The sequence below is a fragment of the Chiloscyllium plagiosum genome, unplaced genomic scaffold (assembly GCF_037043375.1).
Source record: "Chiloscyllium plagiosum isolate Xiang-an unplaced genomic scaffold, Cpla_swu_hap1 HiC_scaffold_2, whole genome shotgun sequence".
Lineage (NCBI taxonomy): Eukaryota > Metazoa > Chordata > Chondrichthyes > Orectolobiformes > Hemiscylliidae > Chiloscyllium > Chiloscyllium plagiosum.
This window is the reverse complement of record NW_028270140.1, coordinates 3,385,656-3,529,834: the sequence shown is the minus strand read 5'-3', so window position 1 is coordinate 3,529,834 and position 144,179 is coordinate 3,385,656. Positions and strand designations below refer to the sequence as shown.

General features: G+C 44.8%; 3 protein-coding genes across 8 annotated transcripts in view; 1 reads left to right on the top strand and 2 right to left on the bottom strand.

Annotated features, from left to right (window-relative positions):
• The window catches only part of dock8 (dedicator of cytokinesis 8), a 301,292-nt gene extending 285,394 nt beyond the window's left edge, over window positions 1–15,898 (bottom strand). For all 4 annotated transcript variants that reach the window (XM_043718191.2, XM_043718205.2, XM_043718201.2 and 1 more), the window contains exon 1: window positions 15,756–15,898. In XM_043718191.2, the coding sequence (XP_043574126.1) occupies window positions 15,756–15,805 (50 nt within the window). In that variant the 5' untranslated portion in view covers window positions 15,806–15,898. The remainder of the gene's footprint in view (window positions 1–15,755) is intronic.
• A 28,315-nt stretch (window positions 15,899–44,213) lies between these two features.
• On the top strand, window positions 44,214–119,592 carry zng1a (Zn regulated GTPase metalloprotein activator 1A). 3 transcript variants are annotated; one of them, XM_043718160.2, is made up of 16 exons: window positions 44,214–44,355; window positions 53,200–53,353; window positions 55,500–55,586; window positions 56,429–56,525; window positions 60,327–60,418; window positions 69,857–69,916; window positions 71,974–72,011; window positions 81,330–81,376; window positions 81,696–81,782; window positions 84,648–84,692; window positions 106,088–106,144; window positions 110,440–110,491; window positions 112,596–112,664; window positions 113,681–113,746; window positions 117,640–117,769; window positions 119,292–119,592. In XM_043718160.2, the coding sequence occupies exons 2-16, from the start codon at window positions 53,236–53,238 to the stop codon at window positions 119,363–119,365; spliced, it is 1,119 nt and encodes a 372-aa protein (XP_043574095.1). In that variant the 5' UTR covers window positions 44,214–44,355; window positions 53,200–53,235; the 3' UTR covers window positions 119,366–119,592. The 3 variants fall into 3 exon arrangements, with proteins under 3 accessions (XP_043574095.1, XP_043574086.1, XP_043574110.1); XM_043718151.2 differs by lacking the exon at window positions 44,214–44,355 and adding an exon at window positions 44,362–44,712; XM_043718175.2 differs by lacking the exon at window positions 44,214–44,355 and adding an exon at window positions 50,566–50,616.
• An 18,951-nt stretch (window positions 119,593–138,543) lies between these two features.
• The window catches only part of LOC148151812 (uncharacterized), a 30,519-nt gene continuing 24,883 nt past the window's right edge, over window positions 138,544–144,179 (bottom strand). Inside the window, exon 3 of the mRNA XM_087992909.1 lies at window positions 138,544–138,601. Within this exon, the coding sequence (XP_087849035.1) occupies window positions 138,544–138,601 (58 nt within the window). The remainder of the gene's footprint in view (window positions 138,602–144,179) is intronic.

Genomic DNA, 144,179 nt, shown 5'->3' with positions numbered 1-144,179 from the left:
TTCAGCCCATTGTTTGAAAGTGATGAATCACTGACATGGATTTGAACTGAACAGCTGGGACATTTACAGAAAATAACTTCGTGAAATATCCTTATAAACCCATGCAAGAACTGCTTCCATCAGTTTTTCCTTAAAGCAAAAAGGAGGTAATGTTCATCTTGCTTCGTATGGATCCATAACAGCCAAGGACATGCACAACCATATAGAATAATACTTGAAATTAAATAGTAAATTTAGAAGGAATTTACATGTGGAAGTATACTTTCTACCTATCAGCATGAGATTATATGATTCAAACAACCGCTCTCACTAGATCTGCATTCCTCAGCAATACTCAGTTTAATTCTAACATTTACAGTTGGAGTTAAAACCTTTCTTGCTGGGTGTTTGTTCTGAAAATGGTTTGATGTACATCACTTTCTATTTCTCTATGTTGTGTGCCTTCCCATGCACACGTTTACCTTGCTCCGTTTTTCACAAGGTTGCCACTCTTCTTGGTCTCTAGCATCCCCAGTTTATCCTACCAAGAGTAACACTCTCATGGTCAGTGCCACACTTTACTCTGACCTAGTTAAAGTGTGGCGTTGACAGTGAGATCTTTACTGCTTTAAAAGGTACAGTGTCTAAGGAGAAAGTGAGGATTGCAAATGCTGGAGATCAGAGTCGAGAGAGTGGTGCTGGAAAAGCACAGCACAGCAGGTCAGGCAGCAGCCAAGGAGCAGGAGGGCATACATCCAAAGCGTCGATTCTCCTGCTCCTCAGATCCACAAGGACTGCAGATGCTGGAAACCAGAGTCTAGATTAGAATGGTGCTGGAAAAGCACAGCAGGTGGAGGAGCAGGAAAAGAAAACCTGACGTTTCGGGCAAAAGCCCTTCATTAGAAATAGAGGCAGGGTGCCTGCAGGGTGGAGAGATAAATGAGAGCGGGGTGGGGCTGGGGAGAAAGTAGCAGAGAGTACAATAGGTGAGTGGGGTGGGAATGGAGGTGATAGGTCAGAGAGGAGGGTGGAGTGGATAGGTGGGAAGGAAGATAGGCAAGTAGGACAGGTCATGGGGGCAGTGCTGAGCTGGAAGGGTGGAAATGAGGAAACTGTTGAAGTCCACACTGATGCCCTGGGGTTGAAGTGTTCTAAGGTGGAAGATGAGGCGTTCTTCCTCCAGGCGTCGGGAGTTAAGGGAGCAGAGGTGGAGGCGGCCCAGGATCTGCATGTCCTCAGCTGACTGGGAGGGGGAGTTGACCTGTTGGACCACAGGGCGTTGGTTCAGGTAGTGAGGGAACAGCGGTGGAGGAGGAACACCGCCCTGCGGCCCAACATTTCAACTCCCCCTCCCACTCTGCCGAGGACATGCAGAACCTGGGCCTCCTCCACTGCCGCTCCCTCACCACCCGACACCTGGAGGAAGAACACCTCATCTTCTGCCTTGGAACACTTGAACCCCAGGGCATCATGGGACTTCACCAGTTTCCTCATTTCCCCTCCCCCACCTCACCCCAGCTCCACCCTTCCAGCTCAGCACCACCCCCATGATCTGTCCTATCTGCCAATCTTCTTTTCCACCTATCCACTTCACCCTCCTCTCTGACCTATCACCTCCATCCCCACCCCCATTCACCTACTGTACTCTATGCTCCTTTCTCCCCACCCCCCTCTCATTTATCTCTCCACTCTGCAGGCACCCTGCCTCTATTCCTGATGAAGGGCTTTTGCCCGAAACGTTGATTTTCCTGCTTCTCAGATGCTGCCTGACCTGCTGTGTTTTTCCAGCACCACACTCTCAGTACAATGACTATGTCCTGCTTTTCATATACTCCTCTCTGGTCTGGTATTCTACTCATTTCTGATGATGTCAGAGTAACTTTAACAGTTACATCATTATTTGCATATTCTATCACATTAGAAAAGGAGCAATAGAATAGAATTAGATTTTATTGTCACATGTATTCAGTTACAGGGATACAGGAGTTACAGTAAAGTCACCATTCACTGCACCATCCTTGGTACAAGGTACAAAATCTTAAATAGAAAAATAAAGAAAAAAAAGTTAAAAGTTCAACATTGCTGTTCTTTCTTACACGTGAGCCTGCAGTTACTCCACACTGGGTTTTCCGCCACGAAGGTGCCATCTCCCTGCACTGGGACCGAAATGTACTTGAAACGGTTAACATTGAGAGGAGGGAGGTGCTATGGGTTTTAGCAGGCTTACAAAAGGATAAATCCCAGGCCCAGATGAAATAATTCCCAGGATGCCATGGGAGACAAAGGAGAAGGCTGCAATAGCTCGGACATTAATGTTCAAATCCTTTCTAGCCACAGATGGTAAGTAAGGATAAGCCAGGAAACTATAGATTAGATTAATGTGTCTAACATCAGTGTCAGGGAAACTACTACAACAAAAAAAAGCTCTCAGGGACAGAATTAATCTCTACTTGGAGAGGCAAGGACTAATCAAGAATCAAGGTGACTTTGTCAGGGGGAGATCATGTCTAAAAGGTTTGACTGAATGTTTCAAGGAGGTGACTAGGTATATAAATGAAGGTGGTACAGTTGGCATAACCTACATGGATACAATTATGGCTCAGACAAGATTTTGCACAGGAGCCTCAGGGTCAAGATGGTAAAAACTTCATGAGATCCAGGGCAAATTGGCAAGTTGAATCCAAAAATTGGCTGGTGATGATCAAAGGGTATTTGGACTACAGCCAGTGTGCAGTGGTATAAAATAGGGTTTGGTGTTGGGTCCCTTCCTGTTTCTTGATTACATTAAGTGATTTAAAATAGAAAGATTGAGGATGACGTGAAAATTGGTGACATCATAAATAGTGAGGAGGAAATCCATCATTTACAGACAACAGGCTGGTCTAAAACAGTGGCAAATAGAATTTAACGGTGAAAGGTGATATATTTTGGTAACACCGGCAAGGGAAAGGAGTACACAATGGATGTAGGTTTGCTCGTTGAGCTGGAAGTTTCGGTTTCAGATGTTTTGTCACCATACCCAGTAACATCATCAGTGAGCGTCTGGATGAAGCACTAGTGGCATGGCTTGCTTTTTATTTAAGTGATCAGGGTTCTTTGGGTTGGTGATGTCATTTCCGGTGGTGATGTCATTTCCTGTTCATTTTCTTAGAGGTGGTAAATGGGATCCAAGTCAATGTGTTTTGGTTGGAATGCCATGCTTCTAGGAATTCTCTCATGTGTCTCTCTTTGGCTTTACCTCGGAGTGGGTGTTGTCCCATCCTCACCTGTATGTAAGGATACTAGTGAGAGAGTGTGGGTCATGTCTTTTTGTGGCTAGTTAATGTCAACAAATACATTGACTTGGATCCCATTTACCACCCTGGAGAAAAAGAATAGGAAATGACATCACCAACCAAAGGAAACCTAAACAAATAAAAAGCTGGCCATACCACCAGTGCTTCATCTGGAGGCTCACTGATGATGTTACCTAGCATGGTGATGAAACAGCTGAAAATGAACCTTCCAGCTCAGTGAGCAAACTGACATCCAGAACCTCAACCTGAGCTACAAATCTTCTCCAAACTCAGAACGCAATGAATGGTAAGACCCTAGGAAGTACAGAGAATCAGATGGACTAGCATCTGCAGTCCTCACTTTCTCCTCCCCAATACAGAGACCATTGCCAGTAGTTGGCCTAGAGTCTCTTCACTGCACCAACACTGGAACAGAGTCACCATCTTGTCTCTAGCATTGACATCGCCACCATGAGTCTGCGCTAGACTGATTTCAGCAAAGCAGCTGCCACCTCAAGCTGCCAGGTGCTATACTGGGCTCAAACTTACATCCCAACACCACTGCCATCACCCAGTGGGAGCACCAATCCAACTCTCCTCTGCCACCCACCACCACCAACCCGACTCCCCTCTGCCACCCACCACCACGAGCACCAGTCCGACTCCCCTCTGCCACCCACCCGGAGTACCAACCAGACTCCCTCTGCTGCTGGAAACCAACCTTCCCTCTGACGTGCGGACACCTCAATGCTGTATGAGCTCTCCACAGAAGGTACAATAAAAAAGATTAAAATAGGTTTCTTAAAAAAAGCAGAGAAAGACAAAAATCATTAAAAGCAGATGGAGCAGACGAGCTCTGTGTTATTAGTCTGCCACAGCTCTGAATGTGTCTGCCTCAACGAGTTGTCAAGGTAAGAACCTTTGCAGCATTTTAGAAGTATGTAAATGAATACTTGAAAAGCCATAGCATACAAGGCTACAGGCCAAACACTGGAAAATGGGGAGAGAGTAGATAGGTGCCTGATGATCAGAGCAGAAAGGAGGAGCTGAATGGCTATTTTCCATGCTGTAAAATGCAATGACTTTATAACCATTTCTCCCAAGTGTTACTTCTTTCTGAAGCCAAATGGCAAAATAGATAACCAAACAAAATTGGTTTCTGTAACACCACCTTAAAAAATTACAGAGTGCAGTAATACACATGCCAGTCTCTCCCCTAACCTACATCCAGTATCTCAGTTTGTTTCTTCACAAAACAAAACTAGAAATTAAAAAAAGCACCGTGTGTTGACTGTCCCTCAGTAAAACTGATTCTTGTGTTCAAACTCAGGAGTGGAACTTGACCCAGGAAATTTGTGATTGGCAAGAAGATGCTGCTAGTTGAGCCACAGCTAATAGAACAAAAAAAAACCCAGAAATGTTTAGAGGCATGGTTAGTATGATTCAAACCTACATGTGGTGATCCTAATGGATTTCTAATCCATTGCTTTAATTACCCGGCCAAGACTATCGGGCTTTAATCGACATCTTCATTGTTCATGGTGTGTTCCAATTCACTTGGAGTCTGAGCTACTGTGGAAAGATACCCTTTCACGTAAATGTTGTAGCCTAGAGCTATATAGATAGTGATGGTAAAGGTTCCAATTTCTTTCCATCACATTGCTGACCAGGAATCACTCCTACTCTTACTGTCTACCATCGGCACACTTTGGAAGGATTTACAAATTGAAACTCAGTCTGTTTTCCTACAATACCTTCGTTGGCCATCATTTCTTGGAGCACAGCAATGATGCTACATACCATGCCACAAGATTTCTTTTTAAATAGGACTATCACAACAGTGTAATGAAGTGATAATAGGGAAGAATGCATAAAACTCAAGAACGTAATAAAAACAAAATTATTTTTCCTCAACATTCATTCTCTTGCTGTTATTTACAAAAGACATGTTGGTGTCAAAAAGTTATAATGATCTCCAGTTGAAATAAAAGTTTAGTTCATAAAAAACAAAATTAGCACAATGAAGGATGGTGATCTTTCTCAGGTCCAAATCAAGTGGGCTGCAAAAACATGAAGTAGGGAGATCATTGCTCCAGGAAAATGGTTACTGATAATGATTCCTAATGGAGACATTATCCACAGAAACAGGTTCAGTTCCCACATGCACATTTAACAGTCCAGCTCTTGATCCAAAACCAGCTTCACATTTTTGTTCCAATCTTGGAAGAATCACATATTGCTCCAAACAATGTTATGACAGGAGCCATTAGCTCCAACAATCTGTCTTTACTCACCATCGATTCAATTCCCAGCCATTTTCTTAACCAGAATGCTCACAACCAGAGCACTCATTCAGCAACTATAACTTCCAGCATTAAGGCCACCAACCTCCACCTTACCATCATCAGTCACTGCGTCTACCATTGGCCAGTGATATCAGTCATTCCTTGATTTTCTGCAGACTTCACTATTTGAAATGTTCTCCTGACCTGCCCCCTATCTATCATACTGTTCATTATCTAGAACTTAGTTGCCTATATCAAACTCTACTCATCCAGCACCATTGCCCTCTTTCATACCAATGCTTCAAAAGCTTACATTTCTATCCGAGTGTGACAATGCTTTCCTTGTCTCTTTCTATAATACTTCATTCAGTAGTACAACTGCCCACTCCCAGTCTGGAATCTACCACTTCATATAAGACCACCCTTAAAATTCACCTCCTTACAAAGATGTGGGTCATCTGCCTTAATCCCCTGATGAATACACTCGGATGAAATTTTCCAAAACTACAGATCCAGTACAAAATCCATTTATCATGTCTATAGTCATTTTGTAAAGAATTACCAATGTTTTCACCTGCCTGAAAATGGTTGTTGCTAGACTATGAATTGTAGATTATAAAGAATAATTTATTAAGTATTGTATGATAAGTATTGTTTAAATCAGCGGCTCCATAAAAAAGAAACTAAATTTTCAAACCAAAAAAATTACTGTATTTTCTGGCAAGAGAAAAATATTTACTGAATTTCAAGCTTTGACTTTTTAAGATGTTAAAATTGCAATTTTTTTTATTTGCCAATGAAAAGCTATAATTTGGAAATATGTTCTTTATGATTCTATCAGCAGAAGAATGTGGTAAAGAGAAAGGAGGAACAAAAGTTAGGGAAATCGAGATTCTATCTTCCCAAATATTTTTTAATTTGAAGACAACTCACAATTAGCTCTAAATATGGATTTATGAAAACTCAGAACACTTAGGGTAGCATGCTGCTTTCAGTAAAAACTGAAGGATTGGGTATTTTTATCTCAAAAAAGGTCACAGATTTATTGCAAACACAATGCTGAGACCTTGATTTGAGATGCTAACAATATACTGTGTACTAAACAAGAAAATTATTTCAAGCTGCAGTCATGTAATATTCTTAAATCAGACAAGCTGCTCTTTCCAGCAAATTCAAAATTCTCTGCATTAAGGGCCAAGTACAATTTCCAAAACTCAGTTCTGTCTTATATGGGATTGCATGAAACTAGAACGAATTTTCATCCTCAAGTGCCTGGTTACTCAGCAAGACGCTTTGTATTGAGGCATTTATGAAATTATTCAGAACATTTATGGAACCTGAATTTAGTCCAATGAAAGTTGAATTGTCATTCTCAAAGACAATATTAGAACATCTGGAGGATTTGAAGGAAGTGTGCTGAATTGCACTATCTTCTCACTTCTTGGTTTTGAGGTATGATCGCAACGCTGCTAGTGGAATGCAAGATTCTTTCGGTCACACATCATTCCAGAGATACCACACTAACAGTTAGCCAATTATCTGTTGACCCACACACAAAGAGACATGGAGGTACTTTTGCACAAAGCACAGAAAGCTAACACAGGTGCAGCAGGTAACCAGGAGGACTCCGGAATTGCGAGTGGGAGAGAGTTGGTGCTTTGACCGCTGTGGCTGGCATTTGAATCCCAGGTAGGGAGTGATACTTTGGCACTAAATAAGAAAAGCTTCTTCAGGACCCTCTCGTAGCAGTGACAGCGCCACTATCCCTGCACTGGGAGGTAGGGGTTCAAGTCCCAACTGTTCCAGATGTGCATTATAACATCTCAGACAGGTTTCAATGAGGAAAAGTAGGTTAATTTTAAAAATAGGGATGTTGGTCCTTATTTCAAGGGGGTTAGAGTGTAAGATTAGCAAAGTCTTATTGTAACTGTACAAGGTGCTGGTGAGACCAATGTCTAGAGTACACATTGGTCTCCTAATTTAAGGAAAGATATCATTTTATCGAAGGCAATTCAGAGATAGTTCACCAGGATGATCCCTTCAGGGAAGGAAATCTGCCATCCTTACCAGGTGTGGCCTACATGTGACTCCAGACCTACAGCAACGTGGGTGACTCAACTGCCCTCTGGGCAATTAGGGATGGGCAATAAATGCTGGCCTTGCCAGTGATGCCCATGTCCTGTGAATGAATTTTTAAAAAGGTACCTTTTCAAAAAAAACTTGTAGTTGATTTGTATTGTAACCTTGGATTCCCTCAACAGAGGGCAATGCAACTGAAAAACAGCATTTACAATGAGGAGGGAGCCCTGTTACACTGAAATTTTATTCTAATTATCACTTAGCATGCATTTGTGAACAAGTCACAGGCAGGGGTGGAACAAGATGCTAATTTAAGTTTTAAAAATCTCAAGTAACATTTAAAACATTCTTCATGGAACTTTCTTCTTCTTTCATTTGCAGAAATGAAAAAATATCCTGAGGAAGTGAAGTAAGCATTTTTTGTTGGTCAGCTCTTTCTCTCTGATGCTATTTCCTTTTTAAGTCACATCCACGGAGGATGATGTCCACCATGACCTACACGTTATTTTTAAATAGTTGCTGATTAGGAAAGAAAGTTGCCGAACAAGGTGAGAAATGCAAAGCTTTTTAATCGTTCACTCTTCAGGAAGGAGGCAAGAATGCCAAAATTTGCAAGAGGGATAACGATTTACAAAGCACAAAAAAAAAGGATGCTGATACTTTTGTTTTGAAGAGATGATTTTATGGGATGTGGGTATCGCTGACAAGCTGGGCATTTATTGTTCATTCCGAACAGCCTTCAAATCATTAGGCCATTATGGAGAGTGGTCAGGAGTTATCGCCATTACTGTATCACACGTAGGCCAGACTAGTTAACGGTGGTCAATTCCCTTCCCTAATATTCACTGCACATATTTAAGAACTAAATAGAAGTTTGGAAGTTAACGTGTCAAAGCATAAAGGGGAAGATAGAGATTGGCTTTGAGCTAGGTGATCAACCATAATCATGTCAAATGGCTGAGCAGGATGAATGAACTGTTCCTATTTACCAAGTTTCTCAAAACAACTTTAGTAACCCAGGCCTTTTACAACAATCAATGATGGTAATGGTAAACATAAAACTAAGGCCAGCTTTTATGATGCAGATTGTGTTGTTATTTTTTTTTAAATACTGTATATTATAAATTTGGATTTTTGATTTTTTTGTTAATAAACGTCTGTTTTATTGTTAAAGCAAAATCTGCAAGAGACCACTTTGCTGAAACCAAAATAAAGCACGATTTGTCAAGCTAAGTTTCAGTCTGGGATCTTCTTGTCCAGTAATAAGATCAACTGAGATCATAAAACTTTCAATTCTGGATCTGAGTAAATTGAATTCAAATTCCACCAGCAGCCACAATGGGACTTTAATCTGTGTCCCAGGGCATTTGCCTAGATCTCTGGATTACCAGCCTAAGAACATTAGCCAGAGGCCACCATCATCCTGCATTCATATGCAGGAACTATTTGATGCAAATAAATAGGATGTTAAGACATTCTGTCTTCTTTGAATTAATTGAAGCATGAGAAAACAATAAGTGATTCTCTATGGCAAACAGAGTTGACTTGCCAACCCACGAGTTCCCTTTTCTTGGTGTATAAATTGTTGATCCAATTGAAATGTGACTTATTCATACGTGCATTGAGGAGTGCAAGATGAAAAGGTTCAAAAACATTTCTTTTTTCAATCGATACATTAAAGTAAGATGTAGTTAATTCAGAAGAGTGCCAATTACTCTTAGGTTGTGTGATGTCATCAATTCAGAAAATCTTGTTAGTTTTAAAGAAAGGCATCAACAAAGGAGCCATCGAACTCTGAGCATTTTCCACCAGTCAGAATCGGAGTGATCTGTACGGCAATTCCATTTACGCACATTGAAGCCACATCCCTTCATAACCATATCCATTAAAATGCTTAATAACACAATGAAGCACTTTACACTATTCTTTTGAGAGATACATCGAGAAACCACTTTTTGATAAGTGATTAAAGAATTTAAGACTTAACCCAGCGTACAAAATTTAGAATGTAATCAACGATTCCACATACTGGATGTGTAGCATCAGTTTGCACCTCGGACAATTTGACACTGAATACCTCAAAACCGTTACAGACTTTTACGTTTTCAAGGAAAAGAAAAATCATTTAGCCTTTGAAGATTTCTAGATGTCTCAATGCCTTCAATTAGAATATAGGCTGGGTTATCAAAAAAAGGTGTAATCCTAAGATTTCATTTCACAGCTACTTTTTCATCAAATGGAAGTATCAATGTGTCAGGTACGTTACGAATCCCTGCTGTATCATTTTTAATATTTAGGCTCAGTGCTATTTAAGTTTTACTGTAGTCCTAGACAATGACCACTGTCAAACTTTAGGATAAATGGTTTTTAAAGCCTAAAGCATTTCAAGAACTTTAATTCAGTTTGTGATCATACATGTTTATAAAATGTCTTTCACATTGTAACACACTCCAGGGTGTCACCAAACTATAGGAGAAGCCATTAACCAGAACTTTGGTGAAAGAATTAGACTTTACCATGTATCTTAAAGCAGAAAAAGGGGTTGTTTAGCAATGAAGTGCAAAGAAGAAGGGAGACCACAGTATGAAAGCTCAATAGCATACCAAATTCTCACAGCACAAAAACAAAGCCCAATCAGGCCATCATACCTGTATCTGCTCTTGAAGACTGTTGACCAATTTACTCCCACATTTCACATTTTAACCACAATATTGAAAGTAAGTCATCTTCAAATATATATCGAATTGTCTTTTGAAAGTTCCTAAATCAATTTAATTGCATATCCCTTCGGGTCGTGCATTCCAGATCTTTAAAAAGGAGTGTAAAAGAAAGGTTAGCTCATTTCTCCATTATTGTTTTAAATCTATAATTTTTGGTTACTAATCCACTTGTACCATCAACACTCCATATTTCTACTAACTCTACCTTTAACCTTCTTTGGTCTCGAGACAGTTATCCCAGCCTCATTAAGCAGTAAAGACTCAGATCACTAGTATCATCTTGGCAAATCTTCTCTGCATCCTCTCCACGGCCTTAGCATTCTTCCCATACCATGGTGCACAGAATTGTACACAATGGTCCATCCAAGGTCCAACCAGTAATTCGTACAATGTCCTTGTTTTTCAATTCCTCCTATCAACAGGGTCAAATATCAAGTACGCTTTCTTAAAGTAAAAACCAACAAATCCCCAGGGCTCCATCTGATAGTTTTAAACTGATAGCTACAGTGATTGTGGATGGTCATCATTTTGCAAAATTCCCAAGATTCTAGAATTTTCCCAGCAGTTTGGAAGTTCACAAATGTAACATTGCTATTCAAGAAAGGAAAGAAAGAAAGAAAAGACAAGACACTGCAAGTTAATTAGCCTGAAATATTTTTATGGAGAAAATGATGAAGTTTATTAGCAAAATCTTAGCAATGCAATTTCAAAACTTAATCAGATTGTTCGACATCAACTTTGTGTGAAAGGGAACATTTACCAAAAGTGTGTTTTAAGGTGTAACTCAAAGAGTAGGTAAAGAGCAAGTAGATGTAATATAATTGGATTTCCAAAAGGCATTTAATAAGAAGCCCCACTAAAGGTTAAGACATAAGATAAGCATTCACAAAATGGAGGTAATATATTAGCATGGATTGGAAACAGACATTAAGCAGACGACAACTATGGAACGCCACAAAGATTAGTGCCGGGATCTCCACTATTTTCAATTTACATTAGACAAAAGATATTGATTCTATGTTTTCTTGCACTACAAAGCTAAACTGGAATGGAAGCTAGGAGGAAAATGCCGAAAGATACTTGTATGGACAAGCTATGTAAGGTGGCAAAAAAGTGGCAGACAAAACACAGAGTGAGGAAGTGTGAAGTTCTTCACTATGGAAGAAACATCTTAAAAAGATCTGAAAAGTCTGAATGTTGATATTGAGAAGAACTGTTACAAGGAACACTCCAAGTTAATTTAGGTATGATAAGCAACATGATCTCACAGAATACAGGGAGAACTCGCTCAAAGGTAGAAGACAGAGGATGGTGGTGGAGGATTGTTTTTCAGACTGGAGGCCTGTAACCAGTGGAGTGCCACAAGGATCGGTGCTGGGTCCTCTACTTTTTGTCATTTACATAAATGATTTGGATGTGAGTATGAGAGGTACAGTTAGTAAGTTTGCAAATGACACCAAAATTGGAGGTGTAGTGGACAGCGAAGAGGGTTACCTCAGATTACAACAGGATCTGGACGATGGGCCAATGGGCTGAGAAGTGGCAGATGGAGTTTAATTCAGATAAATGTGAGGTGCTGCATTTTGGGAAAGCAAATCTTAGCAGGACTTGTACACTGAATGGTAAGGTCCTAGGGAGTGTTGCTGAACAAAGAGACCTTGCAGTGCAGATTCATAGTTCCTTGTAAGTGGAGTCGCAGGTAGATGGGATAGTGAAGGCGGCGTTTGGTATGCTTTCCTTTATTGGTCAAAGTATTGAGTACAGGAGTTGGGGGGTCATGTTGCGGCTGTACAGGACATTGGTTAGGCCACTGTTGGAATATTGCGTGCAATTCTGGTCTCCTTCCTATCGGAAAGATGTTGTGAAACTTGAAAGGGTTCAGAAAAGATTTACAAGGATGTTGCCAGGGTTGGAGGATTTGAGCCATAGGGAGAGGTTGAACAGGCTGTGGCTCTTTTCTGTGGAGTGTTGGAGGCGGAGGGGTGACCTTATAGAGGTTTACAAAATTATGAAGGGTATGGATAGGATAAATAGGCAAAGTCTTTTCCCTGGGGTCGGGGAGTTTTTTTCACGCAGATGATGGTACGTGTATGGAATGAGCTGCCAGAGGAAGTGGTGGAGGCCGGTACAATTGCAACATTTAAGAGGCATTTGGATGGGTATATGAATAAGAAGGGTTTGGAGGGATATGGGCCAGGTGCTGACAGGTGGGACTAGATTAGGTTGGGATATCTGGTAGGCATGTAACAGCTTGGACCAAAGGGTCTGTTTCCGTGCTGTACATCTCTATGACTCCATGAAGGAAAATGTGACATTGATCATCATTGGAAGTTTTGCTAAACTGTATAAAGTAAAAGGAAGTTAAATTGCTATAGTTCCAGAGGATCATAGAGCTGCTCTCTTATTAGAGAGAGATGACTGATTACGGTTTAACCCAAGCGTCACTACAAATCAGGCAAGGACGGAGGTTGAGAAGGAAGGACCCTAAGTGGAAATTGTATAAAGCTTTAATGAAACCAAAACTAGAATATGGTGCACAACCTTGGTCTTCATTTCAAAGGAAAGCTATATTTGCATTAGAGTTTGTCCAGCAAAGGTTTACTAGGTTTAACGCTGGTATGACAGACAATGAACAGCTGAATATTTTGGAACCATATTCTTTGGATTTATAAAGAAATTAGTGACAATCTTAGTGAGACATGAAAGATCCTAGTGGACTGAGAGGAGAACTGAGTAATCGTTTCCCCTGACATGGGGCAGAGTCTCAGGATGGATTGAAAGTTGAATGTAAAACCATTTGGATTTGGGTACTGGAAGTACAACTTCAAAAAGTTCTAAATCAAATTGTGCAGTATAATTAATACTGGAAGGTCTGTGACAAAACAAGGAAAACATTAATAAACCTGATCAATGAAAATATAATTAGCAAGTAAATGGCACAATAAATGAGTGACACATTTTGGGGAAACCATGTGTTCCTTGGAAACAAAAGGTTGAAATGGAGGAGAGAAATACAGGGATCTGGGACCCACAAAAGTAAATACGGATTAACAAAGACATTAAAAAAAAGCACAAAGATGGCAGGCAGCATGGTATCTCAGTGGTTAGCACCGTTGCCTCATATCACCAGGGACCTGGGTGTGATTCCACCCTTAGGCGACTGTCTACGGAGTTTACATATTCTTGTGTCTGTGTGGGTTTCCTCTGCAACCTCTGGTTTACTCCCACAGTCCAGAGATATCCAGATTAGGTGAATTGGCCATGGGAAATGTAGGGTTGCAGGGATAGGGTAGTGGGTGGAATACTCTCCGGAGGGTTGCTGTGAACTCAATGGGCTGAATGGCCTTACTTATGCCTGAAACATCAATTCGCCTTCTCATTGGATGCTGCCTGACCTTCTGTGCTTTTCCAGCACCACACTCTTGACAAAGATTCTGTGATGTCCATTTTTAAAGACTGTTGAAAGTTAAGAATTTGTTATGTTTTATTAAATCCTGAGTTAGAGCAAACTTGGAGTGCTGGCCTTCATGTTATAAAGAAACTGAAAAGTTATATTCATCAAAAAGATTGATCAGGATTGAATTCTTACAAAAGACTGAGGAGTCACCAGTTCGAAATCACTAGGATATGTATAAATTTGGTATGTAAACATTAAAATGCCTCCAATTACAAGAAATCATTACTGATTTGCTTATGGCCTCTAATTATAAATCCTGTACAGAAACATCTTACCTCACAAATGGTTAGAATATGAAAGTTGCTGCCACAATTCAAGTAGCAGAGATGCATTTAAGAGGAATCGAGTGATGCTCATGGGGGGGGGTGAAGGAATTGAATGATATGATAGGTTAGTTGGATTAAAACAAAGATGGGCAAGTGAAGGCTGATCTGGTGAATAAAAAAAAGTCAGTTTGGACTGGTTCTGAATTAGAAATATTTTATTGTGTCACAAGCAAAGCAATATAGTACCATCCACAAGGGATTTGCTGCATTCTATTATCCCATCAGTAAAGCACCTGCTTACCAAGCATCTCACTCCCCTTAGCCAATTTTGTACCAGTACAAGTTACCGGTGTCTCTTTAACAGCATGTGCTTCTAGTTTCAGGATAAGACATGTGGTACATCAATGCCTTTGAAAGTTAACATACACAAAATATCTACTATACTATTAACTTTTGCTGTTAATGCATTACTTCAAAAATAACTCCATTACATTTATTAGCCAATACTTAAAGAGTTCATACAGGTCATCCATTACAAACTCCTGTATCTCCAAATGAACACTAAATTTTGCCCTTGACAATGGTCTCTCACTGCTGATATTAAAATATTTAGCCTATACTTAATCAAGTTGATTCCCCTTCCATCTATTTCTCAAGCATATTTCAATACTTGCCATCCTCCAGCCTTTTGGAAATACTCCCACATCCACAAAACAAATTCTGAATAGAGGTTCAACTATCTACCCTCGCAAACAAGGCACCATGCAATAATCAATACTTCAAAATCTGACATTGCTATGGCAAATGAAGGGCACAATAATTCAGTACTGTGAAGCAGAAACAAAAATTACTACAGAAACTCAGTAGGTCTGGCAGCATCTGTGAAGAGAAAGCACAGTCAACACTTTAAGTTTAGCCACCCTGAAAAATCTAATATTGTAGTTTATTTTGAAACTGGGAAAACTCTTTTCTCTTTTGGCCATGGAATCTTGTACATCATGTCAAATCCTTGCCCAGTCCAGCAGTAACTTTGTCAATAGTGCATCAAATGCTACATGAATACCTCAAGCTCCTGTGGATAGGGCTTGAATCCAGAACTTTTTAAACTGGAAAACACTTCTAACTGCATCAAGCTATAGTCTGACTTCATAGACCTTTGTAAAACAGACAGGAGGCTGGAATAACACAGCAAGCCAGAGAGCATCAGGAGAAGGAGTCGTCTTTGGAGCACCCTTAAAATTAAAGCTGGTGTAGATTTTGCCCCGTATAGGTCTCTTAGTTCACCCTCTGCCATTTCCCAGTTGTTTCCTAGCATTAGTCCTTGTTGAATCAATGGGGGAACTGTGCTTTTAAAAGGAAAGTATTAGCAGTTACATGCAATCAAACCAGAACCAAACACATGACTGTCATCCGCCCCACATGGGTTACCGCCACATTAAAAAAGGAACTTTGGAAGCATACTTCTTTTACAAAGTGTAACGCACGGTATTTTTTTTATAGCAGGAGAAAGATTTCCCCGAGTTAGGTATATCAAGGCAGCTACACCCGGTGCAAAGACAACAGCAGTGTGAAAGTCCCTGGGAATGTGCGTGTGCAGTCCTGCCTTCCCGCAAGTAGTTCTGCATTTCTGAAAAAAAACGTTAACCTTTATCAACTTCGTCATGAAATAGTGACAAACAATTAAGACATCTCACCTATTGATCCTCTGAGCGAACGCTCTCCGCTCTGAATTTAATGTAGCCATGGATCCTGTGTGTGTATATATCCTGGGAATGCCGCCCAGGGAACCGACAGCAAGGTTTAGGATCCAATCTTCAAAATACCACAGCGGGGTGGAAACTTCCGCATTTTCACCTTTCTCGCCAGCCCTAGAGCCAATTGTGTATGAGGGGACTGGCTGGCTTGCTCTGTGTGTCGAGATTAAAGGTCGAGTCACTTTCCAGGGCATCTGTTCACATTTTCTGAGTGATAATGTTCACATGGCCAGCAGTAAAACATGCATCGCACCAATTTACAATGATTAATTAGAAACTGCGTTTAAAGGGAAAATATAAAATGACATATTTCGCTAGAGATGGACAAGAACCGCATTTGTACTTGTAATATTGGCGAAACTTTGGTAATATTATTGACTTTAGAGAATATAGATACCATCTGGCAAAATACTGCAGATGCTGGAAACCTGAAACAAAAACCAGAAATTGCTGGAGAAATTCAGAGGGTCTAGCAGCATCTGTGGAGAGAGAGAGAGAATTAACGTTTAGAGTCCAATATAACTTATTCAGAACCGAAACAGTTGTTCTGACGACAGTTAAGAAAAAGGTCTAATAGATGTGGGGGGGCAGAGTCCATGTGTATATTTAAGTCTGAGATGGATACATTCTCGATCAGGAGGGGAATCTAGGTTAACGGGGAGAGGGAAGGGATATTGTATTGTTAAAACAAAACGTGCCAATAAAGGGATATTGTATAAAAGGAGATGTGAGGTGATCCTATTGAATGGCAGAGCAGGATCGATGGCCGACACCTGTTCCTATTGCTTACAGTCTTGTGGCAAAATCATACCTTACAGCACTTGTCTTTGGGTCCCCCATTCCCATTGCTTGACTCAATGCAAGAAATTATGGTAGAGTGGTTGGGAACCCCAGGAGGAGGTGGGCTGGGTCGCCTTAATATTGATTCGAGATACCATGAAGTTTCAGATTTGTTCTAATCAACTCCTCAGAGATGTTATTACACACCACTGGATCAGGTGGGATGTGAACCCAGGGTTCCCGGCTCAGAGGTGGGAGCAGTACCACTACAGCAGAGAATTGTTACACAGTCAGTGCAAAAGTGAACCAGCTGATTACTATCTCTCAGACTCCCTCGGCAAATGAATCCATATATCTCCATTGTCACAATTAGTGATACAGTCCCCCAGATTTGTTTGATTACAACACTGTGGTGCACTTTAGATTAGATTATCTACAGTCAACAAACAGGCCATTTGGCCCAATAAATCCACACTGACCCTCCAAAGAGTAACCCACCCAGACCCATTCCCCTGCCCTATATTTACCCCTGATTCATGCACCTAACACTATGGGCAATTTTGCATGGCCAATTCACCCAACCTGCGCATCTTTGGATTGTGGGAGGAAACCGGAACACCCAGAGGAAACCCAAGCAGACATGAGGAGAATGTGAAAACTCTACATGGTCACCCATGGGTGGAATTGAACCCAGTCCCTGGTGCTGTGAGGCAGCAGTGCTAACCACTGAGCCACCATGCCGCAATTTTGGGTGAGTTATTATGTTAAAGGAGCAAGATAATTTTAAAAAACTATTGTTTTAGGAAGAAATACAAGAACAGAAATGCATATAATATGCTTTGGTTAAAGACCTTCAAGATTCATCACCAGTTGTCTCCAAAAGACCATAAGGTTTAGGAGCAGAATTAGGCCATTCGGCCCATCAAGTCTGCTCCCCATTCAATCATGGCTGATATCTTTCTTAACTCCATTCTCCTGTGGTCTCCCTGTATCCCTTGATTCTCTTACTAATCAAGAACATATCTCGTTCCTTCATCCAGGTTGTTAATGCACCATATGAACAGTTATGGTCCTAACATGGACCTGTGTGGAACTCCTCTAGTCACCAGCTGACATCCTGAAAAAGATGCCCCCACTTTCTGCCTTCTACCAGTCAGCCAATCCTCCATCCATGCCTAACATCATGTTTCCCCTAAGACCATTGGCTTGTATTTAGCAGCTTCCTGTGCGGCACCATATCAAAGGCCTTTTGGAAATCCAAATAGATCTTGTCCACTGACTCTCCTTTGTCTAACATGCTCGTTACCTCCTCAAAACATTCTAACAGATTTATCAGGCATAACCTCTCCTTTACCAACTTAAGTCTGCCCTACTTTGTCATCTTTGGCAAAACTGGACATCTATGAGTTCAGATATATTTTCTAATCAACCTGTTTGGAGATGTTATTACACATCTCTGGAGAAGGTGGGACTTGAACCTAGTTTTCTTGAGTTAGAGGGCGGGATACTACTACTATGGCACAAGTAGCTCTTCTGATGAATATAGTTGTCAGACTGGGCCTGTATAAGAGATAGTGTGTTAATCACATGAAGAAAAATCTAATGATCTTACCTTTGTCAATCTACTTGTCACAGATGCATCTATCCAAGTCAATAATAATAAGACTGACCTAGAAGGGACTGCGCTGGAAATGTGTTGCTGGAAAAGCGCAGCAGGTCAGGCAGCATCCAGGGAACAGGAGAATCGACGTTTCGGGCATAAGCCCTGAAGAAGGGCTTATGCCCGAAACGTCGATTCTCCTGTTCCTTGGATGCTGCCTGACCTGCTGCGCTTTTCCAGTAACACATTTCCAGCTCTGATCTCCAGCATCTGCAGACCTCACTTTCTCCTAGAAGGGACTGCCACCCATCTTTACACTGAGGATACACTCTGTCCAAGGACAGTGATAGTCGTGTCTGGGACATTCTCAGTCTCAAACAAGTTAATTAAATAACAAATCCACACTTCCAAAACCTTTCCTTCTTATAGTTTCTGGGTTTATCCTTTTCTCCATTTGCCTGACACCACCTTTCTATCCAAGGATGATGGAATATTATTATCAGTGCTTCTGCAATTTCAATTCTTACATCCCTCAAAATCCTCAGTTTGATTTGGTTCATTGACTTAACAGCTTTCAATACTGACAAACTTTCCAAAGCAGCACACCCCCCCCCCATCTGTTTTTAGCCCGTTCAGTGACTCAACTACTTCCTCTTTCACTATGACTTTGGCGGCGTCCCTTCTTTGTAAAGACAGATGCAAAGCATTAACTGAGTATTTCAGCCATGCTTACTTCCTGACTCCCGAAAGCCTGTTCACCATGTACAAGAGACAAGTCAGGAATGCGATGGAAAACTCCCCATTTATCTGAGTGACTGCAGGTCTACCTACACTTAAGCAGTTTGACACCATGAGGGCAAAGCAACTGACTTGACTGGCACTCCAGTCACCATTTTCAGCATCTATTTCTTCACCACTAATGCAGATTGGCAGCAGAGTAAATGCGCAGTAGCAATTCACTGCAGCTCATTGACAGCATGGTTCAAACCTGTGACCTGTACCAGAAGGACAATGAAAGCAGTTGCATGGGAGCAACATCATCTGCATGCTCCCCTCCAATCCACACATCATCCTCATATGGAATTGTATTACTGTTCCTTCAGTGTTGTTGGGTCAAAATCTGTAAAACCTTTCCTAATAGCTCTATGGGTGTACCTGCACCCCTTAGGTTTCTACAATTCAAGGCAACAATTCACCACCATCTTCTGAATGGCAATTATTGGCAGGTAATAAGTGTAGACTAATTTATAATGCTTGCATTCTGAGTGAATAAAAAAATCACCCTCCCCCCATACCTTTTTACTATCTATATGGTCTGAGAAAACTTTGACATTCCATTTTATATTAGCTGCCAGTCTCTGCTTACACTGTCTCTGCTTCTCTTACGCTCCTGCTTTATCTTTTGTTCTGATCTTTCTATATTCAGCCTGGTTCTTGCTTGTATTAGTCACTTTAGCTGCTTCAACTTATTCTTTAGCTGTTTCACCATGCAAGGAGCACAGAGGCCTGTAATTTGTCATCGAGTCACCCTTTATTTACATGTACATAGGCTCTAACCAGCCAGCTCAGAGCCAGCCTCTCGGAAGAAGAAACTGTCTGAATCTCCTGTTTGTATCTGTCAGCCAGGGCTCCCTGATTGGCTCAAGGTAACAATCCCAAACAGGTATTTCATAGTCAATAAGATCTGCCTGGCCCTTGTTCCAATCACTATAAGCTCTGTCTTATTTTGACCACCTTCCCCCAATGTGGGAATATTGCTCAATCCCACTTGAACTATCTCCCGTTTAACGGCAACCTATTACTTTGTTATAGGTTTTCCTGCCAGTGTTTGTTCACAATTAACCGGCCAAGATCCATTCCCCTCCCCTGATATTGACCCTCCCCGAGTGAATTACTTTTTTTATTCTGGATTGTTTTACCGATCATTACCACCAAGCCAGGGCATCAACATTGTTTCGATGAGGAATGTAGAGAGATAGATAACATTTATGGAAATGAGAGACAACAAAGGACTACACACTTGCTAAATTACAGATACAGTCTTTTATAGACTGAGTTAAGCAATTCCACAATCAGCAGATTCTAAATGAAAGTCATGGGACTTGAAACGTAAAAACTGTTTCTTTTTCCAGATCTCTCTGGCATTTTCTGTTTTTATTTTGAGTGTTTAGTCAATTTAGTTTAAGCTCCCTGATGTGAAAAAATGTCCTGGTAGACTGGTGCAGGAAAGGCTGCGGGCCCTGAAAACATTCCAGGAGCAGTACTATCAAACTATTTGTGCTTAAGATAAATAACAAGGGCTTCTTTAAATGTAAACAAAAACAAAGACAGAGGCCAAAGTGAACATATATCACTTAGAGAATGAGCAATGGGAAATTATAATAGGCAGTCAGGAATTGGCAGAGGAGTTGAACAAATAATTAGTATTGGTCTTTTCAATAGAGATATTAATACAATTCCAAAATTACTAAATAACCAAGGTACAAAATGGAGAGGATGTAAATGCAATAACTGCCAGTAGAGAAAAAGTGCTAAGAAAATTAAGGGGACTAAACACGGATACATTCCCTGGACCAGGGATGCATCCTAGGATATTAAAGGAAGTAGCTACAGATTTAGTGGATGCATTGGTAGCAATCTTCCAAGAATTTGATTCTGGAAGAGTCCCAGAGGATTAGAAAACAGAAAGCTGTCAATATAACACCCTTATTTAAAAAGGAAAGGAAACAAAAAAAACAGGTAACCACAGACCAGTTAGGTTAACATCTGCTATTAGGAAAATGTTAGAGTTTGTTATAAACGAGGTAATAGCAATGCATTTCAAAGCAGATAATATGATCAAGCAGAGTCCACATGGCTTTATAAAGGGAAAATCATGTCTGACAAATTTATTAGAATTCTTTGAGGAGATAACAAGCAGGACAGGTAAAAGGGAAGATGTGGATGTAATATATTTAGATTTCAGAAGGTGTTTAACAAGGAACCATACATTAAGCTATTTAGTAAGATAAGAGCTCATGGTATTGAAGATAAGGTCATAGAGTCATAAAGGTGTACAGCATGGAAACACACCCTTCGGTCCAACCCGTCCATGCCGACCAGCTATCCCAACTCAATCTTGTCCCACCTGCCAGCACCTGGTCCATATTCCTCCAAACCCTTCCTATTCATATACCCATCCAAATGCCTCTTAAATGTTGAAATTGTACCAGCCTCCACCACATCCTCTGGCAGCTCATTCCATACACGTACCACCCTCTGCGTGAAAAAGTTGCCCTGTAGGTCTCTTTTATATCTTTCCCCTCTCACCCTAAATCTATGCCCTCTCATTCTGGACTACCCCACCCCAGGGAAAAGACTTTGCCTATTTATCCTATCCATGCCCCTCATAATTTTGTAAACCTCTATAAGGTCCAGGGAAAACAGCCCCAGCCTGTTCAGCCTCTCCCTGTAGCTCAGATCCTCCAACCCTGGCAACATCCTTGTAAATCTTTTCTGAACCTTTTCAAGTTTCACAACATCTTTCAGATAGGAAGGAAAACAGAATTCCACACATTATTCCAACAGTGGCCTAACCAACATCCTGTACAGCCACAACATGACCTCCCAACTCCTGTACTCAATACTCTGACCAATAAAGGAAAGCATACCAAACGCCGCCTTCACTATCCTATCTACCTGCGACTCCACTTTCAAGGAGCTAAGAACCTGGACTCCATGGTCTCTTTGTTCAGCAACACTCCCTAGGACCTTACCATTAAGTGTATAAGTCCTGCTAAGATTTGCTTTCCCAAAATGCAGCACCTCACATTTATCTGAATTAAACTCCATCTGCCACTTTTCAGCCCATTGGCCCCATCTGGTCCAGATCCTGTAGTAATCTGAGGTAACCCTCTTCGCTGTCCACTACACCTCCAATTTTAGTGTCATCTGCAAACTTACTAACTGTACCTCTTATGCTCGCATCCAAATCATTTATGTAAATGATAAAAATTAGAGGGCCCAGCACCGATCCTTGTAGCACTCCCCTGGTCACAGGCCTCCAGTCTGAAAAACAACCCTCCACCACCACCCTCTGTCTTCTACCTTTGAGCCAGTTCTGTATCCAAATGGCTAGTTCTCCCTGTATTCCATGAGATCTAACCTTGCTAATCAGTCTCCCATGGGGAACCTTGTTGAACGCCTTACTGAAGTCCATATAGATCACATCTACTGTTCTGCCCTCATCCATCTTCTTTGTTACTTCTTCAGAAAACTCAATCAAGTTTGTGAGACATGATTTCCCATGCAATTTCCCCTCAGACATGGTTGACGATGCTCTCCACCGCATCTCCTCCACTTCCTGCTCCTCCACCCTTGAACCCCGCCCCTCCAATCGCCACCAGGACAGAACCCCATTCCTGAAGAAGGGCCTGTGCCCGAAACGTCGAATCTCCTGTTCCCTGGATGCTGCCTGACCTGCTGTGCTGTTCCAGCAATAAAGTTTCAACCCAGAACCCCACTGAACCCCACCAACCTCCAGATACATCGTATCATCCTTCATCATTTCCGCCACCTCCAAACAGACCCCACCACCAAGGATATATTTCCCTCCCCTCCCCTATCAGCCTTCCAGAAAGACCACTCCCTCCGCGATTCCCTCGTCAGATCCACACGCCCCACAAAACCAACCTCCACTCCCGGCACCTTCCCCTGCAACCGCAAGAAATGCAAATCTTGCGCCCACACCTCCCCCCTTACTTCCCTCCAAGGTCCCAAGGGATCCTTCCATATCCATCACAAATTCACCTGCACCTCCACACACATCATTTACTGTATCCGCTGCACCCGATGTGGCCTCCTCTATATTGGGGAGACAGGCCGCCTACTTGTGGAACGTTTCAGAGAACAACTCTGGGACGCCCGTACCAACCAACCCAACTGCCCCATGGCAGAACACTTTAAATCCCCCTCCCACTCCACCAAGGACATGCAGGTCCTTGGCCTCCTCCATCGCCAGACCATGGCAACACGACGCCTGGAGGAAGAGCGACTCATCTTCCGCCTAGGAACCCTCCAACCACAAGGGATGACTACAGATTTCTCCAGCTTCCTCATTTCCCCTCCCCCCACCTTATCTCAGTCCCAACCCTCGGACTCAGCACCGCCTTCTTGACCTGCAATCTTCTTCCCGACCTCTCCACCCCCACCCCCTCTCCGGCCTATCACCCTCACCTTAACCTCCTTCCACCTATCGCATTCCCAACGCCCCTCCCCCAAGTCCCTCCTCCCTACCTTTTATCTTAGCCTGCTTGGCACACCTTCCTCATTCCTGAAGAAGGGCCTATGTCCGAAACGTTGATTCTCCTGCTCCTTGGATGATGCCTGACCTGCTGCGCTTTTCCAGCAACACATTTTTCAGCTATGATTTCCCATGCACAAAGTCATGTTGACTATCCAGAATCAGTCCTTGCCTTTCCAAATACATGTACATCCTGTCCCTCAGGATTCCCTCCAACAACTTGCCCACCACTGAGGTCAGGCTCACCGGTCTATAGTTCCCTGGCTTGTCTTTACTGCCGTTCTTAAACAGTGGCACCACGTTAGCCAACCTCCAGTCTTCCGGCACCTCACCTGTGACTATTGATGATACAAATATCTCAGCAAGAGGCCCAGCAATCACTTCTCTAGCTTCCCACAAAGTTCTCGGGTACACCTGATCAGGTCCTGGGGATTTATCCATTTTTAACCATTTCAAGACATCCAGCACTTCCTCCTCTGTAATCTGGACATTTTGCAAGATCTCACCATCTATTTCCCTACAGTCTATATCTTCCATATCCTTTTCCACAGTAAATATTGATGCAAAATATTCATTTGGTATCTCCCCCATTTTCTGTGGTTCCACACAAAGGCCGCCTTGCTGATCTTTGAGGAGCCCTATTCTCTCCCTAGTTACCCTTTTGTCCTTAATATATTTGTAAAAACCCTTTGGATTCTCTTTAATTCTATTTCCCAAAGCTATCCCTGGATGTATTTCCGGGAATATCCTCCCTCAGCATAGCTGTAATGCTATCCCTTATCAAAAATGCCACTCCCCCTCCTCTCTTGCCTCCCGTTCTATCCTTCCTGTAGCATTTGTATCCTGGAACATTAAGCTGCCAGTCCTGCCCATCCCTGAGCCATGTTTCCATAATTGCTATGATATCCCAGTCCCATGTTCCTAACCATGCCCTGAGTTCATCAGCCTTCCCTGTTAGGCCCCTTGCATTGAAATAAATGCAGTTTAATTTATTTGTCCTACCTTGTCCCTGTCTGCCCTGACTGTTTGACTCATTTCTGTTCTCAACTGTACCCGTCTCAGATCGATCTCTTTCCTCACTATCTCCCTGGGTCCCACCCCCCCACCTTACTAGTTTAAATCCTCCCAAGCAGTTCTAGCAAATTTCCTGCCAGTATATTAGTCCCCTTCCAATTTAGGTGCAATCCGTCCTTCTTGTACAGGTCACTTCTATCCCAAAAGAGATTCCAATGATCCTTCTCCCATACACCACCTCCTCAGCCATGCATTCATCTGCTCTATCCTCCTATTCCTGCCCTCACTAGTTCGTAGAACTGGGAGTAATCCAGATATTACTACCCTTGAGGACCTCCTTTTTAAATTTCTGCCTAACTCTCTGTAATCTCCCTTCAGAATCTCAACCTTTACCCTTCCTATATCGTTGGTTTCAATGTGGACAATGACCTCCTGCTGGCCCCTTTCCCCCGTGAGAACATTCTGCACCCTCTCTGAGACATCCTTGATCCTGGCACCAGGTAACCCTTTACTGCCCAACGTGCATTTAATGTTATACAGGAGATATTTTTGAATTCCTCTAACTATGTTAATTTCTTTATTCCCTAGTAGTACAGTCTCATTTTACTCATTCATCGGTCTAATGCAATCTCTTTCATTCTTTCAAAATGCACGTTGGGCAGTAAAGGGTTACCTCAGCCAGCACAGCTGCCGTCAATTCTGAGGACCATCAAACTGCAGAATCCTTGCATACATGGATCAAATAGTCTGTTTCAGTGAGGCAAAGATAGGAGGGAGACCAGAGGATGAAATAGATCCTAAAGAAAAGTAGAATATGGAAAACAGGAAAACCTTTCACAAGAACTACAGAACTGTCCCTTGTCCATTTTAATTGTGGTAAATGAGGAAATACAAAGGAACATTACTGGCATTCAAATAAAGCCACAGATAATCTCTGCACCATTGGTGTTCATAATCACTGAAGTTATAACCATTATGCCAACAGAAAGGAAGGCAAAAGAAGTCTCCTAGAATTTTCTGTGAAATGGGGAAATGGCTTCCATTGCTTCCAAAGTACAGGGGAAGACAATCAGGTCATAAGACATATAAACAGAAGTAGGCTATTCAGCCCATCGAGTAGCTCCACTATTCAACAGGATCATGGCTGATCTGATGTCTCAATTCCACTTTCCTACTTTCTCCCCATTGCTCTTGATAGACTGACTGATTGAAAATCTGTAAATCTCAGCCTTGAATATACTTAATGACCCAGCCTTAACAGTTGATCTGTGGTAAAAGAATTCCACAGATCCACTGTCCTCCTCATCTCTGTCTTAAAAAGACCACTCCCTACTTTGAGATTATACCTTTTGGTCTCAGACTCTCCCTTAAGGGAAAACAACCTCTCTGCATCTACCCTCTGAAGTTCTTTAGGAATCTTGTATATTTCAATAAGGTTACTTGTCATTCGTCTAAACTCCAATAAGTACAAGCTCAACCTACTCAACCTCTCCTCATAAGAAAGTTCCATCATACCCAGGATCAACCTAGCAAACCCTCTCTGGACTGTGACGGCACAGTGGCTCAGTGGTTAGCACTGCTGCCTCACAGCGCCAGGGACTCGTGTTCCATTCCTGCCTCGGGTGACTGTCTGCGTGGAATTTGCACATACTCTCCATGTCTGCGTGGGTTTGCACATACTCTCCATGTCTGCGTGGGTTTGCACATACTCCCCATGTCTGCGTGGGTTTGCACATACTCCCCATGTCTGCGTGGGTTTGCACATACTCTCCATGTCTGCGTGGGTTTGCACATACTCCCCATGTCTGCGTGGGTTTGCACATACTCTCCATGTCTGTGTGGGTTTCCTCCCACAATCCAAAAAGGTGCAATTTAGGTGGCCATTGTGTTTGGTGCACGAGTCTGAGATAAATATAGGGTGGGGGAATGGGGCTGGATGGGTTACTCTTCAGAGGCTCGGTGTGGACTTGTTGGACTGAATGGTCTGTTTCCTCACTGTAGGGAATCCAATCTGTCTCCAATGCCATTATATCTAGCTTTAGATAAAGAGACTAACACTGTTCCAGGTGTAGTCCAACCACTTTCTTGTGTAGCCTTAAAAATGTCCCCTATTGTTATATTCCATTCCAGTCCATTTGTATTTCCCATTACCTGATAAATGTGTGTGCTAGCTGCACGCTCATATCCCTCGATGCGATTTATTTCCACACTCTTTCTCCATTTAAATAATATTCAGTTTTTTAATTCTTCCTGTCAATGTGTATAACCTCACACTTTCCCACATTATATTCCTCTGTCATGTTAATGCCCACTAGCGTAACTAGAGTCTAAATTAGAGTGGTGCTGGAAAAGCACAGCAGGTCAGGCAGCATCCGAGGAGCAGGAAAATCGATGTTTCGGGCAAAAGCCCTTCATCGGAAATGGAGGCAGAGAGCCTGCAGGGTGGAGAGATAAGTGAGAGGAGGATGGGGGTGGGTAGAAAGTAGCACAGAGTACAATGGGTGAATTGGGGTGGGGATGAAGGTGATAGGTCAGAGAGGAGGATGGAGTGGATAGGTGGAAAGGAAGATAGGCAGGTAGGACAGCTCATGAGGGTGGTGCTGAGCTGGAAGGCTGGAGCTGGGATGAGGTGGGGGAAGGGCAAATGAGGAAACTGGTGAAATCCACATTGATGCCCTGGGGTTGAAGTGTTCCGAGGCGGAAGATGAGGCATTCTTCCTCCAGGTCGAGTGGTGAGGGAGCGGCGGTGAAGGAGGCCCAGGACCTCCATGTCCTCGGCTGAGTGGGAGGGGGAGTTGAAATGGTGGGTCAAAGGGCGGTGTGGTTGATTGGTGCAGGTGTCCCGGAGATGTTCCCTAAAGCGCTCTGCTAGGAGGCGCCCAGTCTCCCCAATGTAGAGGAGACCGCATCGGGAGCAGCAGATACTATAAATGATATTGGTGGATGTGCAGGTAAAACTTTGATGGATGTGGAAGGCTCCTTTGGGGCCTTGGATGCAGGTGAGGGAGGAGGTGTGGGCGCAGCAATTCCTGCAGTGGCAGGGAGGGTGCCAGGAAGGGAGGGTGGGACTAGTCTATATCCTTTTACAGACTCCTTGCAACACCGTCACCACTTGCCTTCGGACTTCTTTTTGTGTTGTCTGCAAACTTGGTGCTAGCACATTTACTTTCCTCATCCAAGTCATTAATATTTAGATTAGATTAGATTACAGTGTGGAAACAGGCCCTTCGGCCCAACAAGTCCACACCGACCCGCCGAAGCGAAACTCACCCATACCCCTACATTTACCCCTTACCTAACACTACAGGCAATTTAGCATGGCCAATTCACCTGACCCTGCACATTTTTGGATGGTGGGAGGAAACCGGAGCACCCGGAGGAAATCCATGCAGACACGGGGAGAACGTGCAAACTCCACACAGCCTGAGGCGGGAATTGAACCCGGGTCTCTGGCGCTGTGAGGCAGCAGTGCTAACCACTGTGCCACCGTGCCGCCCACAGTATATATTGTAAACAATTGTGGCCCCAGCACTGATGTCTGTGACACTCAACTAGTTATTAGTTTCCATCCTGAAAATATCCTCTACTCCCAACTTTCTGTCTTCTACTACTTAGTAAGGGGTAAAAACAATGACTGCAGATGCTGGAAACCAGATTCTGGATTAGTGGTGCTGGAAGAGCACAGCAGTTCAGGCAGCATCCAAGGAGCTTCGAAATCGACATTTCGGGCAAAAGCCCTTCATCAGGAAACCTCGGACTACAGAATCCCCTAACACAATTGATCTCTTGGAAGCTGACGTACCCCTCGTTGCATTAGAGCCAGTCTCAATACCAGAAACTTGGCTGTTTGTGCTACGTTCCCCTGAGAATCCATCACCCCCTACATTTTCCAAAACAGCATACCTGTTTGAAATGGGTATATCCACAAAAGACTCCTGCCCTAGGTGCCGACCTCTCTCACCCTTGCTGGAGTTAACCCATCTATGTGACTGTATCTGAGACTTTCCCCCCTTCCTATAACTGCCATCCATTACATACTGTTGCTGTTGCAAATTCCTCATCGCTTCTATCTGTTATACAAGAGATATTTTTGAATTCCTCTAACTATGTTAATTTCTTTATTCCCTAGTAGTACAGTCTCGTTTTACTCATTCATCGGTCTAATGCAATCTCTTTCATTCTTTCAAATTGCAGATACTTTGCCGTGGATTTTTCACGTTAATGCTGTAATTGCTGATGGTATGCATCTGGCACAAGTTCATAGGCGCTAAGCATTGCATCCTTAGTCTGTTTGTAATCAGCAGTCACTGCAGGGTTGGGCATTTCCTGTGAACTGACCCAGGATCAGTAGTGTCCCACATCTCTTGGGCTAATTGAAGTTGATCTGCATTTTTAAAGCAGTGAGGATGAATTCTATACTCCTCTCTTCCAATCTGAAAACAAATGTAGAGCTTTGGGGCCCATTTCAAGGTTATGAGCTGCTATCAGTGGAGCAAGATTTTCCCCATCAGTTTAAATTGCCTTCAGTCTCTGTATTTCTGTGCTTGCAGCTCCAATTCCTGTTTCTGTGAATGGAATTTCCTTTTTATCTTCTTCTCCTCTTAATTCTCTCTTTCTTTCTGTGCCTGAAATTCTAGCTCCTTTTCTTGAGCTTTAAACTCCAGTTCAGTTTCCAATTTTCGAGTTCTACTTGGAATAAAATAACCCAGAGTGATACAGTTTCTGCTGTCAGTTATGACGATAGATTGAATATAAAATTCTTAGCCAGAATTCTCCAGAATCCTCTTTGTTTTAGAGCAGATCCGATGAAATAACTCCACAGAGGTCAGTATCTTGTCACCAAGTCCCTCTGTATTTACACATGAAAAGTCCTTAACAATGATCCAGCTCCCTCAGAGCCAGCTCTCAGAGTGAACAGGATGTCTGACACTCCTGTTCTTTTTTTGTGTGTGTGTGCAGGTGTGAGACACAGTGAAAGACACAAAGTGCACCCAATCTTTATTCAATTTCCACCACCAGGAAGACAGGAAAACACCCAGGTGGCCAGTGACAAACACTGCCCTTCACATCAAAGGGCAGTGCTGTGTGATCAAAACAGTGAAGGGGAGGGTAGGGACTAAATCAAAATAGAGTTGGAGGGAGAAATGATGCACTCCACTCCCTGCGGCGCCCACCTCTCCCTGAACAACTCCAGGGTGTTGGTGGACACCGCGACACTCCTGTTCTTTTTTTTTTATTTTATTAAACAAGTTACAAAACAATTTACAAAAAACATTGACAGCTGTACACGAAAGACAGCAGTTTTACAAGGGAGGGGAGCAGCAAAGCTAGGCCCCGAACCCTACCGTTCAACCATTTTACAGGGAGGAGGACAAACCTCAAATCCCAGTTCCACGTGTGACAAGACAATGACAATGACATTTATACATTAGACAATACCGTTACATACAAAAGTGCAGACAATACAAGCCCAGCAAGCCCCCGCCCCTCCCACCTTCCGACCACTCTAAGGCAGCCCGCCCCTACCCACCTTCCGGTTCTCGGTCCACCCCATGCCCCTTCCAGTTCTCGGTCCGCCCTGACACACCTTTCGACCACCTCTAGGACAGCCCGCCCCGGTACCCGCCCAGGGTGACAGCAGTCAGGACGGCCTACCCACCTTCCGGCTTCACTAACCACCCTCAGCACCTTTCGACCACCTCTGGGGCAGCCCGCCCCAGTACCTGCCCGGGGTGACAGCGCCGAGGACGGCTACCCGCCTTCTGGCTTTCGGTCTGCCCCTAGGTACCATTGGGCTCTCACCCACCCCGTTGCACCTCCGACCAGTGGGCTATCCTGGCACACCTTTCGGCCACCTCTAGGACAGCCCGTCCCCTTCCCTGGGACGACAGCGTGTAGGGTAGCCCACAAGCCTTCCGGATGACACTCCTGTTCTTATATGTCAGCCAGGGCTCCCTGATTGGACCAGGTTAACAGCCCCAACAAGGGAACTCATCTTCAATGAGACTGATCTGGCTGGCCTCATCACAGTCATTACATCTTAAGGCCACCTGATTAGAAATCATTTAAACATTTCTTATTTGTGGATGTTAACTCTTGCTAATTTCAACCCTTCTGATCAATAAACTCTTGTGCAACAGAAGTTGCCATTTTAAGTCATTGTTAATATTTTTATCTCTAAGCTTGCTGCAATAACTTGTGGTTTTGTTTCAGTTCGAACTGTCAGTTCCTTTCAACTTACAAATTATTTGCAGCCCAAAATTTGGTTCTTTCCACAGTAGATACAGTTATGACGTTTAGTACAAGTTTGACTTTATTTTGCAATGGGTACGACTCCAGATGAGCCCTTAATTGTCACAATCAAAGGTATATTCCCTGAATAGTTTATTGAAGTGTAAATTTTACAGCACATTTATAGCTCCCTTATAATTACCAAGTGCTTGAATATACAAAAAAGCAATAAAGTTTAGTTTTAAACGAGACAAAGCTTAGTTTCTTGCAAAACTACAATGGTAGGTATTCAGGTACGGGGTAAGATTATTAGCTAAAAAGATTAAAAATAGTTAAAGGGTAACTTGCAAAGATGAAAGTAAGATCAAGCTGTAAGAATGTTGCAGGCCTGGCTCACTTGAAAGTATTTCCAAAGTGAAGGGGTTCAGAACTTGAGTATAATTCAGCAGCTGTGATGGATTCTGTACTGAGTATTATTGTTTGGCTGGATTTAGCCAGTCAACAGGATTTGGGAGAGAGAGAGAGACAGACAGAGATATATAGAGAGAGAGAGACGTTTTTTATTCCTCCCTATATCTGTTGTTGTGACACTTGCTGATTGCCTGATGTCTTTTGGCAAAACAGCAATTGATTTCTGTACTGCCGTCTTCCTTATGTTTTCATTGGCTAGGAAGCCATTCTGTGATGGGGTCTCTCACAGTTCCTCCTGGGAAGGTTCTGCACAAAATTGTTGCTCACAGTCTGTTTTATACTGATCAAAACTTTAAGATGGCCACTATTAAAAAAAACAGGCAAATTATGCTTTGATACTAAGCATTGGCTTTGTCTTTATCTGAGAAATAGATTTTTTTTTACATTGAGACAATTAACCTTTATAACTTCTTTTATTCATTGACAGGATGAGAACATTGCTGGCCAAGCCACTGTTTATTGCCTGTCCCTAATTGCCCAGAGGGCAGTTAAGGGTCGACCGCATTGCTGTGGGTCTGGAGTTGCATGGAGACCAGACCAGGTAAAGATGGTAGTTTCCTTCCATAAAGGACATTAGTGAACCAGATGGGTTTTCCCAACAATCGACAATGGATTCACAGTCATCATTAAACTCATACTCCCAGATTTTAACTGAGTTCAAACAACACCATCTGCTATAATGGGATTCGAACTCTGGTCCCCAGGATATTACCTGGGTCTGTAGGTTAACTGTTTAGTGATAATACCACTAGGCCATTGCCTCTCTGCCTCAACATTTAGTTTGAGGGGCGCTCATTGTGGTGCTGTGGTGAGCTGGGAGAAGTTTTGTAAGATTCAATTTAAAAACAGATTAGCTTTCTTGATGAAATACAGATTATAAGTATGTAACACCTTAGGCCTTTGCTGATTCTGTGAAATAAGAAGGAACTCTTAACAATTTACCACTGGGCACGTCACATGCACCATTGGAGACTGCAAGTCTATGAATGCTTGCTTGAACGCATAAATGAATCCTGCACACTTTTCGCTGCATGATGCTGGTTTTCTGAGGCAGATATAAGTGAATTGTATACAGTTACCTCAATTAGATAATAATTTCTTTTTATGAGCAGCCCTGGTGCATTCTGAAATACAGCAGCTGAGGAAGGAAGTGAACTGGTCCTCTGAGATCAAGCTTCCTGTTTCTCCTTTGCTACCATCATGCATTTCTGCTTTGTATGCATTGTGGCTCACATGATGTTACTTCTCATTGGAGTAGGTACTGTACCCGAGCCTGTGATCAGCATCATGCAGTGTGCTGTGCAGTGTTGTTGCCCTATCTGTACCATGGTCATCTTAAATGTTGGATGCAAGACATCCCAATACACCACAATATACAGAGTATGAAGCATTTGTGCTTGAATAGTCTACACCAATGAGGAAGATACGATACACTGTGATTATAAAGAAAACAGTAAAGTAATGTACCTTTCTCATGTTAACATCCATGGAGTTCAAGAAATTAATTTAAAATTTGACTTAAAACGTCCAAAATAATTTTGGCACCAATTGGTAATCTGGTGAAAGGGTTCATGAATAGTATGAACCTCAAATGAATCGTGAGTTTTTTATGTCGTTGTTTTCACAATGTTTGCAGTAACTGAATGGAGGCCTAATGTTGACTAGTTTCACATTGCTACTTCTGGCTTGATGGAGTTATTAAGTTCCGCCCTGTCTTTTTAATGTTTGATTGAAATGGGTTGGGGGTGTCATATCCTGCCCTGACAACAAGCCTGGCTTCGGCAAGAGAATGGAACACAGAAACACGGGAACAGGAGTAGGCCATTCAGCCCTTCCGAGCCTGTTCCACATTCAGTGAGATCATGGCTGATCTGTGGCCAAATTCCAGATCTCTGCCTTTAGCCCATATCCTTCAATATCCTTACTTTACAAAAAGTAATCTATCTCAGATTTAAAATTAACAACTGATCCAGCATCCACTGCTGTTTGTGGAAGAGATTTCCAAATCTCTCCCACCCTTTGTCTGTAGAAGGTGCTTCCTAACATCTCTCTTGAACGGTCTGGCCCTAATTCTCAGACTATATCTCCTAGGTGTAGAATCCCTAGCCAGTGGAAATAATTTATCTTTATCTACCCTGTCCTTTTTTGTTAATATCTTTGAGACTCCAATCAAATCATCCCTTAACTTCTAAATTCTAGAGAAAATAGCTCTAATTTCTACAATCTCTCCTGATAACTTCACCCCTGAAGTCCAGATATAATTTGTGTAAATCTGTAGTGTACTCTCTCCAAAGCCAATCTATCCTTCCTAGGGAGTCATGTCTAGATCCACTCACAATACTCCAAGTGGCTGAGTAAAGTGTGAAGTTCTCACACCTGGAAACAAAAAGGGAACAGTCAGCAGTGTTACTAGTAAGTAGCCTTGTAGTCTCTGAGCTGAAAAATGTGTTGTTGGAAAAGCGCAGCAGGTCAGGCAGCATCCAAGGAACAGGAGAATCGACGTCTCGGGCATAAGCCCTTCTTCAGGAATGAGGAGGGTGTGCCAAGCAGTCTAAGATAAAAGGTAGGGAGGAGGGACTTGGGGGAGGGGCGTTGGAAATGCGATAGGTGGAAGGAGGTTAAGGTGAGGGTGATTAACCGGAGAGGGGCTGGGGGGCGGAGAGGTCGGGAAGAAGATTGCAGGTCAAGAAGGCGGTGCTGAGTCCAAGGGTTGGGACTGAGATAACGTGGGGGGAGGGGAAATGAGGAAGCTGGAGAAATCTGCATTCATCCCTTGTGGTTGGAGGGTTCCTAGGCGGAAGATGAGGCGCTCTTCCTCCAGGCGTCATGTCGCCATGGTCTGGCGATGGAGGAGGCCAAGGACCTGCATGTCCTTGGCGAAGTGGGAGGGGGAGTTAAAATGTTCTGCCACAGGGCGGTTGGGTTGGTTGGTGCGGGTGTCCCAGAGGTGTTCTCTGAAACGTTCCGCAAGTAGGTGGCCTGTCTCCCCAAGAGCTTTAGTTGCAAAAGAAAGAGAGAGGAAAACAACTGTTGTTTTGTCAACAGGAAATAATGATTGCAGATTGTTTACAAGTGACTGAAGGCAGATGTTGGAGGGAGACAGTCTGTAGTCAATGGGTTGCTGTCCACAGCCATCTCAGCAACCTGGAGACTCATCCTTGTGTGGCCAAAGGAGACGCAACATTATTCTACTGAGATGCTAGTGGAATTGAAAAACTCTCCAAAAACTGAAGGAAATTTGAAGATATTAGGAGGAAGGTATAAAGGAGACATCAGAGGTAGGATCTTTATGCAGAGAGTTGTGAATGCATGGAATGCGTTGCCAGGTGGAAGCGAAGTCATTGGGGACATTTAAGTGACTGTTGGACGTGCACATGGATAGCAGTGAGTTGAGGGGTGCGTAGGTTAAGTTAATATATTTTACATTAGGATTAAGTCTCGGCACAACATCGTGGGCCTAAGGGCCTGTTCTGTGCTGTACGTTTCCATGTTCTATGTTCTATGAAACACAGAGTTACTGCTCAGGGGCAATGGTAAAGTGTGGTGCCATCAAAAGTTGGGACAATTGTAGATTGTTTGCCACCAGCACTGTTGTATCATGGAGACCATGATGTGGAGGTGCCGGTGTTGGACTGGGATGGACAAAGTTAAAAATCACACATTCACAAGCTTGTACTTTCACATAAATCTGTTGGACTATAACCTGGTGTTATGTGATTTTTAACAGTATTATGGAGAGTGTGATAAGTACAAAAGAGAAATGTTCCTTATTGTAGTTTTAAAATATAAGTTGCCTATAAAAGTAGAATTCATTTATAACATTCTACAGTCATGAAGCACGGAAACAGACCCTTCGGTCCAACTTGTCCATGTCAACCAAGTCTCCTAAACTAAACAAGCTCCATTTGCCTGTACCTGGCCCATATCCCTCTAAAACTTTCCTATTCATGTACCTGTCCAAATGTCTTTTACAGGGGAACCTCGATTATCCGAACGTGATGGGTGAGCACTATTTCATTCGGATAATCGATTATTCGGTTAATTGATTAAATGCCTTTCCTCTGGGGCTCGGAGTTTTTAAAGTCTGCTCCTCATTCAGGTGACTACAGCAGCACACAGCGTGCAAGGCCCCACCCCCCCAACTCCATTCAACACGAGCCCCCCCGCTGACAACCCCACCCCCAACACCCCCTCGCCCCCAACTGCGTTCAACAGCACCCCCAACCCCGTGCTACCCGCCCCCAACCCCGTCCAACACTGCCCCCACCCACAGCATTCCCCCTGCTCCCAATCCCATGCAACACCCCCCGCCCCCAACCCCATCCAACACCGCCCCCCCCCCCCACCCCCCCACTACCCCAACCCCATAGATGCCTGCCCCCTCTCCAGGACAGCTGGACTGGACACCAACAATCATACTGCAACTGCTGCTGCTGCTGCCTTTGAGGGAGTCTCCAAATAGCGCGCGCGTGCTCACACACACACAACTTTTTACTGCAGCTTTTTGACAGGTTCCACCTTTACCCTGTACAGGACAATGTTGGAGAGAATATATGGGGAAGGGGGGTTTAGGGTACACCCCAGTGTAGAACTCCAGGGAACGTGTGGGGAGAGAGAGAGGGCAGGAGATCAGTCAGTTGAAGACGGCGCCTGTTTAATCACTGTAAAGAAAAGATGTGATCACTGTTGGAAACACGTCTTTGATGTCATGTTTCCATCGGGACCTTGAGATCTCCTTAGGCTAATCCGATTTTCGGACAATTGGTATTCGGATAATCGAGTTTCCTCTGTAAATGTTGTAACTGTACCTGCATCTACCACTTTCTCTGGCAGCTCATTCCACATACAAACCACCCTCTATGTGAAATAGTTGCCCCTCAGGTTAGATTAGATTACTTACAGTGTGGAAACAGGCCCTTCGGCCCAACAAGTCCATGCCGACCCTCCGAAGCGCAACCCACCCAACCCATTCCCCTACATTTACCCCTGCACCTAACACTATGGGCAATTTAGCATGGTCAATTCACCTAACCTGCACATTTTTGGATTGTGGAAGGACACTCATGCAGACATGGGGAGAATGTGCAAACTCCACACAGAGAGTTGTCTGAGGCGGGAGTTGAACCTGGGTCTCTTGGCGCTGCGAGGCAGCAGTGCTAACCACTGTGCCACCCACTGTTACTTTTAATTCTTTTTCCTCTCACCTTAAAATTATGTTAGTTGTGCTTTTAGTAATTTGTTACAGTAAAAGTCTTAAAATGTGACATCTATTTTGCCATCCTGTGCAGTTATTAACAGAAACTTCCATTTTATAAAACTTTATTGCTCTCTACAGGGATCATAGTGTATGTGAATTGACGAATAGGTACTGTTTCTATGTGGAATCATTGTGATCAATGCATTCAGTGAGAAACTAATAAATCAAATTTGTAAACCCATTTTCCACATAGTCTGATATTCCCTTCCACGTTGGCTGTGCTTGGGACAAGTTGCACATGACCAAGAGCATCAGGATTCTGAGTAAAAACTCAATGCTCCAGAGTCCTGCAATGTTTTTCCTTACCTCATCAGGCTTCTTACTTTGTGGTAGTTTTGTGCTGGAGGGACACTTTTGGGTTCAATAATCCTTGGCTCAACACTTCCCGTAATAAAAAAACCTTTGGAAAATTGATCCAAAAGAAACTCGGGTTGGAATCTTCTGGAGGTCTGAGGAGTGATAATGGAGAAAAGGGTGGCAGGATCAGGCTACCAGTGAAGCAGGACCCACCTCGATGTAGATTAGATTACTTACAGTGTGGAAACAGGCCCTTCGGCCCAACAAGTCCACACCACCCCGCCAAAGCGCAACCCACACATACATTTACCCCTTACCTAACACTATGGGCAATTTAGCACGGCCAATTCACCTGACCTGCACATCTTTGGACTGTGGGAGGAAACCGGAGCACCCGGAGGAAACCCACGCAGACACGGGGAGAACCTGCAAACTCCACACAGTCAGTCGCCTGAGGCGGGAATTGAACCCGGGTCTCTGGGACTGTGATGCAGCAGTGCTAACCACTGTGCCACCGTGCCACCCATGTAGAAATCATCTCGCTCCATCTTCCACACGTTTCATAAGCAGTGTGGCAAGATTCTCACCGGGCAGCAGCAAGATGCCAATTGATGGGGATTAATGTTTGTTCAATAAAAATTGAAGGAACTGTGGAAGCTGGAAATCAGAAACAAGAACAGAAATTGCTGGAAAAGCTCAGCATTTGTGGAGAGAAATCAGTGTTAATGTTTTGGCTCCAGCGACCCTTCTTCAGTACACTTGTGAAATGCCTTGCTGATGGCACAACTCACCTCGTTCATAGTCACCTCTAATCTTACCAAATTTACCAAACAAGCTGGACAGCAGGAAAACATGACAAGGAAACCAGAGAGAACTCCTGCTGTGATTCAACTCGCTGCTTGCTCCAAATGACTTTCAAATTAGAAACTGGTAACCAACATCCGAGGACCTTTTCTACAGGCACTGCCACATACACACACATCCATGGACATTGGTGTATGGCATGCGCCAGCCTCTAACAACCTCACGGCACATCTCCAATCCATTTACAGGATGTTGCCACACTTTAATGCAGCACCTGCGGCTGCACCAGCTACTTTAATGCTGCAGCAAGGACACACAGCCAGCTCCCAGGCTGCACCAGGCTGCACCTCTGAGCTCTTCTCCTTTTGTCATCACTAACTCTGAGCCTGCCTGAATACTCACAGCACCCCTGCCTGGCCTTGCCTTTTTTGTATTTTGTCCCCTCAGCCATAGATACCAGATTTATAGTATTGCAGTCTATGCTCAAAGCCAGGCAGCCTGTCACAGTTGTTGTCAGGGCTTAGTCAAGTCAAGAGGGATAGCCTTCTCTCAGGAGTGCGGACACAGTAATTCAAGGGCAGTCTCTAATACCAGTCCAGGCTGTACTTGGGGTCTGTCAGTATCAGGATCCTCTCCTCATTAGGGATAATAACCAAATGGCAGGCAGCACTCCTAAGGCTTTTGGCCCTATTGTTGGCTACGTTCCTCATTAAATGAGACAGAGACAGGGATTAGTGGATGTGAAAGAGGCACTACTACTGTTTGTGCAGGTCAGGAAGTGTTGCTTAGAGCCATCGAGTCATAGTCATAGATTCATACAGCACGGAAACAGACCCTCCTGTCCAACCAGTCCATGCTGAACATAATCCCAAACTAAGTAAGAACTGGATATTATATGAAGAGAAAAGAATTTTATCAATTGTTCTCAAAATATTTGTTAAAATGTGTGAAAGGCATTTACATTTGGAGTCATACTCACTGAATCAAACAGTATGAAACCAGTCCCCGCTCCTGCTACTGGTCCATATCCCTCAAACTTTTCCTCCAGCATTTGTTGTTTTTAGTTCAGATTCCTGCATCTGCAGTAATTTGCTCTCACACTCAGCCCTCTGCTGGATCTTTGAAAGAGTAACTGGTCTCAGACTCATATCTTACCTTTTGTTCCACAAGTTCATAATTCTTAAGTACAGCTGTCTTTTAAACTCATTATGGAAACACAATCCACTATCTCTTAAGATAGAAATTCCCAGATCCTGATATGTTTCCTGGATTGTGTTGGCCCAGAACTATCTATAAGTTACCAGCTGAAGCTTGGCAAGTCATATATAAAGTTCCATCATGACCTATTTGCTTTTACATTCTGTTCTTCAATGCATAACCAAAGTAAACTTGTGCATTATAATCATATATCACATTGGTCCTTTTTGATTGTGACTCATTGACATTTTTCATAATCATGCCATTTAGAGTATATTTTATCATTATTGTCCTTGCATTGTGCATCAATTCACACTTTTCTGCATTGAACCCTCTTTGTCTGTACATCTGTCCATTTTATCACTTTGCTTGTGTCATCTTAAAGTTGAGTGGTACCTTCATTACTACTTACTTCTTTGCCACTTTCATATCTTTGGTCACTGTTACAATGTTACTCCTATACCCATTCATTTGCAAATATTGAAAGAATCCTGATCCCAAAACTGATTGACCATACTACAAACTGGCAATTCTAGTGCAATCCACCTCTCAATCTGAAAAACATCCAACCACCAATAAAACAAGTCAAACAACTGCAGATATGGAAATCAGAAACAAAAACAGAAATTGCTGGAAAAACTCAGCAGATCTAGCAGCATCTGTGGAAAGAAAACAGAATTAACGTTTAAAGTCTAGTAAACCTTCTTCAGAATGACAAAAACAAGATTCCTGTTACTGAGCCAAGCTGCCACCATTGAATTATTTTTGGCAAGTTCATTCCGGGCGACATTGTGGCTCAGCAGTTAGCACTGCTGCCAGGGACCCAGGTTTGATTACAGCCTTGGGCGATTGTGTGGAGTTTGCACATTCTCCCCGTCTCTGCGTGGGTTTCCTTTGCGTGCTCTGGTCTCCACCCACAATCCAAAAGATGTGCAGGTTAGGCAAATTGGCCGTGCTAAATTTTCAGGGTGTTCAGGGATGTGTAGGTTTGGTGAATTTGTCAGAGGTGATTATAGGGGAATGGGTTTGGGTGGGTGACTCTTTGGAGGGTCGGTGTGGACTTGTTTCCACACAGTAGGAATTCTAAATACACATTGATTATACTCACTTGATCAGCCACTTTTCTGTTAGCTCAGTAAGGATATTGATAGGCAATGCTTCTTAATTCTAGTTTTTCCTGTATTAACCCCTGCCTTTGCAAATTAAAGTTTATCTTGTCCCTGATTGTTGCTTCCAATAAAATTCCCACAGGCCATGTAAGGATCACAGTCCAAATATCATCATCAGCCCAGTTCACAGTACTAAAACAAAAAAAAATGAGAAATCAGCGAGGGTTCTAACAAACAGAAGAACATTTCAAGACCAGTATGACTTCAGAATAATCGACACTGGACACCAAGATCATCAGAAAGTGAACTGCACATTTAGGGTGAGACAGATTATTTCTAGTTTAGCCAGAGGAGGGTGCCTTGTGTGTATATCTGTAATCTTGTAAAGTGATCAACAGATGGCGCACTAATATAGGCTGCAATTTTAATACTTTTTATGTCATTGTGCAGGTTTGGAGAGGAATTTTTCCCTGTAGCTTACAGTGTCTTATACAGTATTAACAGTATTGGGGTGGCACGGTGGCTCAGTAGTTAGCACCAGGGTCCCAGGTTCGATTCCAGCCTTGGACAACTATCTGTGTGGAGTTTGCACATTCACCCCGTATCTGTGTGGGTTTCCTCCCACAGTCCAAAGATGTGCAGGTTAGGTGAATTAGCCATGCTAAATTTCCCATAGTGTTATGGGCAAATATAGGGTAGAGGGGTGGTGGTGAGGACTTGTTGGGCCAAAGGGCCTGTTTCCATACTGTAGGGAATCTAGTCTAACAGTATATTACCTTATATGGATTTTTATCATTTGCCCGCTGCTAAATGCAAAAAAAACCAGAAACTAGCTGTGTGAAAACAACAAAAGAACACAAATGCTCTGCATTTAAACTATTTCTGAACAGGTATGAATACACCAAGTGCCCACATCTACCCTGATGTCAGTGTTTACTTAATTTTATTCATTCACAGGATGAGGGTGTCACCAGGGGAGGGGGGAATGGTAGGGATGGTGGTGGTGCAGGGTTTCAGCTTGGCAGGTGGGGGAGATCACAGCACCTGGTGGAGTGGTTGGGTAAGCATTCCTGGGGTGGGAGAGAGAGAGAGAGATTGTAGACAGGGTTTAAACCTCTGAGGGGTGGGGGAGGGTTGGTATTCCCGTGAGGTTGCTGCCCCCAGGTGATGCAGATTATTAGCCTCTGGGGAGTGGAGGTTGTTAATATTTTCTCCCCTGGAGGCTGGGGGCTATTAATATCTGCTCCCCTTGGAATAGGGGGTGTGGGTATCTGCTCCCTTGGGGGTTGTCAATTGGAATTTTGCACTGGAGGAGGGGGGGGGGGGCATTGGTATTTGCTCCCTTGGGAAGTCGGAGGTGGCCCCGGGAGAGCGCAGAAAGTGACATAGACAGAGAGAGAGAGAGAGAGAGAGACACACACACACAGAGGGAGCCCGGGCTGGGTGGGGACTGCAGCTAAACACTGCTACAGAGACAGCCACCCCACCACCCCTGGGCAGGCTGTCCCTCTGTGAGGGAGTGAGTGTCTGTGTCTGTGTATGTGAGTGAGAGAGTGTGTGTCATTGTGAATGTGTCTGTGTGAGAGTATCAGTGTGAGTGTGTGTCTGAGTGTGAGTATCAGTGTGTGTGTATGAGTATCTGTGTGTATCAGTGTGTGTGTATGAGTATCTGCGTGTGGATCAGTGTGTGTGTGTGTATGAGTATCAGTGTGTGTGAGGGTCTGTGTGAGCGTATCAGTGTGTATGTGAGTGTGAGTATCTGTGTGCGTGTGAGTATCTGTATGTGTGCATGTCAGTATCTGTGTGTGAGCATCAGTGTGTGTGAATGTATCTGTAAGTGTGTGTATGTGTGTATCTGTGTGTCTGTATTTGTGTGTGTATCTGTGTGAGTATATCTGTGTCTGTGAGAGTATATGTGTATCTGTGTGTGTATATCTGTATATGAGTATCTCTGTGTTTGTGTGAGTATGTGTGTGTATCTGTGTGAGTATCAGTGTGTGAGTGAGTCTCTATGTGAGTATCAGTGTGTGTCTGCGTGAGTGTGTGCCTGTGTGAGAATGTATGTCTGTGTGAGTATTTGTGTGAGTTTATTTGTATGTGTATGAGTGAGTCTGTGTGAGTATGTGTGTGTGTATCTGTCTGTGTGTGTGAGTATCTGTGTGTGTATCTGTATGTGTGTATCAGTGTGTATCTGTGTGAGTATGTGTGTATCAGTGTGTGTGAGAGAGTGTATGTCTGTGAGTATCAGTGTGAGTCAGTGAGTCTCTGTGTGTGTATCAGTGTGTGAGTGAGTGTTTGTATCTGTGAGTATCAGTGTGAGTCTCTGTGTGAGTGTATCAGTGTGAGTAACTGTGTGTATCAGTGTGTGAGTGAGTAACTGTGTGTATCTGTATCAGTGTGTGTCTCTGTGTGAGTGTATCAGTGTGAGTAACTGTGTGTATCAGTGTGTGTGAGTGAGTAACTGTGTGTATCTGTGAGTATCAGTGTGTGTGTGTATCTGTGAGTATCAGTGTGTGAGTTTGTGTGTATATCAGTGTGTGAGTGAGTAACTATGTGTGTGTATCTGTGAGTATCACTGTGTGTGTATCTGTGAGTATCACCGTGTGTGTATCTGTGAGTATCACTGTGTGTGTATCTTTATCACTATGTGTGTGTATCTGTATCGCTCTGTGTGTGTATCTGTGAGTATCAGTGTGTGTGTATCTTTATCACTGTGTGTGTATCTGTGAGTATCACTCTGTGTGTGTGTATCTGTGAGTATCAGTGTGTGTATCTGTATCAGTGTGTGTGTATCTGTGAGTATCAGTGTGTGTGTGTATCTGTGAGTATCACTCTGTGTGTGTATCAGTGTGTGTGTGAGTAACTATGTGTGTGTATCTGTGAGTATCACTGTGTGTGTATCTGTGAGTATCAGAGTGTGTGTGTGTGTGTATCTGTATCTGTGAGTATCACTGTGTGTGTATCTTTATCACTGTGTGTGTATCTGTGAGTATCAGTGTGTGTGTATCTGTGAGTATCACTCTGTGTGTGTATGTGTGTATCTGTGAGTGTCAGTGTGTGTATCTGTGAGTATCACTCTGTGTGTGTGTGTATCAGTGTGTGTGTATCTGTGAGTATCACTCTGTGTGTGTGTGTATCTGTGAGTATCTGTGTGTGTGTATCTGTATCACTCTGTGTGTGTGTGTATCAGTGTGTGTGTATCTGTGAGTATCACTCTGTGTGTGTATGTGTATCTGTGAGTACCACTCTGTGTGTGTGTATCTGTGAGTATCACTGTGTGTGAGTGTGTGTGTGTGTATCTGTGAGTATCACTCTGTGTGTGTGTATCTGTGAGTATCACTCTGTGTGTATGTGTATCTGTGAGTATCACTGTGTGTGAGTGTGTGTGTATCTGAGTATCACTGTGTGTGAGTGTGTGTATCTGTGAGTATCACTGTGTGTGAGTGTGTGTGTATCTGTGAGTATCACTGTGTGTGTGTATGTGTATCTGTGAGTATCACTGTGAGTGTGTGTGTATCTGTGAGTATCACTGTGTGTGTGTATGTGTATCTGTGAGTATCACTGTGTGTGAGTGTGTGTGTATCTGTGAGTATCACTGTGTGTGTGTATGTGTATCTGTGAGTATCACTGTGAGTGTGTGTGTATCTGTGAGTATCACTGTGTGTGTGTATGTGTATCTGTGAGTATCACTGTGTGTGAGTGTGTGTGTATCTGTGAGTATCACTGTGTGTGTGTATGTGTATCTGTGAGTATCACTGTGAGTGTGTGTGTATCTGTGAGTATCACTGTGTGTGTGTATGTGTATCTGTGAGTATCACTCTGTGTGTGTGTATCAGTGTGTGTGTGTGTGTATCTGTGAGTATCACTGTGTGTGTGTGTCTGTGTGTGTGTGTATCTGTGAGTATCACTCTGTGTGTGTATCACTGTGTGTGTGTGTATCTGTGAGTATCACTGTGTGTGTGTGTCTGTGTGTGTGTATCTGTGAGTATCACTCTGTGTGTGTGTATCACTGTGTGTGTGTATCTGTGAGTATCAGTGTGTGTGTATCTGTGAGTATCAGTGTGTGTGTGTGTGTGTATCTGTGAGTATCACTCTGTGTGAGTGTGTCTGTGTGTATCTGTGAGTATCACTGTGTGTGAGTGTGTCTGTGTGTGTGTGTGTATCTGTGAGTATCACTGTGTGTGTGTGTCTGTGTGTGTGTGTGTAGCGGGCGCTGCCAGTGTAACAATTCCCGGAATGATACAGTAACAGCTGCAGCCCCGTGGGAACCCGCTCCGCTAAAGGGTGACTTGCTCGGCCCTTTTGCTGAAGTAGGTGTTTTACTGCAGTCACTGTACTGGGCCGGTCATTAAACAAAAACACGGCAGAGAAAGGAAAAGCATCAGCGAGGCGGTGCTAGTCTTTTATCGCGACACTGAGTTCGGCGGAAACTGCTCTGGTGATTTTTCCAGGCTGGTCGGGAGCTTGCTGAATGCTGGCATTACCGTATTTATGTGATGGTGAGGGTTTAATCCTTCTCAGTTTAAACTGAGTTGTGTAATTTACTCCACGCAGCCTGCAATGTTACTCTAGTACTATCTCCTGCCGCTAAAATACCAAGATGCTTGTGAACAAAACATTTAAAAACCTGCAATTTGCAGAATGCAAAGATTAGTTTAAGATTGCAATATTATAGATTTAAACAAACTCGCCGGTAGAGCACAGCGTCAGATCCTCAAATCTCCTCCGGAAATACGGAGAGGGTTTAAGGGAATATTTGAGGATTTGGCCTCATGTGGTAGTGTCTCTAGCCCTGAATGGAAGACCTGGATTCAAATCCCACCTGCTCCAAAGCTGTAAATAACACATCTGAACAGGTTGGTGAGGAAAAATATGTTACTCCCCATGTTTTAATGCTCATGTTATATACAGGACACTGCAGGGGGCGATTGGAATATTATTTTAATCCAGAAAGCTGCAACACAAAGGGACTTTGGGGGTGGGAATTGTACATAAAAACAGAGAAAGCTAGCACACAGAGTAAACAGGTAATTGAATTAACTTTATTGTCACGTGTACCGGGACACAGTGAAAAGCTTTTGTGAGCAATACAGGCAGATCAAGTAAATAATTGCTAAACAGCAGCAAAATAAAAACAGCAGCAGAGGAGTTTCAAACCTGAGTTTAGATAAAACATATTAATAATTTTTAAAAGTATGCTTTAAGTTTAAAGAATGTAGAATGATTGTAGGAACTAGGAAACTTAGATCTGCACACAGGAGCTTGCAAGGAGTTGACCATTTTAGCATCATCTTGACAGGTTAATCAGAAGGCTAATGGAATGTTGGCCCTTATTTGAAAGGGGTTGGAGTATAAGTGTAGGGATGGCTTACTGCAACTGTACACGAGACCACATCTAAATTAAATAGAATTAGTTTTATTGTCACATGTACTTAAATACAGTGAAAGGTTTAGATAACTGCACCATCTTTGGTGCAAAGGTACCTAGATACAGATATTAAAGATCAAATTCTTAGGAAACAAAAAAATTATTGAAGTAAAGAAATGAATAGTCCTGCATTATAGGTTACAGGAATGTATTAGAAAACTAGTGAAGCTAAAAAGCCCAGACTGAGTCTTTCTGACCCAGTCCATGCCAGTACCGAGGATCAAGGAAGACCTCCACCCCCTTGCTGCTGTCTGGGTCAGATCCCCCCCACCCCCCAGTGTAGGAGTCGCCCCACTCTCGGCACCAACTCGACACCGCTGGGCCCACTTTGCTGGCGCTGCTGAACCCACACTCACCCCACAGCCAGGAGTCCCTGTCTCCACGGCCAGGCCAAGCCAGGCCAGACCACCGCTGGGCCACGAGGCCTGCTGAAGCTGCAGATATCGCCTTGCAGGTGTCAGCCGCCATTTTGAAGAGTCCGCTGCCAACTCCTTCACCCCTCGCCCCCGATCGCTGGAGGACCTTTGCTACTGCTGTCACCGACTCCTGATCGCCGGGAGAATGGCCTCTCTGTCACCGGCCTCTGATCGCCGGGAGAATGGCCTCTCTGTCACCGGCCTCTGATCGCTGGGTGAATGGCCTCTCTGTCACCGGCTCCTGATGGCCGGGAGAATGGCCTCTCTGTCACCGGCCTCTGATCGCCGGGAGAATGGTCTCTCTGTCACCGGCCTCTGATCGCCGGGAGAATGGCCTCTCTGTCACCGGCCTCTGATCGCCGGGAGAATGGTCTCTCTGTCACCAGTCCCTGATCGCCGGGAGAATGGTCTCTCTGTCACCGGCCTCTGATCGCCGGGTGAATGGTCTCTCTGTCACCGGCCTCTGATCGCTGGGTGAATGGTCTCTCTGTCACTGGCCTCTGATCGCTGGGTGAATGGTCTCTCTGTCACCGGCCTCTGATCGCCGGGAGAATGGCCTCTCTGTCACCGGCCTCTGATCGCCGGGAGAATGGTCTCTCTGTCACCGGTCCCTGATCGCTGGGTGAATGGCCTCTCTGTCACCGGCCTCTGATCGCCGGGAGAATGGCCTCTCTGTCACTCGCCTCTGATCGCTGGGAGAATGGCCTCTCTGTCACCGGCCTCTGATCGCCGGGAGAATGGCCTCTCTGTCACTCGCCTCTGATCGCTGGGAGAATGGCCTCTCTGTCACCGGCCTCTGATCGCCGTGTGAATGGTCTCTCTGTCACCGGCCTCTGAATGCCGGGAGAATGGTCTCTCTGTCACCGGCCTCTGATCGCCGGGTGAATGGCCTCTCTGTCACCGGCCTCTGATCGCCGGGAGAATGGCCTCTCTGTCACCGGCCTCTGATCGCCGGGTGAATGGCCTCTCTGTCACCGGTCCCTGATCGCCGGGAGAATGGCCTCTCTGTCACCGGCCTCTGATCGCCGGGTGAAGCTACATCCTTCACTCTGCATGCGGCCCAGTCTCACTGCCACACCCGCTGATGTCAACTAATTCAACACAGAAAAGAACAGAAAAGGCCAAAAGGAAATAAAGTGAAAGAAAAGAGCAGAAGCAAAAGTGAAACAAAGCAGGAAAGCCGATGGGAGTGGAGAGGTCCCGGGAAAGAGCCTACACACAACCCTGTTACTCTACCATCATTTTGCATTGGGATCTGGAACAGTGTTGGTCTGTTATTTAAGGACAGATATCATTTCATTGGAGGCAGCTCAGAGAGGGTTCACTAGGACAATCTCTGGTATGCAGGGATTGTCTTCTGAGTAAAGGCTAAACCGATTGGGATTCTACTCACTGGAATTTCAAAGAATGAGAAGGGATCCCCTTGAGACATATCAGATTGTTAAGGGGGTTCACAGGGTCAATGCTGAGAGGATGTTTCTCCTCATGGGATAATCTAGGACCAGAGGGTACAGTCTCAGAAGAAAGGGGTGCCAATTCAAGATTCCCTACAGTTTGGAAGCAGGCCCTTCGGCCCAACAAATCCACACTGACCTTCCTAGGAGTAACCCATCCAGACTCATTTCCTTATGTTTACCCCTGAGTAAGGCCCTAACACTATGGACAGTTTAGCATGGCCAATTCACCTAACCTGCACATCTTTTGAAATGCGGGAGGAAATCCACGCAGACACGGAGAGAATGGGCAAACTCCACACAGACAGTCGCCCAAGACAGAAATCGAACCGGGTCCCTGTCACTGTGAGGCAGCACTGCTAACCACTGAGCTGCCCTAAGACTGCGATGTAGAGGAATTTAGTTTCAGAGGGTTGTGAGTCTTTGGAACTCCTTGCTAGAGAGAGCTGTGGAGGGGCTATTTGTGTATATAATCAAGGCTGAGATAGATTCTTGATCAGGAGGGGACTCAAGGGGTACACGGAAAATGCTGAAATGTGAACGTGTGGTATATCGGATCAGCCATGTTTCTATTGAAAGGCGGAGCAAGTTCAAGGGGCTGAATGGCCTCCTCCTATCCCTATTTCTTCTGGTTTAATGGATAGATTGCTGGAAATACTGTATGTAATATTGGGAACACTGATACATTTGATTCCTGCTTCAAGATGAACTCTAATAGTTAGCAAAGTGAGTCGATGCTGCACAGTCTGAATTCTTGGTGACTATTATTCTTAGCATGTCCTGAATGGCAGTTTAGAAATAAATTAATCACAACACCTTCATATGTGTACGTGTGTGTCTGCATCTCATTGGGCAGCATGAATCATTGGAAATTAGGTTCAGCGAGAATTCTATTCCAAATTAATTCAGGAGCTTCAGTCAACATGACTTTTTTTATTGGAAGGCTGTTGTGAAACTTGAAAGGGTTCAGAAAAGATTTACAAAGATGTTGCCAGGGTTGGAGGATTTGAGCTGTTGGGAGAGGTTTAATAGGTTGGGACTGTTTTCCCTGGAGTGTCGGAGGCTGAGGGGTTACCTTAGAGAGGTTCATAAAATCATGAGGGGCATGGATAGGATAAACATACAAGGTCTTTTCCCTGGAGTGGGTGGTCCAGAATTGGAAGGCAGAGGTTTAGGGTGAGAGGGGCAAGATATAAAAGAGACCTAAGGGGCAACTGTTTCACACAGAGGGTGGTACGTGTATGGAATGAACTGCCAGAGGATGTGGTGGAGGCTGGTACAATTGCAACATTTAAAAGGCATCTGGTTGGGTATATGAATAGGAAGGGTTTGGAGGGATATGAGCTGGGTGCTGGCAGGTGGGATTAGATTGGGTTGGGATATCTGGTCAGCATGGACAAGTTGGACCGAAGGGTATGTTTCTGTGCTGTACGTCTCTATGGCTCTATGACACTTTTCTCTCATGATATGTAATAACCACCTTGTAACACCACGATGCTGAATGTGTATTGCTATGCTAGTGCATGTGTCAAACCTTTCATTGATAATTGACAGTCTGTTGCTCCTCCAAAGTGCATTATTATGGTATAAAACCATATTTCGGTCTTGCATTGTCATTACCTTCAGTTTCTGCACAATCTAATCAGGCAGTCTATTCCAAGTAACATATGGTGCAAATCAGTTGAAATATGATTAATATGGCACAAAGGGAGTTCAGCATGCCCACAAGAACTCATACCAATTTTAATAGATACACCATAGAAAGCATCCTATCCCTATGCATCTCAACTTGTATGGCAACTGCTGTTCCAAAGACTGCAAGTAATTACAGAGAGTCATGACCACAGCCTGGTCCATCACACAAACCAGCCCTTCCTTCCATTGACTCCATCTGTACTTCCTGTTATCTCGGGAAAGAGACCCCTCCCACCCCGGTTATACGCTCTTCATAATCAGAGACCCCTCCCACCCCGGTTATACTGTCTTCATAATCAGAGACCCCTCCCACCCCGGTTATACTGTCTTCATAATCAGAGACCCCTCCCCCCCCGGTTATACTCTCTTCATCATCAGAGACCCCTCCCACCCCGGTTATACTGTCTTCCTAATCAGAGACCCCTCCCACCCCGGTTATACTATCCTCATAATCAGAGACCCCTCCCACCCCGGTTATACTCTCTTCATAATCAGAGACCCCTCCCACCCCGGTTATACTGTCTTCATAATCAGAGACCCCTCCCCCCCCCGGTTATACTCTCTTCATAATCAGAGACCCCTCCCACCCCGGTTATACTGTCTTCATAATCAGAGACCCCTCCCACCCCGGTTATACTGTCTTCATAATCAGAGACCCCTCCCCCCCCCGGTTATACTCTCTTCATCATCAGAGACCCTTCCCACCCCGGTTATACTGTCTTCATAATCAGAGACCCCTCCCACCCCGGTTATACTATCCTCATAATCAGAGACCCCTCCCACCCCGGTTATACTCTCTCCATAATCAGAGACCCCTCCCACCCCGGTTATACTCTCATCATAATCAGAGACCCCTCCCACCCCAGTTATACTGTCTTCCACCCTCTTGCGTCGAGCAAAAGATACAAAAGTGTGAAAACATGAATGAACAGATTCAAGAGCAGCTTCTTTCCCTCTGTTATCAGACTCATAAATGGACCTCTCAGATGTTAATTCTGATCTCTCTCTCTCTGTGGCTGGGACACTGTACTCTGCACTCTGTTCTGTTACCCTGATGCACTTTGTTTGGTATGATCTGCCTGTATAGTACGTAAGACAACACTTTTGTTTATTTTAAATAAGCCCCACACTACTGCCTAACAGCGGTAGTGCTTATGTATTCCCCAGCACCCATGTTGTTTGTGTGCAGGTGTAGGACATAGTGAAGAACGAGTGTGTAAATCTTTATTTATATTCCACCACCAGGAAGAAAGGAAACACCCGAGTGGCCAAAAGGACAATGTTAGGCGACTGCACCTTTTCATGATATCTCAGTACATGTAACAATATACCAGTCAATCAAACCTATTAGTTGGCATAGCCATCTAGTTTCCTCAGTTCAGGTGGGAAACTGCCATTCAATTAAATCTTCATTTCATAGTCTGCTAGGGGTGTTCTTCATCTCTTTCCCTTCCTGCCCTTTTAGTGAATAAATTTTACATTCAACATAAACGCAATATGGATTAAGATTGCAGGATGTGGCTTGTGGAATCTGTTCTTTAAGTAGACTGGCCTTATATTAGTGATTTTGTTTGTTTTGTCTGGTAAGCAAAACCAGACTTTTTTGCAAAAAAAGTTCTGTGATACTGCATTGCTATGATAGTTTTGCTGCTTGATTTTAAGGTGTTTAGAGTTCTCAACTTTCTTAGCAGATCGGTTGAATACTGAACATAACGCTGACAGTTCAGCTGTGTTTTGTACAGATCACGAAGGTTGTTTTGAGACAAGGTGAGAAGGCTGAATTCTGCTTCACAAATGCCATCGTTATTTTCTTTAATGCCCGTAAATGCAGTCAGGGTTTCAGTGATGGATCCTGCTCTGGAGAATATAGTGTTAAAATATTATATGAATATATTGTGCCTCCAACACCCGGATTGGAGAGATTTTAAGAATTCTGTTGATTAAGTGGATTGGTAACTGTTGGGCCATTTACATATTATGTTCTCCTGCATCACATAGTTGCGTACGTATTTAATGCAATGTAATATCCCAACTCCTTTACTCAATGCTCTGACTAATAAAGGAAAGCATACTAAATGCCTACTTCACTGTCCTACTTACCTGCAACTCCACTATTAAGGAGCGATGAACCTGCACACCAAGGGCTCTTTGTTCAGCAACACTCCCCAGGACCCCTTTATAAAATAATGCTATCAAATCTGATTAAAAATATGATAGAAATTAGTTAATATTTGTCATTATTTTAATCATTCGCTTCATTAAAAATATATTCTGCTTAGTTATCTCATGGCAATAATTAAATTTTTGTTTTAATTCTGCAATTTATTAATCCTATCAGGATCAGTTCTAAATTTTGCACAAGTTAAACACCGATGCATTGCTTTGCTGTGTCACACCTCACTGGGATAGTGTGATGGAATTCCAGCTTCACTGTTCCCATAGTCATCGTAAAAGCTAAAGATTTTATAAAAGCATACAAAATTCACTAATTTACCTGTCTGTTAAGACTCAGGTGGACAGATAGTATGGGCTTGGCTTTTATACAGTACTGAACACAAATGAGTACTTATTTAAAATAAAGGCAATCTAACCACAGGTCAACTGTTATGGACTGTCAACGTATTGCTGCGTTAGTTAAAACTCTTATTTATGTTTCAAACTCCTCTAACGTGTCTGCGTGGGTTTCCTCCGGGCGCTCTGGTTTCCTCCCACCTGGAAAGACAGTTTAGGCCCTTGGATAGTGAGCAGGGAGGAGGGTAAGGGGCAGGTGTTGACCTTGTGTAGTTACATGGGAAGGTGCCGTGGGTGGTTGTGGAATGGACTAAGATGTCCCATAGAGAATAATTCCTGCAAAATGCAAGAGGGCGGGGTGTGACAGGAAGATGTGTTCGGTGGTGGCGTTCTGCTGGAGTTGTTTGAAATGGTCAGAATGATGATTTGAATGCGGAGGCTGGTGGGATGAAAATGAGAACAAGGGGGACCTGATCACGCTGTTGTCAGAGATGGGAAGGCGTAGAGCTGGAAGCACAGATGGTAGGTCGGATGCAGTTGAGGGTCCCTGTCAGTCACAGTGGGTGGGAACCCATGGTTATTGTAGGTGGAAGCCATGTCTGGAAGGTGGCACATCCAAACAGATATAATGTAGGCGAAGGAGCTGGGAGAATGGGATGGAGTCCTTGCAGATGTGAGGTGTAATGAGCTCTAGTGAAGGTAGCTAGGTTAGGGGGCCGGTGCCCTTGTAATGGATGGCAATGAACAGGTTATTCCCCGAAAGAAAAGTTTTGTCATTGGTCTTTAGAGGGATGACAAGTTGTAAATAAATGGCTTGTTTACTGTGTAAACTGCACTCACAGTAAATACTTACTTTTAAAAAGTCCAGCAATCCCTTCCACAGTCCTTGGTTTTAAAACAGCCTCTTTCCCATTTCAGTCTACAATCAAGAGGTAAGCTCTTTACAGCTATCGTTTGGAACCTGAAATAGTGCCCTGGAGTTTGACTTCCCTCAATACTCTCCTTTCCACCCCTGGCTGTCCCTAGTCATCCAGGATTCAAACTTGTCGGTATTCTCCCTGTGACCCACCTCCTCCTTTCTCCACTTTGTTGCTCTGTTTGGTCTGACTTACTGTTGGGCTTTCAAGGTTCTCCGTCAGAGTTGCTTTGCTCTTTCTGAAATTTCCGGTTCACTCTTCCAGAACCCTCCAGTATTTTATTTGTGTTTTTGAATTTGCTGGCCTGAAGATTTGCAAACGTCAAAATACAGCAACATCAGCAGGATGAAGAATACAAACAGAAAATGCTGGGCATATTCAGTAGATCTAGCAGCATCTGTAGAGGGAAAAACAGAGTTATTGTTTAAGGTGGATACCTTTTCATTGGAACTGGAAAAAGATGCTGCAGGTTTTAAACAAGTATAGAAGCAGGGCTAAGGAGGAGGGAGATGTAACAATAGGGCAGGTTTGTGGTCAGATGGAAGACCAGAGTCATTAAGTGATGCTGCAATGAAAAACATAATAGCAAATAACCTTGGAATATTTTGTTCCACCAAAGGTCGCACAAAAAACAAGCTGTGAGGTCAGCATGGTTGAATATTTTCCAACCACTTATTGTCTGGCTTAACTCATGAAAAATGACTATTTGTACTATTTGCTGCGGGGTGTTTAGTGCCTGTGATGCAGAACAATTAGTGTTATGAAAAGAGAGTGGAAAAAGCAAGATAACAAGTTGTATCTTCTTGAAGTTTTACAAACACAAAGGCAAACTTCAATACATTTCAATTGTCTTACTTTGTCATGACTAAAATCTGATTTGTTTTATCTTGTTATAATTCACGTTTGTGTTGAATTACCTCAGGTTTTATTGAGTGCTTATTGATTCACTGTGGAAAGCATGGCTGATGTACCTCTGGAAGAAGATGAAGAAGAATGCCCCAAACTGATCCCAATTGAAACAGATTCCAATTTGGGGAGTGCGCGGATCCCAGTGACAATCATAACTGGATATTTAGGCAAGTATTGTTGAGGTAATTCAGGGGGTTGTATAAGCTGTATTCCTCTGTGATTATAGCTCCATCAGAAAGCACGTGAGAGTCTAAGGAAATTGAAACAAAATTTGAAATTTCGGATAACATGAGGAATACAACAGTCAAGTAAAAGCAAAATACAGCGGTTGCTAGAGATTTGAAATAAACACAGAAATTGCTGGAGAAACTCAGCGGGTCTGGCAGCATCTGAGAGAGAAACAGAGTTAATTCTTCAACTGTGGTATGACTCTTCACAATTGAAAAGGATGTTGGAAAAGTTTTTAAAATACTTTTGGCTAAGGGGAAGTGAGGCAAGGGAACAAATGATGTCGAGGTCCAGTGTAAAAAGACATAGGGGTTGTTAATGGTGATGAGAAAGAAAAAGAGGTGTAATATGGATGTAAGTGAAAGAGAGAGAGTGAGTCCTCTTTACTAAAAGCAAAGTAAACATGACACTCATAAGGTAATAATAATCAGGTAATGGATACTAGAAACTAAAACAGTAATTGCTGGAAAAGCCCATGTGGAGAGAAATCAGAATTAATATTTTGGGTCCAGTGACCCTTCTTCAGAACTGATGTTAGCGAGGAAAGGGTTGGTTATGATGCAGAAGCTGGGGAGGGGGAAGAATAAACAACAGGTAGATATGGAATCCAAAGAGAGAGGAAAACAGTTGGACAGACAACGGAATGAGTCAAGATCGGTCTGGGAGAATGAATAGCTGCTCATGGGGCCTTATCAATAACTGACAATGGGCCGTGTGTGGTAGCGGTCCTTGTGATGACAAGGGTCTAGATTAGTGTGGTGCTGGAAAAGCACAGCAGGTCAGGCAGCATCCGAGGAGCAGGAGAATCGACGTTTTGGGCAAAAAGTCCTTCATCAGTTGAAAAGGATGTAATGACAAGGTCTGGTATTGTGGGGGTTGGGTATGGATGTGAGAGAAGGTGCTCCAGCTCTACAATAGTTGAATTCAATATTGAGTCCAGGTAGCTGCACGGTCCCCAAGTGGAAAATGAGAAGCTGTTCCTTCAGCATGTGCTGAGTTTCGCTGGAACATTGCAGCAAGCCTGAGACAGTGATGTCGGTCAGGGAACAGGGTAGGATGTTGATATACTAGATGGATGTGTATTCTTTTTCTGATAAGATTAGAGAGTACTCTGTATGATTGAAAGGAGAAAAAGAAGCAGCTTTAGCCAATGCTATTGCCATTGTTGGCAATGTATTTTTACAGTAAAGATAAAGTCTATAGTCTTGTTTATGAGCTATTAACCAGTTTGAAACCCAGTACAAAAGACTTGGAGGTTTAAGTGAGCAGATTATACTCAGCTATTACTAAGATTTTCTACAGAAGAGAATTTCAGCCAGTTGTGCTGAACTGCCTGTCTTTCTGTTTGTCATCTATGATTTTATTCTTTTATACTATTTCCTCCTGCAGCATTTATAACTTACAGAATGTTGATGTGGAGGTGTTGGTGTTGGACTGGGGTGGACAGAGCCAGAAGTCACACGACACCAGGTTATAGTCCAACAGGTTCATTTAAAATCACAAGCTTTTAGAGCACTGCTCCGTCATCAGGTGAAGTGGCGGGAAGCTCACAGGGACAGAATATGTAGGCAGAGAGATAATGGCAAGATAATTCTAAGAGTGTCAACAGATGATGTGAGTGGAGTGTCGACAGGCTGAATAACAAGTGCAGGGATGGCCTGACAACTGATTAATTAAGGCAGAGAGATAGTGTCTGTCGACACTCCACTCATACTATTGGGAGGGATGCTGTTCGGAGGGTTGGTGTGGACTCGATGGGCTGAATGGCCTGCTTTGACACTGTAGGGATTCTGTGATTCCAGAACATCCATTCTCTGTTGGTAAGAATTCAAGAACAGCTAATAATGGAAGTGTCGATTTTTTCAATTGAGTATAAATGATAAACATGGAGATTATCGGTGCGTAAAAGTCTTCTTCAAGTCTTCTGAATTCAGTCTCAATGTAATGTAGAATAATTAATACATATGTTGCTAGCTGTGGGAGATATGATCAAAAAAGGGATGCTGTAGAACATGAGTATTTCCCTTCTGAAACATTGTTTTGTTCCTTTGAAAATACCTGAATGTAGAATTTATGTTTTGACAGGTGCTGGGAAAACAACTCTTCTGAATTACATTCTAACGGAACAACACAATAAGAGAATTGCAGTCATTCTTAATGAGTTTGGTGAAGGTAAGTGATGTTCTGAATACGTGAACAAGATGGCATTGGATAGACAGACTTAGGATCACAGGAACAGGAGGAGGCCATTCAGCCTTTGAGCTGTTCCACCAATCAATGAGATCATGGCTGATCTGTGGCCTAACTCCATAGACCTGGCTTTGGCCCATATCCCTTTAATTTCTGTGCTTAACAAAAATTTACTTCAGACAGATCTAAGATTAACAGCTGATCCAGCATCCACTGCTGTTTATGGAAGAGAGTTCCAAACCTCTCCCACTCTTTGTGTGTCAAACTGCTTCCTAACATTTCCTCTGGAATGGCCTGACCCTGATTCTCAGACTCTGCCCCTAGTTCTGGAGTCCCCAAAAAATGAAGAACAGGCAGAAAGGATTTTTTTTTTGCCAGTTGGTATAATTTGTTTTGCTACATTACGCCTGTTTTTGCAAAGTATATTGGTAGTTCAGGTGGATATGATGAACAATGTTCATTTTAACACAATCTTAAGAGGACTCTTGAGGAGCAGTGGTGGTGTCCCTACCCCTGAACCAAGAGGCTTGGGTTCCACTCCCACCTGTGTGTAACAACATCTTTGAGCAGGTTGATTAGAAAAAAGAGTTGACATGATCTTAACCAGGAAGTAGATGATTGGAGTGAAAGGAAAATGTTTTGAGATGTGGAGATAAATAGTGGTCTTTGAAAATCCCTGGGTTCCAAAGTCCTTCAGATCCTGGGCAGAAAAGTGGTGAATAGTAAAAGTTATGTTTTATCATTCATTGTTTTAAGAACTTGCATTGCCTTAATCATAGTGCAGTTTGTTTACTAATAAGATCATTCCAAATGATCTGTTGTAGGGAGTGCACTAGAGAAATCACTGGCTGTAAGCCATGCAGGAGAACTTTATGAGGAATGGTTGGAGTTACGGAATGGATGTCTTTGTTGTTCAGTGAAGTAAGTAATTTTTAACTTGGTTAAACCTTTAGGATACACCTATTAATCTTTACAGAAAAAAGCCGACCTCTTCAATTCTATATTTAAAAGAAAGCTTCACTGGGAGTGAGTATTACTGGTAGGGCCAGGACATTACCCATTTCCATTTCCCTTGAATAGGTGGGGGTGAGCTGCCTCTTGAACCACTGCATTTCATGGGCTGTCAATGCTGTCACAGTACTGTCAGGAAGAGAGTTTATGTATAATTCACTTATGGGATGTGGGGCAGCACTGGCCAGGCCAGCATTTATTACCCATCTCTAATTGCCCAGAGAGCAGTTAAGAGTTAACCACATTGCTGTGGGTCTGGAGTCACATGTAGGACAGACCAGGTAAAGATGGCAGTTTCCTTCCCCAAGGACATTAGTGACCCAGATGGATTTTTCTAACAATTGACAATGGATTCAAATTCCACTGTCTGCTGTGGCAGGATTTGAGCCTGGGTGCCCAGAACATTATCTGGGACTCTGGATGAATAGCCCAGCGATAATGCCATTAAGCCATCACCTCACCTAAAAAAAAAAAGGATAAAAACAGAAGTGCTGGAAATATTGAGCAGATCTAGTGGTATCTGTGGAGAGACAAAAATGAATTAAAACACTTAAGTTGCATGTGATGCTTCAGAACTCTTAGAAAGGACCATCTCCAACAAGACAAAGTTGAACGATCTACCCTTGATATTCAAAGACACTTCCATCATGGAATCCTTTAGCATCATCGTTCAGGGCATTATCATTGGCAAACTGGATGAATCACATTTTGATATTTTTAATCAATAAGATTAATTAATTAATTAGCATTAATAAGGCACAAGAGGTCCATGTGAGCCACATTAATGCTCTGGTTACAAGAGCACGGCGAGGACTGGATGTTCTATGTTTTTCGATGATATAATGAAAGGTCACTGGACTCAAAATGTTAAACTCTGTTTCTCTACAAAGATACTGCTGGACCTGCTGAGTTTCTCCAGCAATTCCTGTGCTTTTTTGATTGTTTCAGCATCAGCACCACTTAGTTTTTTTATTATCTGAGTAATTTGTGACTCCCAAAAGTTTTTCCAGCATCAGATGTGGAACAGAATGCTTGCTGGATCAGTGCTGCTCCAACAGGACTAAAGAAACCCAACATCATTCAAGAAAAAGCAAACTGCTTGATTTCCATTTGGAAACCCTCACTGCTGTACCTTTATCATGTTGTAACAACAGTGGGTCCCACCTACCAAATGCAGTCAGTAATTTGCCAGGCCTGTTTTGACAACACCTTTCAAATCATAAACCATAAGATATAGGAAAAGAATTAGGCAATTCAGCCCATTAGCCATTTGATCATGGCTGATATATTTCTCAACCTCATTCTTCTCCCTTCTCCTGTAACCTTTGATTTCCTTACCAGTCAAGAACCTATTTCTGTCTTCAATACGCTCAATGACTTGGCCTCCACAGCCCTATGTGTCAATGAGTTCCACAGAGTCACTATCCTCTGGCTGAAGAAATTCTCCTCATCTCTGTTTTAAAGGGTTGTTCCTTCACTCTGAGGCTGTGCCTTTGAATCCATGTCTCTACTTGTGGAAACACCTTCACCACATCCACTCTTTCCAGTCCTCTCTGGATTCTATAAAGTTTCATCCCTCCCCAACTGGTCTTTTCTCCTTTGCCGTCCCTCAACTCCCCCACACAGATTCTACACCTTCTGACTCTATATCACTTATTGATATCGATTTAATTTCACTTCTTTCTAACAAGGCAGCCCTTTCGATATGATGTGTATCCTTGGATATTTAGTGCCCAGCCTTGATGCCCTTGTAGCCATGTCTCTGCGATACCCACAACATTGTACTGGCCAATTTCAATCTGTACTGCAAGCTCATCTACCTTGTTTCACAAACTGTGTGTATCTAAGTACAACACCCTCAGTCCTGCATTAACTGCCCCCCTTGTCATAGTTGTCCTGCTGTGCTTGAAGTTATATTCCAGACCCTTTCCAAACTCTCTGTCGTATAACTTCTCTGGAAAGTTGAATAACCTGCAATGCTTCTCACCTTTTCTATAATTTCAATGCAACTGAACTTACGACTTTTTCGTTTAAAATCAAGTTCACAGGCCTAGTTATGGGATTCGTCAGGACGCTGGTCCCAGTGTGATTCAGGTGGAGCCCATCCCATTGGAACAGCTCCTTCCTTCCCCAGTACTGGGGCCAATGTCCCATGAACTCAAACCCGTTTCTCCCACACCAATCTTTGAGCCACACGTTTACCTCTTTAATCTTGTTGATCCTGTGCCAATTAGCTTGTGGCTCAGATAGCAATCCAGTGATTAGTACCTTCGTGCTTCAGCCTTTTAGTTTAACCCCTAATTGCTCATATTCCTTCAGTACAACCTCTTCCATCTTTCTGCCTATGTCATTGGTACCTATGTGGACCATGACAATTGGATCTGACCCCTCCCACTCCAGATTCCCCTGCAGCCCAGGTGAGACTGTACTATCCCTGATTACAACTACATTTCTTTTTTCAGCCCCCTCTTGAATGGCTCCCTGTACCATGGTGGTATGATCAGTGTGCTCATCCTCCCTACATCCCCCACTCTCATCCACAGGGATCAATAATCTCAAACCTGTTGGACAGGCTCAAGGGCTGAGACTCCTTCAGCTGTTCTTCCGGGATCTCTCTACCTGCCTCGCTTGTAGTCACACCCTCCTGTCCCCTGACCACTGGCTGAATTTGAGGTAATTAATCTAAGGGGTGTGACTGTCTCCTGAAACACAGCATCCAGGTAACTCTGCCCCTCCCTGATGTGTCACTGTGTTTGACGCTCAGATTCCAGTTCATCAACTCTGAGCCGGGAGTTCCTCAAGGATTGACAGATGTGGTCACTATGAACCACAATGGGGTCCACCAGCTCCCACATCATGCAGACACAATTAATGAGCCTCAGATCATTAGTTCAGAGGGTTTTGATTAAGCAAAGTGATACTGTTGTTGATTTAGTAACCAAAGGAGTCAAATTCAAGGTGTTTAGCAAAGGAACCGTAGATGATATGGATGGTCTTTTTGTCCATTGCAGTGTTGTGGCCCACCTGAAGGGATAGTGGATGTAGATTTGATAATGACTTTCAAAAGGGAATTAATGAGTTACAGAACAGAGAGAGAAATATACAGGGTTTTATGAAAAGCGTGTGAAAGTGGAAGTAAGTGAACAGCTCTACTAAGAAATGAACAGAGACATAGTGGCCTGCACAGTCTGCATTTGTGTTGTATGCTTCTAAGATATTAACTGGGAGCTTGGAGTGATGCGGGAGATTGTACAATGAATTAAGGAACATGGGCACGTTATGAACATAGAGGCTGATAAGATCTCTTTGTCACATTGGATTACCTCCCTCCCAGAAGTATTTGACTTGATCTGCGTATTTAAAACAGGACCCCATTTCCTTCCTGAATACGTTCTGCTTGCCTGCTGGAAAGAGCAAGTTAAAATGGCGACATGTTTCAAGCAAGCCAAGTCTGTCAAGGGACTGACAGCCATTTTAACAGCCCACTCATCCAGTTTACATCGGGGGGTAGCATTTAGAAGTTGGGACGAATGTTTTATATCAAATGAGTTTGGGAAGCAAAACAGCATTCACTTGCAGTTATTTAACATTACTTGTGTTTTTGTTTAGATTTATTTATAAATATTATTGACAAACAATTCTAATATGTGCAAGTGTTTGAAGAATTGTGATCAGTAGTGAATGTTTTTCAACATCTATTATTCTACTCAGGGACAATGGTTTGAAAGCAATTGAAAACCTCATGCAGAAAAAGGGCAAGTTTGACTATATACTCCTGGAAACTACAGGATTGGCTGATCCAGGTAATGGTGCAATAAAACAAGAATATAAAAGCTTTCAGCTGATTCAGTTCACACATCTTTGTTTGGAATCATGGCCACTAATTTATTCCCACATTCACAGGGTTGGACAAATTAAATGCTTTGTTATGTGACTGCAGTATTTTTTTATGTGGATTTAGCATCTACATTTCATTTACCTAATTGTCAAATGTTATCTGAGTTTTGCTCACATCCGTTCAAAAGAACTTCTAGCAGAAAAAAACTTCAGCAGGTAGTGTTGTCATAAATGCAGGCCGCATGGAATGCATTTGTCACCGAATTGATGAACGTAAAATATTCCACACCAAGTCCCCATTTTAAATTGTCGAGTGTGTGATACTGGAAAAGCACAGCAAGTCAGGCAGCATCCGAGGAGCCCATTCCACCCTGCAGTTGCTGACATCGCAGCCACTTCTGCCCTTCAAGACGTCAGTCTCCTGCTCCTCGGATGCTGCCTGACCTGCTGTGCTTTTTCAGCACCACACTCTTGACTTTGCTCTCCAGCATCTGAATTCCTCACTTTCTCCTCATTTTTAATTACCTTGTTTTACTTGGTTTCACTTTAACATTGTTTATATGTATTCTTGTTTATTGTCTTGAGTTTTGTTTTCTATTGGTCTGGTGAGGGGCCGTGAGAGCCAATCAACCTTGCTCACTCCCAGACCCTTCAACTCATTGTCTTCACTTTATCCAAGATGGCGGCAGAGTAGCAATATAACATGTGGGCTCTTCAGACCAGGAGACTGTCTACGCTGTCCGCTTTACTTTCTATTTTCTTTCTATGCTTGTTTTAACGTTTCCATTTATAATGGTACCAAACCTTCTTTTAATGACTTTGGCTGAAAGCGTCTTCTCCCAGCCCAGATCCACTGATGAGGCGGCTTCCATTGGCCTGGAACAACAGTAAAGGGCTGGTGCCTGGTAGGACGGTCTCCCGGTCTGGAGGTCTGGTCCAGTGTGGAGGTCTCATTCCAGTTTTCCAGCGTACCCCAAAGCCAAGGAGCCGTTAATTGAACTTTGATGAACTTTGACTTTTATCTTTCCTCTTATTTATGACTTCTGTCATTAATTTAGGCGCTGTGGTGTGGTGACTTATAAAACTTTTCACTGTATTTTTCTTGTAAAAATACACGTGACAATAAACTGCTGTTGTGTTTTATTCTCACTGACCACCCTATAGTTCACACTTTGCCTCCTGCCTGTCCTTGCTGCTGTTCTCCTGCTTTTATCTGCTCACCCCCACTGCCCCCTCACACACCGAGGGTCAGTAGAGATTTGAGTGAGAGGTTCAGTGAGGAAGATTCAGGAGGATGAGGGAACAGCAAAGGTCAGGAGGTCAGCACTGAGAGAGATGTCCATGGAGTGGCCGATGCCATGAACCCGGATGGTTGGCAGTGAGAGCGAGAGTTGAGAGGTGGCAGAGATTATGGATGGTAACAGCAGGAAAGAGGGAGCAGAATATCTGGTAATTGGGAGGTTTGGAATTAGGGATTGTTGATGAGTAGGAGACAAATAAAAAGTCACTACATTTCACTTTTAAAATTTGCTAATCAATACAAAACACTTCACCATACAATGTCTTAATGCCTTTCTGATCAGAAAGTTTTGACAGAACCTAACTATTACCTTTATGCTGGTTTTAATCAAAATATCTGATTCACTTAAAGTTGTTTTATTTAAAACTTAGACTTTTCAGGAGCGTGATTATAACTGACTTTACTGTATTGGAAGACATGGCTGGATGTTATGTGTTGTGAGGTGACTGCAGTGCTGAACAATACTGAGAAAAATCCCAAATTCCAGCTGAATTAATTTTATTTTAATCACTTTAACAGCGCCAATCTTGTGTCAGTCTTCACGTCATATTTACTTAACTGTAGTTGTGAAAGTTATGAAAATATCCTGATTTGCGCTGTTTTTGCAACCAGTTTAATTATGGGCAAAGGAAATCATCCCAGTAACATTCCCTAATGCTCTCAGGCAAGTAACAATCAGGAGTCAGTTGAACTGCGCAGAAGTCATGTATTTTCACATGTTTTCTTCTTAAAAACAATGACACCTGAATTTCATTTTGCTGCAAAGCTTTTCTTCCTTTACAGAATAATAATTTGGAATTCGTATTTTTCGCTATCTTCCAAATTTCACTCATGTCGAGTTCAGACAGGAACTAATTTTCCCCATGGCTAGCTGCCCCATCATTGTAATGGAGAGGTTTCTGTGGTGGTCATCTTCCCCCCCCCCTGCCCCTGCCCTATCATGAGGTCAGAAGTGGAGATGTTTGCTGACAGTACAATGTTCAACATCATCCATGAAGCTGCAAGGTCTGAATAACATCAGAGCTTTGGCTGATAAGTGGCAACATTGGCTAATATCAATCAATATCTGCAACAAATAGACTTTAACCATTGCCCCCTGACATTTAATGACATTACCATTGATGAATTCTGCCACTATCAAGATCCTGAAGGTTACCGTTGAACAGAGTCTGAACTGCAATGCAAATCACCTCCTGACTCCCCTGTCTACCATCTACAAGGCACAAGTCGATAGTGTGAAGGAATACACCCCATTTACCTGGATGAGGGCAACCCCTACTGCACTCAAGAAATGTAAAGTCACCCTGGGCCAAGCAACCTGCTCAATTTGCAGCTCAGCCACTACCTTTTACATTTACTCCCTCCACCCCTGACACACTGTGACTGTACCATGTACCATTTACAAGATGTACTCAATCACCTTCAACAGCATCTCCCAAACCTGTTACCATCGCTCACTGCATACAGAACAGCAAACGCAGATCGTTCCGCTATAAAGTGGGTTATATTAATGCGAATTCGCTGTAATGCGATTGACAAATTGGGGTCACTGTTTCTAAATTGCGACCTTTTAAAATGTTTGTTGGTTGTAATGTGATTACATTGCCAACACTTAAGTTCTGTTTCTAAAGCATGGTTTTTGTATAACACGGGTTTGTATAAAAACGCAATCACTGATTTTCAAGGTAGAAGATCTACCTGTAGATGGGAACACCACCTTGTGCATGTTCCGTATAAAACCACCAAATGGTATTTGCTGCATAGTTGTTCCTGCACTGTCACTGGGTCATCATTGTGGTCCTCACTGACAGGTTTTGAAGTTCCTGCAAACCATGAACCACAGCCGCACAAGAAATCAACTCCCCTTCATCTTCCCGGGGCAGTTAGGAAGGGGCTCGAAATGCAGGCCTAGCAAGTGATGCCCACATCCTGTGAAAGAACCAAAAACAAAGTGTGGTCAGGAGAAGCGGGCAGTGTGGCACATCCACCTGTCTGACCCGAAGCGTTAACTCTGATTTCTCTCCACAGATGCTGTCAGACCTGCTGAGCTTTTCCAGCAACTTCAGTTTTTGTTTCCGATTTACAGCTGGAGATCAGAGTCAAAAAGTGTGGCGCTGGAAAAGCACAGCAGGTCAGTCAGCATCCAAGGAGCAGGAAAGTTGACGTTTCTGGCATAAGCCCTTCATCAGGAATGTCTTATTCAGAGTCAGAGAGTTCTGAGGGATAACAGGATTCTCATGTGTAAAGGCTGCCCATAACTTTGATTGGCAATGGTTAAACAGAATTAAAAGCCTGATCCAGCATTTAAGTGACCCAGTGGTACTCTTGAGCAGGTGCTATTCCAAGGTAAAAGGGAGTTCTGCAGAAACAGCAGCTACAAGAAGTCTATTAGAGACAGTTTGATAAGAAATGTCCAAGGACAGACAGCTTGAAAACTTGTAACAAGCATTGAAGGGAAAAGCAAGCTCCCACAATATCAAACACAGATGAATTCAAGGGATTTGTAACGTTTAAGAGATCAAACAAGTTCTTCAAACTGTGAATGTATTTGAGTTTCAGTGTTATCAGTGAAAATGAGGTTATTCCATTAGGTGGAAAGAGTTAGTCTGGGCAACAGCAGTAATTCTGTTCTCAAAAGACAGGATGTGATCAGTATGGCTCAGGATGCAGCTGCAAAAACAACATGTCACAGTAATTAGTTCTAGTTAAAGACTCTTCAGATAATCATAAATTATTGTACCTCTAGATGTACATGTATGCAGAATCACTAAAAGCATTAGTGGAAAAGATTCAAGTAAAAATATGAAAGCTAACCCATCTCCAACAGTGAAGCAGCTCCCTTATCATTAAAGTGAAGAAATGAACCAAACGCACAGATGGCGAGTAGACATGATGTGGCCTGAGACACATGAGGATAAAGATGGGGTCCCTGGTCCACTCAGTAAGAAACAAATTGCTCACAACTCATTAGTTAAAGAATGCTAACAGTAGGGGTAGATATGAGACTTTAACTGACTTTATAGTAGAACTAAAACTATGAATCTCATAACAGTTAGTAAGAACCAACTTCCTTTTGTATCTCTTATAATGAGGACAGTGCTAAATGTAGCATGGGTAACAGAATTTGATAGAAATATCAATGAATACAATGGATAATAGAATGCAGTTGGCCTGTCGAGATAAGCAAATCTGGAAGGAGTATAGCCTGTAACTTTGGATGCAAATTAATAGGATGCATTGAAAGATGCCAAGGCCTGGTGATTACAATGTGTGTCAAACATCATGAGATCATGTGGAACTTCGGGCTGTCTTTAGGACTGTCTATCATTGATTAGGTGTTTCACAATATTTGATGTATAAAAGAAGGGGGAAGACACAGTGACCACATGTGTGATTATTATAACATGAAATATATAAAAATACTGTGTACTACTGGGAAAATCAGAGCATCATTGACCTCTCTTCTGATCTGAACAAAAGATTAAGGGGATAATTGAATCCTCATGTCAAGGCCAGATTTGGGGATTTGTCTTTGGCCTTCTCTCTGTATGATCCGGTGACTGCTTGAATAGAACTCTACCACGTGCCTGACTTCTGCCTGCCGCCTGGTCGGGGCTTTCGCTTCTACATCATGGGTGGCATGTGGGTCACTGAAGATTCCAACCATGCAGCTGCTGATGTGAGAGGGAAAGGCTGTCATTTCCAAGACATACAGCCTATCCTTGCAGGCCACTCTGACACTTGAGGCATCAGTGTGCAGCTTCTATTGTATTTCTTTGCAGCACCTAAGCTTAACTTCTGCCTCCCCTACCCCTTTACTCAATGACACTACAATAATCCACCTTCATCTTATTGAACTATGCCAGGAAACATCCCCCAAGTGAACTGAGTGACTGCTTCCTTAGCTGACATATAACCAAACCCCAAAGTAAAACCAAACGAGAAAGGTACTGGTAATTTCTAAACAAAAGATTTCTCTAATTAGGAGGCAAGACATTCCTGTTAGCAGTGTGCTTTCTGTTCAGTCCCAATTCTGCCAGTCATTCCCTTATCATAGCCCTGCAAATAGTGCTTCCTGACAACCTGTAGTGAGAGGGATCTGTTAGGGTGCAAGAGTTGAGGATCATGGTGATTGGGCAGATTGACAAGAGAGGAGAGGTGGTCATTGAAATTGCACCCTCCATTTGGAAAAGTGAGAGGTTTTAATGCTGCCTTGTAGCTATCCACTTGGTTGGAGCTGTGTGGCAGACCTTGTATGGGGCTGGAATGCTGCATGTTTAAGGCCTGCCTTGTTTCCTGATGAATGCTCCTCTGGAATGGTGACATCTCTGGCTGATGCTCCTAGGGCAGATGGGCACTGCCCAACATCGCACATTGATATAATGCACTGAGAGTGACTGTTGGCTGCTGCAGTCTGACAGTGATATTGGGCACAACAAGGCCAAGAGTCACAGATTCTCTGCACCTTGGATCTGCAACTCTATTGAGTAATAACAGCTTAATAACAACTATCAGTTTGGACAATGAACGCCTTCAAGAAGGCATCCTTTTGGTCATGAGAATTGTCCCAGAAATGGAAAGCTTAACACATGAGGAAAGTTTGCAGACTCTGAGTCCATAACGATGGAATCTAGAAAGATGAAAGGTAAATCTGATTGAAACATACAGAATATTGAATGGCTTGGACATAGAAGATGTTAGGAAGATGTTTTCATTGTTAGGAGGGCACAGTCTTCAGAGTAAAGAGAAGACCTTTTAGAATGGAGATAAGGAGAAACTTCTACAACCAGAGCGGTGAATCTGTGGGTTCTTGAGTATCGATGGAATCCAAAGGTTACAGGGAGAAAGCAGAAGAATGGGGTTGAGAAACCTATCAGCCATGATTGGATGGCACAGCAAACTCGATGGGCTGAATGGCCTAATTTCTGCTCCTATGTCTTATGGTCTTAAGTTCTAACCAAGACGGTGTTTTAATTCCAACTGGAAACAACTGTAATGAGGAGATATATCAAATTTTCCAAAGCTTAAACTGTGCAGCATTTTGTTGTATCCTGTGCCAACACTGATGCCACCCTCTGTAACAGCCTGTCATTGCTTCAAACCTGAAACTAGAACTTTTTACTTTTGGAGAACGGAGAGAACATTTAAAAACTTTCGGTCTATAACGCGTGAAATCATAAGTGGAGGATGGAAATTAATTCTGGTAAAGGAAACGTCTAGTTTGTTTTTAAATCATAAGTGTACTTTGAGATTTTTATTGCTACCTTGGTTATTCCTCATGGAAAACTTGGCAAGAAAAGAATTCTGAGAGTAATTGCTGTGCTGTGGGACATTCTGTTAAAGTAAAGCACATTGATTTGAATCCTGTAGCTTACCAATTCCATTTCACAAAGTAGGAAAACTATTAAGCTTGGGGAAATAAATCAATACAGATCAGGAAGTCATTAGAGTTTTGGGTTATGTTCTATCTCGGATGAGCAAGCATTGTAAAAAACTGGCAGATCTTCCATTGCCAACAGGGAATGATATTGCAGGTCAGTATCTTGTCAGTTCAGGTAGAAAGGTTTGGACGTTGACAAAATGAGTTCAGTTATCAGTGTTTTATTTCCCTCAAGTATTTGATTTTGTCAGCCAGGCATGTCATTATTCTTCAAAAAACAAAAATACTTTTTTTTATCATTTGCAGTTTACCAACAGCTGTCACCTCAGGACATGTCAGAAAATTGTGATTTTTAATGGCATTTTCTTTGAAAGCTTGTATAATTCTTTTGGTCTTCATGTAGCCCATTTAATTTTATAATCCAAAAGTCTTCACTTCTTATTTCCTGACACTGAGTTTTAGAGCTTTTTTAATATATTGCCATCATTTGCTCATTTCAGTTTGGGGGGTGTGTGTGTGTGTGTGTGTGGAAACTTGTCACAATGTCTTTTGCAAGTGATGTTGACCTTGAATCCTTCGGTTGTTTTCTGCTGTTTGCTCTGAACAAAGCAACAGAGGTCCAAGTTTGATCACTTAGTTTGAGATACCTCTTTACTGGTTTGAATACTGAGATGGAAATTTGAAATTTCAAACTGAAATGTGCTTACCAGTATGAAGCACATCATTGAGTTTAAAAGAAATTATTAAAATGAATGCTTAAGAAGTGGTTACTGCTGTGTTCTGGCTCTAAAGGTGGCTGATAGTTCTGAAGTCCGCTAACTAAAATACTGATCTCTTTAATCCACTCTCTTTTTTGAATTGATGTGTGGACGTTTATCTTTGATGGAGCAGGTTAATGTTGAGTATCAAAGGGATTCTGTCAACTGAAGCATCAAGCAGATGTTTCAATGAAATTCATAAGAACTGGATATTCAAATGAAGGGAAGAGCATTTTATTGATTGTTCTCAAAACGTTTGTTAAACTGTGTGAAAGGCATTTACGTTTGGAGTCATTGTCATTGAGTCATACAGTATGGAAATGGACTCTTTGGTCCAACTAGTCCACAGTGACTACAATCCCAACTAACCGGTTCCCACCTGCCTGAGATTGGCCCATATCCCTCCAAACCTTTCCTATTCATCAACTTATCCAAATACCTTTTAAATATCGTAACTGTACCTGCATCCACCACTTCCTTTGGAAGTTAATTTCACACGTGAGCCAATCTCCATGTTAAAAAGTTGCCCTTGTATCCTCTTTAAATCTTTCTCCTCTCACCTTAACTGTATGCCCCCCGGTGTTGAAATTCCCCACCATACGTAAGAGACACCTGCAATTCACCTTCTGTATATTCCTCATAATTTTGTAAACCTCTATAAGGTCACTCCTCAACCTCTAGTGAAAATGTCTCAGCCTTTCCAGCCTCTCCCTATAACTCAAATCTTCCATTCCTGGTAAACCTTTTCTGAATCCTCTCCAGCTTAATAATAACCTTCCTATAACAGAGTGACCAGAACTGGACAGTGCTCCAGGAGTGGTCTCACCAACATCTGTGCAACCTCAACATGACTTCTGAACTCCTATTCCCAAAAGGTTTGAGCAATGAAGGCAAGCATGCTAAATACCTTAACCACCCTGTCTACATGCGATGCAAACTTCAAAGAATTATGTACATCACCCCTCCACCCCAGGTCTCTATTCTACACCACTACTGAAGGCTCTACCATTAATTGTATGAGTCCTGCCCTGTTTGTTTTACCAAGCCTACTCTGCCACTTAATAGGATCATGGCTGATCTGACGTTCCTCGTGTCAACTTTCCTTCATTTTCTCCATGACCCTTGATTGTCCGACTGTTGAAAAATTTATCTATCCCTAGTCTTAAATGTACACACGAACTATGTCCCCACAGCTCTCTGTGGCAAAGAGTTCCAACAAGAGAAGAAATTCCTCCACAACTCAGTCTTAAGTCAATGTGCCTTTATTCTGAGACTGCACCCTCTGTTCCTAGACTCTCCCATGAAACTCCCTGTCAATCCCTTTAAGAATCCTCTATGTTTCAATGAGATCATCTCTCATTCTTCTAAACTCCAGTCAGTAGAGTCCCAAACTGTTTAGCCTTTGCTGGTCTAAGACAATCCCTCCATACTGAATGTGGTTCTTCAATTGTCTGTATTCCTCCCAAAAGTAATTATGTGTTTGTATATAATCGGGATAATTTTACAGGGCTCTGTTGCTGCTGGTGCAGAGGATTGCAAATTTAGAAGGTGAACAGTTGACTGTAAAACAATTTGTAAAACGATTGACGTGGTGTCTCACTAACACTAAGCAGGGATGGGATCCTCTTGCTTTTCTGTTTGGCTCACTTTCCAACCTCTGCCTCGAGTTGGGTCCTTCTTGCAGAGAGTAGAGTTTTGTTCAGTGATCCCTGTTCTGGAAAGGGATGAGGTATTTAATGTCTTGGAGAGAAAGAAAAATGAAAGAACAGTGAGAGTTGTGTGCCTGTGAAATTCATTGGTTGAGTTACATGAGCAGAAATAGAATAACTTTCAAAATGAGAAATGAGGTGAAAAAGAATAAAGTAATCATTTATCTAATCTGGAACCATCTCGTTACAATGTGGCTGCATTTTTATAATTAAAGGAGTAACATTTTGTCGTCATTGAGTCCCTTTTTTCCCCACAGGTGCTGTTTCCACCATGTTTTGGGTTGATGCAGAATTAGGGAGTGACGTTTATCTTGATGGTAGGATTTTAAATGATTTTTATATTCATTTCTTGTAATAAAACTGAAATATTCTGAAGTTTTCAACACAAGTAGGGAAGGCTGTAAAAGGCTTCAATAAATAAATAGTTAAATCTATTTATAAGGGAGAGTGAGTCCATTCCATGCACATTCTTTTGATTGCCATTCTGTAATTCATCGTTCACCTACAGGCATTGGAATAGATTTCTAAAGCTCTAAGCATTATCATTGACTTGCCTATCTTAAACAATATTCATAATGCTAATTGTTTCTTAATGTTACAGAGTTCTGCAGATAGTTCTGCTAGTGATATTATTTGAGCAAAAGGTGATTCTAACATATATGGCCCAGTGCTATTATCGCTAGACTATTAATCCAGAAATTCAGCTAATATTCTGGGGATCTGGGATCAAATCCTGTTCTGGCAGACGGTGAAATTTGAATTCAGTAACGAGTCTGGAATGAAGGCTCGAGTGATGACCATGAATCCATTATTGATTGTTGGGAAAACCCATCTGGTTCACTAATGTCCTTTAGGGAAGGAAACTGCCATCTTTACCTGGTCTGGCCCACATGTGACTCCAGACCCACAGCGATGTGGTTGACTCTTAACTGCCCTCTGGGCATTTAGGGATAGGCAATAAATGCTACCTGGCTGGAGATGCCCGGATGTTGTGAGTGAATTTTTAAAAAAGCTACCGTTGACCTACTGGAGAGACTGCTGATGGGATTAACATCAGCTATTTATTAAACTTCAGCCTGCTTCTCAGGGAGGGGATGTAGCTGGTAGCCAGGGAATAAAAGTTTCTTTGCTCTACACCATGAAAAGGACTTATGCCTTTCCAGTTTTATTTGAATGATATTCCTACTCATCCAGGCATTGGACAAGCATTCTGAAGATTTAGAGAAAGTAAAGGAAACGGAAGAGGTGGTGGCAAGGTGCAAGTCAAGAGTCCAGTGGAATGTTCTTTACTGACCTGGATGGGTGCAACTGTGATAGTGCTGAAAAGTAAAGAGCATAGAGAAATCACCCTGATTTCAAACTGTCCTTTGTCTTAAACACTTCCATCCCAATAGGCAGGTCTGCTGTGTGCACTGTCCACAGAATGTGTTACGAATATGCACTCAAATATTATTTGACAGCATCTCAAACCCATAACCTCCAACACAGGGAAGGGCAGAGGCAGCAGGTGTGTGAGAACATGATCACTTCCACGTCACTAACTATTGCAGGTCAAATGCAGCAACTGATTGTCGTACAAACAACAATGAGATGGACGAGCGATAGTTTATTTTAAGATACCAAGATTTTAAAAAATCTCCTGATTTCCTGGGTTAGCACTCTGGGATCTTTTATATCCACTTTGGAGGATTTTGTTTTGTTGTTTCATCTGGAATATGGCACTTGTGACAAAATGACTCTCCTTGGATACTGCAGTGTAGTGTCAGCTGAAACTTTGTGCTCACATTTCTGATGTAGGGTTGAAAGTGCCAGTGGAGTGATCTGGGATATGATTTGAGATGCAATGATATAACTTTGCTTTATAGTCAGAATACTTTGAAAAATGCATTGTAACAGGAAGCATTGTTCCTGTTATCTGGGGACTGGAAATTAGTGTTATTCTGAAGAGGTTCAGAGGTTATACTGATAGAAACATAGAAGATCGGCCCTTTGAGTCTGCACCATCATTCAATGTGATCGTGGCTGATTATGCAATCTCAGTAACCAGCTCCCTCTTGAATATATCTAATGAACTGGCCCCAACAGCTTCCTGCAGGGAGGAAATTCCACAGGTTCACAACCCTCTGAGTGAAGAAATTCTTCCTCATCTCAGTCCTGAATGGCTTACCCGTTATTCTTAGACTGTGACCCCTAGTTCTGGACTTCCCCAACATCGGGAACATTCTTCCTGCATCTAGCCAGTCCAGTCCCATCAGGATTTTATATGTTTGATGAAATGTTCCTCTTACACAATGCAACAAATTTCCACTTAAATAAATGGATCATCAAATACTCGCATGAAAATAATTTAAATATTTCTTCTCTACCGTTGTAGGTATTATTTCTGTTGTTGATGCAAAATATGGAATGCAGGTAATAAAGCTTTTTTTTAAATAATGTGAACTTTATGGGCTCTGGGAAATTAAAAGCCACATACATATTTTGCTCCAAACCATTGTTTTCTTTTTGTTCAAGGCATGTTGGTGTCTCACTCAATGTTTCCAAAATATTGTTTCTCTGCTGATAGGAAAGTCCAATGTATAGCTCCTGATGAAAAGTCCTCTTTTGATTAACTCAACTAAGGTCCAATATTTGATGACTGGTCTGTGCTGAGTTAGCTGATGTAAACCAGAGTATGGTTTGTGAAACACAGAAAAATAAAAATTGAGCAGGAATAGGTCATCCAGCCCTTTGAGCCTGTTCCACCATTCAGTATAATCATTACTAATCCTCAATCGCAACACCATGTCACTGCTTTCTCTCCATATGCTCTGATGCCTTTAATATCTAAAAATATACCAGTATCTTTTTTGAATATATTCAGTGACTTGGTTTCCATAGCCTTTTGTGAGTTCCACAGATTTCACCCTCTGAACAAAGAAATGTTTCCTCATCTCAGTCTTAACTGGTTTACTCAGTATTCTGAGATTGTGACCCAACAATAAAAAATATTTTCTCTCCTTCTAGTTAGTCTAACCCTGTTAGAATTGCTTAGGTTTCATTCAGATCCCCTGTCATCCTTCTAAGCTCTCATGGATATTGGCCCAGTTGAATCAATCTCTCTTCTTATAGCAGTCTTCCCATTAAACATTGGAACAGGTTTAAGCCATTCAGCCTCTGCAGTCTGTTCCATCATTCAATAGGATATGTTGCCTAACTCCATATGCTTGCCTTTGACCCATATCCTGTAATCCTGTGCTTAACAAAAAGATTATCTTTGGTAGATTTAAAATTACCAACTGATCTAGCATCCACTGCCATGTGGGGAAGAGAGTTCCAAACCTCTCCCACCCTGTGTGTGTAGAGGTGCTTCCTAACATCTCTCCTGAACAGTTTGGCCCTCATTTGCAGACTATGCCCCTATTTCTAGAATCCCCAGACAGTGGAAATAGTTTATCTTTATCTACTCCGTATTTTCTTGTTAATATCTTGAAGATGTTAATGAGATCAACCCTTAACATCTCTAAATTCTAGAGAAACCTGTAACTTTTTTTTAAGAAAAGTAATTGAAATGTGGATTTGAACCGTATTTTTAAGAAGGGATGGATGGATTGAATGCCTCAATTAAAGCATTAATTTGAATGCTTCTATTAATCTTCATCTCCACACGCTGTGAAAATACCAACTTAAGCTCCAGGAATTTGAGGAGCTGTTTGTTGTCAAACGTACAAACTCCAACACAGAAGGACAGAGGCAGCAGGGATATGAAAATACTATCACATCCAAATCACTAACTGGTGCATGTCAACTATTGCACATCATGGGGAGGCAATGGCCTAGTGGTATTACCTGTTCCCTGCTAGATTTCAGAATATATTGTTATAAGGAACTGTACCAAATACAGTTGAAACTCTGAGCATGTTCATTCCTTACACTGTGTTGTCATTCCCTTTCAAGGGTCTCCTGGAAACATTGTCTCTCTCTTTGCATGCACCTCTCTGGTGAATACTCTCTGCATTGGGTCTCTGAATCTTCAAAACTTGGGCTGCTGTCCCATTTTCTTGTTAAATTGTCTTCCTTGCAGCATTCAAATTTCTGGTCAGTTCCTTTTAGGAGTAATTGTTGCCTTTAAAAGACGGAGAGTAGCTCAATTGTGTGTTAGCCTCACATGTTCACATATGTTAGTTGTCCAGCAGCATTTCTTGATGAATGTGAAATAATGTCATTGATACTTTCCTAGTAACTGCTCCATTGCTGCACCTATCAATCATTTTGTGTCCGAGTAGTGAGAAAGGTTCCAAACCTGATGCCTTTGCCTGGTCAATAACCCTGTCCCTGACTGGTATCAACAGGGTTTATGCTGCAGTCCACAGTGGCAGCCCTGTGTTACTGAAGGGGATATAAAACTTTGTCTTGGAAACTTAGATTCACTTTAAAATGTAATAACATGCAAGCCATTGTGCATCATTATGCCACACAGCTGCATAGGTAAATAGAAGGTAAATAACATGGATTTTGTTCTATTGTCATCTATTAAAGTTTCTTTATTTTTCTTTGGACATACACATTATTTTACAGATGTGTCCTGTGGGTGAATGGTATATAAGAAGGGTTTTAGCTGCATTTTCATAGCTTTGTAAAACTGCTTTGTCCAGTCATTATTGCTGTGATAATCCGTCTCTCTGCTGAGTTACTTCGACAGGATCAGCAGTCATACTATTGAAGATTTATTTTTCCCCCTCCTGTTCTCAAGTTTCCTCCAACTTCCTTTCTTCCTTTAATTTTCTTCCCCATCTTGCTTGATCCATCCACCTCATCTCTCTCTCTCTCTCTTCATCACCGCCCTCCACCCCTTCCCCCTATTTGTTGGCTGTTGTTACTAAGCTCCATAGCCTATAAGCTGATCATAAGATCGACAAGCAAGTTACACAGGAAACTAACAACTGGCAGGTGTGAGCCATGGTTTCCATTTTTGATTCCTGAAAGTATGGCAGCAAGTGATGGAAGATGAAGCAAGTCCAGTTGGATGAAGTGGGGATGTTTATACTATGGAATAGTATTTTTGAGAGTGAATACATTGAACAAAATAAGAGTTGGGAGTGGAGGGGTAGGGAGAAAGAAATTGGAATATTTGACAGTGTTGCTATTTGTGTTCCAGTTACCACCCCATAAGAACTTGTCTTTTTGAACCCTTGGGTAAATACTGCATTGTGAACTTGGCTCTTTGACATCAGTTAAATCTACTGAAATGGTGTGGAGATTTGTTTTGATTGGTGACTGTACTGTCACATCTTTTTATAGAATAAATATTTCAAAGACGCATTGACAGTCCCTTTATTGATTTGAAAAGCAATTGTTAAATACACATGTAGACGAGATGAAGTTATTTCTTAAAATGCAGAATCCAGGTTGAAAAAGTGACAAGTTGACAGATTTACAGAAAGCTGCTGCATTTCAATTATGGCTTGAAATATCTGAGCTTTTGTTCTCTTCTCCGTTAGGAATGAAAATTTGGCAACTTGTCCACCTCTCTAACTCCTGATGCTTGACCTCTGCCAGTTACTTAGCGTTTAAATAGTTTTGATGTCACTACAAGTGATGACACCTCAGTAAATAGGTAGCAATTGGAATGTGTCATGCCTCACGGCCAGGGTCCATCACAGCTGAATCTGGGAGAGCTGTTGTGTGCTCAGCCTGTTAAATTGAAACTGAACTGATAATTGAAATCAGGGCCTATCACGGAAATGGGATTGTCACCTAGTCATCTAAAATATTAATTTCCTAATCAGGATCAAATGATTGGACAAGTGCAAATGACAGCTTTTTGACTCCAAGGACCCAGCATTGAGGCCAGAGTAACAATTCTTTTGTAATTTGGCTTAAATGTCTTGGCAACATCCAATTGAAAGGAATTAATGAACAGGGAATTATATGAAGAAGGTCAGGGAAAGGTGTTTTTTTATTTTCTGAATTGATATTGTACAAGTTGATTTTGATTATTTACGGTGGAAATGGTCTTGATTTGAATTACCAGTAGAATTGCTATATAATAGAAAGTCAGTGAGGTTATATTCAAGGGTCAAATACTGTGAAAACTTTCTACCTTTGTAGTTTGCTAATCTTGCACTTACTAAAATATGTTAGCCTAATGTGAACAATTTCTAATTTTCTGCTATGTTGGTTAGATAATTTACTTAATCTTATTCCACAAGTTTGCTATTTTTGCGAGTATCCTCCATTATAAATTTTCCTTTTTGTTTAATTATCAAATTAAATATATTCACCCTGAAATAATACTGCTGTTGGACAGCACCTTTGACATAGGTGCTGCACCAGAAGTTTTGTTAATCTTCCTGTTTTCCTTTTTGCAAATTTAATACTTTGAATCTGCAGTGGCTTTTTCATACCTTAATTCAGTCATTAACAAATGCCTTTTCCATTGGCTGCCAGTCACAGAGACTTTTGTAACTGTCAAGGAATAGAGCTGTTTGACCATTTTGCTTCTGACTCACTCTGTATTAGTGGGAGCTGTATTACCAGCAGAAACTTGTTGGGCTGAATGGTCTGTGTCTATGTGAATAGTTTTGCAGTACAAAGTCAGCGTCTTGCTTGAATGATTTAGATTTTGTGGTTTCAGTTATAATGTTATATCTGCACGTAGAAGGTAAATTAACAAAATATTTGAGAAATGCATTTGTGAAGCAGTTGTGACTGAGTTATGGTTGCCTTTTGCAAAGATTCTACAGTTTTGTGCTGCGGGCCACCATTTCATTTTAAATGCGAAGGAAATAATGATTTTTTCCAACTTTTTGCCTTGCCACCACTTTGGAACATCTAATTTCAAACACCACTTTTGGGCAAAAATTCAAAAGACATTCCAAAACGTTTTCTAAACTTTTTTTGTTATTCATTCTTAGCACGTGAACATCTCATAGAGTCCTAGAGATGTACAGCATGGAAACAGACCCTTCGGTCCAACCCGTCCATGCCGACCAGATATCCCAACACAATCCAGTCCCACCTGCCAGCACCTGGCCCACATCCCTCCAAACCCCTCTCACCCATATACCCATCCAGATGCCCCCCAAACGTTGAAACTGCACCAGCCTCCACCACCTCCCCTGGCAACTCACTCCACACATGCACCACCCTCTGTGTGAAAACGTTGCCCCCCCAGGTCTCTCCCATATCCTTCCCCCCACAGCAAACACATGCTCTCCAGTTCCAGACCCCCACCCCAGGGGAAAGACCCCGTCCACTCATCACATTCATGCTCCTCATGACTTTACAAACCTCTGTAAGGTCACCCCTCAGCCCTCAGCCTCCGACGCTCCAGGGAAAACAGCCCCAGCCCATTCAAACCTCCCTCCCCCCACCCCACCGTAGCTCAAATTCTCTAACCCTGGCAAAATCCCCGCAAATCTCCCCTAAATACCCCCAAGCCCCACAACATCCTCCCAACAGGAAGGAGACCAGAACCACACACAACACTCCAACAGTGGCCCAACCAATGTCCTGCACGGCCACAACATGACCTCCTGCACTCAATACTCTGACCAATAAAGGAAAGCATACTAAATGTCCTCCCCACCATCCCATCCACCCCCAAGGAACCACAAACCCGCACTCCCAATGGTAAGATCAGCATGTATTGGTAATCCCTAATTGTCCTCAAAATTGGCAAATACCTGCAAAGAGGCTGGTGTGCCAAGTGGGCTGAGCCTGCTTCTCAGCCCGCTTGGCACACCAGCCTCATTCCTGAAGAAGGGCTTAAGACCGAAACTTCGATCCTCCTGCTCCTCGAATGCTGCCTGCCCTGCTGTGTTTTTCCAGCACCACATTTTTCAACTCTGGTACTCCAGCATCTGCAGTCCTCACTTTCTCCAAATACCTGCAAAGAGATGGGAACACACTTTTTTCAGTTGTTTTCCTTTTTTTGTGAGTTAAATAAATGTTATCCTGTGCTTGGCACATCACTACAGTGGCACTGCTGAGGTAGTTCACTTAAGATGCAGGAGGTTATAGATCTTTCTCTGCATTGGAGCTTGTTCAAGTTGGGGATAAATCTTTGTGTTCATTCTTTTTTATTAATTTAATTTAATTTTATTTAATTGGGAATCGTGCAAAGAATTAATGACAGGTTTCCTTTTCCATATTATCATGAAAGTGGATTAGCTCTTTTCTGGAAAGGCTTTCAAGTAGTAATTGAATTTTTTTAAAATAACCATATTTATTTTGCCTGTTCCCTCCTTTCACAACGAATCGTGTTACTGATGTAGTCAGGACAAAAGTGGTTGATAAGAATTGTTCCAGGTGTGAGCTTGCTGAATAATTTGCAGTTAGGAATTCTGGAACCATCCTGTGGAGCTTCACCTCATTATTTTTCCTACTTCTTTGGGAGAACATACAGTACCGTCTTGTGCCTCCTTGTAGCTGGATAACTGAAAGTGAAAACGCAACAATGCAGATAAATAAACAAAAGACAAGATGAATCCTGCGTGGAGGAAGTAACATTAACCAAGGTCTATTTATAGCATTTAATCAGCTTTTGAAAGAGAAAGATGTGTTAATCTTTTTGAATGTGACCCTTTCTCAGACTGCTCTGGTTAGAGGTTCTTCCTGCATTTTTTGAAGAAGGGCTCATGCCCGAAACGTCGATTCTCCTGCTCCTTGGATGCTGCCTGACCTGCTGCGCTTTTCCAGCAACACATTTTCAGCTTAGAGGTTCTTCCCTTGATCATAGAACATAGAACAATACAGCACAGAACAGGCCCTTCGGCCCACGATGTTGTGCCGAACATTTGTCCTAGCTTAAGCACCCATCCATGTACCTATCCAATTGCCGCTTAAAGTTCGCCAATGATTCTGATTCTGCCACTCCCACAGGCAGTGCATTCCATGCCCCCACCACTCTCTGGGTAAAGAACCTACCCCTGACATCCTCCCTATACCTTCCACTCTTCACCTTAAATTTATGTCCCCTTGTAACACTCTGTTGTACCCGGGGAAAAAGTCTCTGACTGTCTACTCTATCTATTCCCCTGATCATCTTATAAACCTCTATCAAGTCACCCCTCATCCTTCGCCGTTCCAATGAGAAAATGCCTAGCACTCTCAACCTATCCTCGTACGACCTATTCTCCATTCATACTTGTTATGATAAAGGATCTCATCGAAAGCAATGCTTTTCAGAGTGACCCACTTCAGAAGCTCAGAATAGGAACAATTGAGAGTTTGAACCACTGTTCTTTCATTCCATAGTGTGTTAAAGTCCTCACTCTTTCATTGTGTGGAATTATGTCACAGCTCATTGAATGAAAGGGACAGTAGTAGTCTGAATACAGATGTTGTCTAAATAACCTGTTCAGAGTCAGAAAGGCTTATGCAGCAAATGGTCAGGCCCTGGGGAGTGTTGCCAAACAAAGAGACCCAGGGGTGCAGGTCCACAGCTCCTTGGAAGTGGAGTCACAGATAGATAGGGTGGTGAAGAAGTTGTTTAGCACACCTGCCTTCATTGGTCAAAATGTTGAGTACAGGAATTAGGATGTCATGTTCAGGCTAGGCCACTTTGGAATGCTGCATTCTGTTCTGGTTGCCCTACTTTAGGAAAGATGTTGTGTAACTTGAAAGGGTTCAGAAAAGATTTACGAGGTTGTTGCTGGGGTTGGAGGGTTTGAACTATAGGGAGAGGCTGAATAGGCTGGAATGTTTTTTTCCCTGGAGCATTGGAGGCTGAGGGGTGACCTTATAGTGTTTTATAAAATCATGAGGGGCATGGATAGGGTGAATAGACTAAGTCTTTTCCCCAAGGTAAGGGAGTCCACAACTAGAGAGCATAGGTTTAAGGTGAGAGGGGAAAGATATAAAAAGGCCTAAAGGGAAATGTTTTCACGCAGAGGGTGACGTGTGTATGGAATGAGCTGTCAGAGGAAGTGGTGGAGGCTGGTACATTTGCAGCATTTAAAAGGCTTCTGGATGGATATATGAATAGGGATGGTTTGGAGGGATATGGGGCCAAGTGCTGGCAAATGGGACTAGATTAGGTTAGGATAACTGGTCGACATGGACGAGTTGGGCTGAAGGGTCTGTCTCCATGCTGTATAACTCTATGACATTATGACATATTTGGAGAAGGTGGGACTTGAACTCAGACATTCTCACCCAGAGATAGTGACACTATCACTGTGCCACAAGAGCCTTTTCAGCAAAGTGACTGCAACATTGGCTGAGAGGCAAGAAACAGTGAGTAATGACCAATAGGTGTTTTTCACACTGGAGGAAGGTTAGTGATGGAGTTTCCTAAGAGTTGATAATAGGACCCTCGCTTTTTCTGATGCCGATATATCTCTAGATCTTTATATGTACAGGACATTTTCAAAGTGTGCAGATGATACAATACCTGAGAGCATTGCAAACTGGGAGGAGGAGGACTGGGAAGAAGAATTGACTAATTAGTGGATTGGGAGGATCGGTGCTAATTGAATTTTCATGTAGATAAGTGTGAAGTGATATATCTCAGTGGAAAGATAACATACAATTCTTAAGGGGGTGCAGGAGTAGAGGGACCTGGATGTATATGTGCATAGGGCATTAAAGGTGACAGGACAGGTAGAGAGAGCAGTTAATAATGTATACTGTATTCTGGGCTTCATTATAATGTTAGGGGAAAGTGAGGACTGCACATGCTGGGGATAGAGCTTAAAAATGTGTTGTTGGAAAAGCGCAGCAGGTCAGACAGCATCAAAGGAGAAGGAGAATCGACGTTTCGGGCATAAGCCTTTGATGCTGCCTGACCTGCTGCGCTTTTCCAGCAACACATTTTTAAGCTTCATTATAATGCTATTGAGTACAAGAGCAAAGTTATACTGAACTAATATAGGACATTAGTTAAGCCTCACATGGAATATTGGTGAAATATCTGGGTGCCACACTATGGGGCAGATGGGATGGAGAAAATGTCCAAGAGGTTTATAAGAATGGTTTCAGGAATAAAAAACGTCATTTCCGCGAATACACTGGAGGGGTTGGACTGTTCTCCCAGGAGAGGAGAGAGCCAAATGGAGATTTAATAGAAGTTTTCAAAATCATGAGCAGTCTGGACAGAATGATTTGGGGAAACTTGCTCATTCAAATGAGGATTTGAGAACAGAAATTTGAAGTGTTTTGCAGAAGAGGGAAATGGGAGATGATTAATTTTTTTTTCACACAGTGAGTGGTTAGGGTATGGAATACCTCCTAGAGAGAGGTTCAACTGAGGTATTCAAGAGGTCATTGTTTCTATTTGAATAATCATCTAACGTGCAAGTGAATGGAGAAAAAGCAGGGGATTGGCATTAGGCCAAAATGGTTAGAGAGCCAGTGCAGATAAGATGGACCAAATGGCCTGTTCTGCACTATAATGAGTGTGATTCTGTGATTTCCCAGCTCAGTTGCCCAGCTGAAACTGTAGCTAGGTAGCTCACATCCAGCCTTCACCAAGAGGAAAGTAAGTGGCTCATTCTACTGGTTTATAGATATTTTCTAGACAAACTATTTAGAGATTTTCTTGCACACCTTTGGAGCAGGTGGGACTTGAACCCAGGCCTCCTGGTTCAGAGATAAGAGCACTACCACTGCACCACAGGAGCCAGGCTTATAGGAAGGCTTTCTGAAGATAGAGGCTCTGGCTGATAATTGTCCCCTATAATGAAGAAAAGCGAGTCAATGCCATCCGTACATGGGATTAATTAAGTTACTTTGTTTTTCCTGCAGCATCTGTCAGAAGAGAAACCTAAAGGTTTGGTTAATGAAGCAGCCAGGTATTTTATTTCCTTTCTCAAATAAATTAGAGACTAACACCAAAATTATTTTAGTAAAAGATTTGGCACATTATGAAGCTATTTTAAGGAATCATTGTATGCTGGCAGTGTATTCAATTTTAAAATATTGCCAGTGGAAACATTTTGTACAGTATCATGCATAAAATATTTCAACAATTTATTGATGGCAACTTATTTTTCGTCTACTTCTCAGACCAGATATAAAACCTAACAGTGAAATATTCTGGATTTCATTAACAATGTTAGTGCCTTAATTCTTTTTGGAGTTGATTGATCAGTATCATATCATTGTATTTAGGCAGATCGCGCTTGGTGATCTTATTATCATTAACAAAACAGACCTGGTTCAACAAGAGGAACTGGAAGATTTGAAAACTGCTGTAAGGTAGTGAAGGATGTTCTGATCATATTCAGTGGCATGTACTGCAAGGTTGAATATGCTTTTGGCCAATAAGATACGAGACTCTAATGAAGAGTCACCAGACGTGAAACGTTAGCTCTGCTTTCTCCCCACGGGTACTATCAAACCTGCTGAGTTTCAAAAGCAATTTCTGTTTTTATTTTAGATCTTCAGTATCCACTCTCTTAAAATCTGAATTGAAGCATGATATCAACAAGATGCTTTTTTGCCACCAAATGTGTTGAAATTTATGAAAGTAATGTAAGATATCATTTGGCATGCACTATTATTTATTTTCCTGCTTCTAGGCAATTTCACCTTTATCTGGTTGATAGAATGCTTCGCTTTTCTAGCTAATGAGAATGAACTACTGCCGTTTCTGGTTCATTCTTGCTGAAGTTGCACTTGTCACATGTTTGTTTTTATTTTAGACCACCATCCACCCAAGTCTTTCATTATCCCATCACCACCATTTGCTAATTATGCTGGAAGACGAGTGGTTATGGATTGGAAACCATGATGTGGAGGTGCCGGTGTTGGACTGGGATGAACAAAGTCAGAAGTCACATAACACCAGTTTGTAGTCCAACAGGTTTATTTGAAATCACAAGCTTTCTGAGCAATGGTGATTTCAAATAAACCTGCTGGACTATAACCCGGTGTCGTGTGACTTCTGACCATGCATTGGAAACCATTAAGGACCCTGTCCAAGTTTCCCTCTCCTTATAAGTCAAGTTTTTAAAAAATGTTATTTCTTTGCACTTCACAGTTAGATATCCACCTTCCAGAATTTAGTAACACTCTGTAATACAATGCTGTTTTGCAATCTATGAAGGAAAATGCTGCCTTTCGTGTAGTACTTCTCATGACCTCAGGCCCGACTACATTATCGCAGCATTGTGTTTCCATTAGATCATTGTGTACTTGAGGAAAGGTGAGCAAGTCCATAGAGAAGTAATGCAAATTTATTAAAAACTAATTTACCCACAAATTTACAGGAACTTGAATCACAAATGTCATCTTTTCTTGGTGAAGAAACCAATTAGCAATTTAGTTTGCTTATTCAGGGAACAAAATTGAAGTCAAAAATCAGGCATAGCAATAAATGTAAACTGGAAACTAGGCCCAGATACCTAGCAGGCATTTTTCAAAGGATTAGCCATGTGCTGATTTAATTGCAATTGGAAGTTAGATTTCATTCTGGGGAGGGTAAAGTTGTTGAAGGGTAAAACCTGTACTTCTCTGTCCATGGAAGCTACAATGTTTAATATTTTCCATGTGGAGAATTGTGTTTTTTTTCCCAATCAGATACAATATGGATTTGGTGTAAAGTTGCTGTTATGTAATGATGTAACTGCAGTTACTTACTCCCAACAGACAGAAGATAGGAATACCATTCCCTCTTTTTCCCCATGCTGCAAATCTTGTCCTGGATGTGTTGGACCGCAGGGTCTGTTTCCATGCTGTACATCTCTATGACTCTATGACATGCACACAAGCCAGCATTTGTTATGAACTTAAGAACATGTCTCAAGGTCTCCAATTTACTATATGCACCTTGTTTCTTCTTACCTCCATCAATTATGTGTTTGGCTTTATTCGATCAAATGTGTACAGTTTGCCATCACTGGTGGAGGGGTGGATACTAGGGGAAAGTTGACAGTTCCAAGTGATATAGACCTAGTGTTTGGATACAAGAGGAGAATACCAATGCGATTGCATCCAAAAAGAAGACATTTTCAAGGAGTTGTCACATATTATTTTGTAGTTTTAGAATCGTCCTGCATGAGTGAGTTCCAAATCCTTTTAAAAGCATCAGTTTTCAAGGTTGAAATGGCTTTAAGTTCTAACTCCCTGCCTAATTGTACATTTCCGAATCCAAACCTGATTATGCTGTAGCCTTCAGAAAAGTAATCCCCGTCTGAGCCAACAGGAGGGACTGTACACAAAAATCTGTGTCCCTTCTTGAAATTATGAACACTCCACCACGCAACAATTCCAAGTACAACACGCCCAGCTCACAGTCTGTAGTCATGATATGAAGAAAAAAAAAGACTTTCATTTATTCAAAGTACAGGATGTAAGGGCATCGTACTCTAGGACAGAGGCTGAAAGCCAAACCCTGTGAAATAAAACCAGTTGAATCACTGTCCAGCCTCAAACACTTGAATTGCCTATTCCTTTAGAGTGAAGTTTGTGGTTGCAAGGTTTTGCACAGTAATTGTGTCACTTATATAAAAACTCATTCACTGAAAAGATTGTGGGATAGAGCTCAATAGTTTGCCTTTTTCTCAGTAACATGCCTTTAATAGTTTTTGGTGATGTCAGCCAGTCGGGATTGCAGCAGCCAAAACAAACACCTGAGCTAAGAAGAAGGAGGACCAATGAGATGCAATTTCGTTCAGATGGAAATTGTACCAGAAAAAGAAATGGGAGAATTATTTACTGTTGGAGAAAATTTAACTTGTACCATTACCAAGCCCCTCGATTGTCCTCGTTAATGTGCCAATTTAGCATTTACAACAACAATCTTGCTTTGGACCTGAAAGTAAGATCGGGGTGTGGTATTTAATTATCAAACTGGCTTCAGGTCATTTAATCGACAAAATATATCACTAAGTGCTGAAAAGAGGAATATTGCCTCCTGCTAATCGACTCTGCTGGCTGGTCTGGTCTCTGCTATTTCCTGACAGGAGGGTTGATGCTGCTCAAACCAATATCAGTTCAGATCCCGTATCCCCAATGTGTTTGACAGAACAAAAACATCCAGAAGTTTTGATTTGTTTTTTTTCTGTTTAATATCGTCAATAATAGTTGCAGAGTATCATAATCTGAGTATTCATGTTTCAGGTCAATCAATGGACTTGCCAAGTTAATTGAAACACAAAGATCAAGGTGAGAAAATTCTTTTTTCCATGCATATGGAACTCAATTATTTGCAATTTGCCCTCAGTACTTGTCAAATAAAATTTAATTTCAAATTGATTTTATTGTAACTTCAATCAAAGTATATAAAATCAGCATTCATGATCAGCATAATAATGTTGGTCTGACTTATACTAACATGAGAAAAAGGAATTTTAGATAGTTTTCAAGTTTTTAGATTATAAAACCTGAGAGGTTGGCCAAGAGTGTGTTGAAATAATGAAGTCTAGAGATCCTGGACGTAGGTTTTCTCGCTGAGCTGGAAGGTTCGTTTTCAGATGTTTCATCATCATACTAGGTAACATCTTCAGTGAGCCTCCGGATGAAGCCAACATCTGAAAATGAATCTTCCAGCTCAGCGAAGCAAACCTACATCCAGAACCTCAACCTGAGCTACAAATCTTCTCAAAACTCGCGAAATCGAGAGATGATAGAGATATGGATGAGGCTTTTGGAAGGTGATGTGTTGAGGCCGTGGTGAAGTTGGGTGATATTACTGGCCATTGTATTGTGTATGTTGCCAGAATCTCATCTCTGGGCCAAATATAGAACATAGAACATAGAACAATACAGCACAGAACAGGCCCTTCGGCCCACGATGTTGTGCCGAACATTTGTCCTAGCTTAAGCACCCATCCATGTACCTATCCAATTGCCGCTTAAAGGTCACCAATGATTCTGACTCTGCCACTCCCACAGGCAGCGCATTCCATGCCCCCACCACTCTCTGGGTAAAGAACCTACCCCTGACATCTCCCCTATACCTTCCACCCTTCACCTTAAATTTATGTCCCCTTGTAACACTCTGTTGTACCCGGGGAAAAAGTTTCTGACTGTCTACTCTATCTATTCCTCTGATCATCTTATAAACCTCTATCAAGTCATCCCTCATCCTTCGCCGTTCCAACGAGAAAAGGCCTAGCACTCTCAACCTATCCTCGTACGACCTATTCTCCATTCCAGGCAACATCCTGGTAAATCTCCTCTGCACCCTCTCCAAAGCTTCCACATCTTTCCTAAAGTGAGACGACCAGAACTGCACACAGTACTCCAAATGTGGCCTAACCAAGGTCCTGTACAGCTGTAACATCACTTCACGACTCTTGAATTCAATCCCTCTGCTAATGAACGCTAATACACCATAGGCCTTCTTACAAGCTCTATCCACCTGAGTGGCAACTTTCAAAGATAAATATGATCCATAGTTGTGAGCAGCTTGGTTAATCTTGGCTGGTTACCAGTAAGAGAAATAGACAAGGGACCAGAGTTTGTGTCCAGATGGAACTGAGTCCAAAAGTTACAGATCACATGTTTCATTATTTTCAACAATGTGAGGAAGTACACTGAACCAAGATGAGATTTCACAGAAATATTACTGTGGAGTTAAATATGTAAAATAAACTTGTGTATTGATTAGCATTGGAAAATTGGAGGTGTAGTGGACAGCGAAGAGAGTTACCTCAGATTACAACAGGATCTGGACCAGATGGTCAATGGGCTGAGAAGTGGCAGATGGAGTTTAATTCAGATAAATGCGAGGTGCTGCATTTTGGGAAAGCAAATCTTAGCAGGACTTATACACTTAATGGTAAGGTCCCAGGGAGTGTTGCTGAACAAAGAGACCTTGGAGTACAGGTTTTTGGCTCCTTGAAAGTGGAGTCGCAGGTAGATAGGATAGTGAAGAAGGCGTTTGGTATGCTTTCCTTTATTGGTCAGAATATTGAGTACAGGAGTTGGGGGGTCATGTTGCAGCTGTACAGGACATTGGTTAGGCCACTGTTGGAATATTGCGTGCAATTCTGGTCTCCTTCCTATCGGAAAGATGTTGTGAAACTTGAAAGGGTTCGGAAAAGATTTACAAGGATGTTGCCAGGGTTGGAGGATCTGAGCTACAGGGAGAGGCTGAACAGGCTGGGGCTGTTTTCCCTGGAGCATCGGAGGCTGAGGGGTGACCTTATAGAGGTTTACAAAATTATGAAGGGCATGGATAAGATAAATAGACAAAGTCTTTTCCCTGGGGTCGGGGAGTCCAGAACTAGAGGGCATAGGTTTAGGGTGAGAGAGGAAAGATATAAAAGAGACCTCAGGGGCAACGTTTTCACGCAGAGGGTGGTACGTGTATGGAATGAGCTGCCAGAGGAAGTGGTGGAGGCTGGTACAATTGCAGCATTTAAGAGGCATTTGGATGTGTATATGAATAGGAAGGGTTTGGAGGGATATGGGCTGGGTGCTGGCAGATGGGACTAGATTGGGTTGGGATATCTGGTCGGCATGGACGGGTTGGACCGAAGGGTCTGTTTCCATGCTGTACATCTCTATGACTCTAATTGTAGTGTAGTTCCAAGCATGGAGTTCTGCAGGCAGGGAATAAACCTATTCAAATGCAAAGAGAAGGCAAAACAGGATAGGATATATGGCCAGGATATATAGTTCAGAATTTAAATGTAAAACTGTTAACACAAGAGTAGATATTCTAATGGAACGATAATTGGAGTAATTGAAGTTGCATTCCATGTGAAAACCTCAACTTTGCAGGAATTCTCAGAAGTCAAAGTTTCCTTGGGGCAATTGCCCAAAGTCTGGAACTTTCTGAAGGAGCTCCATCAGACTCAGAGATATGAGAATCGTCTGACTCACTTAAGTTTAACAATTGCCTCAGGAACATTAGAAAATTATAAACCAACTGTAACTCTTGGTTAACATTAACTGAGCCACCCCTATAATCCTCCACCACTTTCTTCAACCCACTCCCCTATTCCTCCAGACCTGAAACCATCTTCCCCACTCAGCTGAACTTTCCCGTGCACTCATCCCCACCATAACCACGAGCCATGCGCTACTCCCCACCATAATCACGAGCCGTGTGCTAAACCCCACCATAACCTTGAGCCGTGCACTCATCCCCACCATAACCACGAGTCGTGCACGCATCCCCACCATAACCACGAGCCGTGCACTAATCCCCACCGTAACCACGAGCCGTGCACTCATCCCCACCGTAACGATGAGCCATGCACTCATCCCCACCGTAACCACGAACCATGCACTAATCCCTACCGTAACCACGAGCCGTGTGCTAATCCCCACCGTAACCACGAGCCGTGCACTCATCCCCACCATGACCACGGGCCGTGCACTCATCCCCACCGTAACCACGAGCCGTGCACTCATCGCCACCGTAACCATGAGCCGTGCGCTAATCCCCACCATAACCACGAGCTGTGCACTCAACCCCACCGTAACCACGAGCCGTGCGCTCATCCCCACCGTAACCACGAGCCGTGCACTCATCCCCACCATAACCATGAGCCGTGCGCTAATCCCCACCATCACCACGAGCCGTGCACTCATCCCCACCATAACCACGAGCCGTGCGCTCATCCCCACCGTAACCACGAGCCGTGCACTCATCCTCACCATAACCATGAGCCGTACGCTAATCCCCACCATCACCACGAGCCGTGCACTCATCCCCACCATAACCACGAGCCATGCACTCACCCCCACCGTAACCATGAGCCGTGCACTAATCCCCACCATCACCACGAGCCGTGCGCTCATCCCCACCATAACCACGAGCTGTGCGCTAATCCCCACCGTAACCACGAGCTGTGCACTCATCCCCACCACAACCACGAGTCGTGCGCTAATCCCCACCGTAACCACGAGCCGTGCGCTAATCCCCACCATAACCACGAGCTGTGCACTCATCCCCACCATAACCACGAGCCGTGCGCTAATCCCCACCATAACCACGAGCCGTGCGCTAATCCCCATCGTATCCACGAGCTGTGCACTCATCCCCACCATAACCACAAGCCGTGCGCTAATCCCCACCGTAACCACGAGCCCTGCACTCATCCCCACCATAACCCTGAGCGGTGCACTCTTCCCCACCGTAACCACGAGCCGTGCACTCATCGCCACCGTAACCACGAGCCGTGCGCTAAACCCCACCGTAACCACGAGCTGTGCACTCATCCCCACCATAACCACGAGCCGTGCGCTAATCCGCACCATAACCACGAGCCGTGCGCTAATCCCCACCGTATCCACGAGCCGTGCACTCATCCCCACCGTAACCACGAGCCGTGCACTCATCGCCACCGTAGCCATGAGCCGTGCGCTAATCCCCACCATAACCACGAGCCGTGCACTCATCCCCACCGTAACCACGAGCCGTGCACTCATCCCCACAGTAACCATGAGCCGTGCGCTAATCCCCACCATCACCACGAACCGTGCACTCATCTCCACCATAACCATGAGCCGTGCGCTAATCGCCACCATAACCACGAGCCGTGCACTCAACCCCACCGTAACCACGATCCGTGCGCTCATCCCCACCGTAACCACGAGCCGTGCACTCATCCCCACCATAACCATGAGCCGTGCGCTAATCCCCACCATCACCACGAGCCGTGCACTCATCCCCACCATAACCACAAGCCGTGCACTCACCCCCACCGTAACCATGAGCCGTGCGCTAATCCCCACCATCACCACGAGCCGTGCGCTCATCCCCACCGTAACCACGAGCTGTGCGCTAATCCCCACCGAAACCACGAGCTGTGCACTCATCCCCACCATATCCATGAGCCGTGTGCTAATCCCCACCGTAACCACGAGCCGTGCACTAATCCCCACCGTAACCACGAGCTGTGCACTCATCCTCACCATAACCATGAAGCGTGTGCTAATCCCCACCATAACCACGAGCCGTGCGCTAATCCCCACCGTATCCACGAGCTGTGCACTCATCCTCACCATAACCACACGCCGTGCGCTAATCCCCACCGTAACCACGAGCCGTGCGCTCATCCCCACCATAACCCTGAGCCGTGCACTCATCCCCACCATAACCATGAGCCGTGCGCTAATCCCCACCATCACCACGAGCCGTGCACTCATCCCCACCGTAACCACGAGCCATGCACTAATCCCTACCGTAACCACGAGCCGTGTGCTAATCCCCACCGTAACCACGAGCCATGCACTCATCCCCACCATGACCACGGGCCGTGCACTCATCCCCACCATAACCATGAGCCGTGTGCTAATCCCCACCATCACCACGAGCCGTGCACTCATCCCCACCATAACCATGAGCCGTGCGCTCATCCCCACCGTAACCACGAGCTGTGCGCTAATCCCCACCGTAACCACGAGCTGTGCACTCATCACCACCATAACCACGAGTCGTGCGCTAATCCCCACCGTAACCACGAGCCGTGCGCTAATCCCCACCGTAACCACGAGCTGTGCACTCAACCCCACCATAACCACGAGCCGTGCGCTAATCCCCACCATAACCACGAGCCGTGCGCTAATCCCCACCGTATCCACGAGCTGTGCACTCATCCCCACCATAACCACAAGCCGTGCGCTAATCCCCCGTAACCACGAGCCGTGCACTCATCCCCACCATAACCCTGGGCAGTGCACTCATCCCCACCGTAACCACGAGCCGTGCACTCATCGCCACCGTAACCACGAGCCGTGCACTCATCGCCACCGTAACCACGAGCCGTGCACTCATCCCCACCATAACCACGAGCCGTACGCTAATCCGCACCATAACCACAACCCGTGCGCTAATCCCCACCGTAACCACGAGCCGTTCACTCATCCCCACCGTAACCACGAGCCGTGCACTCATCCCCACTGTAACCACGAGCCGTGCACTCATCCCCACCGTAACCACGAGCCGTGCACTCATCCCCACTGTAACCACGAGCCGTGCACTCATCCCCACCGTAACCATGAGCCGTGCGCTAATCCCCACCATCACCACGAGCCGTGCACTCATCTCCACCATACCCATGAGCCGTGCGCTAATCCCACCATAACCACGAGCTGTGCACTCAACCCCACCGTAACCACGAGCCGTGTGCTCATCCCCACCGTAACCACGAGCCGTGCACTCATCCCCACCATAACCATGAGCTGTGCGCTAATCCCCACCATCACCACGAGCCGTGCACTCATCCCCACCATAACCACAAGCCGTGCACTCACACCCACCGTAACCATGAGCCGTGCGCTAATCCCCACCATCACCACGAGCCGTGCGCTCATCCCCACCGTAACCACGAGCTGTGCGCTAATCCCCACCGTAACCACGAGCTGTGCACTCATCCCCACCATAACCATGAGCCGTGTGCTAATCCCCACCGTAACCACGAATCGTGCGCTAATCCCCACCGTAACCACGAGCTGTGCACTCATCCTCACCATAACCACGAGCCGTGCGCTAATCCCCACCATAACCACGAGCCGTGCGCTAATCCCCACCGTATCCACGAGCTGTGCACTCATCCTCACCATAACCACAAGCCGTGCGCTAATCCCCACCGTAACCACGAGCCGTGCACTCATCCCCACCATAACCCTGAACCGTGCACTCATCCCCACCATAACCACGAGTCGTGCACTCATCCCCACCATAACCACGAGCCGTGCACTCATCCCCACCATAACCACGAGCCCTGCACTAATCCCCACCGTAACCACGAGCCGTGCACTCATCGCCACCGTAACCATGAGCCGTGCGCTAATCCCCACCATAACCACGAGCTGTGCACTCAACCCCACCGTAACCACGAGCCGTGCGCTCATCCCCACCGTAACCACGAGCCGTGCACTCATCCCCACCATAACCATGAGCCGTGCGCTAATCCCCACCATCACCACGAGCCGTGCACTCATCCCCACCATAACCACGAGCCGTGCGCTCATCCCCACCGTAACCACGAGCCGTGCACTCATCCTCACCATAACCATGAGCCGTACGCTAATCCCCACCATCACCACGAGCCGTGCACTCATCCCCACCATAACCACGAGCCATGCACTCACCCCCACCGTAACCATGAGCCGTGCACTAATCCCCACCATCACCACGAGCCGTGCGCTCATCCCCACCATAACCACGAGCTGTGCGCTAATCCCCACCGTAACCACGAGCTGTGCACTCATCCCCACCACAACCACGAGTCGTGCGCTAATCCCCACCGTAACCACGAGCCGTGCGCTAATCCCCACCATAACCACGAGCTGTGCACTCATCCCCACCATAACCACGAGCCGTGCGCTAATCCCCACCATAACCACGAGCCGTGCGCTAATCCCCATCGTATCCACGAGCTGTGCACTCATCCCCACCATAACCACAAGCCGTGCGCTAATCCCCACCGTAACCACGAGCCCTGCACTCATCCCCACCATAACCCTGAGCGGTGCACTCTTCCCCACCGTAACCACGAGCCGTGCACTCATCGCCACCGTAACCACGAGCCGTGCGCTAAACCCCACCGTAACCACGAGCTGTGCACTCATCCCCACCATAACCACGAGCCGTGCGCTAATCCGCACCATAACCACGAGCCGTGCGCTAATCCCCACCGTATCCACGAGCCGTGCACTCATCCCCACCGTAACCACGAGCCGTGCACTCATCGCCACCGTAGCCATGAGCCGTGCGCTAATCCCCACCATAACCACGAGCCGTGCACTCATCCCCACCGTAACCACGAGCCGTGCACTCATCCCCACAGTAACCATGAGCCGTGCGCTAATCCCCACCATCACCACGAACCGTGCACTCATCTCCACCATAACCATGAGCCGTGCGCTAATCGCCACCATAACCACGAGCCGTGCACTCAACCCCACCGTAACCACGATCCGTGCGCTCATCCCCACCGTAACCACGAGCCGTGCACTCATCCCCACCATAACCATGAGCCGTGCGCTAATCCCCACCATCACCACGAGCCGTGCACTCATCCCCACCATAACCACAAGCCGTGCACTCACCCCCACCGTAACCATGAGCCGTGCGCTAATCCCCACCATCACCACGAGCCGTGCGCTCATCCCCACCGTAACCACGAGCTGTGCGCTAATCCCCACCGAAACCACGAGCTGTGCACTCATCCCCACCATATCCATGAGCCGTGTGCTAATCCCCACCGTAACCACGAGCCGTGCACTAATCCCCACCGTAACCACGAGCTGTGCACTCATCCTCACCATAACCATGAAGCGTGTGCTAATCCCCACCATAACCACGAGCCGTGCGCTAATCCCCACCGTATCCACGAGCTGTGCACTCATCCTCACCATAACCACACGCCGTGCGCTAATCCCCACCGTAACCACGAGCCGTGCGCTCATCCCCACCATAACCCTGAGCCGTGCACTCATCCCCACCATAACCATGAGCCGTGCGCTAATCCCCACCATCACCACGAGCCGTGCACTCATCCCCACCGTAACCACGAGCCATGCACTAATCCCTACCGTAACCACGAGCCGTGTGCTAATCCCCACCGTAACCACGAGCCATGCACTCATCCCCACCATGACCACGGGCCGTGCACTCATCCCCACCATAACCATGAGCCGTGTGCTAATCCCCACCATCACCACGAGCCGTGCACTCATCCCCACCATAACCATGAGCCGTGCGCTCATCCCCACCGTAACCACGAGCTGTGCGCTAATCCCCACCGTAACCACGAGCTGTGCACTCATCACCACCATAACCACGAGTCGTGCGCTAATCCCCACCGTAACCACGAGCCGTGCGCTAATCCCCACCGTAACCACGAGCTGTGCACTCATCCCCACCATAACCACGAGCCGTGCGCTAATCCCCACCATAACCACGAGCCGTGCGCTAATCCCCACCGTATCCACGAGCTGTGCACTCATCCCCACCATAACCACAAGCCGTGCGCTAATCCCCCGTAACCACGAGCCGTGCACTCATCCCCACCATAACCCTGGGCAGTGCACTCATCCCCACCGTAACCACGAGCCGTGCACTCATCGCCACCGTAACCACGAGCCGTGCACTCATCGCCACCGTAACCACGAGCCGTGCACTCATCCCCACCATAACCACGAGCCGTACGCTAATCCGCACCATAACCACAACCCGTGCGCTAATCCCCACCGTAACCACGAGCCGTTCACTCATCCCCACCGTAACCACGAGCCGTGCACTCATCCCCACTGTAACCACGAGCCGTGCACTCATCCCCACCGTAACCACGAGCCGTGCACTCATCCCCACTGTAACCACGAGCCGTGCACTCATCCCCACCGTAACCATGAGCCGTGCGCTAATCCCCACCATCACCACGAGCCGTGCACTCATCTCCACCATACCCATGAGCCGTGCGCTAATCCCACCATAACCACGAGCTGTGCACTCAACCCCACCGTAACCACGAGCCGTGTGCTCATCCCCACCGTAACCACGAGCCGTGCACTCATCCCCACCATAACCATGAGCTGTGCGCTAATCCCCACCATCACCACGAGCCGTGCACTCATCCCCACCATAACCACAAGCCGTGCACTCACACCCACCGTAACCATGAGCCGTGCGCTAATCCCCACCATCACCACGAGCCGTGCGCTCATCCCCACCGTAACCACGAGCTGTGCGCTAATCCCCACCGTAACCACGAGCTGTGCACTCATCCCCACCACAACCATGAGCCGTGTGCTAATCCCCACCGTAACCACGAATCGTGCGCTAATCCCCACCGTAACCACGAGCTGTGCACTCATCCTCACCATAACCACGAGCCGTGCGCTAATCCCCACCATAACCACGAGCCGTGCGCTAATCCCCACCGTATCCACGAGCTGTGCACTCATCCTCACCATAACCACAAGCCGTGCGCTAATCCCCACCGTAACCACGAGCCGTGCACTCATCCCCACCATAACCACGAGTCGTGCACTCATCCCCACCATAACCACGAGTCGTGCACTCATCCCCACCATAACCACGAGCCGTGCACTCATCCCCACCATAACCACGAGCCCTGCACTAATCCCCACCGTAACCACGAGCCGTGTGCTAATCCCCACCGTAACCATGAGTCGTGCGCTAATCCCCACCGTAACCACGAGCTGTGCATTCATCCCCACCATAACCACGAGCCGTGCGCTAATCCGCACCATAACCACGAGCCGTGCGCTAATCCCCACCGTATCCACGAGCTGTGCACTCATCCCCACCATAACCACAAGCCGTGCGCTAATCCCCACCGTACCCACGAGCCGTTCACTCATCCCCACCATAACCACGAGCCGTGCACTCATCCCCACCGTAACCACGAGCCGTGCACTCATCCCCACCGTAACCACGAGCCGTGCACTCATCCCCACCATAACCACAAGCCGTGCACTCACCCCCACCGTAGCCATGAGCCGTGCGCTAATCCCCACCATAACCACGAGCCGTGCACTCATCCCCACCGTAACCACGAGCCGTGCACTCATCCCCACCGTAACCATGAGCCGTGCGCTAATCCCCACCATCACCACGAACCGTGCACTCATCTCCACCATAACCATGAGCCGTGCGCTAATCGCCACCATAACCACGAGCCGTGCACTCAACCCCACCGTAATCACGAGCCGTGCGCTCATCCCCACCGTAACCACGAGCCGTGCACTCATCCCCACCATAACCACAAGCCGTGCACTCACCCCCACCGTAACCATGAGCCGTGCGCTAATCCCCACCATCACCACGAGCCGTGCGCTCATCCCCACCGTAACCACGAGCTGTGCGCTAATCCCCACCGTAACCACGAGCTGTGCACTCATCCCTACCATATCCATGAGCCGTGTGCTAATCCCCACCGTAACCACGAGCCGTGCACTAATCCCCACCGTAACCACGAGCTGTGCACTCATCCTCACCATAACCACGAAGCGTGTGCTAATCCCCACCATAACCCCGAGCCGTGCGCTAATCCCCACCGTATCCACGAGCTGTGCACTCATCCTCACCATAACCACAAGCCGTGCGCTAATCCCCACCGTAACCACGAGCCGTGCGCTCATCCCCACCATAACCCTGAGCCGTGCACTCATCCCCACCATAACCATGAGCCGTGCGCTAATCCCCACCATCACCACGAGCCGTGCACTCATCCCCACCGTAACCACGAGCCATGCACTAATCCCTACCGTAACCACGAGCCGTGTGCTAATCCCCACCGTAACCATGAGCCATGCACTCATCCCCACCGTAACCATGAGCCGTGCGCTAATCCCCACCATCACCACGAGCCGTGCGCTCATCCCCACCGTAACCACGAGCTGTGCGCTAATCCCCACCGAAACCACGAGCTGTGCACTCATCCCCACCATATCCATGAGCCGTGTGCTAATCCCCACCGTAACCACGAGCCGTGCACTAATCCCCACCGTAACCACGAGCTGTGCACTCATCCTCACCATAACCATGAAGCGTGTGCTAATCCCCACCATAACCACGAGCCGTGCGCTAATCCCCACCGTATCCACGAGCTGTGCACTCATCCTCACCATAACCACAAGCCGTGCGCTAATCCCCACCGTAACCACGAGCCGTGCGCTCATCCCCACCATAACCCTGAGCCGTGCACTCATCCCCACCATAACCATGAGCCGTGCGCTAATCCCCACCATCACCACGAGCCGTGCACTCATCCCCACCGTAACCACGAGCCATGCACTAATCCCTACCGTAACCACGAGCCGTGTGCTAATCCCCACCGTAACCACGAGCCATGCACTCATCCCCACCATGACCACGGGCCGTGCACTCATCCCCACCATAACCATGAGCCGTGTGCTAATCCCCACCATCACCACGAGCCGTGCACTCATCCCCACCATAACCATGAGCCGTGCGCTCATCCCCACCGTAACCACGAGCTGTGCGCTAATCCCCACCGTAACCACGAGCTGTGCACTCATCACCACCATAACCACGAGTCGTGCGCTAATCCCCACCGTAACCACGAGCCGTGCGCTAATCCCCACCGTAACCACGAGCTGTGCACTCAACCCCACCATAACCACGAGCCGTGCGCTAATCCCCACCATAACCACGAGCCGTGCGCTAATCCCCACCGTATCCACGAGCTGTGCACTCATCCCCACCATAACCACAAGCCGTGCGCTAATCCCCCGTAACCACGAGCCGTGCACTCATCCCCACCATAACCCTGGGCAGTGCACTCATCCCCACCGTAACCACGAGCCGTGCACTCATCGCCACCGTAACCACGAGCCGTGCACTCATCGCCACCGTAACCACGAGCCGTGCACTCATCCCCACCATAACCACGAGCCGTACGCTAATCCGCACCATAACCACAACCCGTGCGCTAATCCCCACCGTAACCACGAGCCGTTCACTCATCCCCACCGTAACCACGAGCCGTGCACTCATCACCACTGTAACCACGAGCCGTGCACTCATCCCCACCGTAACCACGAGCCGTGCACTCATCCCCACTGTAACCACGAGCCGTGCACTCATCCCCACCGTAACCATGAGCCGTGCGCTAATCCCCACCATCACCACGAGCCGTGCACTCATCTCCACCATACCCATGAGCCGTGCGCTAATCCCACCATAACCACGAGCTGTGCACTCAACCCCACCGTAACCACGAGCCGTGTGCTCATCCCCACCGTAACCACGAGCCGTGCACTCATCCCCACCATAACCATGAGCTGTGCGCTAATCCCCACCATCACCACGAGCCGTGCACTCATCCCCACCATAACCACAAGCCGTGCACTCACACCCACCGTAACCATGAGCCGTGCGCTAATCCCCACCATCACCACGAGCCGTGCGCTCATCCCCACCGTAACCACGAGCTGTGCGCTAATCCCCACCGTAACCACGAGCTGTGCACTCATCCCCACCATAACCATGAGCCGTGTGCTAATCCCCACCGTAACCACAAATCGTGCGCTAATCCCCACCGTAACCACGAGCTGTGCACTCATCCTCACCATAACCACGAGCCGTGCGCTAATCCCCACCATAACCACGAGCCGTGCGCTAATCCCCACCGTATCCACGAGCTGTGCACTCATCCTCACCATAACCACAAGCCGTGCGCTAATCCCCACCGTAACCACGAGCCGTGCACTCATCCCCACCATAACCCTGAACCGTGCACTCATCCCCACCATAACCACGAGTCGTGCACTCATCCCCACCATAACCACGAGCCGTGCACTCATCCCCACCATAACCACGAGCCCTGCACTAATCCCCACCGTAACCACGAGCCGTGTGCTAATCCCCACCGTAACCACGAGTCGTGCGCTAATCCCCACCGTAACCACGAGCTGTGCATTCATCCCCACCATAACCACGAGCCGTGCGCTAATCCGCACCATAACCACGAGCCGTGCGCTAATCCCCACCGTATCCACGAGCTGTGCACTCATCCCCACCATAACCACAAGCCGTGCGCTAATCCCCACCGTACCCACGAGCCGTTCACTCATCCCCACCATAACCACGAGCCGTGCACTCATCCCCACCGTAACCACGAGCCGTGCACTCATCCCCACCGTAACCACGAGCCGTGCACTCATCCCCACCATAACCACAAGCCGTGCACTCACCCCCACCGTAGCCATGAGCCGTGCGCTAATCCCCACCATAACCACGAGCCGTGCACTCATCCCCACCGTAACCACGAGCCGTGCACTCATCCCCACCGTAACCATGAGCCGTGCGCTAATCCCCACCATCACCACGAACCGTGCACTCATCTCCACCATAACCATGAGCCGTGCGCTAATCGCCACCATAACCACGAGCCGTGCACTCAACCCCACCGTAACCACGAGCCGTGCGCTCATCCCCACCGTAACCACGAGCCGTGCACTCATCCCCACCATAACCATGAGCCGTGCGCTAATCCCCACCATCACCACGAGCCGTGCACTCATCCCCACCATAACCACAAGCCGTGCACTCACCCCCACCGTAACCATGAGCCGTGCGCTAATCCCCACCATCACCACGAGCCGTGCGCTCATCCCCACCGTAACCACGAGCTGTGCGCTAATCCCCACCGTAACCACGAGCTGTGCACTCATCCCTACCATATCCATGAGCCGTGTGCTAATCCCCACCGTAACCACGAGCCGTGCACTAATCCCCACCGTAACCACGAGCTGTGCACTCATCCTCACCATAACCACGAAGCGTGTGCTAATCCCCACCATAACCCCGAGCCGTGCGCTAATCCCCACCGTATCCACGAGCTGTGCACTCATCCTCACCATAACCACAAGCCGTGCGCTAATCCCCACCGTAGCCACGAGCCGTGCACTCATCCCCACCATAACCCTGAGCCGTGCACTCATCCCCACCATAACCACGAGTCGTGCACTCATCCCCACCATAACCACGAGCCGTGCACTCATCCCCACCGTAACCACGAGCCGTGCACTCATCCCCACCGTAACCACGAGCCATGCACTAATCCCTACCGTAACCACGAGCCGTGTGCTAATCCCCACCGTAACCATGAGCCATGCACTCATCCCCACCGTAACCATGAGCCGTGCGCTAATCCCCACCATCACCACGAGCCGTGCACTCATCCCCACCATAACCATGAGCCATGCGCTCATCCCCACCGTAACCACGAGCTGTGCACTCATCCCCACCATAACCACGAGTCGTGCGCTAATCCCCACCGTAACCACGAGCCGTGCGCTAATCCCCACTGTAACCACGAGCTGTGCACTCATCCCCACCATAACCACGAGCCGTGCGCTAATCCCCACCATAACCACGAGCCGTGCGCTAATCCCCACCGTATCCACGAGCTGTGCACTCATCCCCACCATAACCACAAGCCGTGCGCTAATCCCCCGTAACCACGAGCCGTGCACTCATCCCCACCATAACCCTGGGCAGTGCACTCATCCCCACCGTAACCATGAGCCGTGCACTCATCGCCACCGTAACCACGAGCCGTGCACTCATCGCCACCATAACCACGAGCCGTGCGCTAATCCCCACCGTAACCACAAGCCGTGCGCTAATCCCCACCGTAACCACGAGCCGTTCACTCATCCCCACCATAACCCTGAGCCGTGCACTCATCCCCACCGTAACCACGAGCCGTGCACTCATCGCCACCGTAGCCATGAGCCGTGCGCTAATCCCCACCATAACCACGAGCCGTGCACTCATCCCCACTGTAACCACGAGCCGTGCACTCATCCCCACCGTAACCATGAGCCGTGCGCTAATCCCCACCATAACCACGAGCTGTGCACTCAACCCCACCGTAACCACGAGCCGTGCGCTCATCCCCACCGTAACCACGAGCCGTGCACTCATCCCCACCATAACCATGAGCCGTGCGCTAATCCCCACCATCACTACGAGCCGTGCACTCATCCCCACCATAACCACAAGCCGTGCACTCACATCCACCGTAACCATGAGCCGTGCGCTAATCCCCACCATCACCACGAGCCGTGCGCTCATCCCCACCGTAACCACGAGCTGTGCGCTAATCCCCACCGTAACCACGAGCTGTGCACTCATCCCCACCATATCCATGAGCCGTGTGCTAATCCCCACCGTAACCACGAGTCGTGCGCTAATCCCCACCGTAACCACGAGCTGTGCACTCATCCTCACCATAACCACGAGCTGTGCGCTAATCCCCACCATAACCACGAGCCGTGCGCTAATCCCCACCGTATCCACGAGCTGTGCACTCATCCTCACCATAACCACAAGCCGTGCGCTAATCCCCACCGTAGCCACGAGCCGTGCACTCATCCCCACCATAACCCTGAGCCGTGCACTCATCCCCACCATAACCACGAGTCGTGCACTCATCCCCACCATAACCACGAGCCGTGCACTCATCCCCACCGTAACCACGAGCCGTGCACTCATCCCCACCGTAACCACGAGCCATGCACTAATCCCTACCGTAACCACGAGCCGTGTGCTAATCCCCACCGTAACCACGAGCCATGCATTCATCCCCACCATGACCACGGGCCATGCACTCATCCCCACCATAACCATGTGCCGTGCGCTAATCCCCACCATCACCACGAGCCGTGCACTCATCCCCACCATAACCATGAGCCGGGCGCTCATCTCCACCGTAACCACGAGCTGTGCGCTAATCCCCACCGTAACCACGAGCCGTGCACTCATCCCCACCATAACCACGAGTCGTACACTCATCCCCACCATAACCACGAGCCGTGCACTCATCCCCACCGTAACCACGAGCCATGCACTAATCCCCACCGTAACCACGAGCCGTGCACTCATCCCCACCGTAACCACGAGCCATGCACTAATCCCTACCGTAACCACGAGCCGTGTGCTAATCCCCAGCGTAACCACGAGCCGTGTGCTAATCCCCACCGTAACCACGAGCCATGCACTCATCCCCACCATCACCACGAGCCGTGCACTCATCCCCACCATAACCATGAGCCGTGCGCTCACCCCCACCGTAACCACGAGCCGTGCGCTAATCCCCACCAGCACCACGAGCTGTGCGCTAATCCCCACCGTAACCACCAGCTGTGCGCTAATCCCCACCGTAACCACGAGCTGTGCGCTAATCCCCACCGTAACCACCAGCTGTGCACTCATCCCCACCATAACCACGAGCCGTGCGCTAATCCCCACCATAACCACAAGCCGTGCGCTAATCCCCACTGTAACCACAAGCCGTGCACTCATCCCCACCATAAGCACGGGCCGTGCGCTAATCCCCACCGTAACCACGAGCCATGCGCTCATCCCCACCATAACCACGAGCCGTGCACTAATCCCCACCGTAACCACGAACCGTGCGCTAATCCCCACTGTAACCACAAGCCGTGCGCTAATCCCCACCGTAACCACGAGCTGTGCACTCATCCCCACCATAACCACAAGCCGTGCGCTAATCCCCACCGTAACCACAAGCCGTGCACTCATCCCCACCATAACTATCGGGCCGTGGGGTAATCGCCACCGTAACCACGAGCCGTGCGCTAATCCCCACCATAACCATGAGCCGTGCGCTAATCCCCACCATAGCCATGAGCCGTGCGCTAATCCCCACCATAGCCATGAGCTGTGCGCTAATCCCCACCATAACCATGAGCCGTGTGCTAATCCCCACCATAACCACGAGCCGTGCACTCATCCCCACCATAACCATGAGCTGTGCGCCAATCCCCACCATAACCATGAGCCGTGCGCTAATCCCCACCATAACCATGAGCTGTGCGCTAATCCCCACCATAACCATGAGCTGTGCGCTAATCCCCACCATAACCACGAGCTGTGCACTCATCCCCACCATAACCATGAGCTGTGCGCTAATCCCCACCATAGCCATGAGCTGTGCGCTAATCCCCACCTTAACCACGAGCCGTGCTCTAATCCCCACCTTAACCATGAGCCGTGCTCTAATCCCCACAGTAACCATGAGCTGTGCGCTAATCCCCACCATAACCATGAGCTGTGCGCTAATCCCCACCGTAACCATGAGCTGTGCGCTAATCCCCACCGTAACCATGAGCTGTGCGCTAATCCCCACCGTAACCGTGAGCCGTGCTACCCCAACACTCTCGTCCCTTTTCACTGTACCTGTCACAGTGGCTTCAGGACTTTTAATCTACAGAATCTGGCACTAACTGTTTGGAAAATAGGAATGTGGCTTCATGCTCATCAGTTCTGCAGGGCAGATTGGTCTCTGCTGTTCCCTCACAGGAAGCTCCCATCCTGGAAATTCAAGTGCTGTACACCTTTGTCTGTTTAGGGTGGGAAATGGGGTTTCCAATGACCTAGGAAATTCAGCACCTTGGAACTTTGCCCAAAGCATGGTATGGCTGTCTCTAGGATAAAATGCTTTTATTACTATCCAGGCAAGAGTAGCGATGTCTGAAGATACAAGCAATATTTATCCCTGAAAACCTCACTGAATTGGTGAATTGATCTCACACCTGATACCATGTGTCCTTCATGTGCACAACCTGGCTCCTCGTTTGTTTCCGAAACTACAGAAACTGTATTTCAAAACAAATCCATTCTGTTTGAAACACTTTAAAGTGTTTCCATTAAACCTGAAAGACGCAAAAATAATTGGAAGATCACCCATCCCTGATGAAATGGGGAACTCTATGTTTTGTACTGTTGGAGAACTCTACCTTTCACAACCTTGAGACTGAGAACATGACAATGTGTGTGACAGACTTCCTTCAGCCAATGCTGACACAAGGTACACATAGAGATGCTAATCCTCTAGGGTTATCTTCAAGACTTTAGAAATTAAAGAGTGAACTTAATACTGAAGTAACCCAGAAATAAAACATGGCTTATTTTCATGTTTGTTTTCTTTGAATAGTTTGTTATGTTTTGAAGTAATACTGGCAATGGGAAAAGTGTGGTTCATTGGCTTTCATGTGATGACCCATCTTCAAGACTCCCTTCACTGGAATTCACAACCTTTGGTGCACTTGTACTGTGAGATGCAGGATTTGATCAGCTTTATGTCCTGCATGTGGAGGCTGCTCCATCTAGTGGCACTCTATGGAAATTGAGAAAATGTTCACAGAAATTTCAGACATAAACTAAAATTGTGGCCATGGTTTTATTTTTGCTATTTATATTACTGATTATATTATTATTAGAGTGAGGAAGAAGAGGCTAACAGTTGATTATATTTTCATGGACCAGTGCAGAACACTAAAATGCAGTTTTGTATGCAGTGGTAGAAATCCAGGATTTTCTCTCTTTGATACAATTGTCCACATTCTCACGTATCCCCAGACTGAGATCAGTACATTTAGTAATATACCAGTATTGGTACAGAAGTGCATTGTCTCTGCCACCTTTCTGTCATGTAGAATTTACTGCAATCTTCATGTGCAAGAGTTTTTCTTTTGTGGAAGCTTTTTATAAATCAACAATATGTAAGTGAGTGTGTGTGTGCGCGCGCGCGTGTGTGTGTAAGAGTGTGTGTGTGTGCGCATGTGTGTAAGAGTGTGTGTGTGTGCGCATGTGTGTAAGAGTGTGCCTGTGTGTGTGCGCGTGAGAGTGTGTGTGTGCGCGTGAGAGTGTGTGCGCGCGCACGTGTTTGTGTGTGTGTGCCTGTGTGTGTGTGCCTGTGTGTGTGTGTAAGAGTGTGTGCATGTGTGTGCCTATGTGTGTGTGAGTGTGTGTGTGTGCCTGTGTGTGTGAGTGTGTGTGTGTGCCTGTGTGTGTGTGTATGTGTGTGTGTGTGTGTAGGTTGCATCTTTGCTTACAGTTGATATTACTGACTTGTATGAACAGAGTATGAACTGTAACAAAATTTGCTCTCAGTACAAAGGTGGATAAGAAAGCAAAAACCAGAACAGAAATTGCTGGAAATGCTCAGTAGGTCTGGCAGCAACTATGGAGAGAAATCAGAGTTAACATTTTGGGTCACGTGATCTTCTTCAGAAGTCCAGAAACCCGGAATGTTAACTCCGATTTCTCTCCACAGATGCTGCCAGACCTGCTGAGTTGTTCTAGCAATTTCTGTTTTTGTTTCTGATTTACAGCATCTTCGGTTCTTTTGGACTTTAGATAGGACGGCAAGTTGTGGGGAGGACCCAGAATTTGTGAAAAGCTTTTAGGTGAGTGGACAAAAAGAAATGGTATAGTGTGGGAAAATGTGAAGTTAAGATTGGATAATTAGAATATTATTTAAATGGGAGAAGCTAAAGAATTCTGCTGTAAAGGTGGGTCTGGGTGACTTTGTATATGAAACGGTTAACGTGCAGGTTCAACAATGAAATAAGGAGGGAAATGATATGTTAGCCTTTAATGTGTGGGAATTGGGAATATAAAATTAGGGGAGACCTGCTAAAATTCTGCAGGGCATTGGTGAGACCATGCCTGGAGTGCTGGTACAATTTTGATCTTATTCAAGGAGACAGATACCTGCGTTGGAGGCTGTTCACTGAATGTCCATGAGGTTACTTCCTCGTTGTTATCTCAAGGGAAAAGGTCAGCAAGCTGAGCCTACACTCAGGCGAATGGGTGATTTTATTGAAACAGGGATTCACAGGGACCTTGACAGGGTGGATATTGGCAGGATATTTTCCCACATGGAGCAATCTGGAACAAGGGAACACAATTTCAACACAAGGAGCCTCCCATTTTGAAACAAATTTCTTCATTTAAGCGTGTTTTAGCCTTTGGAATTCTCTACCCGAGAGAGCAGTGGAGACTAGGTTAGACAGATTTTTCATCTAAACGTCAAGAGAATGTGTGAAGGTAAGAAAGTGGGATATTTATTATTTACTCGCTCAATAAAGAAGTCTTCTGTTTCAAAGGAATCTTGAGAAAAGGAATATAATGATTGTGGTCTGTCAATCTTGTTTTCATTGACTCTGGCATGCGATGTGTGTGCTGCTGGTGGGGTCAGTATTTATTGTCCATCTCTAACTGTGAGGCTTGCTAGTCCATTTCAAAGGCAGGTCATGGTTAACCACATTGCCGTGGATGTGGAGTCACATCTACCAGACCCAGGTAAAGATGACCCAATTCCTTCACTAAAGGATAATCAGAGGATTTTATGATAGTCATTGGTCTTTACATAATCACAATTGCTTTAGTTCCATATTATATTAAATGAATTTAAATTCGAATAGGTGGAATGCTGTGGTAGGATTTGAACATGGATCCCCAGAGTATTGCTGGGGTCAGTTCGCTCAGTTGGTTGATCAGCTGGTTTGTGATTCAGAGTGATGGTGGGTTTAATTCATCTTCTGGGTGAGACTATCATGAAGATGCCATCTTCTCGGTGTTAAACCACCACCAGTCAGCTCTCTAATGAGTTCTTTCAGACTAGTAGTTTGGAATTACTAGTCTAATGACATTATTACACAACCATCAAATTAATTGAATCGGTTATCTTTAACTAGTTCACTGGGTTAGGGAAATATAATGCCTTTTTTTAAAAGCAAAAATCAAGTTCTGTCAAGCAACTATCTATACAGCAATAACAACAAAAACAGAAATTGCTGGAAAAGCTCAGCATGTCTGTGACCCTTCCTCAGAACTGAGTTTGAGTTCTGAGGAAGGATTGCTAGACCCCAAATGTTAAATTTGATTTCTATCCACAGATGTTGCCAGACCTGCTGAACTTTTCCAGCAATTTCTGTTTTTGTTTCTGATTTCCAACTTTTGCAGTTCTTTTGGTTTTTAACCCAGTATAACATATGATTTTTGTGGTTCTGCAGCAAATTAAGACTCTCTGCTACATTTCTGTGAGTGATACAATAACATCTCCAGTCTGATTAAATGATTTGTTGATTGTATGAGCCCAGACCTGATGTTGGCTGAATAAGAAATTTGTTCTTGAGCAAACTACCAGCATGTATGATAGGACACTGAAGTGTGACTTGCCTTTGTATTGTTCATCTCATCCAACTTCTGATTGTTTTATAAGATGTCACAGCTTGCGTGTTGTCATGTATTTAGTCTCAAAGCTGCTTATTGTGTTTTTGTCTTTCAGGGTTGAACTTAGCGAAGTTCTTGATCTGCATGCTTTCGATAGCCAAGCCAGTGAAAGGTATGTTTCAAATCTATGATATACTGTTGTCTTTATTTGTCATCTTCTCTTGAAAGCCAATTTATGCATTGAAACATTTCTTTAAAAAGGAAAGTACAGATTGGTGAGAAATAATATCACTAATGTTAGAAATTTGTCATTGCGCTAACAATTGCATAGATTTTCTGCTCATTGACATTGAGCAGTTGCAAAAACATAGCTGCTGTTTTCTTGTGGTATTTTTCATTTCAGGTTGATGACACTATTTTCCTTGGGCTGATCCTCAAACAGGCAACCTTTTCTCTTCCAAGTGTTGGTGTTTGATGAGCCATTTTGTAGAAGGCCTATGAGATCAAGGTTGAATCAGTTACCTGAATGTGAAAAATGATTGAGTATTGTTGACAAATGTGTAAAGGGCAGGGGATAACTGTTCTAAGACAACAAAACTAGCTGTGATATCATGGTCTTTTCTAGTTTTATACATTCCTACATCCAAGCCAACATTCTTTTCGAAACCAGCCTCATCAATTGACAGAATGGCTAGCATTAATAAATTGGGATGGAGAAAATTACCTTTCTCATTGGCAGAAATAATTCTTGTGTCCATTCTGCCTTTTGGAAACATCCACTAAAAACTTTGTGAGCTTACATTTGTTTGTTTACAACATCCACCTCGACCCCGACAGTGATTTTGTTTATAGGTGGTTGGGTCAGTATTTATTGCCCATCTGCAATTGTCCTGGCAAAAGGGGTTGGTGTCATCTTGAACCACTGCAGTTCTTCAGGTGTAGGGAAACCCACAGTGCTGTTAGTGTAGAAGTTCCAGGATTTTGACCCAGCGTCATTGAAGAAAGGTGATATATTTCCAAGTTAGAATGGGATGTCCCTTGGAAGGAAACTTGAAGGAGGTGGCATTTCCACACATCTGCTCCTCAGATGCTGCCTGACCGGCTGTGCTTTTCCAGCACCACACTCTTCGACTCTGATCTCTAGCATCTGCAGTCCTCAACTTTCTCCATGTATCTGCTGCCCTTGTCCTTCCAGATGGAAATGGTGACTGGTTTGGAAGGTCTCGTCAAAGATTAGCTATTGCAGAGAAACCTTGTGGATGGTACACATTGTTGCTACTGTGCATTGTTATTGAAGGGAATGAGTATTGAAGGTGATGAATAAGGTGCCATTCAAGCAGGCTGCTTTGTCCTGGATGATGTTGAACTTCTTGTGTGATGTTCGAGCTGCACGTATCCAGGCAAGTGGGGTATATTCCATCACATTCCTAACTTGTGTGGAGTTGCTGGTGGACAGGCTTTGCAAAGTTCCAAGGTGTGTTATTTGCTGCTGAATTCCCAGTCTCTGAGTTGCTCATGTAGCCACTGCCCCCAACCCCTTTCGCCACTTGCTGCTGACTGATTGGAGCTTGGTCGAGTGGTCATTGGCTGGATTGGATTATCCTGTTTTTTTATGTAAAGGATATACTGAGGTATTTTTCCAGATAATTGGCTCAAAGCTAGTATTGTAGATGTACTGGAACAGCTTGGTTAGGAGTGTCAGTAGAGTACAATTACTAGAATATTTTCAGGACTCACAGCTTTTGCAGTATCCACTGGCCTCAGTAGTGTCATGATTTCATATGAAGTGAATTGAACTGGCTGACAGTTGGTATCTGTGATGTTGGGGACCTCTGGCAGAGACTGAGATGGATCATTCGCTCTCCTCTCCTGGTTGATGATGGATGTAAATATTTCCGCCCTTTTTCTTTTGTATTCACGTGTTGCGTTTTGCCTGTTGTTGAGGGTGTGATCTTTGTGGAGTCTGCACTTCCTGTTTGTATTTTATCTACCCACCACCATTCCTGCCCTGGATATGCCAAGATTGCAGAGCTCCATTGGCTGTGAGATGACTTTGCCGGTCTATTAAAAATCACGCAACGCCAGGTTATAGTCCAACAGGTTTATTTGGAAGTACAGGTAGACAACTCTTTATCTGAAATCCGAAAAGCTCTGAAATCTGAAGGTTTCTTCATGAAGTTTTTTTCTCAAGGTTGTTTGGCATGCAAACAGTTAACTTTCATAGCTTTAAATTAAGGGGGGGTAGGTATAGGACAGATGTTAGGGGTAGATTCTTTACTCAGCGAGTCGTGAGTTCATGGAATGCCCTGCCAGTAGCAGTGGTGGACTCTCCCTCATTATGGGCATTTAAGCGGGCATTGGATAGGCATATGGAGGATAGTGGGCTAATGTAGGTTAGGTGGGCTTGGAACGGCGCAACATCGAGGGCCAAAGGGCCTGTACTTTTCTATGTTCTATGTTAACCCAAGTCCACACCCACTCGATGCGTGTCACTCAGATGCGATGTGGGTGGGCGTGGCCCAGTATTGGTAGGCCTCCATTTTGTCTCAGGGCCCGTAGTAATCACTGTGAGTCTGCTGTTTGGTAAGATTTATTTAAATTTCACCATCAAACTATCACTTATTCTGAAATTTGAAAAATTCCGAATTTCGAAAACCAGCTGTTTTCAGACAAAGGATTGTGTACCTGTATATCCTGCTAGTAGAGCAGCGCTCTGAAAGCTAGTGGTTCCAAATAAATCATGTTTACCTAATCTGGACTACATGTGACTCCAGACCCACAGCAATGTGGTTGACTGTTAACTGCCTTCTGGGTAATTAGGGATGGGCAATAATTGTTAGCCCAGCTAGTGACACCCTCATCCCATGAATGAATTAAAAACAAGATCAGTCTGCAGCATACTGACTGAGTGCAGTGGCTCAAGAAGGCAGCTCACCATCACCTCAAGGGGCAACTAGGGACGACAATAAATGCTGGGCCGGTCAGCAACACTCACATCTCACAAATGAACAAAAGAAATGTATTATTGCTGGCTATAGAAATGTCTGAAGCGTTTGCTAACTCCCTTGTAAAGTTTTTGTAAAGTTTTAGGTACATTTGTACGTTTTCAGACGTTGGATGTTAACCTTCAAGGAAAGAAGATTGCTGGCTTTATTCAGTTTCTGTCATGCTCTGTCTATAAATAGGCTGACGACTTGATTTTGAGGGACAATTCGAGTGACTCAGTGTTGAAGTGGATTTTTTGCTCAACATTTCCAAACGATTTTGATGTTAAAATTATAACTCAAAGAAAACAATCTAAGAACAACAATTTAACACAGTCCAATGATAAATATACTAATGTGATCATCGGTTAGCTACCATTGGTGACTTTGCAGTTCATTTTAATAAATCATATCTGCAACTGAATGCCTTTTAAAAACATATTTCAGAAGTGACCTTGAAAGTGGAGTTGCAGTAAGACAGGATAGTGAAGAAGGCATTTGGTATGCTTGCTTTATTGGTCAGTACGTTGAGTATAGGAATTGGGAGGTCATGTTGCAGCTGTACAGGCCACTTTTGGAATACTGCGTTCAATTCTGTCTCCCTGCTCTAGGAAAAATGTTGTTAAACTTGAAAGGGTTCAGAAAAGATTTACAAGGATGTTGCCAGAGTTGGAGGGTTTGAGCTACAGGGAGAGGCTGAATAGGCTGGGGCTGTTTTCCCTGGAGCATCGGAGGCTGAAGGGTGACCTTATAGAGGTTTATAAAATTATGAGGGGCATGGATTGGGTAAATAACTAAGGTCTTTTCCCTGAGGTGGGGGAGTCCAGAACTAGAGGACATAGATTTAGGGTGAGAGAGGAAAGATATAAAAGAGACCTAAGGGGCAACCTTTTCATGAAGAGGGTGGTGCGTGTATGGAATGAGCTGCCAGAGGATGTGGTGGAGGCTAGTACAATTGCAACATTTAAAAGACGTTTGGATGGGTATGTGAATAGGAAGGGTTTATAGAGATATGGGCCAAATACTGGCAAGTGAGACTAGATAATTTAGGGTATCTGGTTGGCATGGACAAATTGGACCAAAGAGTCTGTTTCTGTGCTGTACATCTCTATGACTCCTGAAGTGTGATTGGGGCCATATGTTATAATGTACTTCTCTATTCTTTCAATCAGTGTGAGTGTGATCATTGTTATTTAATATGGCAAACAGTTGTTAAATCCTAAGGACTTTGGATGTGAAATCATTGTCCATTTCTTGGCTTTGGAAAACTGTCTTAATAATACTGGGCCATTTTATGGAGCAATTGAATAAGAGCCGTGATCTTGTACCTTGTCACTTTCCATCTTCCTACCTTTACAGTAAGGTATCCCCGCTTACTACTTTTACTCTCAAGGGATTCTTATGCATCTGTGCAGTTACTGTAGTTGAATGTATCTTTGAAAGAAAATATTACATTTATGCTACCAGTAGCTGTTTTGTTCAGTTTGCAGGAAAAATTATGCCTTGTGCAGTCAGGCCAGCCTCACCTTGATAAGGTAACTAGATTTCATAAAATTCACATTGTGTTTTCAGCATTTTACTATGAAATATATTTTATTGATTTGAATGTTTTGATTTAAAATCCATAGTTACAATGTTAGGGATTTGACTGCGTAGTTTTATCTGCTTCAATTATATATGTATATGTATACTGCAGCAGGAAAATATTAGTAGAAACATTAGTTTTTATAACATTTTCAAGAACTAATTTTTCACCCTTTGTATATTGTGCATCACAATCCGTGGAGTATGTCAGCAAAAAGCAACTGCAGTAAATCTCTCCCTGTCCAACTTTGCGATAAGGTCCAGTGTTTTTTTTGTTCATCTATTAACTGTATTTGGTATCATATACAGTGGTAACATTGTTCTCTCCACATTGCTGAGCAAGGTGTACCATTTAGTGACCTTGGCTTTAACAATAGAGAGCTTCACAAAAAGTCTTAAATTTTTGCTGAAACAGTCAACTTTGGAATGCTGCCGTTATAATTGTGACAATTTCCTGCAAGCTGCAACTACTGCTTTTCTGCAAATATATATCTTCAACAGGCATGCTTCATATTAACAACATGTGCTACTGGGGGTAGTGATCTCCTAACACCATCCATGGATAATCTCACAGTTCATACATGACGTACAGTATAAAGCTCTGGATTGTTTAGATATGTTACATTTTAATTTTGTAGCATTGTGGGATGGAGTACTGTCTGCTGTTCTCGTTACCACACAATAGGAAGAATGTGATTACAGTGGAGAGGATACAGAGGAGATTCACCAGGACGTTGCCTGGGATGGAACATTTCAGAGATGAGGCGAGGCTGGATGAGATTGGGTTGTTTTCTTTGGAGCCAGGATATTGAGGGACCTGATCGAAGTGTGTATGATTATGAAGGGTATGGACAAGGTGATTAGGAAGCAGCTCTTTCCCCTTAGTCAAACGCCAACAACAAGGAGGGTGTGCTTTTAAGCTGTAAGAGATTTGAGGAAAAACAGTTTCACCCAGAGGATGATGGGGTTCTAGAATGCATTGGCACGGAGGGTAGTTGAGATGAGATATCTCACAACTCTTTAAAATAACTTGAATGAAAACTTAAAAGTGTCATAATATTCAAGGCCATGGGCTGAGTCAAACAAAGTGGTGGTTGTATATATTTGGTGGTACAGACATGATGAACTGAACAGCCTCTTCTGAACTGTATGATTCTATGAATAATTTACGTTTTATTGCAGTTTTCCTGATCAGTTTGAACGTTCTTGTCTCCATTTATAAAGTGCCTAGACGCAGTTTTTGAACTGAATGATATCTGCAGCGACAATTTAGAGCTGACTTGAGACAATTGAGACTCATAATTACCACGATAAGCATTTTTGTCTAAGATTGTGGGTGCTCTACTAATGTAGAGGTATGAGCTGCAAGTTACACTGTAGCATGTGCAAAGATAAATCAAGACAGGACTTTAAAATGGCTTAATTAATGTTATTACATTTTGGGTCCGGGTAGTGCTGTAGGAACTAGGATGTATTTTGGAGCTTGCCTGCTGAAAGTATTGTTGTGGCATTGTCCAAAGTCACATGATGAGGGTCTAACCAAAGTAACAAGTAATCAAAACTGTACAAACTAATTACTTGTGATTATCTCTCTGCCTTAATGAGTCTGTACAGTTTTGGATTGCTTGTTACATTGGTTAGACCTTTGCCATGCGACTCTGATACCTTCTCATGTTATTCCAGCCATTTGGTTTGTCTCTCGTACCATCCTATTTTTTATTAATTGTAATTATCTCTCTGCCTTAATTAATTCGTTCATAGGTCGTCCCTTCATTTGTTATTGAGCTGTTCACACTTTATTCACACTATTTGTACTTACCTGTTGACACTCTTAAATAGCTGGAATTATCTTGCCATTATCTCTCTGCCTATACATTCTGTGCCTGTGCACCTCCCTCCACTTCACCTGACGAAGGAGCAGCAAATCAAAAGCTTGTGATTTTAAATAAACCTGTTGGCCTATAACCTGATGCTGTGTGATGTATGACTTTATTAATCATAGTGTGAAGCTTTTGCAAGTTCAGTGTGTGAGTGGTTTTTTTTCATTTATTACAGAGGATCCTTACAGTTACATTTGAAATCCCTGGCACCATTCTTGAAGAAGATTTAAACATATACCTTCAGGTGTGCTTTCTTTTGAATAATTTTTTTTTGAACAGGTATAAACTTGCTTGTAGGAAAATATTTGGGCCTAACTATAAATTACATACATGTTTAAGAGAATATTTTTAATATTTAGCTTTTGAATCCCATTCTAGATTTTGTTCACTGTGGGCTACAGTATGCAGAGCAGTGCATAATTTAAAAGCAAATCCTAAAATCAAATGAATAACAACCTCAAAAATAATTTAACCAATGAATGAATGTCATTCTAGTGGAATGGTGCACCAGCGACCCAGGCTCGATTCCAGCATTGAGCGACTGTCTTTGTGAAATTTGCACATTCTCCCCGTGTCTGCGTGGGTTTCCTCCCACAGTCCAAAGATGTGCAGGTTGGGTGGGTTGGTCATAGTGTCCAGGGATATATAGGCTAGTTGGGTTAGCCATGGGAAATGCAGGGTTATAGGGTAAGGGGGTGAGAGTGAGTAGGATCCTGTTTGGAGGATTGGTGTGAACCTGATGGGCTTCTGCACCATAAGGATTCTATTTGTTTTTCTTCTGTATCTAAGATACTCTGTGACAGTTGATCGATGATTGGAGCGATAGGTGCTGTTAATTTACTGGTCACATTTTCATCTGAATTAACATATTGTGGATTCAAACCTTCTTTCAGCAACACAGCTCATACTTAAAGCTGAAGGCATCAAACAATCCAATCTGAGATTCTAATCTTTCAGATGAGAACTAAACCAAAGCCTTCTTTACCTTCTCTAATTGTGTGACTTGATATGAGAGATCCTGTGACACTAAAGAAAAGAACAGGGACTTTCCAATTTCATGACTAATGTTTGTCCTCAACATTAGATAGATGAGCTGGTTATTTGTCCTTATAGTGAACCTTGCGTCTGGATATGTGGGAATTGGGTATGTTCACCCTCATAACAGCAGTAACTGCACCTCAAAAATAAAACAGTTTAATTTCAATAATTTGGAATGTGATGAAACATAACATAAATACAAGATTTTCTTCTTTCTTTTAGAATCTTTTATGGGAAAAATGTTTGAAAAATAAGTCTGGCAATCCAATGGATATTATACGTTTAAAGGTAATTAATAATACCTTTTTTTGACCTTTCATGGGATGTGGGTGTCACTAACAATGCCAGCATTTGTTGTCCACCCCTGGATGCCACTGAGAGTCAACAACAAAAGCACAAATTGCCGGAAGAGGGGTCAATGGACCCGAAACGTTAACTCTGCTTTCTCTCCACAGATGCTGCCAGATCTGCTGAGTTTTTCCAGCAATTTCTCTTTTAGTTTCTGATTTCCAGCATCTGCAATTCTTTGTTTTTTTTTGTTAAGAGCCAACAACTTTGCTTTGAGCCTAGATGCACCCATAGGCCAGACCGGGTCAGGGTGGTAGATTTCCTTCCCTAAAAGTTATTAGTGAACCAGATGGGTTTGATGACAATCGGCAGTGGTTACATGGTCACCACTTTACTAGCTTTTTATTCCAGATTTATTTCCTGAATTTAGGTTTTACTGGCTGCCATTTGGTTTTAGGGCAATATGTGAGGAAGGGCTATACTGAACCATATTATATGTTGATGTAATTTCATGATTTTGCTTTCAATCATGGTGTTAATAAAAGAATTGGAGCACAAGGTTCAGAAGAAGGGCCAATGGACTCAAAATGTTAACTCTGTTCTCTCTCTTCACAGATCTGCTGAAGTTTCTCCAGTAGTTTCTATTTTTTTCCTTAAAATCATCAGCATCTGCAATTCTTTGCTCTATTTCAGTGCATCACAGTTTTTAAAACTAAACCTGAATTCACTTTTTTAGAAAAGAATTAATGGAAAAACAAAAATGAAGTGAAATTAATGGTGAAAGGACTTTATTAATATTTGAAGTTATTTTATTGTGATGTTAGTCCTTGTGAGACACCTTCTGATTGGCTTTGTGAGTGATTGCACCATCAGATTTGGTACAGAGCCATGTGAATCAATATGCTCCTTGATTTTATTTCTGCTCTGGACTTACTTAGTTCAGTGCAGTTAGCATTGGGACATGTTGGCTAGAATGCGAATTAAACAGTCCATATTCCTGATACCTGCTCTTGCTATCAAGTCATATCTGTTGAGAAATGATATATTTGGAAATGGTTCAGACTCAGCTTTAATTTGTGATGTCCCATTGGTTGTGTGGGCTACCTGATGAACTCTCTAAACTTACATACATGAAATGCCCCTGGGCCTGTGGGCTAAGAGGATCCTAATGATAAGTACCTTTGGGTCAAATTCGATATAGACCTGCTCCTAATTGTCCTCCACAAAAGTGGAGCCAAATATTCACTTAAAGAAATGCAGGCAAATTGTGTTAGTCATGTCGTGTTAATTTTGTTTTAATTAAATCACACAGAATTTCAAATTCAGCAGTTCCCAAACAAACAGTTTTAATGTCTTATTTCCTTGCATTTTCTAATAAACACTTTTTTTCATTCGTTTATGGTCGTACGCTCCAAGAGGATGGTAATACTAAACAAATCAGATTCCAAAGTGCAGTTGATTTATCCTGGTAGTTCGTCAGTGAATGTATTCAAAAAAAGCTGCCAATATACTTTTTAAACATGAGAATATCAAAAGTTTATTAGATGCAAAGGAAAGCAAAAACAAACTATTTTACCGAAAGTAAATCTTCAGTCTTATACCTTCAACAGCCACTTTACAAATATTGAAATCTTAATGAAGGCACACCCTGTTTCCATTTTAAAGTTTCTTGTTCAGTGGCACGGCTGCACTCTGTTTCTTTCCAGAGAACAGCACCATTCACTCGCTGCTATTGTCTTTAATTATTGTTTCTTCATGAGACCCAGGTGAGCTGAGGTTAGTGATGGTCATGAAGGCAATCGCTTCATGGTGGCATCATGGGAGGAGGGAGATAGGAAGAGGTGTCCTGGAGTCGGTGTTCAGCCTCTGCAATGTAGAGGTGACCCTTATCAAAAAGGCTTGATGACAAAGTCAGGGTTAGGTCTGTGAGCACCGAGAGCACTAAGTTCAAAGGGAGGTGAGTGAGAATGGGCGAGGGGAGCAGAGAAATGGGTGACCAATGTCATATTGTTTGTCTGCTTATTGTTGGGAGCAAGCGACAATATTGTAAGAAAATTGATCTTCCTGATTCAATTGGCAGTTCTTCAAGCTGTTTGTGTCCTGGTTACTTCCTCCATTCTTTAACCCATTCCTCACCTGCCACTCACCCAGACAGTGGTTGTCATCCCAATTTCTCTCTACACCAGGATTGCTGGGTACCGAGAAGGTGGGAGCTACAGTAAGCTTGGTGGGGAATCTTGATCTTGCCAGACTTCTGTCCATTTGACATTGTGGGGCAGATAGAACACCTGTGCACTGGATGAGATTTTCTTTGCCCTCTTCCCTGGTCAGAAACTGAGGACTGAATTAACTCTGAAATCAGCTAAGTGTCAGTTTTGGGGGGGGCTTCATGTTTCCCTTCATATGCCCCAGTGAATTTTCGCTCGCAGTTCTGTACTGCTCACCTTGTTCAGTGTGCATCCCATCACCGCACTACTGCTCTCCCACTATCCTACACAAAGCAGCATCGAAATGCCCGCTGCTGCCAGTTTCTTCTGGAATTCACAGCTGGTCAACATCTTTGTAACTCAACTGCACAATGTGTCAAACACCAGCCTGGTTTGAAGTAACCATCCAGGTATATGTGGTCCCAAAGGCCTGAGATACACACAGCAATACTGCGAGAGTGTTGATGACCTTCTGTGCTCCTCAAGGTTAATTACCCCTTTCCCAGCGACCTCATGCTCACTGTAACTCTGTATTGCATCCATCATGGTCTACATCCTCATTGTATTCTGCAGCATTTTCCCTCACTAGATCTTATCCACCTACTGCACAACCCCAGCCCCCCCACCTAAACCCCTAATAAAAATAAATGCAACTAGCCTTTCTTGCACTCTGCACTTTCTCCTCACTGAAAGCGGAGACTCTGGTTTGGGATACCTCACCACCTTTCATGACTGGAGAAGGACCAGCCCCCTGACTCCTTATTGCTGCCAAACATGACAAGCTGCCTGACTCCCTGTCTGCACTAAAAGGCAAGGCAGAGATGCTGTGCTCACCCAGGCAGGTGTAAATCGAGCAAGCCCAAAGATAGCAAGCTCAGACACATTCGGGGAGATGGGTGGCCGTCCTTGTTCACAAAGCAGCCAGTAGCAGCATTGCAGTGGTCAGTTCTTGGTGAGCTCTAAGGTGCGGTATTGAATTGATGAATAATCAGTTCATGATGTGTCATGACAGCGTGTGATGTGAGAGCTTTCTGCAGGTAGTAGGTACCTGCTCAGATTTTCATTTCGGAAATTGTCACTATCCCATTTCTCTTCACTGCCTGAGAAAATAGCAAACTGCATATAAATGATTCGAGATTCGGTTGTAATGAGATGTTAATACATGACCATCCCTTGCTGCTCACTTGTGAGATTCTCATCTAGCCATTAAAACATTAGAGAAAAAAAAACAGACTTTTTCTTAACATCACGAATCTCATTTTTCTGTTCCCATTCTATTTCCCAATGACTCAACATTGCGCACATCAGTCAAGTCCTGGAAAACTTCAACCCCTAGCATTTCCAAATCAAATAGGTTTTTTCTCCCTTCCAAACTCTTTGTCATTCGTTTCCTACAATCTGCCCTCTGTCCCCAGAAAATTTGTTCAAAAAATTTTAAATAATTTCTATAATAGTTTATGTTTTGAAATAGAGTTTAATTTCGTTGTAAAACATCCAGATCTGACGTTATGTAACTAATAATGCCTCTTTGTTTTCTGATTTTGTACATGTTTCCATTTTGGACTGATTGTAGATTTATTGATAAACATTCATTGATGCATAGATTATATTTCTTTAAGGTCTGAGATGTTTAACTTGCAGCTTGAAACAAGCAGGTTTATTGTTGTCAAATGTATTGTTTATCAGGCCATTGTGTCTATACATGGAAAACCACAGCAAGTGATTGTTCAAGGAGTCTACGAACTATATGAGCTGGAAGAAACCTCAGTCAACTGGAATACTGACTGTGAAAGAATCAACAGATTTGTATTTATAGGTAACCAACAAAAGTGACATCTTAATTATTCTATTTTCCTTTTGATGCTTTGGATATTTTAACATTTTGTTCAACGTAACTATTTATTTTGAGTGATGACAATTACCTAGGTTGTTCAGTTCAGAAAAAAAACAATTTTCCAATTTGTTTTAAAATACAAAAGTTTACAAAGTTACCAAAATAAATCTAGCCATCTCCCAAGCTGAGCTATGTGTTTTGATTTTAAGTTTTTCTCTCTTTATCCTGTCCCATACTAAGTCACACTTGGCCACCATTGTGCTTAGTGTCTCTGTTATTGGTATTTAATCTCAAATTTAAAATTCTCCCTTTTGTGTTTAACTCCTCATGGCCTTAAAGTTTGAACCTCTCTCATTACTAGTACAAATTAGTCTGCTCCTTTTTACACAGTTACTCATTTAGACTGTAAGCAATAGGAACAGGAATAGGCCATTCATCCCCTTGAGCCTGCACTGCCGTTCAATAGGATCATGGCTGATCCGGTACTATTCACATTCCTTCCACTTTCCCATTGTCCTGGTCAAGAAGCCATCTCAGCCTTTAGGCTCCATCATTGGCAGACGTACCAATAGCTGCGTCGATCCCCTGATCTGGAACTTCTGGTGCAAACCCCTGTAAAATCCACTTCTCTTTCTTTCTCAGAATCGCGTTCTTTGATCAATATTTTGGCCCTAATTTGGCCGCCTTTGTGTTGCCATTCAATTATGTCTGATGCCTGCATGCAGCCATTAATATAGTGACAATGATCCAAGTTGTTATTGGTCAGTTACCTACCGAGCCCATTGTCCAATTTAGTATCTGCAAAGCTGATATTTGCCATGTGTATGATGTAAACATTAATGGATATTGAAAGATCATCTGATGCATCAACAACTTGTATGTATGTGGGAACTTTAAATATCATAAAACATCCCAAGGTGCTTTGCCAGAGCATTATAGAACAAAATTTGATGCTGAACTAAACAAAGCAATATTAAGAAAGGTAAAATAAATCAGCTTTAATAACTGCCTTGAAAAATGAGGGAGAATTAGACAACCAGAAATGCTTGGAGAGAGAATTCCAGGATGTAAGCACGTGGGCAGGGAAAGGTCTGGGTTGCAGGTGGAGGTGTAATGAAAATCAGGTATGCCAAAGGTCACAGCGTATTTCCTGAACACTTTTAATATCATTGAATAAGTCAGTTGCTCACTTCCGCCTAGCGGGGTCAGATTTGATATCCCACAGAAGCATCACAGTGCAGAAGGAGGCCAATTGGCTTAGCATACTGCAACCTTCTCCCAAACCCTCTATTATTTGTGTGTATTTCTCTTTGATTTATTTGCAAATTCTGTGTTTTGCATTACGTAAGCAACATTAAAGCATTAATTACCTGTGACATTGATCTTGCCAAAAATGTATGTACTCTGTGTTGCCTCCTGTTAGTTAGTTTTGGTTTTGACTAACATGTAGAAATTAATATATTAGAATTTATATTATACATTTTGTTCCCCCACCCCACCACAGGAAGAAACTTGGATAAAGAAATTCTAGAAGAACTGTTTTCCTCAACTGTAATGAAGAGAGGAGAGTCCAGCTGAAATTTTAATGGAAATATTACAGACAGAAATCTATTCTGGAGGAAATTATCTTTTTCCTATTGGCTCTGTCTGTTTGTTGAGTTTTAACTATCTGGTATGCATTTATCACCAGCACCACAGTTAGCCACACCAAAGCAGATTTCATCATCCTCACTGCACGTCAAATGATGACGTTACCTGAGAAACAAACAAACCCCCAGTAATAAAGTCTTTTGACTCTCAACCGTGACCTGATTGAGTTGCAAATATCTAATAATTCGGTGAATTATATTTGTAGAATATTTTAAATGACTTTATTTGTGAACTTTGATCTCACTGATGTCACAGTGTTTGTAGTAAAGAATGGGGCATTATTTTTGTTCTGAGTGTTCATTGTCAACATTAAGTTGTCCCATGTCAGGCATGCCCTTCTGTTTTAGCAAGAATTCAGCCAATTTTCCAATCCTAAATCAAGCCACAGAGTTCAATTGTCACATCGCAACAAAGAGCTAGACTCTAGCCTCATGTTCAAGAATCCCAGCAATGAGCATCAGTCCAAATCTCGAGTACCCCCAAATCACGCTGCTGTGACATTTTTCCGTTTCCAGTATCAGCCACCCCATGGTCTTTGACTGAAATTGCAAATGTAGTGATAGGATCTGGTTAGTTTTATTTTGCTGATGAGCTGTTATGGCCACGAGGAACTGCAATGGAACTCTGAATTACTTTTGTGTAAGACTATTTTATAGTCAGCAAACACAAAAGCTTCTCAAGTAATCATTCCAGGAGGACCTATGTTTTCTTCTTACCTACGTTTTACACCCTTCAGTTCTCTGAATGATGTTCACCAACTTACTGAAATATAGTTCCATGGACATTAATTACTTTTTCTACCTCCCTTTGGGGGGGTCACCTTTCATAGGCAAGCCCTGCTGCTGCATACACAGACTGTTTTACCCCAGAAAGCATAACAGTGGAGCTTTACCCTTTCCTCATCCAAAATCCATAACTCATTCAACTCTGTCAGCTGTCACTTCTGAACCCAGGGACTATGAGGCTGATCATAGCACCCTCAACTGGGAGTCATAAAGATCTACAGCACAGAGAAAGGCTCTTCGTTCTGTCAGGTCCGTGGTCAAAAAGAACCACCTAATGATTCTGCACCTGTTTCCTGCACTTGACTCATAGTCTTGTACACTTTGGCATCACAAGTGCACAGCGAAATGCGATTTAATTGTTCTGAAGGTTTCTTCCTCTACCACCTTACAGACAGTGACTTCGAGATTCCCACTGTCCTCTGGGTGAAAACATTTTCCTCACATCTCTTCTAAACCTTTTACCCTTTAATTTAAATTGGTGCCCCCCGGTCGTTGATCCCTTCTTCAAGGGGCATGTCTCTTCCTGTCTCCCCTATCTATGTCCCTCATTATTTTATATGTCTCCATCAAGTCGCTCTCAATCTCCTCAGCTCCAAGGAAAACAGCCCCAGTCTGTCTGATCTCTCTCCATGACTGAGACATTCTAGCCCAGGCAATATCCTGGTAAATCTTCTCTGCTGAAACTTTATTGCTGGAACAGCACAGCAGGTCAGGCAGCATCCAGGGAACAGGAGATTCGACGTTTCGGGCACAGGCCCTTCTTCAGGAATGAATCTTCTCTGCACCCACTCCAGTGAAATCGCATCCCTCCTATAATGTGATTTCTCGAACTCCACAGAATACTGTAGCTTTGGAGTTGAATTTAAACTCCAGTTTTGCAGTTGCTGTGTACTAATAGAAATGCATACTGATTGTTTTATCAGTAACCTTAACTAAATCCAATAATTTTGTACTACTTCTACACACAATATCAATATAATTAAAAATGAAAGTGCCAGAAAAACCCAGGTTTTGGCAATAGTCTGGATTGAAAAAGACAGCATTTTAGATGTTAGAAAGTGTGTTGCTGGAAAAACGCAGCAGGCCAGGCAGCATCCGAGGAGCAGGAGAATTTCCAGCACCACACTTTTCAACTTTGGTCTGCAGTCCTCACTTTCTCCTAGCATTTTAGATGTGATTTCTTAAGAACAGATTTATGTTTGAAAACATGCATGGGGGGTGCCAAAGTCTTAGAAATGTATCTTATTACTGTAAACTCCTGGTCCATCTCTTAACTCCTGTAAAAAGATGAAATCTGCATGCATCTTATACATTTTGCCGTACTTCATGTGTGCATTTACCGATTTACTGTTGTTGAGCAAAGCAGCTGTTGAGAGTGATTCTGCAGGGGCTGGTGGAGTTTGAGTAATAATCAAGAACCTCCCTCACACACAGCCCTCCACACACATGCACACACCCTCCACTCTCAGATGTGCACATTCCCCACACACAGATTCCCTACACACACACACACATCCCCCGCACACAGACACACACACACACACACACAACCCTCCACACACATGAACACTGCACCCACACACAGACACACACACACATGCACATTCCCCCCACACACATTCCTGACACATGCGTGCGTGCACACACCCCTTCCACGCACAGACACACACATGCACATTCCCCACACACAAATTCCCTATACATGCACGCGTGCGCACACCCCCTCCCCACACACACGTGCACATTCCCCACACACACATTCCCGACACATGCGTGCGTGCAAACCCCCCCCCCCACATACGGACACACACACGTTCACATTCCCCACACACAGATTCCCTACACATGCACACGCACACAAACTCTCACATTCCCCACGCACAGTTTCCCTACATATGCTCGCATGCACACACAGACACACACACGTCCACATTCCCCACACACGGATTCCCTACACATGTGCGTGTGCACACACCCCCTCACACACACACACACGTGCACATTCCCCACACACAGATTCCCTATACATCACGTGTGTGCACGCACACCCCCCACAAACATACACTGTCCACACAAATGCAGACACGTGCACATTCTCCATGCACAGATTCCCTACACATGCACACAGACACATGTGCACAGCCCCCACACACCATCCAACACACAGACATACATTCTGGATTAGTGGTGCTGGAAGAGCACAGCAGTTCAAGCAGCATCCGAGGGGCAGTAAAATCGACATTTCGGGCAAAGGCCCTTCATCAGGAATACAGCTGTATTCCTGATGAAGGGCTTTTGCCCGAAATGTCAATTTTACTACTCCTCGGATGCTGCTTGAACTGCTGTGCTCTTCCAGCACCAATAATCCAGAATCTGGTTTCCAGCATCTGCAGTCATTGTTTTTACACAGACATACATGCACATCCTTCACAAATCTGCACACACACCCCTCCACACACAGACACACTTGCACCCCCTGCCCCCACACACAAGCACACCTCCCCCTTCACCAAATACATCTCAAATATGGAGACTAAAACTGCCCGGGTGGGGTCTCACCAAAGCCCTCGGTAACACACGTTTCTGATTGTAGTCCAATCCCTTTTGCAATGAAAGTCAACGTACTAAATACCTTATTAACCACTTGCTGTATCTGCCTTCTAACTTTGCGTCATTGTGTAAATCAACCTGCATACCTGTGTACATTGTGTTTACACATTTCATGCCTTTGAAAAGGTCTATTCAGCTTTTCTATTCTTGAAACATTTTACATTTTACACATTGCATGTCACCTGGCACTTTGTTCCCTGGTTATTGAACCTGTTTAAATCTCTTTACAGCTTCTTTTTGTCTTCCTCATTACTTGCATACACTCGTACCACCATCAAATTTAGATACATTATCCTCTATATCTCAGTATAGTAATTAATAAAAATTGTAAATTCCTGAACCCTGAGTACTGATTCTTAAGGTACTCTCCTATTCACAGACTGCCAATTTGAAAATGCCCCTTTCATTTTTACTTTTTGCTTTCTGTCCTTAATCCTGTTTCTGTGCTCATGTATTATCCCCAACTCTTATGGACCCTCATCTTGGATATTAGCTTTTTGTGTAGTACCTTATCAAATGTATTTTGTTAGTCTTGTTGGACTATAACCTAACAGGATTCCAGGTTATAGTCCAACAGGTTTGTTTGAAATCACAAGCTTTCTGAGCGTAGCCCCTTCATTGGGTGAAATGAGAGAGAAGCATATAGGCAGAGAGATCAAGTGCAGGGGATCAAAAACAGCATACAACTGGTGTGAGTGGAGTGTTGAATAATAGGTCTCTTCAGGTGATCAAAGTGTCATATGGTGTGAGTAAAGTATTAACAGCTGAACATGGAGCAAGGGGATGCCCTACAGTCCAATTAAATGAGGCAGAGAGAGAATCACCAAAAAATTAAAAACAGGGTGGTGCTGGAGAGAAACCAAACGGCTGGAATGACATGATAGGAATAAGAGTCACTTGCCGAGGGTCTAACCAAAGTAATAACGTATTTTGACAAGACAAATGCTGCAGCTGTTCCCCTTTTATCCACCCTATTTGGTCCAATCTCAAAAATATTCTAATTATTTTTAATGCTGTTTTCCTTTTGCTAAACTGTTCACACTTTTCCAATAGTTTCTCCCTGACATGTCTGTGCAGGTGATGTGTTCTGAAAAATTCATATTCAACTTGAAACATTAGTTCTGTTCCTGCCTCCACAAATGCAACCCGACCTGCAGTTTCCAGCACTTTCTGTTTGCATTAAAGGTCGTGTGTTCACAGACTTCCAATTGGTTTTTGAAGAAGAAACACACACAACGGTTTAAAACATTGAAGCCAGTGGGATTAAAAGGATCATGGTAGCATATTTATAAAAACAGCGAAATGAACAGTAGACAGAGTTGTGGTGAATAGCTGCTTCTCAGACCTGAAAGAAAACATCAGAACTAGGAACAGCAATAGGCCATTCAGCCCCTCGAGCCTGCTCCGCCATTTGAGTCGATCATGACAGATCTCATCTCGGCCTCAACTCCACCTTCCTGCCTGCTTTCCAGAACTCTTCAAACCATTGTTCATTAAAAAATCTGTCTTTCTCCTTCTAAAAGTTATTCAGTGTCCCAGCATCCACTGCATTTTGAGGGAGTGAATTCCACAGATTCATGACACTTTTTAAAAACAGTAATTTCTCCATATCTGTTTTAGCTCTGGCGTCAGTTCTCCAAAAACGATGATCTTTTATTGTAGTTCCCTCATGAGGAAACATTCTTCCTATGTCACTTCCTGTTTTCCAATGTTGAGAAGTGGAAGTACTGCTATTTTGATGACTTAAATGAGGGAGTGCAAGGGGTAATGTGACAATTTGCAGAGCTGGGCAGAGGACTGGCAGATGGAGTTCAACCCTGTCAAGTGTGAGGTTGTCCACTTTGGAAGGACAAATAAGAATGCGGAATACAGGGTTAACGGTAGGGTTCTTAGTAAGGTGGAGGAGCAGAGGGATCTTGGGGTCTATGTTAATAGATCTTTGAAAGTTGCCACACAGGTGGATAGAGCTTGTAAGAAGGCCTTTGGTGTATTAGCGTTTATTAGCAGAGTGATTGAATTCAAGAGTCGTGAAGTGATGTTGCAGCTGTACAGGACCTTGGTTAGGCCACATTTGGAGTACTGTGTGCAGTTCTGGTCACCTCACTTTAGGAAAGATGTGGAAGCTTTGGAGAGGGTGCAGAGGAGATTTATCAGGATGTTGCCTGGAATGGAGAATAGGTCGTACGAGGATAGGTTGAGAGTGCTAGGCCTTTTCTCATTGGAACGGTGAAGGATGAGGGGTGACTTGATAGAGGTTTATAAGATGATCAGAGGAATAGATAGAGTAGACAGTCAGAAACTTTTTCCCCGGGTACAACAGAGTGTTACAAGGGGACATAAATTTAAGGTGAAGGGTGGAAGGTAAAAGGGGGATGTCAGGGGTGGGTTCTTTACCCAGAGAGTGGTGGGGGCATGGAATGCGCTGCCTGTGGGAGTGGCAGAGTTAGAATCATTGGCGACCTTTAAGTGGCAATTGGATAGGTACATGGATGGGTGCTTAAGCTAGGACAAATGTTCGGCACAACATTGTGGGCCAAAGGGCCTGTTCTGTGCCGTATTGTTCTATGTTCTATGTTCTAAAATGAACTGATATTTGGCAGATAACATCCAGTGCAGGAAAGTCTAAGACTATACATTGTGGCTAGAAGAATCAGTTGGTACTAAATGATCTAACTTTATTTTATGAAGAAACCTAAAGGTGATTGTGCATATCCAGGTATGTATAAAAATGTCAGTAAAGTGTATGGAATCCTGGGCATAGAGTACAACAAACAAAAGTTAAGCCTTTTCAAAACATCACCTTGACCCAGTGGAAGTATAATGTCCAATTTTGAGTTTTATACTTCAGGAAGGCTTTAAAATTTGGAAAAGAGAAAAGGTTTGGTCCAATCAATTTAGTATTATTGTGTATGAATAGACCAGATATTTTATCTGAAAATGTGTTGCTGGAAAAGCGCAGCAGGTCAGGCAGCATTCGAGGAGCAGGAGAATCGACGTTTCTGGCATGAGCCCTTCTTCAGGAATTATTCCTGAAGAGCTTATGCCCGAAACGTCGATTCTCCTGTTCCTTGGATGCTGCCTGACCTGCTGCGCTTTTCCAGCAACACATTTTCAGCTCTGATCTCCAGCATCTGCAGTCCTCACTTTCTCCCAGATATTTTATCTCCTTGTATTAGGGAAGGCTTAGAAAGGATCTGATAGAGCTGCTCTAAATTATTCATTTAGATAAGCAAAACAGTTTCCAATTGTTGATATCAAAATAGTGCCGCTACAAGTGCATGGAACAGAGTTTATTTTAAAACATACAGAATAGTTAACATTTGGAATGTTTGATCTGGTGATGAAATATTAATCAATAGTAGTTTTCAAAAGGGATTGAATTTTACTGACAAGCAAGTAACTGTAAACGTATGAGGAGAGTTGAGAGAGTGGCGCTGGAAAAGCGCAGCAGGTCAGGCAGCATCCAAGGAGCAGGAGAATCGACGTTTCGGGCCGGAGCCCTTCTTCAGGAATGAGCATGGGGAGAGCACAAGTGACCAAAGAATTGGTGCAGACTTAAACAGGATACTGGCCTCCTCCTGTATTGTAGCGTTTGTGATGTGTAGGTTATTTCACCTTGTTATAAAAATTAAACTGATGTCAGCTGCTAACATAAGGCCTTTAGATTACTGGAGTAGATATTGATAGAAAAGTACTTTAAATGTAATGTTGTTAAAGTATACATGTATCACCTTTCTCCACAGAGATTTTTAAAAGAATTCTCTCCTGGGATATGGGTGTCACTGGCTGGGCGAGTATTTAATGCCCATTCCGAGATACTTCAGAGAAGGTGGTGATGAGCTGTCTTCCTGAACCAATTTAACAGCGTTATAGTAGTTAGGAACCTGGTAGAGCAAAGAACAAATATCTAACTTGTGAAAAGAAAAGAAAGATCATGCGGTTATAATGCTCCATTGAAATAAAGTTTATCGAGCCCTCACTGTCTTATTATCGGACCGAGTTTGAAAGCAGTTGGTTAAATTAACTTAAAGGAGTAGGACGTTTTCAAAACATTATCCCGGCGACCCTAATCATTAATGTGCTCACTAATATCTTCTTCAACTTAACAAAGCTATGACAGACAAGACAATGGAGAAAGTGAGGACTGCAGGTGCTGGAGAGTCAGAGTCGAGAGTGTGGTGCTGGAAAAACACAGCCGGTCAGGCAGCGTCCGAGGAGCAGGAGAACCGACTTTTCGGGCAGGAGCCCTTCATCAGGAATGCCCTTCATTCAAGACTATGGGTCTCATGCGAGAGAGGGAAGGCTACTGTAGGTAGTGGTATATTTTTGACGGTACAGATGGGCCGAAGGGTCTTTTCTGTGCTGTATGATTCTAGATGTTGAACCTCTGTCAGTGGTCTGTAGCAGGAATAGGTCCAGTGAACCTTACCGTACTGTGAATAATGATAGTAATGATGTGGACGTGCGCTGGCGCTCCGAAAACTTGTGATTTCAAATAAATCTCTTCTACAACCTGGAGTGCAGTTCTATAGCCTGGAGTCCTGTTCTATAGCCTGGAGTCCTGTTCTATAACCTGGAGTGCAGTTCTATAGCCTGGAGTCCTGTTCTATAGCCTGGAGTGCAGTTCTATAGCCTGGAGTCCTGTTCTATAGCCTGGAGTCCAGTTCTATAACCTGGAGTCCTGTTCTATAACCTGGAGTCCAGTTCTATAACCTGGAGTCCAGTTCTATAGCCTGGAGTCCAGTTCTATAACCTGGAGTCCTGTTCTATAGCCTGGAGTCCAGTTCTATAACCTGGGGTCCTGTTCTATAACCTGGAGTGCAGTTCTATAACCTGGGGTCCTGTTCTATAACCTGGAGTCCTGTTCTATAACCTGGGGTCCTGTTCTATAACCTGGAGTCCTGTTCTATAGCCTGGAGTCCAGTTCTATAACCTGGAGTCCTGTTCTATAACCTGGAGTCCTGTTCTATAGCCTGGAGTCCAGTTCTATAACCTGGAGTCGTGTTCTATAGCCTGGAGTCCAGTTCTATAACCTGGAGTCCTGTTCTATAGCCTGGAGTCCAGTTCTATAACCTGGAGTCGTGTGATTTTTGACGATGTTAATAATGTTCGATGGGTTGGGGTTAATTGGCGTTGAATACAGGCGAAACTGGAATTAACTGAAGACTGACTTTAGACAAATGGCGATGTTTTCCGCGTCCAACTGTTTCACAAATAAATAGCTGAGAGCGTAACTATGTGACACTGTCACTTCGTCCGATTCCACTTCCTATAAACCTTCTTATTTAGAATCGCTTGGAACGGAAAATCTGAATTTAAACCGATAGGAATCTGCCCGAATGCATCGGTGTGCAAGTTTGAGTAGTTGTTGAACCTTACTCTGAGCTGGGGTCTGTTTATTTGTAACAATAATTTCAGCAAATCGTGTTGACCTGCTCTTTTAAAATAATATTTTCGTTCGTTTTAAGAGGGAAAAGTCGCGGGCTATTTATAGTCAACATTGTTTACATGTGAACACACCACCGTTTGTTTTAAACGATACGGAACAGTAAACCCGTTCAATATAACTTTATTATTCACGAATATGATTATGTTCAACAGATCATGGACCGTTCCTAACGAACTCCGAAATCTCTTCGGCCTTTTCCATCGAATGTACGTTTAGAAATCCCTCACTGCTACATTAGAATCAAAATCAAGCAAAATGTATTTTTGTTATAACGTTATCCTTAACATCCATTAATGCCGTCATTATACTTTACAAAACTTTCCGACACAAGTCAATAAGACACTTGTTTAAAATTTAAAACGCACTCTCAGTTTTAATGGGGCTCATTTACGCAAAACATTTCCACAAGAACGTATTCTGCGGAAGGGTAACTCGAATCGAAAGGTTAACTCTGACTTCTCTCCACAGATGCTGCCAGACCTGCTGAGCTTTTCCAGCAATTTCTGTTTTTGTCTCTGATTTCCAGCATCCGCAGGTCTTTCGGTTTTTATTCCTCCAGGATTATTGTAAAATTCCCTGTAGTTTCCCACCATCCCGGTTGAGGTTGGCTGATGGCCAAGGGTTGCCCAGGACAATGGGGGAACGGCTCGGGACCGTCAGAGAACCGCCTCCCTCACGCTGAGGCCCATTGGTAACTGCTGCAAACATGGGATTGGGGTTGGTGAATGGGGAATTCGCTCATAGAGGAACAGACTCCGGCAGCTGTGTGGTTTTCCCCTGCTCCCATTTGTAATGTTCTCCTGTTAGTTGTGAAGGGGACTAGGAGCCTTGAATGAAACCCCACAGAGGGTGGACTGTACATTCCTTCATCTAAAGGCGGATCAACAAGGAATAGAGAAGAAACCAAAACAGAAATGACTGGAGGAATTCAGCATCTGTGAGGAGTGAAGGTTATATCTGTTTTTGTTAAAAGTGGAGGGTGGGTGTGGGGAGGGGAGGTATTAGGAGTATGGGATATGGAGAAAGACCACAGATCAGCTCCGATCACACTGAACAGTAGACCAGCTAGGAGGGGCTGAATGGCCTGTGCCTGTTCTTGTGCTCCTTACGTTTCCAGTCCAGTGAGCCTTGTTCCGGATGGAACATTTTGGATGACGAGAACAGAGTGCTGATGTTTGATGCTATCTACACGCCTGCTACCACAGGCAAACTCAACTGGAAATACAACATTTAATCGGAGTTTTGTTTTCAAGGCTGGGTTAGCGATTAAAAACAAACCCAAGCGATTTCAGAAAGCTACCAAACACCGATCAAGATACTAACGCGACCCTGCAATGGTTTTTATTCACCTACTGCACCAGAACAAATGGTTTCTACAGGCTATAGGCCAGCAGGTTTATTTGGAAGCACTAGCTTTCGGAGCGCTGCGGAACACTCACTGTTAAAGTTCACTTGAGACTGTAATTTAAAGGAAGTTCTGGGATTTATATAGGAAAGAACTGAAACCAACATGGTCATTCTAAGAAGACGAGAGACTTAACAAACAATCCAGGTCTTTTTCAATGTATAATTTCAATTACATCACACTGTAAACTTTTGCTATTAATTCTGTGTCTTACAATCTTATTCTCCACAATCACCTGATGAAGGAGCGTCGCTTCGAAAGCTCGTGCTTCCAAATAAACCTGTTGGACTATAACCTGGTGTTGTGTGATTTTTAATTTTGTACACCCCAGTCCAACACTGGCTCCCGTACATCGTTTCTGCAGGAGACCGATACCAACCGCCAAGGACGGACATTAGGATTCTGTTTAAAGAAAAAAACTGTTTACCATACAATAAGTTCGCTCTCGTTTACCGCTTACACACACCCGAGTATACACACCGATGGCCTGCCCCAAATATTCCCTTTGAATTGTAGCCCGTAAACTCAAATAGAGAGTCTCCTTTAGCCTCCATCTGGGGGGTTGGTTATATCGATGGCTTGATCTTGTAGATGCACAGGTTTGGGTTCAGCTCCCCTCGACCCAGAGACCAACTGGGAGATGAGAAAAGGAAGCAAAGGGTTGTGTCTCAATCTCTGGGCTAGGAGAGCAGGGTTCAGGTTCCACTTGTGTGCAATAACCGATCGCTGAGGTGGTTGATCCGAAGAAATCTGAAAAGTATTTTTCTTTCGTGCGGAAGAACAGGAACAGTGAACATTTAGGGTGGTCTTCCCTTCGAAACACTCTCTCTTCACCGATGTCACCTCGCCCACTGAGTGGGAAAACTCCTGTTTTCATTCCACGAGACTTGGATAAGTTTCGGAATCGTGTCGAACCGAAGGAGCTGGCCGGTGCACACTGTAGATCTCAGTCTCAGAGAGAGAGAGCAACAACACAGGAAATGGGACAAGTCTACAATTCGCTGTGCAGTGATGTTCCCAGGGGGTTTGGTGCAGGGTTCCGGGCTTGGGGTGGATTTAATCAATGTCCCGGAGGAGAGGGGCGGCAATCTAAGGTTTTGTTTAGGGTGGGGAGCGGAGAGGGAGCCTGGTGGAGGGGGTTCCCATCAGACGGTTGTTCCTGGAGTTGTACACGCGTCTTGTGGACATGTTCAGGACGGTGGAGAGCAGCCAGGGGCTGGACTGCAAAGGGTGACAGTACGGAGGGCTAGCCCAGGCTGGGAGGCTCACGGGGGGAGAGGGACCAGCTCCGATCAGGCTCTCGATGCTGAATGAGGTGCTCTGCAGGAGGCGAGAGGGCTCGGCCTCTGAGCTGCCGGCTGCCCCCCGGAGTATCGGCCGGAGGCTCTGCGCAGGATAACAGAGGAAGGCCGTGTCAGAGAGGGCCAGGGAGCTGGAGGGAGAAGGGGGGAGGAGGGAGGGAGGAGGGGGGAGGAGGGAGGGGGCTGGTGGGAGGAGGGAGGAGGGAGTTGGGGGAAGGAGGGAACGAAGAGGTGGGAAGCAGGAGGGAGCTGGAGGGAGGGAGGAGGTTGGTGTGAGGAGGGAGGGAGGAGGGCCCAGGCAGGAGGGAGTTGGGAGGAGGGAGGGGGCTGGGGGAAGGGAGGAGGGGGCTGGGGGGACGAGGGAGGGGGCTGGGGGGAGGAGGGAGGGAGATGAGGGGAGGAGGGAGGGAGCTGTGGGGAGGAGGGAGGGGGCTAGGTGATGGAGGGAGGGAGCTTGGGGATGGAGGGAGGACGGGGCTGGGGGGAGGAGGGAGGGGGCTGGGGAAAGGGAGGAGGGGGCTGGGGGGAGAAGGGAGGGGGCTGGTTGGAGGAGGGAGGGAGATGAGGGGAAGAGGGAGGGAGCTGGGGGGAGGAGGGAGGGAGCCGGGGGAAGGAGGGAGGGAGCCGGGGGGAGGAGGGAGGGAGCTGGGGTGAGGAGGGAGGGAGCTGGGGCGAGGAGGGAGGGAGCTGCGGGGAGGAGGGAGGGAGATGAGGGGAAGAGGGAGGGGGCTGGGGCGAGGAGGGAGGGAGCTGGGGTGAGGAGGGAGGGAGCTGGGGGGAGGAGGGAGGGAGCTGGGGCGAGGAGGGAGGGAGCTGGGGCGAGGAGGGAGGGAGCAGGGGGGAGGAGGGAGGGAGCTGGGGGGAGGGAGGCTGAGCTCTCCCTCTGGGTCTGCCTCTTGAAGCGCCGTCTGCGGCGCAGGAAGCTGCCGTTCTCGAACATTCCCTCGGAGGCTGGGTCCAGGCTCCAGTAGCTGCCTTTTCCCGGGTTCCCCGGCTCCCGGGACATCTTGATGAAGCAGTCATTGAGGGAGAGGTTGTGGCGGATGGAGTTCTGCCAGGCTGGGAATTTCTCTCGGTAATAAGGGAAGCGACTGCTAATGAACTGACAGATCTCACTCAGGGTCACCTTCTTGTGTGGGCTCTGCAGGATAGCCATGGTGATCAGGGCGATGTAGGAGTAGGGAGGTTTCAGCAGCTTCCCCGTACAGCGCTGCTCACTGCTCTCCGGGTACACCGCCCCCTCCTCCTCATCCCCGGGGCCAGTCAGCGGCTCCAGCTCTCGGCTCGGCCCGGACCCCTCCTCTCCCACTCCCGCAGTGACCAGCTCCACTTCCCCGGGACCCCCACCCCCGCCCGGCTCCCCACCCAGGCTCATCCCTGACGGAACGTCCAGGGGCAAAACCACTTCTCTCTGTCCTGATTAGTGTTTTGCTGGAAAAGCACAGCAGGTCAGGCAGCATCCGAGCAGCAGGAGAATCAACTTTTAGGGCAAAGGCCCTTCATCAGGAATGAAGCCTGATGAAGCCTCTCTGTCCTGTCCTGTCCACACCCCACCGTCCCCAGCTAACCCCCCAGCCTTGCCTGCTCCCTGACCGGGAGCTCTAGTTAAACACAAGATCCTCCTCACCCTGAACCTCACTGTCCGGAGCTGCTCCCGGACAGCAACCTCACTTTCTCTTCGTCTGAGCTGGGAGTGACTGAACTGGGAGTGACTGAGCTGGGAGTCACTAAGCTAGGGTCACTGAGCTGGGAGTGACTGAGCTGGGGGTGACTAAGGTGGGAGTGACTGAGCTGGGGGTGACTAAGGTGGGAGTGACTGAGCTGGGGGTGACTGAGCTGGGGGTCACTGAGCTGGGAGTGACTGAGCTGGGGGTCACAGAGCTGGGAGTGACTGAGCTGGGGGTGACTAAGGTGGGAGTGACTGAGCTGGGGGTGACTGAGCTGGGAGTCACGAAGCTAGGGTCACTGAGCTGGGAGTGACTGAGCTGGGGGTGACTAACGTGGGAGTGACTGAGCTGGGGGTGACTGAGCTGGGGGTGACTGAGCTGGGAGTCACTAAGCTAGGGTCACTGAGCTGGGAGTGACTGAGCTGGGGGTGACTAAGGTGGGAGTGACTGAGCTGGGGGTGACTAAGGTGGGAGTGACTGAGCTGGAAGTCACTGAGCTGTGAGTGACTGAGCTGGGGGTGACTGAGCTGGGAGTGTGAGCTGAGAGTGACTGATCTGGAAGTCACTGAGCTGGGAGTCACTGAGCTGGGAGTCACTGAGCTGGGAGTGACTGAGCTGGGGGTGACTGAGCTGGGGGTGACTGAGCTGGGGGTGACTGAGCTGGGAGTGGCTGAGCTGGGAGTCACTGAGCTGGGAGTCACTGAGCTGGGAGTCACTGAGCTGGGAATGACTGAGCTGGGAGTCACTGAGCTGGGAATGGCTGAGCTGGGGGTGACTGAGCTGGGAGTGACTGAGCTGGGAGTCGCTGAGCTGGGAGTGACTAAGCTGGGAGTGGCTGAGCTGGGAGTGACTGAGCTGGGGGTGACTGAGGTGGGGGTGACTGAGTTGGGAGTCACTGAGCTGGGAGTCACTGAGCTGGGAGTGACTAAGCTGGGATTGACTGAGCTGGGAATAGCAGAGCTGGGGATACTAAGCTGGGAGTGACTGAGCTGGGAGTGACTAAACTGGGAGTGACTGAGCTGGGAATAGCAGGACTGGGGATACTAAGCTGGGAGTCACTGAGCTGGGAGTCACGAGCTGGGGGATACTGAGCTGGGAGTGACTGAGCTGGGAGTCACTGAGCTGGAAGTGACTGAGCTGGGAGTGTCTGAGCTGAGAGTGACTGAGCTGGGAGTCACTCAGCTGGGGGATACTGAGCTGCGGGTGACTGAGCTGGGAGTCACTGAGCTGGGGGTGTCTGAGCTGAGAGTGACTGAGCTGGGAGTCACTCAGCTGGGGGATACTGAGCTGCGGGTGACTGAGCTGGGAGTCACTGAGCTGGGGGTGACTGAGCTGGGAGTCACTGAGCTGGGAGTGACTGAGCTGGGAGTGACTGAGCTGGGAGTGACTGAGCTGGGAGTCACTGAGCTGGGGGTGACTGAGCTGGGAGTGACTGAGCTGGGAGTCACTGAGCTGGGGGTGACTGAGCTGGGAGTGACTGAGCTGGGAGTCACTGAGCTGGGGGTGACTGAGCTGGGAGTGACTGAGCTGGGAGTCACTGAGCTGGGGGTGACTGAGCTGGGAGTGACTGAGCTGAAACTGTTTCCTCTGCTTTTACCTGAGGAGAATCTGCAAAGAACAGTTTGGAAAGCATTTATAGGATGGTTTAACGCATGCGCTATGCAGACGGCATGTCTCTGCTGAACTCTCATCTCTGTAATGATCCTCCCATTTCTCCTTTCAGACACCTCTTACCTATCTCTATGGCGCTCTCTATTTCGCTATTATCTCTGACTTCTTTCTCTACCATCTCCGTCTTGCCTCTCCCCTGTATTTCTGTCATTATCTTCTCCCTATCTCTCTCCCTCTCTCCCCCTGAGAGCGGGAACTGATTGTGGGGGTATCTGGAGGAGATCATTGAGAAGCCCCGGGAGAATGGTGAAGGAACTGGGACCATTGGGGTTTGTTTTTTATTGAGGAAAGGGGAGATCCTGTGGGACGGAGTAATAAACCCAGACCAAAAATATTCACCGACATCGGAAGTTGCTCAATAATTGGGGTGTTTTGGAAAGAGTTTGTGTCGATGTAAAGGAACGAGCGAGGGGTCGACCGGTTGCTGTTGCACAGAGAGAGCCGCAGACCGATGCTGTGGGTGTGTGTGTGTGTGTGTTTGTGGCTGTGTGTGGGTGTGTGTGTGGGTGTGTGTGTGTGTCAGGGTGTATGGGTGTGTGTGTGTGTGTGTTTGTGGGTGTGTGTGGGTGGGTGTGTGTGTGCGGGTGTGTGGGTGGGTGTGTGGGTGTGTGTGGGTGGGTGTGGGTGTGTGTGGGTGGGTGTGTGTGTCAGGGTGTATGGGTGTGTGTGTGTGTGTGTGTGGGTGGGTGTGGATGTGTGTGGGTGTGTGTCAGGGTGTGTGGGTGTGTGTGGGTGTGTGTGGGTGTGTGTCAGGGTGTATGGGTGTGTGTGTGTGTTTGTGGGTGTGTGTGGATGGGTGTGTGTGTGCGGGTGTGTGGGTGGGTGTGTGGGTGTGTGTGGGTGGGTGTGGGTGTGTGTGGGTGTGTGTCAGGGTGTGTGGGTGTGTGTGGGTGTGTGTGTGTGGGTGTGTGGATGGGTGTGTGGGTGTGTGTGGGTGTGTGTGTGTGGGTGTGTGTGTGTGTGTGGGTGGGTGTGGGTGTGTGTGTGTTGTGGGTGTGTGGGTGTGTATATGGGTGTGTGTGTGTGTGTGTGTGTGTGTGTGGGTGTGGGTGTGGGTGTGTTTGTGAGTGTGTGGGTGTGGGTGTAGGTGGGTGTGTGGGTCTGTGTGTGTGTGTGGGTGTGGGTGTGTGTGTGTGTGGGGGTGTGTATGTGTGTGAGTGTGGGGGTGGGTGTGTGTGTGTGGGGGGGTGTGTATGTGTGTGGGTGTGGGTGTGTATGTGTGTGGGTGTGTGTGTTTGTGTGTGTGGGTGTGTGGGTGTGTGGGTGTGTGGGTGTGTGTATGTGTGTGTGTATGTGTGTATGTTTGTGTGTGTATGTGTGGGTGTGTGTGAGTTTGTGTGTGTGGGTGTGTGGGTGTGTGTGGGTGTGTGCGTGTGTGTGTGTGTGGGTGTATGTGTGGGTGTGGGTGTGGGTGTGGGTGTGTGTGTGTGGGTGTGTGTGTGGGTGTGTGTGTATGTGGGTGTGTGTGTGGGAGTTTGTTTATGTGTGTGTGTGTGGATGTGTGTGTGTGGGTGTGTGTGTGTATGTGTGTGTGTGGGTGTGGGTGTGTATGTGTGGGTGTGGGTGTGTGTGTGTGTATGGGTGTGTGTGTGGGTGTATGTGTATGTGTGTGGGGGTGTGTATGTGTGGGTGTGGTTGTGTGTGTGTATGGGTGTGTGTGCGTGTGTGGGTGTATGTGTATGTGTGGGTGTGGGTGTGTGTGTGGGTGTGTGTGTGTGTATGTGTGGGTGTGGGTGTGTATGTGTGTGTGTGTGTGTATGGGTGGGTGTGGGTGTGTATGTGTGTGTGTGTGTGTATGGGTGTGTGTGCGTGTGTGGGTGTATGTGTATGTGTGGGTGTGGGTGTGTGTGTGGGTGTGTGTGTGTGTATGTGTGGGTGTGTATGTGTGTGTGTGTGTGTATGGGTGTGTGTGCGTGTGTGGGTGTATGTGTATGTGTGGGTGTATGTGTGGGTGTGTATGTGTGGGTGTGGGGTGTGTGTGTGGGTGTATGTGTATGTGTGGGTGTGGGTGTATGTGTGGGTGTGTATGTGTGTGTGTGTGTGGGGGGGGGGGGGGTTACTTACAGAGTCCGGACTCTCCCTCCATTCCATTTACCCCCCCCCCCCCCCCCAGAAAGCCTGGCAGTGTTTAGTGAATCTGGGCAAGAGGACACCCCGTGCATCCAAACAACAAATATCTGGGGATAAAAATTCCCATACCTTCGAGGAAGCATTCCCACAGAGCAAACTGTGCGCACACTCTGTAGAGGCTGGAGTCAGGCAGTACCCATGGAGAGACAGAGGGAGAGCAAGCTCACGTTTCAAGCCTCCGGAGTGTTCAGCGGGTAAAGAAATGAACGCCAAAAACGGACAGACCTTCGGGGAAAGCTGTTCAAGATATTGGAGTACTAAATGGTCATATTGTGTGAAGGTTGTACAACCAGGATGCAGTGCTGTGTACACAAGCTCTCTCAATACAATCACCAACAGCGTGAGAGATTAGAGAACTGAAATCGGAATTTGTCTAATTACATTCTTGGAAATTTGGTACAAGTTGATGTTGAGTTCTGAGGAAGGGTCACTCGACCTGAAACGTTAACTCTGATTTCTCTCCACAGATGCTGCCAGACCTGCTGAGCTTTTCCAACAAATTCTGTTTTTGATGTAGATTTCTGTTTGGTTTTCAGACGTGCTGATGTAGCTATGTTGTCATGTACGGTGCTAAAACTATAGCTCAGTGTGGGCACCTTTCCCGAGAGGGGGTACCCGCTGAAATGTTTGTGCACGGTTTGGTCGGGGGTGGGGCGAGCTTCGTGCAGTCGATGTAAAAATGTAAAGTTCAAAGCTGTTTTCCTCACATCCATCCCCCCCCCCCCCCCCCCCTCCCTTCAGCACGGAACTGAATCCTGGTAATACCCACCCATAAAGTATGAAAACTAATCCTAATCCCACCGAGTCGCGTGGGAAAGGCACAGAGTCAAGTCAAACAGGAGCCAGCACCAGTTCTCATCATCGGGGGAGGGATGGGGGGGGGGGGGGGGGGGATAAATCAAATCCTCAAAACAAAAAAAATACTTTATTTAAACACCATTTTATTTCGATATCCAGGTGAACGAGGTGGGAGATAGGGCTTGCATATATCATGATAGATTTACCATTCCCCACATTTATCAGCTCACGGTTTTCAGAAGCATGTTATGAAGGGGAGGCGGGATCTCTCAGAGTCTGGATTAGTGGTGCTGGAAGAGCACAGCAGTTCAGGCAGCATCCGAGGAGCAGCAAAATCGACGTTTCGGGCAAAAGCCCTTCATCAGGGGTCCCTCAGAGTGCTGCCTCACAACATCACGGAGCCGGGTTCGGATCCAGTCTAGGAGTTGACAGATTCTGCTCTGGTTTCCACTGATGCCCTGGTTAGGTTTAAGATGGATTGCCCATAGTGTTCAGGGATGTGCTGACCAGCCGGGCTGGCTATGGGAAATGCAGGATTACAGGGATGTGGTGGAATGCTGTTCAGAAAGTCGGCCAAACAGCCTGTTCCACACTGTAGGGATTCCATAATCCAAACACATCGAAAGACGAGATCCCCTACATTTCATGTTAACTGTGAGCTGAGAACTCTGAAGTGGAAGGGCACTAAATCTTCCATTGTTTTTAGATTCTATCCCTTTATTCCAGTAAACGCTCTCTCGAAACCTCTATTGTCTGGTTGCGTTCCCTCTTTTAATAGTATCGAGTACATCCAACAACCACAGCATTCCCGAATCACAGAGCTGGCTTTATCCTGTACCGACAAAGAGCCGGAAAGTGGTACTGCTATGATCAGCCGCTTGGATAATGATAATTATTAACTTGGCACAGACTGCACCTTCTCCGCTAGAGGTTGATGCCTGGCCAAAATAAACATAGAGCTGGGGATTTGAAACATAAACTGACATTTTTGGAGAAACTCAGTAGGTCTGCCAGCATCTGTGAAGAGACAGACGAGTGTTTCGGGTCTAGTGACCCTTCCTCGGGACAGACTAAGGCCTAAGGTTTGCTAATTGTAACACCCTCAGCGAGAGAGAGAGAGAGTGAGTGGGTGAGAGAGAGAGAGTGTGAGTGAGTGAGAGAGATAGTGAGTGAGTGAGAGAGATAGTGAGTGAGAGGGAGAGGGAGAGGGAGAGAGAGAGAGACCATCAGATTTCCTGTCTGAAGGCGAATCTGCGTCCCTTTTATAAAAGGGACCAAAACAGTTTCTCGTCATTTCCTGCCGAGTTCATTGTATAACATTCGTTCAATTTGAGACTTTTTGGGAATTCTTCGAAACATTATAAGATACAACAGAATAATTCACAATAATTCGATGTATTCTCAATTCGCTTCTGTTGAAATGCACCACACCCCTGAGTCATTAATGTCTAGTTAGGATAAAGCTAATGAACCGACTCAGAGAGTGGCAATTACAGACCCATTGACCCCCAGCTCTCAGAAAACAAGATCCAGTTCAGCTCTGATGAAGAATCATCTAGACTCGAAACGTTAGCGCGCTCTCTCTCCATAGATACTGCCTGACCCACTGTGGTCTCTAGCATTTGCTGTTTTTAGTTCAGATTCCAGCATCTGCAGTAATTTGCTCCTACCCAGTAAATTGAGAGCTTGTTTATAACGAAATCAGTTCAACTCCTTACACCGAAATGTATTGGCCTGCCCGTCAAATTAACACTTGGATATCCATCACAGGACTGCACCAAGTTCTCCCACTAGCATTGTAACGTCAAGCGGGTTTTAATTGTCAGTTCGGATTATTATCTAAAGGGAACATTTGCAAAGACCCCATCTTTCGATTTAAAAAAAAAATAGAATTGTTTATAAATAAACAATTAACATTAATAGCCGTACACAGAGAAATAGCAATTGACAGGGGAGAGGGGAGGCAAAGCCAGGCCCCAGATCCCACCGTTCAACCAGTTTTCAGGGAAATGAGGACAAACCTGCATTCCCACCCCATCTGTTGATTGGAGCGTTAGCTCTGATTAAACAACGAAACTCAGTACAGGCCTGTACAATGGCCAAAATGGGCTTTGTCTGGAAATTTCTAACTGGCTGCGCGGGAATTACTGATGGTGGGACAGGTAAGGTTAAAAACAAAAATAAGCCAAGGTGGGAAAGTTTTCGGTTTTTGCAATAACACTTCCGAATGTTAAAAAAAAAAGCACAATTCTGAGGAGCTAATACATAAATGCTTTTCATTAGATACTCGCAGTTCTTTGATTTCAGTGTTTGATTTTAAAAGCCAAAAGCATTTAATTAGATATTTCATCTTTTTGTTTTTCATACATCATGCAGAAACAAACCCTTTGGTCCAACTCGTCCATGCCCACTAAACTAAATTAGTCTAGTCCCATTGGCTAGCACTTGGTCCTAACCGTCCTATTCAGATACCCTTTCTGATGTTTTTTAAATGTAATTGTACCAGCCTCCACCACTTCCTCCGGCATTCCATACACGCACCACTCTGTGTGAAAATGATGCCCCTCAGGTCCTCTTCCCCCTCTCACCTTAAACCTATGCTCTCTAGTTCTGGACTCCCCTATTCTAGGAATAAGACAGCCTCTCCCTGTAGCTCACACCCTCTAATCGTGGCAACACCCTTGGAAATCTTTTCTAAACCTTCCAAGTTTTACACCATCTTTCCCACAGTATGGAGACCAGAATTCAGTGCAGTATTCTGAAAGTGGCCTCATCAAAGCCCTGTACAGTCACAATTTCAATGCACTAACTAATTAAGGCAAGTGTGGAATTTGCACATTCTCCCCGTGTCTGCTCCGTTTTCCTCCCACAGTCCAAAGATGTGCAGGTCAGGTGAATTGACTATGCTAAATTGCCCATAGTGCTAGGTGCATTAGTAGGGGAATGGATCTGGGTGGGTTACTCTTTGGAGGGTTGGTGTGGACTTGTTGGGCTGAAGGGTCTGTTCCTGCACTGTAGAGAATCTTAAAAAAAAGGCAAATGTCTTCTTCACTATCCATTCTACCTGCAACTCTACTTTCAAGGAACAAGGACTTACATCCCAGGTCTCTTTATTCAGCAACACTGTACATTAGCTGTATAAGTCCTGCCCTGGTTTACTTTATCAAAATGCAACACCTCACATTTATCTAAATTAAACTTCAAATTGTTACTCCTTGGCCCATTGGCCCACTTTCTCCATCTAATCAGTACCCTGTTGTACTGTTCTTCACTGTCACTACACTGCCTATTCTGGTGTTCTCTGCAAATTTACTAACGGTGCCTCCTATATTCAACTCCAGATTTTTTATATAAATGACAAAAAGCATTGGACCCAGCACTGATCTTTGCAGCACACTGCTGGTCAGAGGTCATCAGTCCAAAAAACAATAACTCTAACACCACCCTCAGTCTCCTGTTTCAGTGCCAATGATTTGACAGAGAAAGAGCTTGCATTTATATAGTCCCTTTCAGGGCTTCGTAGGGTTCCATGGAAGTTTACTATTAATGAGGTACTTCCTGAAATGTGGCATAGTCTGAGGGACAAGCTAGGAATGGTCAATGAGCACAGTGTGCTGGTGGTCCAGGCTTCAGCTTTGATGTGCACCTTTTCCTGTTGTTCCAAGGTTGCTGGGCCTGGTTATTTGTCAGTTTTGTTATGGACCAGACCAACTCCCCTCAAAATATGCTAAGGACATAGCCTAGACTCTAACCTTTTCTGAAGTTTAACAGCAAGTGTAAAGTATTGTGTTCCGGATGCAATTCAATTGGTTAAATTACCAGGCTTGAAGCAAAACACACTTTATTCTTACACTATGGTTAAAATGCAAACCAAAGAAAGAAGAGTTGAAATAACTTTACTTCACTGGAAAACTTAACAGAATAATTGATTATTTAGCTACTAAGCAGCACCTGTTTCAATATAGTAACATCCCATAACACACCCTTGGCAAATGCAAATTCAGTCAAATAGATTGTCTCACATGCAATTCTCCAGTCCAGGAGGAAAGAACATCAAAAGAAATCTCTGAATGAGAGTGAGAATGCATGTGGTTTGCTGTCACAGGGAGAGATGGATAACAGCTTCTAAACCCTAACAGCTACTGGAAGTTAAACTAAAATCGTGGTTTTGTGGGAGCTTGACCCCACCCATTCACGCTGCTTTATGTTCAAGCTTTAAGAAGAACCACACTGCCTCACAAGCTGTTTACACTATTGGATTGGAGCAGACCGCTCTGAACCTCTGTCTCAATCTCTCTCAATATAAAAAGGACAAAATGCACCTCTTAAATCATCACGGTATTTTTTCTGAATTGCCATTTTGCAGCTCTTATGCTCCATTTTCTCTGTTGTTCCTACATTACTCATGTGTAATTATGTTTATTTGGTTTATTCCTTATTCCTATTTTTTAGTCTAATATCATTGCTGCCATTTAAACATCTTTGCCACTCAAACACTTCACAAGTCAATCTGCCCTTCTTGTGTGATACTCTATGTTATCATTGGCTCATGTATTGTGCTTCATTCCCACTGGCGTTTACTGTGTTTTGTTTTTAAATCCCAACTGACTCCCTCCAGTGTGGAAGGAAGCCATTCACAATGTCTTGGAGTTCTGATGAAGGGTTAATACAAAATGTCAACTTATCTCTTTTCTTTGCAGTTTGGCTCTGATTGGTTTAGTGTTTCCAGCATTTGTTTAAGAGGTTGATAATTTACAGTTTTTATTATATGTTAATTCTGTGAAATATAGTTTTGAGGGACACATAAATTAGCCTTCTCCTGACCTACTCTTGGGAAGAAAGTGAGGTCTGCAGATGCTGGAGATCAGAGCTGGAAATGTGTTGCTGGAAAAGCGCAGCAGGTCAGGCAGCATCCAGGGAACAGGAGAATCGATGTTTCGGGCATAAGCCCTTCCTGAAGAAGGGCTTATGCCCGAAACGTCGATTCTCCTGTTCCCTGGATGCTGCCTGACCTGCTGCGCTTTTCCAGCAACACATTTCCTACTCTTGGGAAACAAGGCAGGGCAGGTGACTGAGGTCCCAGTGGGAGAGCACTTTAGGGCCAACAACCATAATTCTATTAGTTTTCAAATAGTGATGGAAAAAGATAGACCAGAACTAAAAGTTGAAGTTCTAAATTGGAGAAAGGCCAATTTTGACGGTATTAGGCAAGAACTTTCAAAAGCTGATTGGAGGCAGATGTTTGCAGGTAAAGGGACAGCTGGAAAATGAGAAGCCTTCAGAAATGAGATAATGACAGTCCAGAGAAAGTATATTCCTGTCAGGGTGAAAGGAAAGGCTGGTAGGTTTAGGGAATGCAGGATGATGAAAAAAATTGAGATTTCGGTTAAGAAAAAGAAGGAAGCATATGTCAGGTATAGACAGGATAGATTGAGCGAATCCTTAGAAGAGTATAAAGGCAGTAGGAGTATACTTAAGAAGGAAATCAGGAGGGCAAAAAGGGGACATGAGTTAGCTTTGGCAAATAGAGTTAAGGAGAATCCAAAGGGTTTTTACAAATACATTTAGGACAAAAGGGTAACTAGGGAGAGAATAGGGCCCCTCAAAGATCAGCAAGGCGGCCTTTGTGTGGAGCCATAGAAAATGGGGGAGATACTAAATGAATATTTTGCATCAGTATTTATTGTGGAAAAAGACATGGAAGATATAGAATGTAGGGAAATAGATGGTCCATATTACAGAGGAGAAGATGCTGGATGTCTTGAAACGCATAAAACTGGATAAATCCTCAGCACCTGATCAGGTGTACCCTAGAATTCTGTAATAAGCTAGGGAAATGATTGCTGGACCTCTTGCTGAGATATTTGTATCATTGATAGTCACAGGTGAGGTGCCAGAAGACTGGAGGTTGGCTAATGTGGTGCCACTATTTAAGAAGGGCAGTAAAGACAAGCCAGGGAACTATAGGCCAGTGAGCCTGATGTTGGTGGTGGGCAAGTTGTTGGTGGGAATCCTGAGGATCAGGATGTACATGCATTTGGAAAGGCAAGGACTGATTAGGAATAGACAACATGGCTTTGTGCGTGGGAACTCATGCCTCACAAACTTGATTGAGTTTTTTGGTGGGCAGCACGGTGGCACAGTGATTAGCACTGTTGCCTCACAGCGCCAGAGACCCGGGTTCAATTCTCGACTCAGGTGACTGACTGTGTGGAGTTTGCACGTTCTCCCAGTGTCTGCGTGGGTTTCCTCCGGGTGCTCCGGTTTCCTCCCACAGTCACAAAGATGTGCAGGTTAGGTGAATTGGCCATGCTAAATTGCCCGTAGTGTTAGGTGAAGGGGGAAATGTAGGGGAATGGGTTGCGCTTCGGCGGGTCGGTGTGGACTTGTTGGGCGGAAAGGCCTGTTTCCACACTGTAAGTAATCTAATCTAAAAAAAAAGTAACAAAGAAGATTGATGAGGGCAGAGCAGTAGATGTGATTGAGATGGACTTCAGTAAGGCATTCGACAAGGGTCCCCATGGGAGACTGATTAGCAAGGTTAGATCTCATGGAATACAGGGAGAACTAGCCATTTGGACACAGAACTGACTCAAAGATAGAAGACAGAGGCTGGTGGTGGAGGGTTGTTTTTCAGACTGGAGGCCTGTGACCAGTGGAGTGCCACAAGGATCAGTGCTGGGCCCTCTACGTTTTCTCATTTACACAAATGATTTGGATGTGAGCATAAGAGATACAGTTAGTAAGTTTGCAGATGACACCAAAATTGGAGGTGTAGTGGACAGCGAAGAGGGTTACCTCAGATTACAACAGGATCTGGACCAGATGGGCCAATGGGCTGAGAAGTGGCAGATGGAGTTTAATTCAGATAAGTGCGAGGTGCTGCATTTAGGGAAAGCAACTCTTAGCAGGACTTATACACTTAA

Bases quoted from the DNA above. Each gene is read 5' to 3' on its own strand.
- zng1a (XM_043718160.2), top strand. From the start codon at position 53,236: ATGGCTGATGTACCTCTGGAAGAAGATGAAGAAGAATGCCCCAAACTG. The intron at 69,917-71,973 runs GTAGGATTTTAA...CTACCGTTGTAG, and splicing joins GAGTGACGTTTATCTTGATG to GTATTATTTCTGTTGTTGAT. The intron at 112,665-113,680 runs GTGTGCTTTCTT...TCTTTCTTTTAG, and splicing joins ATTTAAACATATACCTTCAG to AATCTTTTATGGGAAAAATG.